This window comes from Schistocerca americana, chromosome 4 (assembly GCF_021461395.2).
Source record: "Schistocerca americana isolate TAMUIC-IGC-003095 chromosome 4, iqSchAmer2.1, whole genome shotgun sequence".
In the NCBI taxonomy this organism is placed as follows: domain Eukaryota; kingdom Metazoa; phylum Arthropoda; class Insecta; order Orthoptera; family Acrididae; genus Schistocerca; species Schistocerca americana.
The window spans coordinates 839,926,312-840,070,490 of NC_060122.1; the positions used below are offsets into that span (position 1 = coordinate 839,926,312).

Sequence of the window (144,179 nt, forward strand, 5' to 3'; positions counted from 1 at the left end):
AACACGAAGGAACCAATCAACCATCAAGATCAATAGACAAGTTATGAATATCTGTTCCACCGAATACATGAGCATAGCGCCAGATCACTCTCTAGTATACTGAGAAAACAGACAGCAGCTCTCCACTTTCTTTGTGCCTCTGAAGCCTAATTTCATGCAAGGAAATGTATTTCACTGCTTATTTTTCGCAACTGCAAGTTAATCCAGAGAGTTTAATTTGATGTACCAGAATATTCACGTGTCTTCTTTGGGATCACAAAAAGTTAGGATCAACTTGTTACAGCAATATGGGGGCGCGGCAGTGTTTCACCACACCACGTTCAAATAACAAAAGAATGAGTTGTGCAGAAACAATTCAGAAGGGATTCTCCTAAGCAGAAAGATGTGCTGTAATCGAAAGAATGCTGTTCATTCACGATCGCTCACGGGCGGCCAGAACAGCAAATACAAATGTGACTCTCAAAAAGCTTAAACGGAAGAATTTGTTGGCAATACACACTTTACGCAGGACAGTGACTGTTTTATAATTCAGGAGAGGATAGTGTTTAATGTACAGCGGTACGTGTCGAAGAGGTAACGTTTGTTCCTACAATCAGTTTCCATGTAATCAAAAGTGAGCAGACTATGAAGTTCCGTTTCACCTACCGGAAGAATATTTTCGCATCCCCGAGCGCAAAATAATCAAGAATTAAACCGAACAAATATTTAGAAAATACCCTAGAAATATGCTAACCAGTCGCTTAGCATTCCCCACGGAAACTAACTCAAATGGCCTCCCTGGTTTTGTTCATCGTTCTAAAAACTCCGATGCAGTTCGCACCTACTAGACAAAGCCATTCCTCCTTCGAAGCCAAATTGAATTGAACACGACAAAAAATATCACCAGAATAGCGAATGTATATTCAAACAAGGAACACCCCTTCGATTCCAAAACGCTGAAAGCTTCCCGTTGGCTGATAGACAAAGTGACCTCCCAAAGATGCGAAAATGTCTCAATGGTTATATCAAGAGGTTGCTCAACGAGCTTATTTCCTTCGTTAAGAGTTGAGTATAGCAGAAAAGGAGGAAGTGTAGCAAAGAGGGGATCACAATGAATGAAAAGTGGAAGTGTAACCGCTGAAATGAAATTGCCAAACGAACAGGCAACATTTACCTGTTCGTTTACAGCTGAGTAGTATATTCTCTTTATCGATTAATTCTGGTTGTGAACTTGTGAAATAATGTGTGAAAAATGGAGAATAAACTTGAGACCTACAAAGATCTTACTTAATACACGGTCATTCAAGTACGATTGAGACTCATGCTTCCCCTTACTGAAACACATGCTTGAAAACAAAACCAATAAAAAGAAGCGACTCTACAGCGAATTAGTCTGTCTTTAAATACAGCAACCAGTGTGCTCTCTGAGTATTACGTCTAGAAATATCTGTTGCCCAACACACACAACGGCCGACTTTTGGAAAGGCGTTGTTCCTGCAGTTACTAAAATCGGATTCAACATTCACATGACAGCTGTGGTTGCTAAGAAAATGAGACAGGAAAATTTTTATAAAACTTATTTTTATAACAGAAAGTGATGGTCACTAAACAATAATGTTATATACAATAATGTTAGATACAGAGACCAATAATAGATGATGATTATTATTGTTATTATGATATTTTAATACTTAATTACAAAAATACATAAAACTTAATAAATTATCGCCATAAGGTATTTAAAATGAGTGTTTAAGTCTTTCGAAGAGCAGATATGTGCTTTTCATTGCAGGAATAATAAAAAAATGGGCAAGTAGTGAGTTGTCGTACTTGCTTCCACAGCACATTAAAAAAGTACCACATCTTTAGTTATATCACAGGATTTATACATTAAATAACAATTTCATAGGAATGTTTTGCATCGTTATAGCTCTTTTAGTTTTTCTGACTTACTGTCGGACCTTAATGTGCAATTTGCACGATCACTTTCTATTAGCTTTGAATTTGTGTGTATGTAAACGCCTGTAGCATTTTAGTTCGATACGCTTGTCACAAATATGATGAAACATCAAACTGCGCTAGCGACCTACTTCAGAACATAATACTCTCAGAATAAATGGTAACAAAAATATAAGAGAGCTGTAAAACTTAATGTTAATCGAGCAGCAGTTCAACATTTGTTTTGAAGTCCTTCTACTTGTAGTACGTATTATACAACAAATTTTAGGAAACACAATTCCCAACTAACAGGTAACGGTGTGTAGATACATCGTCTTATATCACATGTAACGTATCACAGATTGGCAGGTGCTGTGTACTACACAGGCTACGAGAAGCAGACGAGTTGGATCTCCGGGCCTCTCTTTGGCCACGAGCGCAGTGGCGGCGCGACGCTAGGGAGGGCCAGTGGCTAGGGCCAGACGCGTCCCTCCAGCCAGCCGAGGTGTGTGGAGACGCGCGTGTAGACGCCGGGCAGGGCGCCGCCGCAGGGCCGGGGGCCGACGCTGGTGACGCCCACCGCCGTGTAGGGGGCGGAGCGGCCAGTCACCAGAGGGGCGCCGGAGTCGCCCTGCAAAACGAGAGCACGCCGTACTGAGGAGCAGTCGGTGGGCACAGCTCACTGGAGGAGTCTCCAGTCGTCTGTCACTGTGGGACACATCAGGTACGATGCGTCTGGTCATAGAAAGTGAGTACTTACAACACAGGTGTCAGTCTTCCCTTGGGGGTCTCCGGCACAGATCACTGACGAGTCCATTCCTTGTGGAAATCTCTCCTTGTAGGCATTTTGGCATTGTGATAACGGACGTGGGTAGATGGTGGTCTTCAGAAGCACAGAGCTCAGTCGCGTTCCTGGAACAAAGGGAGAGTAACGACTTTGTATGTTACATTTAAATTATGGTATGCTAAGAGTGCGGCTTGTACCAAGAATGATATGACCTTGTCTGTGTCTTACATTTGGCACTGGGAGAGTCAGAAGGCATGGGGACGAGGGTAAGTAACGACGAGAAGTGACTGGACGTTCATAAATATTTCCATACATACCACTCTACTTCCAGTGCCAATGCATAACTCATGGTAGGTCTACATCTCGTGAAGACTGAATGCTTTCTCATACTGCTTCATCTATTACTTTAGGAAGCTGTTAATCGCACTGTTCAGTATTTTGAGCTGATATGAAGAGTTTCATTTTCACCCAGGCAAGCCTGATATTTGTTTCAAGTTACGATTTTAGAGGCTTAAAACTATTAGTGAAAGATGATAAATATTTGGGTGGCTCGAAATGGCAAAGATGCGATATGAAGGTACGGTATATTTCCTAGGTCACGTATTTGAGGAAATGTTCATTGAAATACAGTGCTGGACAGTGGCAGGACTTCAGACAAGCTGGCCACTCACCGGCAGCGTTCGTGGCGCCCCAGCCGGCGGCAGTGAAGCTGGGCGGGTCTCCGTCCTGCGTGTTGAGGCAGGCGGGGAAGACGGCGTCGCTGAACTCCACCCTCCTGTCCAGCCTCAGCAGCGCTATGTCGTTGTAAGACCGGCGCTTCCTGTAGCTGGGGTGCAGCACGATCTCCGAGATCCCGTAGTCTGCGCCGTCTGCTGTCGCCGTGAGGTTGTTCACTCCCAGGCGCACCGTGACTGGCCTTCCCCTGGAACACACGTACGTGGCGGTTCTCACAGCTGCTTTGACCGCTCTTTATCTACAGTTACTGCATACTTGGATCTGAAATACTGAGCTATCATGTTCGTTCCTTTCAAAGGGTTAGAGCGAAGACGTAAACAACAGAAATTTCAACCTCCAGTTAACTAATCAACACATGCTTCGTAATTAGAGGACACTGAAGATGGGCGCACCATTGTCCATTATATACCAAAATAAAGATCCATGTCTTCCCTAAGCTCTCAATCGTCACATTTCTGACCCCGAAATCGTAACAGAGAGCAGAAGTAGGACTCAAATAACAAACTCTGTTCCGAGACGTGTGTGGTATTTGGTGGATATGGGCACCAGGGTCTGAATCTAATACAAGCGTAACTTTCTTTAATGGGGTCCGTTTTCTGAGGACTGATCTGTGCTCCCTGCTTGAAACTTCCTCCGTCTGTCCTTCCACCTCTACATTCACTGCCTTTACAAGATGTGCTAGGTTTGTCAACTATGCCAGAGTGCATCATGGCAAAGTGCCTCGTACTTCTAAATTAGTAAAATTGACATTTTTCGTGAGACACTGAACTAGCCATGCGATCGAGTCGCGATTCCTGCTCACAGTTCAGTGAAATACCAAAAGTGAATGTACGCGATTCGTGACAGGAATATTATCTTTTTACGCGTGCGGAATTAGAAGTGCATTTCAGTTTCTTTGAGGAAATGTGTGGAGAAGGCTACTCACGTGACCCTGTTGGCGCAGCAGTGGGCCGCGGTGAGGACGAACTGGTCGCTGATGAGGGTCCCTCCGCACAGCCAGCTGAGGCCCTCCGTGTTGGGCACGTTGAAGCCCAGCGCCGCCTGCAACACAACAGGTTTCCCTCCTTGTACTGCCAGGCAAACAGAGAACTCATCCACAAACACCTGTATGCATTTGTCAAAACTACTGTACAAGGTCGTTAGAAACAGTCTCAAAAGCTTGTGAGGCTATTGCGGGGTTGTGGGGAGGTGGGTGGGTGGGGGGGGGGGCGTGGGAGTCTGTGCTTAGAAACAACTCTTAAGAAAAAAAATCGATACGTTGCGTCGTTCACGAGCTATTTAGCACTGAAGCTAGGTTGTTGCTCTTGGATATTCAAGCACTTGCACGCGCTAAGTTGCGGTAATGCACTGACATATGTGGGTCTGTTAGTTACTACGTGTCGAAACACTCATTACTAGTTCAAATGGGCCTTTTTCAGAAGCGATAAATTTAAGCTAGGTGACCAGAAGCTACGTTTCTTCAGTTTGAGTACGCCAAACGAAGAACGCGTTTCCCGACATCGCCTCTGTCAGGATGCTTGAATCTGCACGTGCGACGACTTGCTTTGCTAACGTCAGTGTTGAATAACCCTGAAAAGGCGCAACGTACCGAATTTTGTTCTTAACAACTATTTCTCAGCAGAACCTCCCCTGCATCACATTTAGAAGCTTGTCGGACTGTCAGACTCTGGATTCGCATTCGGAGTATCCCGGATCAAATCCTCATCGAGTCATAGAGTTTCTGTGGTTACTCCAAGTCACAGAAGGATAATGCCAGGATGAGTCGGTTAAAAAGGACACATCTTTGTCCAGCTCGAAAGTGTGTTCTGCGTCTAATGAAGTTTTGAAGTCAGCAGTAAGTCAAACCCTAACCTCAATTCTGAAATATTAAGAAATCGTACAATAATTCTGACGTTTGCGTAACGCTCACTATAGTTGCCCCATCCATAATCACGTGCTCCTCGCTTCCCTCCTGTACTCCAGAGTCGTCGATTGTTGCCGACACCTCCCACCTCAGAGCTAGTTTACCGCAAAAGTGAACCATTGAGTGTTAAACTTACATTGCATTCAACGAGAGTTTCAGTATAGAAGCTTTTGACAATATCATGGGTCGATCAAAGGACGTTGTGTTTAACATTTAGCAACACTAATATTAGATCCAAAGATGCTAAAATGTTTGGCATTGTGACTCAGATTAATAATCGTGTGGTGCTTCTAAACGCAGTCACTTGACATGAGACAAATTAGTCGTTTGTTGACAACAGAGCCTCAAATTATTTTCTCTGGTGAACGACGTTATATTATTATTTAAGGTAAACATATATAATATGATAATTCTTTAAATGCAGTGCATCGGGAAGGTCGGTGGATCACCTGTGTTTTGGTTCATAATGCATGATCAAATTAAGATTCCCATAAAATGGGCGTATCACTAGCGAGAAACGCTTTCTCTCAATATTTTCCAGAAAGTGTACAGGCTTAATCACTAAGGGGACGCACAGCATTTTTGACTGTAACACGTAGCCTCATTCTTGCTTAAACAACTCCCAAAGAATAAACAAGTGTCTCTCACATACTTCATTACAGAAACACAGTCTCTTAAGAGGCCCAAGTAAAGAAAACATTGGACACCACTGCATAGCTGCTGCAGGAGAACTGCTGTGCTGTCCTTAACAGATACTCGCTACAGTTGTACGTTCTCTATTGTACAAATGAGGATTCATTCGTTCTGAAAATTTATCCTTGCATCACGTTATGTGAAATAAAATTGCTTACGACGTCATTCACACAATGGTAGATGGCGACGCACATTTTTGTAAGAGTTTTCAGTCTGAACTCACCATGTGTGGAAATTCATGCGGCCCAGCCAGTTTCCCACGAAGAATGTAATCTTCCAGACCATTCCGCATGGCTTTGTAAGAACTGCAGGCTGTAGATAAAAGAAAAAAATGTAATGTAATACATGCTGCATATATCTATTCCACTCATGTAAGCGGCCTCATTATCACTACGGACCAAACTGTTCATGACTTACGTTAAGCCATGTACAGTTTTCGTAATGCGCTAAAATGACTTCAGAAAATAACCGAATACAAAACTTTTCAGAAGATACCTGTTCCATTTCTAAATGGATAAGTTAGGCTAATGGGAGTAACTGAAATAAGTTTGCTGTACGCTACGACACTTCTCTTACTGAATGCTTATCACTTGTGCAGTTCCGAGTAGCTTAGCGGTGGTGGTTCAAACTCTGATATCCTGTACCATAAATGGACGAATGCCGAAAAACTAAGCACTTAAGTCACAAAAACTATGTGGTTGATGTCATTACAGTTGTCGAATTCTTATATATTTGTTTTTTTCCTTTTTTTTTGTTTTTTGTTTTTTTTTTTTTTTATACGTTGGGTTCAGGTGCGCTGTGCGCTGTAGTCTGGAAGTAACTGTAGGCTGTTTGGTGACTCAATGCAGCAATGCAGCAACGAGTTTTTCACGGCGACACGATAACATAAGTGCTGATCAAGCGTGGGAAGAAAGTGTGTGATCTTCTGAATCCAAGTTAATGCAGTATTGGGAGACAACACGAGAGATTATCATTACACGTGTCTGTGTCATAAAATAGCTATACATTAGAGAGTGATATTGGATTGTAGGAGAGGGACAGCAAATGCCACCCTTCAGATTAGATGGGAGGAAAAGAACTCAACATATTTTATAGAAAGGGGGTAGAGGAGTGGTGGGGGTAGAGCAGAGGGGGGCAGAGCAGAGTGTGCGGCGGACTCACCTGCCTCGCTGGGCCGCCGCTCTGCCGCAGGGAAGGCCCAGGCGTCGCCGCTGGGGATGTCGTTGGAGTCCCCTGCGTCCTCCTGCGCCTCCACCCCCGCCTCCGCCTCCGGGCAGCAGACGACCTCCTCCAGTCCGGAGAAGCCGCAGCGCGGGGGCAGCGGCCGGCGCTGGCGGAGGGCGAGCAGCGCAGCCGGGCAGTGGCGCACTCGGAGGCAGCTGCCCGAGGGGCAGGCAGAGCCCTCTGCAGACACCAGGGGCACCGTGAGACTCGCCTCCACTGTAGCGGCCAAGTTAAGTAGCGAGCAGACAGGGGCCCAGGACTCGTAGTGCTAATACCGTCTGAGGCCGCTTCTCACCCTGGTAATATCCTTACTTCTACGAGGAGGATTACCCACAGGTTTCTTCACGTACGTCGTAACCAGATGAAGTAACACGTTAACGATTAAATCTCATAGCGGTACCAAGCAGTACGAATATTGTTTCATTACTTTTATGCCTTGTTCACAATAGTACTATATATTTCCCGAAAAATTAGCACTGGGTGATTTTGTGCCCTCAATTAAATGTGATGGGCTGCCTAAATTTTCATCAAACTGGGACAGTAAGCTTCAAGTCCTGTGGACACTGCATTTGTGATCTTCCAATAAGGGAGTGTTCACAGTGTACTCATCACGAAGATGAACAATTGGCCACACTTGGTCTCCGAGAAAACTAAAATAAATATCCTTGTTCATGTTCTCACTACTGTCAATGAGCGGACCCAAGCCGTGGTACGACAAACATCGTCGAGACGTCACAGAATCACCCCTGACCCGAATTGCAGCCTCAACATATTACGGTTAAAACACTTTATTAAATCGCAGGCGACTTCGATGTCTTGCCTCATTTTTAGAGGGAAAAATGACTCTTCAAACCACACAAGATGCCTCCACTGATCTACTGTCCAGTTTTTGGGTTGTTTGCCCCACCAAAGATGAGCTTTGTTAACAAGGGCCTTTTGCAATGTACCCGACTCCTCATGTCCGTAACATGCTTCTCATGGACTTGCCTTTACTGACAACAACAGTCCCTGTCGCTTTTGAAACCGTTTGTCGTTGGCAAGGTGGGATACTCGTCCAGGGGTCCTTGTCGGTTGGGACCTTTTCAAGACCACCGTCCTTATGCCGTCTATCATGGCCACGAGTGGTACGCCATTCCCTGTAGACAGACTCGTGAGTTCTCGTCGCTGTGCCAACATATTGGACAGTTTCAGTCACAGTATTGCCACGGACACGCTTATTCAAGATGGTTCCTTCTTCCCCCTATATCGCGCCTTCAAATGTGCCGTTTCTCTAAACCCGATTCGCACATGCGCACCACCTCGCTGTCATGATTTACGACAGTGGACAATGGCCACATGAGTGCCTGATGCCACTCCTTCGACATGTACAGTATTCTAAAACAACCCATGTCCTCTTTTAATGGGATAACTAATAATTCGTGTTCTGGACTATAGTAAATGTGACTACTGGTGGAAGACCATAGTTATCCGGCACCACGTGTACTTCAAATACTTGTAGCGCATAGTATTCAAATACTTTGATCCGTCCATGTACATATAGTGAGGGGGTGGGGGGTGTGGACAGCATTGCTTGTAGACACATTGGACAGTTCGCCTGGATATACCAGCAGAGTATCCTGCAAAAATCAGCATTCATAGAAAACCTATTCCGTGACGTGGAATGAGGCTACAGTTATCCTCTACTACCTATACCTCAAGCAATTGAGGGACACGTTTTTAAAAGTAATATCTCCATACACTTATCTCTGGTCCTGCGGAGGACCTTAAGTACGGCTTATTCGCTTGTTTTCACAGAACGGCATCGCGGATTAGGAAAAAAATCTTCACTTTCTTAACCAGAAGCAGACCTTAAAGTTCTACAGCGGATGTTATTTTAGACTGTTGACAGCTTCCTCACCCGATAAAATTACTTGGTTATAGTACCACCGTAAGAGAGGTACTAGTTAGAGAATATTTCCCTGTGTCCTGTCCCCAAGAAAGAGAAAAACTGATGGTTCAAATCGCTCTGAGCACTATGGGACGCAACATCTATGGTCATCAGTCCCCTAGAACTTAGAACTACTTAAATCTAACCAACCTAAGGACATCACACAACACCCAGTCATCACGAGGCAGAGAAAATCCCTGACCCCGCCGGGAATCGAACCCGGGAACCCGGGCGTGGGAAGCGAGAACGCTTCCGCACGACCACGAGCTGCGGACAGAGAGAAAAAAAAAAAAACAAAAAAAACTAATGCTACTAGGTCGAAATAGTGAAAGCCAACTAAAGTTTTGTGCATAGACTCACCTTGGAGGAAGAGAGGGTTAGACGTTGCAAATTCCAACAGCAGCATCAACACACAAGACACAGTAATGCGTATAGCCGTTGTCGCCATTGTGTGAGTGCTCGACTGTCAGATTTTGTGGACTGAGTTGCGAGTGCTCGTGAGACGTGTTATATAGCGACGGTGGAGTAGAAGAGGAAAATCGTGGGCGAAGGCAGATGACGCGCGTCATTTGGAAGTGTGGGGAGGAGAGGAGGGGGGAAGGGGTCCCAGGCCGCTGCTCCCGCGTCCTGCCACCGCAAGACGCGCGTCGGGCTCACGGAAACAAGCAAGGAAGGAAGGAAGGAAGCTGTGACCGATGCTCGTTGTTCCGGGCCTGCCCGCATCTCGTGGTCGTGCGGTAGCGTTGTCGCTTCCCACGCCCGGGTTCCCGGGTTCGATTCCCGGCGGGGTCAGGGATTTTCTCTGCCTCGTGATGGCTGGGTGTTGTGTGCTGTCCTTAGGTTAGTTAGGTTTAAGTAGTTCTAAGTTCTAGGGGACTGATGACCGTCGATGTTACGTCCCATAGTGCTCAGAGCCATTTGACCCATTTTTTTGTTCCGGGCCCATATAGCTCTTGTCTATCCTTACGTTTCCTTCTTTCACGGTAAATATCCCGAAAATACACTTTTGCCAAACTACATGGCAAGTAACACAATCCCCACTGGCACTGATTCTGTGCAATACTTTCATTCCACGTAAAGGGTCGAATCTTCGACTCGATATTCCTTAACCTCTCAGCATAAGTCTGTTATTCGCTTTTGTGGCTTGATACATTATTAGTCTTGTAGGTTCGGACAAGATTCGACTGCGCTCAATGACATTATTTGAATTTCATAGTAACAGAACCACTTTCCTGGCCACAGAGGGGATAGGCGGGACTGACCGACCGCCTTGTCATCCTCCTACACTCGATGGAAATGGTTTCATTTGGGTGCAGCATGAAAGGATGGAGCGTCATCACACCGCACTCCCAGCAATTGGTGGCTTAGTAGATCTGTTGCCGCTACCATTGGGTCAAAAGGGTTCAAATGGCTCTGAGCACTATGGGACTCAACATCTTAGGTCATAAGCCCCTAGAACTTAGAACTACTTAAACCTAACTAACCTAAGGACATCACAAACATCCATGCCCGAGGCAGGATTCGAACCTGCGACCGTAGCAGTCCCGCGGTTCCGGACTGCAGCGCCAGAACCGCTAGACCACCGCGGCCGGCCCATTGGGTCACGTACCTTCTTAGTCTAATAATGGGTCGTAGCTGACTCGCTAGCGCCGTGTGAGGAGCTGCTGCAGCCGCTGTTTGTGCACGTTTTGCTTGAGGAGGAGGAAGAAGAAGAATGACAGGCCGCGGCAAGGGAGGAAAGGGGCTCGGCAAGGGTGGAGCCAAGCGGCACCGCAAGGTGTTGCGCGACAACATCCAGGGCATCACGAAGCCCGCCATCCGCCGCCTGGCTCGCAGGGGCGGCGTGAAGCGCAGCTCTGGTCTGATCTACGAGGAGACCCGCGGAGTGCTGGAGGTGTTCCTGGAGAACGTGATCCGCGACACTGAGCACGCCAAGCGCAAGACTGTGACGGCCATGGACGTGGTGTACATTCGTTGTGGTCAATTTGTGTTATACCTGAGCAGGCATTCTGTCAAAGATAATCCGTTCTGTAATCCTTTCTGGTATTATGTTTAGTTCGACACCATAATCTGGCTATTACGAGTGAATGTGATTGCGTGTGAGTGTCGAAACTGTAACTTAAGACTAGCACGGTTTTGTCAAAATGGTTTTGTTTCAAACATGTGACAATCTATCGAAATACATATCACAAACTACTTTTCAGTTAACCGCTCTGTTAACCTGAAGGACATTAAGAAAATATTTGACACAACTTGCAGAGATGCATAGTACGGCTAGTTTCCGCTACAGCTTCCTCTAGCCAACGTACGTTACTCATTTCCTAACAGATCAGACATGTGTTCCGGTCTCAGAAAGAAGAAATTACCGCAAGGTAAGGATACGTCTTGTGTAGGAGGAGCAATAATAAGGCGTCGCTGCACTGCGCTGCCAGGACATGACCTTCACAGAAAGGTTTGCCTAAGTGGTGGTCGATAAAATTATGGCGTGGCTGTGCTACTCAACGAAAACGACACTGCGTTACAAACGACTTCAGTAGCAATATACGTAACCACTTCACCCTACAGTATGCTCCGTGTGCATCTCGTCGCAGGAATTGCTTGACTGCACAGCCTACTGATCTGGTGTGACAGCTCACCCTCCCATTCTTGTTACCTGGTGACCTCGGAGCACAGCAGATACTCTGGGCCCCTACTTGCTGTTCACAGCCTGTTGGTGTAAGAGGATATCTGTATACTTAACACTGGGAGAAATGACGCATTTCTGCACAGCTACTGCATCATTCTCCGCTAAATCTCACACTATGCTCTCCTACCCTCGCAGATACGTGGGAAGTGACCAAAGATTGACAGTCAAGTGATCACTCTTATCTAGCTACACGTAACCACGACTACAAAGCCTGAACGGAAGCCACCTAAGTGATTGTTCAGCAGGGCGAACTGTCAGCTATGCTCTGTATGTCCATCTTTTCAGAGATGGTTGCGGAACTCGCTTGTTCAGTACAGAATGTCTAATAAAACACCTTCCAGCCATCTAATTTCCAAACTGTTACTTCATTTGGCAACTAGATTCGCCGATTTATTACGCCATCTTCAGACCCCCTGACCGACATGTAGGAAGGTGTTTCGGTTCGGGTCCAAATAGGGGCCTGCATTCAAAGACTGGTATCTGTAGATTACTACTTGATACAGCATCTGTCGACAGTTAGATAAACAAGCAGAAATCTATGGGTACCAGTCTTTGAATGCAGGCCCCTATTTGGACCCTAACCGAGGTGGGAAATTAGATGGCTGAAAGGTGTTTCATTTGACATTCTGACCGCTATACAGCCGACTTGCTGTATTCGAAGCGCTTCAGTCCGGAACCGCGCTGCTGTTATGGTCGCAGGTTCGAATCCTGCCTCGGGCATGGATGGGTGTGATGTCCTTAGGATAGTTAGATTTAAGTAGTTCTAAGTCCAGGGGACTGATCAACTCATATGTTATGTCCCATAGTGCTCAGAGTCATTTGAACACTCAATCAGCACTCAGGTGTGGGTGGATACGTCACGAATTTGATGCACGATGCTGTTCAGTTCCTTCAGCCTACATGTTTTAGCCATCCTAGAAGAAAATCCGTCCGTTGGTGGAACAACGAACGTCGGTTAGCAATTAGGGACATGCATGCAGCACTGTCTCGGTTTAGGAATAGATCAAGTGGAGCTGATCTCGCACGCTTTCGCCAACCGGGGGCTGAAGCTAGACGAACCATCGAGGAGATTAAACGGAGTAAGTGGAGACAATCTACAACGTCTATTAACCGTTCCATAGCAGCAACGATGCTATGCTGGTCTACTCAGAAGATATCAGGGGAGAAAAAATGTTCAGAGACGATACCTGCCATATTACATAATCGTATGCTCCAAACAGAACTTACGAAAAGAGCGCAGACGATGGTGAAACGCTTTTGTGATTCTACCACTATTTACATAAATCATTGATTCCGACAATGAAGGGAGCACAAGGACATACACAGACTATTCGTCTAACAACCCGGAGTCTTATAACTGCCGTTTCTCCATGTGAGAACTACAGTCTACGTTAACTGCTGCACTGGATGGAGTCGAAAGAAGTCCTCCTATGCCATTTCAGTCAAATATGGGCTGAAGGCAGGTTTTGTGAAAGTGCCTATCTACATACAAGTTTATCTTCACAAGCGGTAAATATTCGTTGCACGTCACAAAGGAAAAGAAACTAATCCACACCTGTTTAGTGCGCACTAAACGACTGTTCCCGTCAACACTGAACAATGGTAGATCGCATTCGTAGTAGCTGCAAAATGCATGAAACGTTCCGAATTATGTCAACGAGTTTCGAGAAGAGCTATGCGTCTCAGACTGTAGTATGAGCAATAGCAACTCTAACAGTGTGTTTGAGGGGGGGGGGGGGGGAGGGGGAGGTGGCTGGGGTACCCTTTGGCAACCTATTTGGTGCTAGAAACAACATATGTAGGCCTACACTACACCAAATCTTTATTGAGTAAATGAATGAAAAAGCACAATATATATAAATAAATCAAAACCAAAGTTAATCATGAACATATGTTTACACACTTACCTTCTAACATAGATGTTTTTCTTGGTTTGACAAAGGCGAACTCCTGAATGAATTCGTTGAAATCCCAACATTCAGCTAGGTTAAGTGTATTCGATAACGTTGCCAGCCCACAAAGTCGTGCCTGGCCCGTTGTTGGCATATGGTACGTTGTAATCAGTTTAAGCTTCCAGAAACTTCTTTCTCAACTTGCCACTGTCACCGCTTGTGTTAGAAACATTTTTGAGGCTAGTCTTAGTGTTGGGCGTAAAGCGATACTCTTGTATCGGTTTCTGAATACCGGAGACAACTGCGTCGTGTAGCTGCCAGCCGAGCTGAGTACTGCATTTTCGGCGATATTTAGGCGCATCTGCTGTTCAAAGTGGAAGGTAATAGGAGGCACGTACATAGAAATGCTTTATTTGCTGAAAAAAAGCGTTCTAATCGCCAGTGACTGTAGTACGTAAAGGAGAACTGGCAGTGGTCGGATATGCGATGGCAAAAGTAAAAGTTACTTCCTGAATGAATTTTTTGGAACGCAAACAGTGTGAAATGCGACGAAACTGGAAAAACAGTTCGTGCAGTGCAGTTTAGTGGCTACAGTTCCAAAATAAGACTAAGTTTCTTCCGTATGCTCTTAATATTAATATTTATAGATTGTTTCTGCAGTACCAAGAAACAAAAGGGAACGAGGGAAAATGTAAAATAAGTTACATACAAAGCAAAAATAGTCAATTTACGGGATCGTGGTAAGAAGAACAGAAATGTACTCGTAAATGGTGTTAACGAAGGATCCAAAGCGGAGAGGAACTGATGCAGGAAGGGTGCCACGCATCCTTCCACGTGCAAACGCCGCTTAATCACAACGTCTCGATTCAAAAGGCCGTAGTGCACGTTTCACTTAAACCTTATTTATTACAGAGTGTTTACTTTGGCAGTACTTGCACAGGTGTTTACGGTTGCTGTTAGGCCACCAGATGCCGACATTTATCTTACATCTTTATCATTGCGCGTCCGTAGTGGTTACAGGCTGATGTAGTAGGTGCATTTGAAGTGTATTGTAGACGCATTGTCGAAACATTGCCTCTATCAAACCTTGCTATTTTGAAAGACACACAAGTAACTACTGCTCTTCATTTGTCATTTGTTGCGCAACTGCAAAGATAATTTTCAGTATGACACAAGACTTTATATAAGATGTATGTATCCAATTTATTCTCAATTTCCTCATTTAAGCAAAATTTTTATTATCTTGTTCATTTCATGCTTCTGGAATTGTATTAAAATTTAAGATTCTGCTGAACCCATAAACGTTCCGCTCTGGACAACGGCACAGCTCCCCCTCCCCTCCCCTCCCCTCCTTCATCCCCTCGCCCCCTGGAGCCGGCCGTGTGTGGCAGTTACTTCAATTTTTAATCGTCGATGTAGCAAACAACCACACTGGACGACTGACGAGCCCGCTTTCAACTTGGACACGGCAGAGTGCAAGAAGGCCACTGCAGCGGCGACCGAACAAGACACAGCCGGGCCAAGAGCAGCCACAGGCGCAAAGATGCGAGCGACAGAGACTGGCCACTTGCGCGAGTTCCACCAGCGCCACGGGCGGCGCTCAGGATGAAGATATCGACTTCGCCTCGGCCAATGGCCGGCCGACTACAATCCACCAATGACGGGACGACAACGGCCAGAAGCCTACTCGGAAGACAGAAGAGCAGCTGTCGCCCACTTGGTTAGAGCTCACCGCCCGGCACTGATTTAGACAGAGAACGTCGTTTAGTGAACTCTTAGAAGTGAAGAGTTGTTGTAATTGCGTTCGGTATGTACTGCGAAGTTAACCTACGATTATTTGCACTTAGCCATTGAGGTCCTTCTTTGTGTTATAATACACGCAGTGTTGCATATTTAATTAATCGCCAAGTCACAAAGATACGTAAACCTTTCTAACTGATTTGTGTAACTTTTTTACTAATTGGTTGGAGTGTTGTTAGAACCTTCGTTTTCCTGTCCTGTTACCTGACCCTGGGACGTACTTTTGTAATGGTGGCAGGGCGAAATTGTCCTATCGGCGTACGCAACCAGAAGCCGCTTCCCGAACTCACAAACTCGGCCTACCGTAACAACTCGGTCTCCGCAGCAGTGGCGACACAGCAGTGGTTCTAAAATGGATTTTTAACGGCATTTTATCAGCACATGATGGTTTTTCTTGCTCTTTCAATGCAAGGGGACAATGTCGGGTGCTCTGTTACCTTCCCAGAAGTTATCATGAAAATCAGCCTACCCAGTCACTTCTCAGTGTACTATGTAGAGGTCTGACCGACCACGAAAGCACTGGAGATCACGAGACTCTTTGACGGAGGGAAGTTTCTTGTCTTCAAAGTCTCCCTCAGTGCTCTGCAGGCTATTCACCAGTCATTCGGAGCACATAGGATGGTTCAAGATGTTCCAGGACACCATACACCTCATGGACGGCCAGAAGGAAGAGGTGGCCTCCCGCTAGGTCCTTGGACACATGGAAATCGATCGGAATGATGAAGCTGACACGGCGGCGAAAGCAGTACGCCAGGAAAACAGCACAATACGCCTTAATGCCCCCGTCCAGGACGTCGTGTCGTGGGTGACAAAGTGTGTGTAGGCTGACTGGGAACGGCGGTGGCTAGAAGTCGGTAACAACAAGCTGCGGTCGGTCACACCGACTATCCGTCCATTCCTTTCGAACTCCCCGAAGGGACGAACTAGTCCTCACTAGCCTTCATGTCGGATATTGCCCAGTAGTGCATCATTATCTCTTGCCCGATGAAGACTCACCGGAATGCAGTGCGTGCGATGTCACACACGCGGTGCACTACATTCTAACGTCCTGTGTTTTGTACGCTGATCGGAGGGGAGTCTTTGCTCTACCGAGGAAGTTACCCTCAATTTCAGACGATGACGAAATAATAAATGTGTCACGTCAGTATTCCTGCCAAATGTAATTGGTTGGAGTTTTCAGTGTGTTTTTGGGTGCCTAACTAATATAATTAGCTCTGCGATCAACTAGCCACGTTATTGCCTTACGCTGTTTTATTTACTCTTTCAGCACGTGACGACAGTATGGATACACCTACTGGAGACTGTATGCAAAATTTTTATTATTATGACTGTAGTTACGTGACCTTTGCCTTTAGTTTTAACATGAGTAACAACTCACACCCTGGTACGACGATTTTGAGAAAGGGCGCTGATGACCACTCTGCTTAGCGGCCACCAATTTTAAATTCGTTCATGCACCCGAATCTGAATTAAGGTTACCCAGAGCCTCCACAAAACAAGTTTCCCAAGCTTTATTCAACCACCTTCGGTCATTGTCATACAATTGATGATGTAAACCACCAAAGCAATGACTTATTTCCTTTATTCCTCATTCTTATGGCCGCAACTCCCGACAAAGGTACCACAAAACAACGATATAACAGCAAATTTTGTTACGTAATGTAGTGCGCCCAGCTGTCTAAAGGCCGGTTCCCACTAGAGCGCGGCAGCGCGGCGTGCGGCAACGGCAGCGGCAAGCGTTTTCCGCTTTGACGCGGCGGCTCGCGGAATTGGCGTTCCCGTCTGGAAGCGGCAGACGCTAGCGGTAGCCAATGACGGGCAGCCACTGAAACGCCCGGTGCGTTTGATTAACTATATCTTACACATACATGAAGGAAAGACGAAGTTGGGTGAAGACATACCAATTTTTCGTTTTCTATACAGTGCACTCTTGAACATATTTCATTATTCATGTTTTCTCATTTCACAATAAACAGATTTCATGACTACCGTTCATGATTGTTCACTGTCTCCTAACACATTGAAACAATGTACGATAAGAGAGATTATTCAGATAGTTAAGCGAGACAAAAATTTAAAATGTGATACGGTAGCAGGTACAGGAAAACAGTAAGAACACAAAGGCTAGGGGGAAGGGATGGAAGTGGAAGCCACCTGATAGAATTTCCCACGGAGCATAATATAATCATCACCAGCATCTTGCTTAAAAATCACGAACGAATAATATATATTTGGAACAGAGTTTTCGAAACCAGATTTTAAATTATAAAACATTTCCCGGTGGAGACGCAAACCTACATTAAATTATTGGTTACGAGCTGCAGTTTACAACTAAAGAGACAGTAAGCGGTAGCAAATTAAGGAAATGGAACTTCAATAAGTCAAGACCCACAGTTTTTCGATAATCTTGAAGTTACCGTAATGCAACGACTGACTGAAACAGAGGAAGGAATCCGCTAGAATACAAATGGATATCTTTGAGAGAACAAGTGGTGAATGCAGCAGAGTATGTGAACGGGAAGAAGGTACAGTAGAAATCGTTAGATAAAACGTGAAATATTAAATTGGACAAGAGGGAAAAACATAAAAGTGCAGCAAATAAAGTAGGCCATGGGAAATAGAAATGTCTAAACATGACGTTGACAGAAAGTCCAAAATTGCAACGCGATTTTGCACTTGGAAAACATAGGGGAATGAAAATGAGAAAGAACATAGAAAACTTTGCTCAAAGGAGAAGCAACTGTCAAGAACTCATTTGGCAAGCCAGAACTAAGCAAATAAGAGAAGGCTAGAAAGTGGAAGGAATATGTAGAGAGGAGAGGGGGAGGGGTTGTGCAAAGTAACATAAGCACAATGTTATATTCCTGTGAGATGTCTGAACACGCAAGGCAATACTGATCCTACCACTTAGCTAAGTAGACACACTGAAGAACTGCGAAACTGTGTTCATAGCATTTGCATGTTTAGAGAAAGGTTTTGACAATCTTAATTAAAACATTCTTTGAAGCTCTGGAGATGTCATCGATAAAACACAAGGCCACAAAATTATCTACAACTTGTACAGAAACCAAACTGCATTTCAATGACTTGAAAGGGAAGCAGTAATTGAGAAGGCAGAAGTAGAGAGGATATAAAATGTAGACTGGGAATAGCAAGAAAAGCGTTCTGAAAAGGAAAATTTGTTCACATCGAATATAAATTCTAATGATTGGGTACTATTTTACAAACGTATTTGTGTGGAGTGTGGTATTTGTGTGGAGTGCAGCCTTGTATGTAAGTGAAACGTGGGCGATGAACAGTTCTGTCAAGAAGACAATGGATGCTTTCAAAACGTGGTGATCAATATGAATGTTGAAGATTAGATATGAGGATCGTGTAACTAAAGAAGAGGTACGGAATTAAATAGAGGAGGAAGAGGAAATTATGGCACAACTTTGACTACAAAAGGGTTAAGTTGACAGGACATATTATGAGGCGTCAAAGAGTGAGGACAAAGGGGTTGGGTGATAGTATTCTGATAATAATCATCTGTTGAAATGCTATTCTACTATTTTTTCTATTAATGTAAGCAGTGAATTTACTCATCCATGCACTCCTCCACAAAACATTTAAACCCAAACTGAAATCAGTTGAACGCCAAATCTTTCACCCACTGTCTGACAACTATTGCATTCACTTTCAACTTTCTATAACTATCACTGGCTAAACACACACACATACAGATATAAGGAGAAAAGAAATAAACAAACATTAGTTTCTTTAGATTGGCAACATGTACATAAACAAACCAAACAGGAAGGGACATGAGGGGAACACACTGTAGTTACGACTTCAAATCAGTGTTTTCGGAAAAATGTCTACAGCTAGTGACCGAAGAAAAAAGAGTGAACATGAAAATGTGCTTATGTTCCATAATCTAAGTTTTAGTTCACCCTCCAGCATGTGACCAGGTGAGGGGAAACGCAGATGTCCGCCAAAAAGTCGATTCACTGTAAGTAATCAGTTATTCACGTAAAAAAACGATGTGAACTGTTTTATAATCTGCAAGTATCACATATCAAAACAAAACTGAATCATTCTAGATTCCACTGAAGATGCCTTATAGTAAAAGGCGACACGCATCTTGAACCAATAAAGTACACTGGATAAAGAAAAAAACGTTTGTTACTTACCAAAGGAAATAATCAATAGCTGTAGATACTTAGCAAATAACATCTTATGACATACCAGCAAATTAGTTTCTGTTTAACTTCTCATTCTACATGCTATTAAATGCCGTATAAAAAAATTCATCTATCCCTTCTGAAAAACTGTAGTTACTTTCATATCTCGGTAGATAAACAGATTTTGGATATTTATCATGCGACGAAATACATGACTTTTTACAAGTTATCGTTTGCAAAAAAACACGTTTCGATTTCTTGAACCGTTTACGAAATTTGCGGTTGATACAACCACATGGTTTACGACGAGCAGGACCAAGTACCGGTCGCGTCGCGAGCGACCCGCGCGCGGTCACCGCACAGCCCGTCTGCCGACATATCATTCAATATCTCGAGAACGGTGATAGCTATCGTTCTGCTCTCAGCTTTAAAAACAATTTCGATATGTTGACTAAATTTCATACGCAATAATGTATTATCTAAAAAGAACTGTACGCAAAGTCCACGCAATGCGTTTTTACCTCTGCACACTCTTTAAAATTTCGTGTAAAGGTTTACGTAAATGCGATACAGCGAGTAACTATGAGGAATAACGAAAAGAAATTCAGTCCATTATCGAGAGAAGATATCAGGCTGTAACATGCCCAAGAATCAAATTTTTCTGCCCAATAGTTTCCTTGGAATCGGATGATAAGTATTTCATAGCTGCCGCCGCGTCCGCCGTGGCCCGGGGTTCCGTGCCTGACGTCACGCTCAGCGCGTTCTGTGATTGGCGGCGCGGACCTGGAGCGCGGCACGCGGCAGCGGAAGCGGTTCGACATGGCCAAACCGCGACGCAGAGCCCACCGCGCCTTGCCGCTGACGCCGTTTCCATGGCAACCACGCCGCTGACGCGCGGTTTTGCCGCGCGGCAGCCCTAGTGGGAACCGGCCTTAACGTAATGCATGTTCTGACGTTCCTACCCTGTAGAAGGGATAAGATAAACAATTATTTCGTCGTGTTGCAATCGTCTCATAGTTGGAAGTGACGTCACGAGCTGACGTCACACTCCACGGCGTTTCTTCGTCCCCAGATTTAATCGAGCGACTCAGAGACGCAGCGACGGTAATGTGCGGTGCGCCGTGACGCACGTCATCAGAGCTGATGCATGGAGCAGGCGGGAAGGGTGGGGGAGGGTGGGAGGGAGGGGGGTGAGCGTGTGCGTGCTGTGCGTCCGAGGCTCAAGTCGTTTACGCACCTGTCAGCGCTGACGCTCCGACAGAATGACGCCGGAGCGTCCTCTGCTGCTGGCGGAGAGATTTTAATCTCTGGTGTCTGGTCTCACGGAGGAGCAGAGATACAGACGTACTCTTCCTGATTACCTAATGAACCGAAGACGTTGTCTCACTGTTGAACCAGTCTCTGCCTCTCCGCAAGGCCTCAACGAGTGTAGGATCTACGCTGTCTCTGGATTCGCCCTCTACCATTTCTCACGCATTGACTTCTGTGCGATGTACCAGACACTATGCTAACACATACACATCGCAGACTCTGAGCGGCGTAGTTGCACTGAAGACACAGACACATTTCATATTGAAATACTTGAGTGTAATTGAAGAACGCTACTTGACATTTTAATGATGTCGCTTTTGGGTAATTCTCCACATTACATTGCAAGGTTCCAGTTATTTCTAAATTCAAATGTCTCTTGCTACATTTTTAATTATATTTGATATAATCCCTTATCAGTTGCACAAGCGTAAATACCGCAGCCCGTCTTTATTCATTAAATAATTATAGTCAGTTACGCACTTAATGGATTTCCTCTGCCCGACTGTTGTAAGGTATCAGTTCTACATCTACATCTACATGGATACTCTGCAAATCACATTTAAATGCCTGGCAGAGGGTTCATCGAACCACCTTCACAATTCTCTATTATTCCAATCTCACATAGCGCGCAGAAAGAATCAACACCTAAATCTCTCCGTACGAGAACCGATTTCCCTTATTTTACCGTGGTGATCATTCCTCCCTATGTAGGTCGGTGTCAACAAAATACTTTCGCATTCGGAGGAGAAAGTTGGTGATTGGAATTTCGTGAGAAGTTTCCGTCGCAACGAAAAACGTCTTTCTTTTAATGATTTCCAGCCCAAATCCTGTATCAATTCTGTGATGCTCTCTCCAATATGTCGCGATAATACAAAACGCGCTGCCCTTCTTTGAACTTTTTCGATGTACTCCGTCAGTCCTACCTGGTAAGGATCCCACACCGCGCAGCAGTTTTCTAAAAGAGGACGGACAAGCGTAGTGTAGGCAGTCTCCTTATTAGGTCTGTTACATTTACTAAGTGTCCTGCCAATAAAACGCAGCCTTTGGTTGGCCTTCCCCACAACACTTTCTATGTCTTCTTTACTGTTTAAGTTGTTCGTAACCGTAATACCTAGGTATTTAGTTGAATTTGCGGGTTTTAGGTTAGAGTGATTTATCGTGTAACCGAAGTTTAACGAGTTCCTTTTAGCACTTATGTGGATGACTTCACACTTTTCGTTTTTAGGGTCAACTGCCACTTTTTATAGCTTCTCTCCTGCATGTTAAGCTGTGACAGACATAATACTTGCATCTCTTATAATGCTGATGATGATGTGAATTCATTCGTAAGCGGATACCGACGTGTTCCAGCTTAACTACATTCTCTAGTCACTCTGTAAGGGAAGTAGTGTGACGCACCAATTTTATGGTTGTGTTCGTTGTTTTGGTTTCCTCCCAGATTCTGTCACTGTCTCAGCTGAATTTTCGTCGTACCGGTAGCTCACATCGAAGCTGCTAAGCATTTCGATAGAACCTGCACCTATGACGGTTTCATGAATCGAATTATCAACTGCACATACGTCTGATGCGACACATCTCCCTTGTGAAAACGTTTTCCTGTTTTCAAATATTGGAACGACGGGGAACGTGGGAGTAGGGAAGTCGAGGGTGTTGGTGGTTTAACAGGACAAATTTTAATCCATAATTTATTAGTAAAGACCAAATCTAAATGTTATGCATAATTATAAGAGCGACTTCAGCGTGGCTGGTCACAAATGGCTCTGAGCACTATGGGACTCAACATCTTAGGTCATCAGTCCCCTAGAACTTAGAACTACTTAAACCTAACTAACCTAAGGACATCACACACATCCATGCCCGAGGCAGGAGTCGAACCTGCGACCGTAGCAGTCCCGCGGGTCCGGACTGAAGCGCCTAGAACCGTACGGCCAGCGCGGCCGGCGGCTGGTCACAACAGTTCGCTCTTAAAGTACGGTTTATTACAACTGGGCGTAAGACAAAAGTCTTTAGCGACATCACTTCAAATCGAAAGGTACTTAATGACATTTAACCGCGAGAAAATTAATTTGGCCTTACAGCTGGAAGCCACCAACCGGGATGTGAAGGACGTAGCGTGTACCCATGACTATTAAATTTTCGTCTCCCTTCACTATCTGAATAATTTCTTTTATCTCATCATACATTTCATCAATCTCTTCGTCATATGCGGAGCTAGTTGGCATATAAACTTGTACTACTGTAGTAGGCATGGGCTTCGTGTCTATCTTGGCCACAATAATGCGTTCACTATGCTGTTTGTAGTAGCTTACCCGCATTCTTATTTTGCTATTCATTATTAAATCTAGTACTGCATTACCCCTATTTGATTTTGTATTTATAACCCTGTAGTCACCTGCCACCGAATTTCACTAATTCCCACTATATCTAACGTTAACCTATCCATTTCCCTTTTTAAATTTTTTAACCTACCTGCCCGATTAAGGGATCTGACATTCCACGCTCCGATCCGTAGAACGCCAGAACGCCAGTTTTCTTTCTCCCGTTAACAACGTCCTCCTGAGTAGTCCCCACCCGGAGATCCGAATGGCGGACTATTTTACCTCCGGAATATTTTACGCAAGAGGACACCATCATCATTTAACCATACAGTAAAGCTGCATGCCCTCGGGAAAATGACGGCTGTAGTTTCCCTTGCTTTCAACCGTTCGCAGTACCAGCACAGCAAGGCCGTTTTGGTTAGTGTTACAAGGCCAGTTCAGTCAATCATCCAGACTGTTGCCCCTGCAACTACTGGAAAGGCTGCTGCCCCTCTTCAGGGACCACACGTTTGTCTGGCCTCTAAACAGATACCCTTCCGTTGTGGTTGCACCTACGGTACGGCTATCTGTATCGCTGAGACACGCAAGCCTCCCCACCAAAGGCAAGGTCCATGGTTCAGGGGCGGGGGGGGGGCTAAATACTTATGGATTACAATTACAAATAATCTAAGTTGGAGCGATCACGTAGATTATGTTGTGGGTAGATAAAATCAAAGAGTGCGATTAATTGGCAGAACCCTTAGAAAGTGCAACAGATCTACTAAAGAGACTGCTTACACTACACTTGTCCGTCTTTTTCTGGAGTACTACTGTGCAGTGTGGGGTCCGCATCAGGTGAGACTGACGGATGGGAGCGAAAAAGTTCAAAGAAGGGCGGCTCGTTTTGTATTATCGTGAAATAGGAGAGACAGTGCCACAGACATGATACGTGAATTGAAGTGGCAATCATTAAAACAAAGGCGTTTTTCGTTGTGATGGTATCTTCTCATGAAATTTCAATCACCAGTTCTCTCTTCCGATCGCGAAAACATTCTGTTGGCACCTACCTACATAGGGAGAAATGATCGTCACGATAAAATAAGAGGAATCAGGGCTCTCACAGAAAAATTTACGTGCTCCTTGTTCCTGCTTGCCGTTCGAGAGTGGAACGGTAGAGGGACAGCCTGAAGGTGGTTCATTGAACCCTCTGCCAGACACTTAATTCATGTAGATGTAGATGTATGTTGCGTCTGATGTTTTGGCGGGGCTATGGTTGCAAGTATTTTGTATACAGGTGTGGAACTCAGGTGTACTCGGTGATGCCTACTTATTTGGAGTGGTTAGACATCTCCCATAGTGGTGCCGCATAATTCTCCGAGTGCAAAACAGTCCCATCGCTGGCGACCGGAGAACTTCAGGCTGCGGTTTCCATGTTACACCAGTCAGTTTACGTATGCTATTGTTGTTTGCACTTAAATTTCCTTTTGGATTAGTGTGTTTTTGAAACGCCGTGTACGACCTAGGCTGACTCACAAGTATTTTGGTTTGGTGAAGTGTTGTAATCTAACCCTCTCCATTCAATTTACAATTGTCTTCAGGCATCTGTGTTAGAAAGGTGGGATGCGTATACTTGTGTTTTTTTTATGGATTAGGTCGCAGGTGATTTTCTGCATAATAGTTCCACAAACCCTCTATCAAGCTCCCTTGATGTGTTCGTGCCGTCGAAAACTGCTCTGCATTAAGTTACAATGATGACTGCTTGTGTTCATGCAGGAGCGAAGACTATATGAAGCACTTTTTATATGTATATGTACACAAATAAGTGTAAAGCACCACTCACACAGTTCAAGATGTTTTGCCACATAGGAGAATGTATTGTATCTTTGTACACACCCGTGCATATAGCAAAACTTTTTGATGTGGGTGAATGATGCTTTACATTATATGTGTATACACACATCAAAAACGTGCTTCATGTAATCTTCACTCCTGCATGAACACAAGCAGTCAGCATTGCAACGTAATGGTGCGGAATGTTCGACGGCACCAATAACCCAAGGAATCTCCAACATATGTGGGAATAAAAATCGAAAACTAAAGTAAGGTACAACAAAAAATGTATCTTAACGTGAACAAAATAAAATAGCGGTATACTGTAGCGGCTACAGAAAGAGGCTGGTTGCTGTTATCTTCTCTCTAAGAGTCAATCTGTATTTTGTACACAGCCACTGTAGTGTAACGACGTAAGTTTCTCATAAATGATTTTCTTTCGACATATGACCATGTGTAGACTTCGTCACCTACGTCAGTTACAACCCACTTCAAAATTATTTATATTCTTTTTTAAATTGTCTCAGAATGGTTCTTGAACGAAACTGTAAAACATCATTTGAGTCGTATGCGCAGAATTACGTCACTCGGGTCAATTGGTTTGCGTATACTTTTTCAGTTTAGATGTCGCTTGTTTCTCCTCAGAAATTATATTGATACACGTTATCTGATTTAATCGATATTAGAACAACATTGAATAAACTTTTGAGATTCAAAGTCGCGATGAACGCTGTCAAAATTCAATAATCTTGTCAAATATATTATTAATTCATTCACATAATTCTTCATAAATAAATCCTCGGAACACGTATTTCAACTTTAGTAGCATCCACTAGTTTATTATCTTCCTACATACAGACGTGAACCTGAGCCTTGACGGGACAAAACCAACATTTTCAATAAGATTAAACTTCCTATGATATCATTGTTGTACAAAACATTACAAATTCTCAATTATTTGATTTTTAGAAGCACGACACAACAACTCGGTTTCAGGATCTTCTGTTGCTCTTTGGCTGTCGACCCGCGACGTATAGTGGCCAGCAATTTTCTCTCTGGTCCCGGCAGCGAAGATGCTGTCTCCGTTCGTTGCGCCGCCCTCTCCGTACATGAAACATAAAAAATAAATACAAAAACTTTAGACAATTCACAACCATTACAAATATTACAAAAATACAAAAACAAAACTAAATTAAACTTATATTCACCTGCAAACTGGGCTGACACTGGTGGATGGGTGACGCTTCAATTTCGCGTACCACTACACCACGAGCTCAGAATGTTAGTTTTCGACAAAATAGCACATTGTCAGTTGCCTTTCAACGCTTTCAAATGTTCTTCCATGAGCAGTAATGGCTTTGACATCTGCATATACGTAACCTACGGTTATTGCATGCTGCACGATGCTTGGGCACACGCAACCGATGCGTCTGTGACAGTACCTGCGTGGACAGTTCCTGTCATCAAGAACGCCCCTAACATTGGCGACTCCGCAACATAGCACTTGGTTCGATCCTGGAAGCCCCTGTGGTCTGTACTTTCTCGCCAAAATGACTTGGCTAAAGGGAACCATACCGATATCAACAGAGCCAGTGTTTCTCTGTCATGCACACACTTCACTGAATTCCCCTGTCTCAAGACATGTACGCCATCCAGATGAAGCAACGTTGAAGTATCTCCATTGATGTTAAAAATTGAGCTCACTTTCTGAAACGTTATTGTTTTAGTAAACTTTCTGGAGAGATCAAATCCATTACAGCCGTGGAATCTCATTTACATTACACATTGTGCTGAGGCGAGTGACCTGTACGGTAACAGTGTTACACTTTTATTAGTTAGATTACTTTTACAAAGTGCTGTATATTAAAATAAAATTTATAATGTAATATCTGTACTTACAACTTTGTTACGGTGTTTTGTGTCACTGGATTCTTATTCACGATATCCTGCGAGTTCTCTCTGAAACGCTCTATTACTACAGCTCCTGACGCAGGTGGTATATAAATCATCCGATTACCATTTCTGACCCACCTTTGATGCTTAATCCACATCAATTCTCATTCGAAATAACCTCGCTAGATGTCGCTGAATTCTTTACGGCAATAAATACGGCGCGACTATTGATGAATGACCTATCCTTACTAGAAATATGCCAGTCCGAATTTAGGATTTCATTGCTGTTCACTTCTCGTTTTGATCAACTTTTTGTTCTTAATATTACCTGGACGTTATAACTTTCACTAAGTGGTACTAATTCTGGGAGCTTCCCAAGGACGCACCTGCAGTTTACTAACATCACATTAACACTTTCAGTGGCAATTCATGTCTGATCTCACGGGGAGGGTGCTCTCTAACCTACAAAGCTCGCAAGTGTACGTCACATGTACTCCGCTACACTAGCAGTAGCTTCCTGCCTGTAGCGCAGGCCAGACCTATTCAACGGAACCCTACAGTTCTGTACCCGACAGCGGAGGTCAAGAAATTCGCATCCGATGACATTAGATCGACAGGAAGTGCAAAATGGCTAAACAAGGATGGCGAGAGGACAAATGTAAGGATGTAGAGGCTTATCTCACTAGGGGTAAGATAGATACTGCCTACAGGAAAATTAAAGAGACCTTTGGAGAAAAGAGAATCACTTGTATGAATATCAAGAGCTCAGGTGGAAACCCAGTTCTAAGCAAAGAAGGGAAAGCAGAAAGGTGGAAGGAGTATATAGAGGGTCTATATAAGGGCGATGTACTTGAGGACAATATTATGGAGATGGAAGAGGATGTAGATGAAGATCAAATGGGAGATACGATACTTTGTGAAGAGTTTGACAGAGGACTCAAAGACCTGGGTCGAAACAAGGCCCCGGGAGTAGACAACATTCCATTAGAACTACTGACAGCCTTGGGAGAGCCAGTCCTGACAAAACTCTACCATCTGTGAACAAGATGTATGAGACAGGCGAAATACCCTCAGACTTCAAGAAGAATATAATAATTCCAATCCCAAAGAAAGCAGGTGTTGACAGATGTGAAAATTACCGAACAACCAGTTTAATAAGCCACAGCTGCAAAACACTAATTCGAATTATTTACAGACAAATGGAAAAACTAGTAGAAGCCGATCTTGGGGAAGATCAGTTTGGATTCCGTAGAAATATTGGAACACGTGAGGCAATGCTGACGTTACGACTTATCTTAGAAGAAAGATTAAGGAAAGGCAAACCTACATTTCTAGCATTTGTAGACTTAGAGAAAGCTTTGGACAATGTTGACTGGAGTACTCTCTTTCAAATTCTAAAGGTGTCAGGGATAAAATACAGGGAGTGAAGGGCTATTTACAATTTGTGTGGAAACCATATGACAGTTATAAGAGTCGAGGGACATGAAAGGGAAACAATGGTTGGGAAGGGAGTAAGACAGGGTTGTAGCCTCTCCCCAATGTTGTTCAATCTGTATATTGAGCAAGCAGTAAAGGAAACAAAAGAAAAATTCGGAGTAGGTATCAAAATTCATGGAGAAGAAGTAAATACTCTGAGGTTCACCGATGACATTGTAATTCTGTCAGAGACAGCAAAGGACTTGGAAGAGCAGTTGAACGGAATGGACAGTGTCTTGAAAGGAGGATATAAGATGAACATCAACAAAAGCAAAACGAGGATAATGGAATGTAGTCGAATTAAGTCGGGTGATGCTGAGGGAATTAGATTAGGAAATGAGACACTTAAAGTAGTAAATGAGTTTTACTATTTGGGGAGCATAATAACTGATGGTGGTAGAAGTAGAGAGGATATAAAATGTAGACTGGCAATGGGAAGGAAAGCGTTTCTGAAGAAGAGAAATTTGTTAACATCGAGTATAGATTTAAGTGTCAGGAAGTAGTTTCTGAAAGTATTTGTATAGAGTGTAGGCATGTATGGAAGTGAAACATGGACGATAAACAGTTTGGACAAGAAGAGAATAGAAGCTTTCGAAATGTGGTGCTACAGAAGAATGCTGAAGATTAGATGGGTAGATCACATAGCTAATGAGGAGGTATTGGATGGGATTGGGGAGAAGATGAGTTTGTAGCACAACTTGACAAGTAGAAGGGTCCGGTTGGTAGGACATGTTCTGACGCATCAAGGGATCACAAATTTAGCATTGGAGGGCACCGTGGAGGGTAAAAATTGTAGAGGGAGACCAAGAGATGAATAGACTAAGCACATTCAGAAGTATGTAGGTTGCAGCAAGTACTGGGAGATGAAGAAGCTTGCACAGGATAGAGTAGCATGGAGATGGAGAGCTGCATAAAACCAGTCTCAGGACTGAAAACCACAACTACAACAAGTATTCTGTAATAGTGTAAGCCTCTTATTTAGCTCTTCTCCTTTGCTCCAAACCAGAGGACCGCGATCTACCTTGGGTACGATGCTACAAACTGCGAGCGTAGGCTGCACGCCGCGTCCGATACTACTGGCCTGCACCAAGTCAGTCATCCGCCGAAAGGAACCGAGGCTGCCCTCACAAGCCAAGCGGCAGGCGCCATCCGTGCCGACATTTGTCACTGTTTGCAGCCGGTTGCAGCCAGTGCGCTCGACAGCCGCCGGCAGTGCCTCTCGCACGCCACGCACGAAACCCCCGGGCAAACTTATCGAGTGCGCACTGGCATTCTTCTTTCGTGCCTTGCCTGCTATTTCCCTGAGTGATTACCCGCGTAACGCTGGAGCTCCGACCTACTAGCAAAATGGTTCAAATGGCTCTGAGCACTCTGAGGTCATCAGTCCCCTAGAACTTAGAACTACTTAAACGTAACTAACCTAAGGACATCACACACATCCATGCCCGAGGCAGGTTTCGAACCTGCTACCGTAGCGGTCGCGCGGTTCCAGACTGTAGCGCCTAGAACCGCTCGGTCACAACGGCCGGCACCGACTAGCATACCAGCCCTCTGCAGCTGTCCCGACTGGGCAGAAAAATCGGTTGCTGGCTCAGCAAGACAGCCATCCTGTGCTGGCTCGGAAGTACAATCAACGGTGAGTGGCACCTCGTACCACTTACTGTGGTGTAAAGAGGCCGTCGTGAGGCGAGTTCCCTGTTTTCCTTTCCGACCAGAGACACACGAAACCATCGCTGTCCGCCAGTCACTCTCGAGTGAAGACAGTTCTTTCAGGTGTCGCTTATGGGAAGTCGCAGCGGCAGTTTGGTCAGCAGGGGATTCGAACGGCACCAGAGGTTCCTCAGTTCTCGTCTCCAGTGCCGCAGCTCTGTGCCGTAGACAGAAGCCTCCCGATCGGTGAATGCAGCTTCCAGCATGCAACGAGCACAGTCCCTGTTCATATTGTACTGTGTGAAGAGCCGTATGAGATCTGAAAAGATACAAACAAACCAGTCTGGATGGCTGGTCCCGGCGGAGGTTCGAGTCCTCCCTCGGGCATGGGTGTGTGTGTTCGTCCTTAGGATAATTTAGGTTAAGTAGTGTGTAAGCTTAGGGACTGATGACCTTAGCAGTTAAGTCCCATATGACTTCACACACATTTGAACATTTGAACTAACTAAGAAAGAACAAGTAGACCCCCACAAAAGAGAAAATTACCCCACTGTGACGCTACTGTGGATGGGGTGAATGCAACATACGCAGGGTGAGGTAGGAAGAAAGGTACGTGCTTTGAAGGGTGATGTATTAAAGGTACATGTTTTGAGAGGTGACAGGATTGGTGATTCTGAACAAAAAACTTGATATGGACATATGCCCTATTCCGCATTGTTTCAGAGACACTACTTTTGTAAGTTATACTTGAATAACTCGAAAACCGCACCCTCCGGCGAAAACGTGTCCCAGTAAAAAATTAAACTACATTAAATTTCCTACAAAAGGGATGTATTCGTTTTTCCTCAGCATTAATAGTTGGTGTGAAGAGATCAAGAGAAAACTGAAAATCTAGAGCGACTTGCATGCCCTGTAGCTTAAGTGGTTTCTGCAGGCCAATTTGAGGTAGTTTCCCGATTTCATAGCCCAGCAAGTGTCCCCTATCAAACTGTTCGCTTCAACTTCCTCTACACTACTGTAATACGGTGTAAACAATGAAAATGTTTGAATAATACAGAAAATGAATAGCACTGTGCATTACATATGTTCTACCTCGGAAACCATTCGGATAGGGCATACGTCCATATGAATTTTTTTGTTCAGAATCAGTAACAGTACCACCCCTCAAAGCATGTACCTTTCCTTCTGACACATACTGTAAACAAAAGAAATAAAAATCTGCTCTGAAGAAATTTAAGAATTTAAACTAAAATGCCCGCGTGACTGCTACGGTCACAGGTTCGAATCCTGTCTCGGGTATGGATGAGTGTGATGTCCTTAGGTTAGTTAGGCTTAAGTAGTTCTAAGTCTAGAGGACTGATGCCCTCAGCTCTTACGTCCGATAGTGCTTAGAGCCATTTGAATTTGAAGAGGGAACATACTCGTTCCACCGGGCCTCACGAATCACTGCCGAATGGCAACAAAAGATGCAAAATGCTGGGGAAAATCCGTTGCAGAATGTCACTCAGTACCTTTACGATCTTTTGCATGCGAGAATAAACGCCTCCGATGCCGCCACAGAAGGCTACAGTATGCATTAATGCGACCGTTTCGACACCCTTGGTGTGAATCTATGTTCCTGATGGCCCGAATTCCTTAACATATGCTGCCATAAAAATATAATTTACGTTTGGGATGCTAAAATGACTGTAAAGTAAAGACGTCACATTTCCAAATGCAAGTCCATGAATATACAGGATGAGTCACTAACTATTGCCATCTAGAATAACTCTGGAAGTATGGTAGTAGCTGAAAAGTCAGTGGGACAAATGTTGCATGGGACAACGGAGGCCATAATATGACGTTGGTTTTTTGTTGCTAGGTGGGATCGCTTCAGAGATATGAATTTTGTTTTTTCAAATGGGATGCTGTAGTTTGGTACTTATTTTCTGATAGCGGCTATCGAGCTAGTATCTTCGGATCAAGCGAATGTGAATGATGGATTTCTTCAAAGAGCAAGCCGATATGATTCTCGTTTACCGAGAATGGAAATTTAGTGAGGGAGAGAGACTTATACGCTGAAAGAAAGCCTGAACGTACTCACCCTACACGTCGTACATTTACATATGTGTATGATACGTTGTGAACAACTGGATCTTTAACACAACGGAAACATATCCGGCAAAGGTACTACCGAGGAAACGGAAATTGGTACTCTTGCCACTGTGGTTCGCGATCCTTGCGTTAGTTCGCGTGAAATCGCAAGGGAATCTGGCATGAGCCAGAGTAGTGTTGTTCGTGTTCTGCATCGCCATAAATATCATCCTTACTATGGCAGTGTCCACAAGAATTAACTGGTATGGGTTGTACGCGTCGCATCGAATTCTGCTGTTGGCTCAACTTCGCATTCAGAGGGATGGCACATTTATTAATTTGATTTTATTTACTGACGAGGCTACATTCACGAACCATGCAAATGTAAATGTGCATAACATGCATTATTGGGCAACTGAAAATCCATGTTGGCTGCGGCAAGTAGCACACGAAAAACCGTGGTCGGTAAATGTATGGTGTGGGATTCTGGAGGAGAGAATTGTAGTCCCCTATCTCGTCGAAGGAAATCTTAATGGTAGGAAGTACACTACATTATTGCAAGGAAAATTAGGTCTGTTATTGGAAGAAATACCTTTAGGAACAATGAACAGAATGTGGTATCAACACGATGGGTGCCCGGCACATTTTTCGCTGAGGGCTAGAAATGAGTTGCATAGAGAATTCCCAAATCGTTGTATTGGACGCGGAGGACATGTGTCGTGGCCGGCTCGTTCGCCAGACTTGACGCCTCTGGATTTTTTCTTGTGGAGATTCGTATAAGAAATTGTTTATAAAGACATTCCAACTACATCTGAAGATATGCTAGAATTGTAAGAGCATGTACCCCGATAAGTGCCGATGTGATAAGGAGTATCGATGAATCCGTGATAAGAAGATTGCAGCACTGCATTGATGCCAATGGTCATCATTTCGAACACCTTCTGTAAATGGACGTTCATGCCACCTTTGTGACCTTCGTTGACCTTCAAAGATCTTACTGTTAAACATCGTTGGATTCGTCTCGATACCCGCTATCAGAAAATAAGTACCAAACTATAGCATCCCATTAAAAAAAATAATAAAGTCGACCTTTATATCTATGAAGCGACCACACCTAGCAACAAAAAAACCAACGTCATATTACGGCCCCCGTTGTCCCATGCAACTTTTGTCCCCCGAACTTCTCAGCTACTGCCATACTTTCGGAGTTATTCTTGGTGGCAATACTTAGTGACTCACCCTGTATAGTAAGTGGACTAGTATTCCCTTGATATCAGTCATTTCGGTTGGAATCTGATTCTTCGGTTTACGGCCATGAATAGATGTTTCTATTTCAACTTGCAAGGGAAGTACGCACCCATCGGGTCACCAATTTTGCTTATTTATCTCACCTATGTAGTACATACTTCGACGTAACGAGTGCTGTTCTGCTAGGATGTGTATATCAAGCGTTATCGAGAAATCATGGTTCAAAATTTTACGAACTTGTTGAACACCATACGAGCGCGGTAGCCATCGAGAATCACCAGTAACGCAACCAGTGACGCAACGTCGGAGGACATGAAGTCGACCCCATACTGCCGTCGAGTTTAGTCTTTTTTTCTGGTCTTCTAGCAAACACGTATATCGCTACAACTAACCACAATATGAATAATTATAGACATAGTGGTACATTGTGGCGAGGTATAATCGAGATATAATAAGGAATCGTGCTGACGCGAACATTTATCTATCGGCACACGCATGCAGTTATCGACATTACAATGTAATTCTTCATCATCATTCGTAGGCTGACAGTATCTGGGATGGAGTCTATCATAAAAGCATGAGAAACAGACTGGCGTGAAGTACATTTCTTGAATGCCACTTTCTGACACGCCCACACGAGTTTCAATTTTTAAGCGGAAAACGTACCCCAATAACCTTAACATTTAAAAAGAATGGTTATTCAGATACAACAGTTGACGCAAACAATGCATATTTCAACATGGATACTAATAACGGAGCTGCCGACTGATACAGTACAATTTGCAGGAGAGGATATTTCTCTCTGTCCCTGCGAGAATGTAGACATTTTCTGCAGTAGCTTCAGGAATTTTTGCTTTGATCATAGAAATGTCAATTACAAAGCAGGCTCAACAGTGTTACGATTTTTCAAATGGCTCTGAGCACTATGGGACTCAACTGCTGTGGTCATAAGTCCCCTAGAACTTAGAACTACTTAAACCTAACTAACCTAAGGACAGCACACAACACCCAGCCATCACGAGGTAGAGAAAATCCCTGACCCCGCCGGGAATCGAACCCGGGAACCCGGGCGCGGGAAGCGAGAACGCTACCGCACGACCACGTTTTCGATTTTTCATTATATCTCGCTTACACCTCGCCAAAACTTTAGCACAATGAATTTTTATATATATATATATATATATATATATATATATATATATAATTGTAATTAATATTATTATTATTGTACCACCCTGAAATAAAATGATTCGTTGCTGCGATACAAATGTTTGCTGGAAGAGTAGAAAAAGGAAGGTGAAACTCGAAGGCGATGCGGGTTTTGCAGCGTAGCTAGCAGCGGTAACGCCGCAGGTGTCGTGCAGTATTCAACAGGTTCCTGAAACTGTGAACCTCGATTTCTCGTAAAGGCTTGATAAGCACATCGTGCCGTAGCAGAATTCGTTAAATCTGTCTACTACAGTTGTACGAAAGGTTAGCAAAATCGGTGACCCAGTGGGTGTGCGCCAGCCTTGTGTTAGATGTCTGTTTTTCAGTTCCTTCCCTGAGCTGCACAGTACATGGACATCTTCCTCTGTTGTAGGACTGCCGCTTGTTTGCCGATATGTTTTATGCCGATATTATTTATGTTTCACTACGAACAAATGTGGAAGGCCGTTGGAGGACTGAACCGTGCTGCTTCCGAACATGAACCCAGTGCTTTAGCAGCCGCGGCGTCTCGCGCTGGAGCTATGGCGAGCGGGCTGTCCTACGTGCAGCATCTTGTAGCTCCGCACATACCGAAAGGGTCGGCAGGAAAACGGTGGTGAGCGCGAATTGAAAGATCCGCCACGCGTGCAGTAGGTCACACCGTGTCCGTCTGAATGGTGCGTCGCAATCGTTTGCTCGGGACGTCGCTTGGTTGTGTCAGCGAATGTACGGCTTAACGTCGCCGTTATCTGCTGCGGTTACCCTTCCGTCACCAGACCACTTGCTGTATCGTTCCTCTTCCGCATTCGCACCGAATTCTTGCAGCACACGAGGATTTACGTCGCTGCTTTCGCTCTTTCCTTTTTGACATCCGTAAAACGTGCCTCGCAGCTAAACATCGTTACGCTTTATTTCACACGCTTGCGCTATCTGATGATTCACACGGCTGAACTATAGCTAGTATCTGTGCAACATATCCGTACGCGTACATCCCAACTTAGCACACAGTGTAAAATCGTTGATAACTTGTTTCCTTAACAGTCAACACGAAATCCACAACACGTCTAACCCCTTCATTTGAAATAAAGTAAAACTATTAGTGTTGCTCTAATATCAATTGCTTTACAAGATGTTATATTTTTTTATTACATATAGAGTATGTAAATCATTTCAAAACGAACTGCAGCTGTATCTGAAGCCATTTCCCACGAATGTGTTAATGACATCAACAACAGATTTATCATTTGTCGCTCATTACAAGACAAAGGATGCAACATCACGAATCCCTAACCCCAAGGTGAATTTCTTAAAATAGCAGCGTTCAAGTTTAAACTCACAGACAGATGATGTGACGAGGTCTTTTCAGTCTCCGTCTAACAGATAAGCTACCGTAACTAAACGAAGGGAAAGCATTAACTCTCGCCAGCAACAGGATAATGTTTGTTGCAGGAACATTCATACCCTCGTTTACGAGTTCAGAATTTGGGATTGAACTACTGTTACCTAAGTGATATCGAAACGGTGGTTTTATGTTGTACAGATGATTAAGACTTGCAGAGATGAGTTACTTATATTTTAAATTAACTTCAGCCATACGGCTTGCAGCAACCATATCATTGTTAGACGTTTAACAATACACATGATCACCCGCGTAACTTAGAAATCCTAAATATTTCGTAAATAGATCGAAATGATAATTCAGCTAAGAGCAGCTATGCAAACGGACGAGCAATTTCCTGTACCGGCGGAAAAATTCTCCTATCGGAGCACAAAAAATGCGAATGTGTTCCTCTTTATTTAAAGGATTCTGACTGAAAAGTGAGATACCAGCTGCTTCATTCTACACTCTTCAGCAACTTTAAAAATTTTTGTCAAAAATTTTGACATGTGAACATATTCTGTCCTTTTATTTCAATATGCAACACGTCTCATACTCCCACAAGCTCCCCTAACTGTTACTCATTCACACCCACTAGTCAATTGCCGTAAGCCGCCAACACCCATCCACTCCCAGTTGCCCTTCCTCACTCACTCATTCAGTCCAACTCGTTACCTCTTTGTGTCTCCATGTCATTGCCCCCTGTGTCACAGCCACATTCTCCTTCCCTCTTGCTCTCTCTTACTGCTACTGTCTGGTTCCTTCCTTGCTACTACTGCTGTTGTCTCTTCTCCCTGTCACTATCTCTCTCTGCCTCACTGTCATTGTCATGCACTCTGTCTCTCATTACCACTGGTTCTCAGCAACTTCCACTTTCTCATTCTTTTTATTCCTCCCCCCCCCCCCTCCCACCCTCCACCCCTTCCCGACACTATCACCTTCACTCTTTTTCCAGCGCTGTTCTGTCACAATCAGCTATGTTCTCCCACTGTCTCCCTCTCTTTCTGCCACACTGTCATTGACTCGTTCGCTCTTTCTACTGTATCTAGCACTATCTTCCAGTGCGTATTACTTTTCCGTCTCTTTGCCACTTCTCTCCCAGCATAAAAAGTGCGAATATTTTCGCTTCCCAAATTTTTGGGGAATCGTTAAAGGTGCTGAGGAAGACAAAATAAGGCAGCTGATGCCCTATTTTTCAGTCAGTCTTTTAAATAAAAAGGAACATATTCTAATTTTTTTCTGTGCTGCGATAGGATCATTTTTCGGGGGGTTCCTTTTTCCCTGTTACACACGGGATGTAACTCATACGAAAAGAAATGTATGGATCAGTAAAACTTAGGTAGTTTACTTATATGAAACTGAAGTAATATAAAACCTCTGTGTCTCGGAAACAGATAAAGATGTGAAGCAAATTTTCAAGATTGTTCGAATTGAGATCTTAGGATTATGTAGTAAAAATTTCAGCTATTTTCTGTGCATAGCCATCTTGGCAGTCCTCGAATCGGTGTTGGCCCACTGCTGGCAGGATAAATGTACTCTGGTGTACAACATTAAAGCAACAAACGGAAATTTTGAAAGGTCGCGTTTATTTTGCCACAAAAGAGCATACACAGCTGATAACAAAGGGAAAACTATGTTATCGAACGAATACATCGATAGGTCGTGTGGAGAACGAAAGTGTTTAGGATCTTTGGTAGTGTTAACTCTGTCGCGTGGAGCGCGGGCAGAGAGGGTCTGGCTGGGGTGGTGCAGTGGAGCAGGTGTGTTGTGTGACGCTCCCGCGAGTTGCCGCGCTTTCGGGGTTGGGCAGCATGTAATTGCGCTCGACTTGCTATGATAGTTTCTGACACGGTGTCGCGGATGGGAAGCATTAGCTAGCGCACATCAAGAGCCCGTTTCGCCTGGTGACCGTGTAGAGAAGAAGGCGCGCCAACATCCAGCTTCTGCAACAGCGACGGCCGACAATGAGTGACTGTCGCCACCTCCTCGATCGACGGCTTCAAACCTTCAATCAACCAACAAGGAAGACTGGAAGTACGTAAAGTTTTAGAACTGTATGGCAGACCTCAGCTTTTCAAACTTTTAAAATTGTTGCATCACAAAATTACAGCAACTTAGCATGAACCTTTGTTGCTCATTGTCCCAATTGTATTACCAAGCAGGGTCCCTTCCTTTTCCGGAATGAACCCGAGTGTCGTTGAAATTCAAAAGCCAGCATCATTCGATTTCACTGCTTTAATTTCAAAGTTCAGTTAAGGTATTCATAGCTGGCTACAATATTTAGATTACACAAGCACAAATTAAGAGTGCGAGTTTTGTTACCGTATTTTAGCTTACCTGTGACTGCAGCTCAGCTTGGTACGTACTAAATTTTACTATTGTTAATTGTTCAGAATCATTTAATTCAAGTTCAAACTTAAATTTCTTATTTCTAAATTGCGTAGATTCAAGTAGCTTTTGAAATGATTGTTGAGGTAGTCCAAGACTAACTGTATTTTACTGAATTTCGATGTGCTTCAGAAAGAAAGCTCACTATTAACTTCAGTCACTAAATTAACTTTTGATTTTCCGGTTTTATTAATTCTTTTGCTAAATTAAGTCGGAGTGTAGCGAAATTTATTACATCTGACAAACTTTCAGTTTTCACACTACACGTGTCAACGTCAACCTTCAGTTGCCACGCTTCTAGTGCTAATTATATGTGTAATAACCTTTCTTTTTTCAGTTACTATAGTAATTGTCCATAGGACGGTCGACCGTAATTTCCCCCAAATCTCAAATATCTAATTACCGCTAGTTAATTGTTAACGTAACGGCCGCACATTTACTTTCTTCATTAACTTTACCTCTTTTCAAAATTAATTTCCACCAGTTTCATTGGCATTTTTCCTTTCATTTAGATGTAACCCTTTCCTCCCTCTTTACCGACAAATTAACTTCGGTGACGATTGCTTTTCCCAAATTTCCATTAGGTACACGCGGTTTAATTTTTCACTGTCATTAAGGTCGATAAGTGAGGGGGAGGTTACACGTGGCGACCTGGTGACAGGACAATCTTCAGATTTGAGGTTGTTCTGGACACGAATTTTGCATTGTGCAAATCTCGTAACAAAGTACTGGTTACGAAATGGTCGATACGTCAGCGAGAATATTAGTGTGAGGAATCCAAATTAGATTTGAGATTTGGAATTTATATTGAAAATTATTAAAATAGGTGAAGGCAACAATTGCCAAAATTTGGTAGACTTGGATACGGAACAATCGGTTGAACAGTGGGAAACCCGCACCGCGGTACCCCTGGTTCAGTGGCAGGCGGCTAGCATGAAAGACGCGACCGCCGAAACGCAACAAAGAACAGAAATGGAATTCTAAACTTTAGAAAATGTTTCGGAATCGGAAGTGAAAATCAAATCTGAGTTCCTTGATGACGAATACGGGGGGACAATTAAAGAGGTAGCCGCTACGGAAGTAAAACCGGTAGTTTCCGGGAATTTTACTGATTTATTGAATGTTTTGATTAACGAAATCAAGAGTCAATCGGCAGAGATTAAAGCTCTGTCTGCCAAGCAAGAAGCTCAGGCTGCCAAGCAAGAAGCTCAGGCTGCCAAGCAAGAAGCTCAGGCTGCCAAGCAAGAAGCTCAGTCTGAAAAAATTTAACGAAAGCTAGACAATCAGAACAAAGCTATTAATGTTGTTAACAACAATGTTGGAGTTGTTAACACAAAAGTTGATAAAATCAAAGAAGATATTGTTGTGATTATTACTGAAATCGGTAATCTTAAACAGGAAATGATAGGCGTTCAGGCGGAAATTGCGAGCATAAATACTCGTTTTTATTCCGAAATTAGAAGAATCGAGAAAAGTGTAGGAGAAGCAGTTGCTCCGATCATCGAGAGTAAGGTGACGGAACAAATTCAATTAGTGAAAAAAGAGGATCAAAAGAAGGTGGAAACTTTAAAGGCTTTGGTATCCGAAGTAGATACCAAAGTGACGAAGCAGGCTAATACCTGCGAAGAGAAAAAAAGGGAAGTAGAAACGCTTGCGCAAACCACTTGCCAAGTAATTACGAGAGTGTCGGAATTAGAAAAGAAACTTGACGAAAAACAGAGCTATGTGCCAATCTGTGCACATAGTTAGGAATTGTTGACGAAAGAGGAGCGGTTCGACCCCTTGAAAAAAGGCGGTATACACGCGACGGATTTCATTAAAAATTGTGAAAGAGTTTTACGCAGATCATGGACTAATGAGAGAAAAATTAATGCGGTTATTGACGTGTTGGCTGGTGATGCCAAGCGTTGGGGCTTAAACCTCAACAATACGAACCTGACTTTTGACGAGTTTAAAAATTTGTTTCTGGCTGAATACTGGTCAGAGCAAAAACAGCAAAGTGTCTGGCGCGAATTTGTCGTATCGAGGCCTTTCGATGCGAATTCGCGCGGCTCGATGAAGGAGTTTTGTGAGGGCTGGATCCGCAAGTTGGAATATTTGCGTGTTCGCCGCACGGAATCCGAAATAGTCTGGGAAATCTACAAGAAGCTTCCAGATGATACAAAACGCTACGTAGGAAGCAATTACAGGACAATCAATGATTTCCTGGAAAGAGTTGAGGACGAGGACTATTGGCGCAATAATCGCGACAGTGGTAGAGGCCGTAGTAACAACAACGGATACCACAGCAACCATAAAAACGATAACCATGGGAATAATGCATACCGCAGCCATGGCAGCAATAACAATAGTGGTTCGGGCCGTAATGACAATCGGTACAATGCAAATAATAACAGTAATGACGGAAACCAGTATCATACTAGCGTGATACGGGCTTCGCAGAATAGTAATAACGCCAGAGGGTGTGACCAGCCGCCTCAGCAGTATCCGGGGAGCGAATCTGCTGGGACGAGACAGGGAAACCATTAGCCGCGCCGGTGAGGGGCCGACCGGCCGTGGAGAAATTTTGGAGGCCCAATAACAAGAGAAAACCCAGGTGTCGTCGTTATGAAAATTCCGTATGGAATAATCAACGGCGGGAGAGTGTGCCAGTGTTAAGAGAGAGGAGTGCGCCCACAAGTAGTAGATCAGCTGTATACACGGCAGTAGAAAGTACATTCACTGTCAGTGAGAACAATTTAAGTAGTGTACCGGAAATCGATTATAAAGTGGCAGCTGTAATACCCACAGCGGAACTGGAGATTGAGTTTAAGAATGATACGCAAGTGTTGAGAGAAGATCAGATGTCGGATAAAACGTCCGTCATCGAGCGAGGGGATGCAGAGAGGGATGAGGTCTGGTTAAGGCAGTTCGGTCGCTTATACGACGAACTAAGAGATTATAGGGGCCTGTACGGGAGAAGTGTTTATGGGGAGCGCGTGCAGGATTTTCCGCGTCTCGTCCCGCAGGAAGATAGTGTTTGTGAAATGATAGAAAGTTCTGGCCCTAACCGGCAGACTTTATCAGAAACAGTTGATGTTAATGGGGAGCACGAGCAAGATTCGTCGTGTTTCGTCCCGCGGGAGTTAGATGTTGAAGTAGTAACGGAAAGTTCTGGCCCTAACCGGCAGACTTTACCGAAAGTTATAGTGGTAGAAGTAGCCGACCCATCCGACGCAAACCTCCAGTTTAAACATTGCGAAAGTATTGAGGAGAAAGATTACGAGAATTTTGGTGATAGCCGGACACGATTGGTAGAAAAGCACGTAGATTACAGCGTGTATGAGGTTAGAGCTGACGTTATACGGTCAGACGGTAGCAGTGTGGGTTGCGCAGATCCAAAGGAAGTAATTGCAGATACTACTGGGCACATTGCTCCAGATAGATTGGCAGATGAGATCAATCTGACCAAAGAGGAATCAACGAAGGTGACAATTAGTGAATTGATAGCAAAGCAACACTCACTAGTTGACGAGTTACAGGAAAAGGTTTCGGTATTGGAGGCGAAGCTACAGACTAAGCCTCAGGACAAACGTGTTGAAATTAAAACTGTATGTGAACAGAGGCTGAAAAAGCCGCCAGATAAGCCGGATTTAGGATCAAAGCCGGATGGTTTTTTCTGGAATGACCTGGATATAGACGAGGATTTACTGTGGGAAAATAAAGAAACAGTTGAGGACAAGTGTAGACAGATAGTAGTGTCTGTTAATATGCACGACCTACAACTAAACGTGTTGATTGACACCGGTGCAGAACTGAGTGCTGTATCTTGGAAAATATTTGAGTTACTGAAAGACAGACCTGGTATCGTAGTTATGCCAGTAACAGGAGTGAAAATTATCGGTGCTACTGGGAAGGCCAGTAAACCGGTCACAAAACAGATTTTTGTCAACTTCGAGATATGTGGGGCACGATTTGAACAAGAGTTTGTCGTCGTGCCAGACTTAACTATGGAAGTAATTATCGGGTTAGACTGGCTATTAAAATACCGTGCAGTGATTAATTGTGAAAGTAAAACTTTGACATGTACGTCACAAGATAAAACAATAGTAGTTAGTTTTGACGAGGCAGGAGACGGTGTGCATAGGCAATACCAGCCTATACACATTGTTAACTGGCCGGGTGCTAGTGACGTAGGTATGAATTTGAACTACTGCAACGTGAGGAATCTCGGCATTGACAATAGTGTAGAAAGTGAATTGGAAAGTATTGTAGACGGTGTATCGAACGTAACACACGAACAAAGACGAGGCCTGTATGAAGTAATAATGAGGAAATCCTGTTGGATGACAGAAGTAAAAGTTTAGTGGAAGAGATAATCAAATTCCCTCCACGGATTGACATTAGCATTGGTGTGAAAAAAGATCGTTTGCGTGAAGTAATGAAGCTAAAAGCCGATGCTCGCATACGTCGTCATGACGCTAAAGCGCGTTTTGCTAAGTTTGCAATCGGAGACTTAGTACTTGTAAAAGCTCAGGAGAAATCGAGCGAGATAGACAATGAAATCTCTAAATTTAAGTTTACTTATAATGGACCATATAAAGTCATTGGTATACCTCACACAAATGCTTATTGCTTAGAGTATCCAAGCTCTGGAAAACTATTAGCTATACGGAACATTGTAGACTTGAAACTGTACCAACCTAGGACCGATTAATACCACACAATGGGTAATTTGTACAGTATGTAAACATAGAGTGTAAGATTTAATGATTTGCTAGATTGCCATGCTTATGCCTGCCCAAGAGCACATTAAAGAAGTTGTAATTAATAAGTAATTAATTTTTACTAAATGATATAAGAGTAACTCATTATTAATCAATTGAAAAGTCCAAGTTGCCAGTTTAAGTTTTCAGCTGAGTCACAGTAGATTAAGGAATGTAAATATGATTTTGTAACTAGCTGTAAGATTTCATAAACATGTGATTTACTAGTCATTGCCGATGTACTTAGACGCTGTTTTAAGTTTCAGGCTAGTACATGCTTGTGATGATGGACAGTGTTGTGTTATCCACTGTGATAGTATTAATGGACTCCTTGAGATTACTCGGGAGTGCGGTTTTCCGAAAGAATTCAGTGAAACGGACGTTCTGGAAATGCCGTTACAAGGGCGAGTGAGATCAAGCGTGCCGCACAGGCGGGCGCAACAATACTGGCGAGGCGGAGCCGCTGTGGGCTCTTGTGCCGCTGTCGGCTCTTGTGCCGCTGTCGGCATTCTTTGTACTTGCGAGTACGGAAGGCGGAGTTGTTTTTCTTCCCGGACAGCTGATGTGAAAGAATTCTGTTGTCAATATTTATGGTTTTTTCGATCTACTGAATATTATTTTCTTGTTTAGCGTTAATTGGACTCCCATGACGAGAATATTAATTATGAAAAGGTTACATAAAAATGTGTATAATATGTAATTAATAATTAATTTGCGTATTTTGATCTACCTGTTTTTATGACCATGTACTCTGATTAATTTTGTAAATAGTATTCCATTTCTTGATTCTGTTAGGAATTTTGACGATTTTAGAATAGCTAAACCATTTTCCATCTTTTCTATGAATTTTAATATGTTGTCGACCTGTTTTCTTTTGTGTAAGATGACACAGTGGAATAAGATTAGGAGTGTCTCCACTCAATTATTATGGTCTAAAAATTGGTTTATGGATAATTAGCCTAATGCTAAATTTTCTCGATGTTTTGAGCATATGCATTTCCGCTGTTTTTTTCCTTTTTGGGACATTTTCTGAGTCTGTTTACGTTACACGAACATCCTCAGATAATGTGGGGCACGTGTAACGCCGGAAACGCATATCCTCTTATTTCCATCTTTTGTACTATAAAATTTTTTCCTTATTTTGTTACCCGAAGATATAACATTTCTGTGTCTTTGTATATTGTAATTGTTTTACTATTTGTATATATATGCATTTATGTCGATTTGTAATTGGTTTGTTTTGTGAATATTATTTGTATTTATACGCTGGGTCTGGCCTAGCGAAAACTATGCTATCGAACGAATACATCGATAGGTCGTGTGGAGAACGAAAGTGTTTAGGATCTTTGGTAGTGTTAACTCTGTCGCGTGGAGCGCGGGCAGAGAGGGTCTGGCTGGGGTGGTGCAGTGGAGCAGGTGTGTTGTGTGACGCTCCCGCGAGTTGCCGCGCTTTCGGGGTTGGGCAGCATGTAATTGCGCTCGACTTGCTATGATAGTTTCTGACACGGTGTCGCGGATGGGAAGCATTAGCTAGCGCACATCAAGAGCCCGTTTCGCCTGGTGACCGTGTAGAGAAGAAGGCGCGCCAACATCCAGCTTCTGCAACAGCGACGGCCGACAATGAGTGACTGTCGCCACCTCCTCGATCGACGGCTTCAAACCTTCAATCAACCAACAAGGAAGACTGGAAGTACGTAAAGTTTTAGAACTGTATGGCAGACCTCAGCTTTTCAAACTTTTAAAATTGTTGCATCACAAAATTACAGCAACTTAGCATGAACCTTTGTTGCTCATTGTCCCAATTGCATTACCAAGCAGGGTCCCTTCCTTTTCCGGAATGAACCCGAGTGTCGTTGAAATTCAAAAGCCAGCATCATTCGATTTCACTGCTTTAATTTCAAAGTTCAGTTAAGGTATTCATAGCCGGCTACAATATTTAGATTACACAAGCACAAATTAAGAGTGCGAGTTTTGTTACCGTATTTTAGCTTACCTGTGACTGCAGCTCAGCTTGGTACGTACTAAATTTTACTATTGTTAATTGTTCAGAATCATTTAATTCAAGTTCAAACTTAAATTTCTTATTTCTAAATTGCGTAGATTCAAGTAGCTTTTGAAATGATTGTTGAGGTAGTCCAAGACTAACTGTATTTTACTGAATTTCGATGTGCTTCAGAAAGAAAGCTCACTATTAACTTCAGTCACTAAATTAACTTTCGATTTTCCGGTTTTATTAATTCTTTTGCTAAATTAAGTCGGAGTGTAGCGAAATTTATTACATCTGACAAACTTTCAGTTTTCACACTACACGTGTCAACGTCAACCTTCAGTTGCCACGCTTCTAGTGCTAATTATGTGTGTAATAACCTTTCTTTTTCAGTTACTATAGTAATTGTCCTTAGGACTGGCGACCGTAATTTCCCCCAAATCTCAAATATCTAATTACCGCTAGTTAATTGTTAATGTAACGGCCACACATTTACTTTCTTTATTAACTTTACCCCTTTTCAAAATTAATTTCCACTAGTTTCATTGGCATTTTTCCTTTCATTTAGATGTAACCCTTTCCTCCCTCTTTACCGACAAATTAACTTCGGTGACGATTGCTTTTCCCGAATTTCCATTTGGTTCACGCGGTTTAATTTTTCACTGTCATTAAGGTCGATAAGTGAGGGGGAGGTTACAAGTGTCACGTTGAGGCAGTAATGCCCATTCTACCTGCGGAGCTGCTCACAAGTCTTGGAGAGCGGTTGGTGCATGTTGACGTGATGCGACCCATTACCCTAGTGTATCTCACACATGCTATACGGGATTAAAATCGGGCTAGCGAGCAGACCACGCCATGCGTGCATTATCTTCCATTTCCAATAAAACCACTCGTTCTGTATGAAGTCGAGCAGTAACGTCCATCAGTACGAAGTCTGGGCGCGCAGCACCTCGCAGCAACCGTACATGAGGTCCTAAGACCTCGTTACGGTACCTGACAGCAGCTGAACTTTCCGATTCACCTGTACAATTTCATGTAGAGGTGTTCGAGTTGTCAACACAACGCCTGCCAACACCATCAGCGATCCTCCTCGATATCGGTCTCTTTGCATTTTTGTGTCTCGAAATCGAGTTCCAAGTTCCCTCCAGATGAGAATCTGTCGAAAATCATTCTCCACTCCAAATCGGGACTCATCTGTGAAAAGAATATTGGCCCACTGTTCGATTGTCCAGGTAGAATGCTGACGACTCCAATCCAGACGTTCCCTTCTGTGAAGACGCGTCAGAGGTACACATACACCCGGCTCGGCCTCCGGCAATAAAGGCCACTCTGCCGAAGCCTTATCTACGCCGTTTCCCGTGATACAAGACGTCCAGTGGATGCTGCGAGGTCCGATGCCACTTGCTGCGCAGTTCCAAGGCGGTACCGCCGTGCCATTACAGCCAGATACCGGTCCTCTCTTTCTGACGTCGCGAGTGATCGGTCCTGCCCTGGTCTTCGGTCGCTATAAACTGTAGCCACATCCGAGAAACGACAGAACGATTGAGGTTAAGCCATCGGGCCACATGAGTTTGCGACTGCCCTGCTTCCATTGTTCCTACTGCCCTCCACAGCGGAGACTCTGGTAGTCGTCTTCTCTGTGCCATATTGCACCATCTGTGCATGTGTGCACAGCGATTCTGGATGTGGGACTACCCGGAAAACACTCCATTAGATAGGTGCCCTCATCTCACCATTGGCGTGGTTTTCCGTTGACCGAAATGCCATCTTCCGTGCAGAATATGGTCGTACGGACATCTGTTGACAGTTTGTATGATTATATCGTGAATTAGACACAGGGCGGGGAGATAGCGATATTGTTGCTTTAATTTTGGACACCAGTGTAGTTAAAAATAATTTTTTGGCATTTTCAGAGGAACTGCCCATGATTATTGGTAGCTCTGTAAGTTCCATCAAGCCCGCTGTAGACCACATCAAATGCAAAAGGAACCAACCCAGTTGCTCCTTTTGCCTACGCAGGACGAAGTGTGTAATACTCATATCTTGACTGTATACTGTAGGAAATTGACACACGATTCTGCTATTGGGTATACAAATGGTCCCCAGTGCAAGGGCTACCCGAAACACTGAAATCGAGAGTAGTAAAGCAAAAACAGAAATGGTTAACTCTGTTTAAAATTGTGCCTGTACAAAGGAAAGCCCACTATTGCTTCAGTTTAATTCTCATACCACTGAAAAATGAATTAAATAGATATTAGTGTCAGAGCCATTGAAAAACAGCTGGAATCGTTAAAATTGAAGAAAGCTTCAGCATTCGATGGTATCCTTATCGGATTCTATACTGAATTTGCGAATGAGCTAGCCCATCTTTTAACTATAATCTACCGTAGATCCCTCGAACAAAACAGCCGTTGATATTAATAGGAAAAAAGCACGTTTACAACCGTCTACAAGAAGGGTAACACAAATCTACCGTCCAATATGCCTGAAGCTGATTTCTTAGAGAAACTTAGAACGCATACTGAGCTCTAACGTACTGAGATATCTCGAACAGAAGGACCTCCTCCAAGTCAACCACCACGGATTCCGAAAACAAGAATCATGTGATACAAGAATCGTACGTTTCTCGCCAGTCATTACCACTGAGTGCGTATTTCAATAGCTGTGCATTTGTGATAGGGCGAGAAGTATGAGATTCAAACAAATCTTGAAACTGTCCTACCTGGCAAGTCATATCAAGAAAAAGGTTAACAAGAATCTATAACATTTGTGAAATTCTTGCTATCGAGAGACAGTTGAGACAACAAGCCACGAATGAAGACACAGATTGCTACACACTGAACGATGTGAGAAAGAGGCGATCAAAGAGCTTACGTTCGAAGGCCGTACGGTCCACAATAGGTATGTCAATCAGGCAAAATCGCTGTGAGCTCTGAGGCAGCCATCCCACCGACGCACCAGATGGAAGGAATCAGTTAACGAAACACTGTGTTCTGCTGCTTGAAGAAGTCCGTGACTGCCTGCTGTACATCCCCGCCCGACAGGAACCATGGACCCCTGATGGCATTTTTTCAGGGACCGAAGCCGTGAAAATCGTGTGGGGAGAGATTAGGGTGACGAGTTTCTCCCACTTGAGTTGACTTCTGCGTTATGACATTTGAGTATGGGGACGTGCGTTGTCATGAAGCAGCAGCTCACCTTGTCGCAGTTTTCCTGGAGTTTTAGCCTCTATTGTACGCCGTAATTTCTCTAGCGCTGTGCAGTGCCGTTCCCAAGTGATGGGGACACCAGATTTCTTGAAATCAATAAACACTGGGCCCAGGTAATCGAAGAAAAGGGCGAACGTTAGCTCTCCAGCAGATGACTGGTTCTCGAACTTGCTGGAACGAGGGGGCGACGGGTAACACCATTGCATCGTCGACGCTCTTGACTCCGTTCATCAGTGCTGGCACCGGCTCTGGTCGCCTGCAATGAGGCGCTCAGGAACGTGTTGCCTTCACTGCTGAAGTGCATCAGGTGCTTCAGGCAAACAGCCATTAGTTTTGCTTTCTGTTCGGAATGCAGCGCCTGGGGTATCCGCTGCCTGCACAACGTACTGCAGCCCACATCCTGCCTTATAATGTGTCGCACGCTACAGAAGCTGATGTCGATATCCTTTGCTAGCGCAGGAATGGCAATGCACTGGCCCACACTTATCTCGTCACCAACCGCCCACTTGTCCATAACGGACTGGCAGCTTGTGACGAATCGCGACCGTTATCGAATGTGGAGCACAGTTCCACAACGGAGGTTTTCGGTAGGCGTGGTGCCTCCCGCGTTGTTCATTAACTGATGACTGTCTGCTGGCGTCCGTCGTTCGGCAGACAAGAAAAGAATCACAGCACGTCGGTCCTGTTTGGAGGCATTTGGTAATAACGCCGCCGGAGTGCACGAACCAGCATTTATCACAAGCACGTCAGAAAGACAAGAATGCCATACCAATCCCTTATCTACATGTCAGTGCTTACACACCCGCATCGGCGTCGCGCTACGTCGCACGTACACTGCAGCAGCGCCATCAGATGGGAACGTCTTGATCGCCCCTTACAGATTTTGGGATCCCCTCTGACACGTTAATGAGATTTATTTATTTATTTAGGGTATGGCCAACATCACATCACACAAGAACACGTCTTTTCTCTAACGATACATATTCATATATTTAACTTAAATGTTATAGTTATTAGTTTAATTAAATTTGCAGTATTTACAAAGCAGAGAAGGTTACAGACATATTTCCATTTGCTGGACATACACAGCTGGTGTCTTTGTTGCCAAAAGATACTTCTTAGTTTGGTTGGAATCTCCAGTATTACTGCCCTCTCGTCTCCTTAGAGTCTTATAACTGCTGATTTTTATCTGCAGGACTTGCAGGTAAAATTTCGTTCGCCGCATTTTATCCCTAACTCCAAAACGTGTCTTACAGTCTGCAGTGCCAAAAGATGTTTCAAAATCTACTAATGCTATAAATGGAGGTTTATCTTTCTTGACCCTACATTACAAGATAAGTTCTAGGGTCGATTTTGTCCAATTTGTTCCTTCCCCCCACAAGTGTTGCCAATGTGTCCATTGGTAACAGTCTCGTTTGTAAAGAAACTGAAGTCAGTTTGAAGAAGGAAGGAAGATTATTGTTAAAAGTCCCTTTGACAGCAATGTCATTATAGGAGGAGCACAACCTTCAGTTAAGGAAGGATGGGGAAGCAAATCGACAGTTGTCTTTCACAGGAACCATCCCGTCATTTGCCTTATGTGACTAGGGAAATCACGGTAAACTTGAATGTGGTTTGCGGAACGTCCTCCAGAATGTGAGTTCAGTGTGTTGACCACTACGCAACCTCCCACGGTGCAGTCCATTTGATGGTCGGTATTGGACCTTTACGCACCAGAACGGATCATGAAGATCTGTTATTTGCGCTGTCCTGGTATCTTCCCTGCCCAGCAACAGGCGTCGAACCTTCATCAAGCACTACTGGCTGAAATGGATGGCCACTGCATGTGACTTAGCTGACTGTTAACTGGTGCAGTCGAGATTTCAAAAGGGATACAAGTTTTTTATTTATTTGGTTAACTTTGGATAAAATAACAAAACCACATTCTTTGTAACGACCTGTATTCCCATCCAAATCCACGCGAAAAATAACCCACACATGTAATTGATATGCTTTCCACACACTAATTAACCTCAGAGTAAACTTTCCTATCATCTTGCATTGCTGACAGATTCACAGCGAGAACTACGTCTCTACAGACCGCCGACCAAATGTGAGCTCTGACAATAGTCAACTCTGCTGGGCGCACGCGTGGTTTTGTTGTCTCTAGTCACGGCCGGCGCAGAACACTGCAGTGGCGCAACTTCACGACAATGCATCGAGTGATTCGGGCTGTTCGTAAGTTTCCTCATCTTTCATAAGTTGCTGCCATATTATTTTCATTTGTACGTTATGGGAAACCCTTTATATTTATTTATTGAGATTTTCCTCTACACAAAGGTTTTTCTCCAACATAACGAATGCCCCGAAATTATTACGTCTGTTACATAAGAACTTAATTTGTCTTCTCAGGATACCCGTCCAGGTGTTTCGATCTTGTATATCTTCTTCCTCTGCGCCAAAGTGTTCTCATTGTCAATCGTAGATTTTGGAGCCAGTTGGTAATCGGGCGTTCTCTTCTCTTCTTTCCGTCCGGTTCCCATTCCAGGATCATATTCGGCCTCCTCATTTCTTCTTACATGCCCGTACCAATGTAACTTCTTCTAACCATGTATTCTTTCTCTTACTTGCATTCTTTTTATTATTTCGCCGTTTCTTATTTCGTCTTTTCTAGAAATTCCAGCTTATTTTCTCCAGGAGTCCATTTCTATTGCACTTCATGCATAACTATACTCTCTGGTATCGATTTATATATGATTCTCTTGGTTCGTTTTCTTACATTTCTGCTCCGTAAAATAGAGTTCAGCATCTCAATGACCGTCCTTCTACCTCTGATTCTTTCATTAATTTCTACCTCTGACTTTCCCTCAACCTCCAAAATGGATCCCAAATAACAGAAAGTGTTGACCTTCTTAATTTTCTTTCCCTCTGTGTACGAGTCATCTGGATCATTAGCGAGGTATTCTGTTTTATGATAGTTAATCTTCAAGCCCCAGTTTCTGTATTTCATTGCTAACTCATTACATATATGATTTGCAACCTCCCCATCTTGTGCTATAACTACTTGATCATCAGCAAATTAACTCCATCTTTAATTTCCAGCCCCATCCCATTGCATTTACGAGACCACGTCTTAAGGCTTTTGTCTATATAGATCATAAATAATGTTGGTCACATGGAGCAGCCTAGTAGCGGATCCTAGCTTGTTCTAAATTTCTGTGAAACAGTACTACCCATTTTCACCTGCGATATGTTGTCTTTATATATTACTTGTGTTATTTTAATTAAAGGACCCTTCATGTTCGCCATAAGTAACGCTCTCTAAAATAGTTTTCTCGAGAGAGTATCGCATGCTTTTTCTAAATCTATGAAAATTTATCCTATGTTTTTTATTTTTTTCTGTGTTTCTCTAAGCTCTGTCGTAATGTGAAAATATGGTGTACGCATGATCTACCAGCTGTGAAGCCATATTGTTCTTCCTGGGTTTTAAAATTTATTGCCAGCTCATTTTTAATTTTTTTTCTCCAAAAATTCTCATTAATGTGTTTATAACACGCATTTCTCGATAGTTAGAGCATATTTTGCGATCCCCTTTCTTAAAGACAATATCAATATAGCCCAGCTTCATATCCTTGGGTAATGAATCTCCATGGAATATTTTTCTGAATAACCGTGTTATTAGTTTCTCAATATTGTCACAACCATTTTTTAAGAACTCCAGATTGATACCGCCTCGTCCAGGTGTTGGATCTCCTCCCCCTCCTGTTCCTTCTCTTCCACTGTTCCTTCCTCCAGATTCTCTTCTCTGTCCTCATTTAATAATTTGCTGAAATATTCTTCCCATTGTTTCGGCGTTATCAGTTGAAGATTGGTTTTAGCTTTCGTCTCCTGTAGAAATCCTTTTAATACTGATCACGCTTCTTTTGCTCTCCCAAACCCTTGTTTGCTATTGACAGTGACATTCTTGTTGCTATGTTTCCCCTTTCCTTAGGTTTTACTTTCTTATGTAGCATTTTCCTTCTTTTTCTGCTATCTTTGAGTGTGTGCTTTAGTTTTCTAAGGTCTGTCCACATTCATTCCTTTTAATGTGTGTCAGGGCGCTGATGACCTCGATGTTGAGCGCCCATAAGCCCCAACACACCACCACCACCACCTTCCCATGTTCCATTCTTTGCTGTCCTCACTTTTTAACACTTCGTTCTTCTTTTCCTCGTAGATAGTTCTTGTTATTTTCGGTTTATCATTCAACATCTGGTCGAATGCCTTCCTCCTCTCTTTAACTCCCAACTCTACTTCCTCCGACCACCATTCTGCTGTATGGTTTTGGTTCTTTCCCCATATACCCAGAACCTCTTCTGATGTATTTATAACATTGGATTTTACGTGTTCATATATTTTTTCTGTACTTCCTTCAAATGATCCTTCCAGTGTTCTTTCCATTCTGGCAGAAAAGGATGTTCGTATACTTTCATCTTATAGGCTGAAAATATCGAAATGTAGATTTTGAGCTTTCCCAGCACAATTCGTTTTTGTGTTGTTAGAATCATTCTTTGGTTTCTCCTAAGGCCAAAAACTATTCATTTTAAGTAAATAATTATCTAATCCTCACTGGGCTCCTCTGCGAGATCTATCACATGCTGCATTGAAACAACTTAGACAAGTTGTTTCAAGGCAGCATATGATAGATCTTATAGAGGAGCCTAGTGTGGATTGGAAGGTATTAATGATAACATAATCTATTATAGAACAAAGTTGTCTAGTCTTATGTTGCCAAGTATATTGATCATATGTTTGTGTTTGAAAAATTTGCTGGTACTTTTCAAATCAAATTGTTCACAAATTTCAATCAATCGTTCTCCGCTATCATTCTATTCTGTCTCTCCATGTTTTCCCACTATCGTACATGATTATCTAATTCGTACACTTCCATCCATATCCCACATGATAATCAGTTCCTTCCTTCTTTAGATTTTTTTTCTGTAGTATCCCTCTGGATTGTCCAGAAAGAATCTTTCTCCTTCTTCATCATAATGGAGGCTCCTGTTGTGGCTCTTACCGCTTTGAACACCCCCTCAAAAGATGTATGTAAATACGAAGTTCTTCTCCTCCTTTGCCTTTCCTCTTGTTTCAAGGAGTATGACACAATCCATTTTGAACCTGTCAAGTTCTGTTGGTAATATATTCAGTTTTGTGGAGATATCTTACACATTCCAACATCTAAATGTCATTCTTCTTTTTTCTTCGCCAGTTAGTCGTCTAACATTCCACTTTTTTCCTAGGCATATTCTCAGGTTTCTTAGTATTTTAATTTTTTCACGTGAGTGAGGAGCTGGCCCACTAGAAAAATCCCCAGTGTGGTGGACCAGGTAATTTATTCTCAAGGTTTTCTTCTTTTAGCCTTTGATAGGCCAATATCACACCATAAGGCAGCAGCCACGAGTTTTGGTCCATCCCGGGTATTTTATTTCCCCGATACCCACCATATCTGGTGAGCTTTCCCTATCCACCACCTGGGAAGGAGCCCGATGGGAGACTAGCAATTCTACCTTTTATATTTACACATTCTATTCAATCAATAATAACTAATGAAATTATGCGTATTGTGGCGTATGCAGCACCCAGCAGCAGTCAGAGTGTACGATAGCTCCGGTGGTGATACGTCAGCCAAATAAAGGCGCCAAACAAACCATGATGCTGCGTGTACATGACATGCGTTCCGTTTCACGGTCATATACACCCGTCAGTACAATGTAACGACGTCATCTGTCTGCTGCAACACAGAGGATGCTCTAATAACAAAGTGACCATAGCTGCAAGAGGTGAAAATATCACAATATCTTGAACTTATGACCTACTGCTTATAAAACCATGGTAGTATACTTGTTACGCTCTGCACCTTTATCCGCACAGCAGAGTTTATTTATTTTAACCACAAACTAATCTCCTTCATTCATATTCACCTCCCGGAGTCATTTAGTTGCACTGGATAGTTCCCCTCATCGTCCTATTCTTTTTGATCACGAAAATTTATTGACACGTCATAGATTGTCATGCTGTTCTTCATACGTCGTTCAGTTTGACAGCAATGACATGAACTTAAATCATCACTTATATGTGTACACATGACAAGTGGTTATTTCATTTCATACAATTTGATGTCAGACGCCCACTTTTCTTTCAGGAGAGGTTTAAAAACTAAAAACACTACACTCTCTCCCTCCGTGAGGTACTGGACGGATCATATGTTGCGAACGCTAGGCATATTCTGTGATTTGACCTTTGGAGACTGGTTGTGTTGATCACAAAAAGTTACAGCAGAAGTTGGACCATCATGAAACAAGAGGGGTAGCTCTCAAATTTGAAACGGGATGTAAGCAGAAACGTTCCTTCTGGCGATATGAAAGGGAGAAGGAAGTTTCCATATGTAATGTATTAGCAACGGGCCGTGGCCAGTGCGAAATTCATAATGCTGATTTTTATTAACTGGCACCTATACAGTTTGTTCATTATGACCACTGGAGAAGTCGACGAGATGCTGCATCCGTGGAACGACGTGATGAGCAGTTGCTCGTAGCAGTGGCGGTGGACTCTGAGCAGCCTGTTCCTGTGTGCTGGCCTTCAGACCAGGTATTGCGAGAACTGTAAAATGTGTTTTCTCACTGCACAGATATTGTCTGGCCGTATATCATCAAAACTGATACGTGCCAGGAGCCGAAGAACAAATTCAGAATGTTCCTATGGATCATCAGGTTTTAGTTGCTGCACCGTCTAGATCTTGTACAGGTATTAGTGTAAAATAGGACACAAAATTTTCCATGCTGTTCACCACGGGATGGACAGTTCTCGTGACACTGACCGAACACCAGCTCTACCCGGGGAACAGTTACAGCAAGAGCAGCCTCGTCAATAACTTGAATGGGCGCCTCCCTCTTCCAGGTTCCACATCGAGGTCACTCGTGTGTTCGAATTTCAGTATCACCGTCTTTAAACTACACTCCTGGAAATTGAAATAAGAACACCGTGAATTCATTGTCCCAGGAAGGGGAAACTTTATTGACACATTCCTGGGGTCAGATACATCACATGATCACACTGACAGAACCACAGGCACGTAGACACAGGCAACAGAGCATGCACAATGTCGGCACTAGTACAGTGTATATCAACCTTTCGCAGCAATGCAGGCTGCTATTCTCCCATGGAGACGATCGTAGAGATGCTGGATGTAGTCCTGTGGAACGGCTTGCCATGCCATTTCCACCTGGCGCCTCAGTTGGACCAGCGTTCGTGCTGGACGTGCAGACCGCGTGAGACGACGCTTCATCCAGTCCCAAACATGCTCAATGGGGGACAGATCCGGAGATCTTGCTGGCCAGGGTAGTTGACTTACACCTTCTAAAGCACGTTGGGTGGCACGGAATGCATGCGGACGTGCATTGTCCTGTTGGAACAGCAAGTTCCCTTGCCGGTCTAGGAATGGTAGAACGATGGGTTCGATGACGGTTTGGATGTATCGTGCACTATTCAGTGTCCCCTCGACGATCACCAGTGGTGTACGGCCAGTGTAGGAGATCGCTCCCCACACCATGATGCCGGGTGTTGGCCCTGTGTGCCTCGGTCGTATGCAGTCCTGATCGTAGCGCTCATCTGCACGGCGCCAAACACGCTTACGACCATCATTGGCACCAAGGCAGAAGCGACTCTCATCGTTGAAGACGACACGTCTCCATTCGTCCCTCCATTCACGCCTGTCGCGACACCACTGGAGGCGGGCTGCACGATGTTGGGGCGTGAGCGGAAGACGGCCTAACGGTGTGCGGGACCGTAGCCCAGCTTCATGGAGACGGTTGCGAATGGTCCTTGCCGATACCCCAGGAGCAACAGTGTCCCTAATTTGCTGGGAAGTGGCGGTGCGGTCCCCTACGGCACTGCGTAGGATCCTACGGTCTTGGCGTGCATCCGTGCGTCGCTGCGGTCCGGTCCCAGATCGACGGGCACGTGCACCTTCCGCCGACCACTGGCGACAACATCGATGTACTGTGGAGACCTCACGCCCCACGTGTTGAGCAATTCGGCGGTACGTCCACCCGGCCTCCCGCATGCCCACTATACGCCCTCGCTCAAAGTCCGTCAACTGCACATACGGTTCACGTCCACGCTGTCGCGGCATGCTACCAGTGTTAAAGACTGCGATGGAGCTCCGTATGCCACGGCAAACTGGCTGACACTGACGGCGGCGGTGCACAAATGCTACGCAGCTAGCGCCATTCGACGGCAAACACCACGGTTCCTGGTGTGTCCGCTGTGCCGTGCGTGTGATCATTGCTTGTACAGCCCTCAAGCAGTGTCCGGAGCAAGTATGGTGGGTCTGACACACCGGTGTCAATGTGTTCTTTTTTCCATTTCCAGGAGTGTATTTAATGACATTTGGCTTCTACTTTCACTCAGCGATACTCTCTCAACGCCGCACTGTAACTGCTGCCCTCCACATGATGTAGTTCCATTAGCAGCACGCTGTCTCTCTTATCGGTAGCCATACTGTTCATACTCGTTATAGTTCGTCGAATGACATCGTGGGTGTCATACTGTCATACAAGCGGTGTACAGTGGCAGATTTGCACCTAGTGGCCAAATCTGGAACCATTTTTTTCCAGCGTAAATCGATTCCGCATTTACACATTAGCATGTCTACCAACTTCCACTTCTGTATCATAATTACAGCCTACAATGGACCCATATGAGTAACTGCACTTCAATTATAGCCCCTCTATATATGTGATAAGAGCAAGCCATTAGTGTTTATTTTTCCCTGGGCAGCTGGTCAGATGTTGACGTGTGAACTCGTGGACGCAGAACGTTTGGTCTACACTGACAGACGTAGTCCACTTGGTGGTGCACTTACGAAAGTGCAGAAGACACCAGGTAGTATATTATGTGATGGTATTTTTGGGAAGAGTGTTCGATGCAGAAAAAAAAACAACTAACACGGGCTGATGTCTGTGCATATTAAGGTACCACATATAAAAATATCTCCACTTGTACCCGTTACACCCTGTACATATGGGGTGTCCCACCTAACTCTGCCACCTCGTATACTTCCAACACGAAACAGGATGTGAAAAATGCAGTTGGCCAGTGATTCACTTATCTCAGGGGCTCACAAAAGGTGTAGGAATGCACAATCCGTAAATGTAAACATTCACTTTCAAAAAAAGTTACGTCTTTTTTTTTAATGTCACACGTATGTTTTTTCTACGAAAACGAACACCAGAGACACAATTAGTGAGGGTAGATTTGTTCCAACTGTTCTAAACCTTTTGAAATACGTAGACTTTGAAGGACGGCAATGGCGTCGCAGTTTCTGTCGCAATGCCCAGAGAAAGGGTTGCCTACAGCAGACTTCAGAACAGTGCAGGCAACCCGCATTACGGCAGAATCTGTGGCACCGTTTCCAATATTTGCAGATACGTATTCAGGAAGGAATGTGGTTCAGAGCAGTGAAACCGAGTCCGACGTCACTACCGGACACCTGGTTTTCATTTCGGTGGGAAAAAACATACACCTGTATTAAAAGTAACGTAACTTCGTGCTGAAAGTGATTTTTGTCTACTTGTGGGGATTGTGCGTTCCTGCTCATTGCGTCAGCCACTGACATATGTGCATCCCTGGCCAGCTGCATTTTTCACATTTTGTTTCATTCGAAAAATATATGAAGCGGCGAAGTTAGGGGGATACCCTTGAAAAGACTTTCACAGAACAGTCTAGCATAGAAAGCTGCGCCTAAGCAGTCTTTAGGCTCGTCTTCAGGCCAAACACTTCTTCACTGGAGCTCCCTACAGCAAGGCTGTTCACCCCCACCTAACTGCTGCGACCTACCTCTATTTGAACCTGCTTACCGTGTGCCATAAACCACTTTTCCCTCCACTCCAGTACCTCATCATTGCTTATTAGATCTACCCATCCAATCTTTAATATTCTTCCGTAACACCACAAGTCAAAAGATTTATGCTCTTGCTGTCCGAAATGTTTATCGTCCATGTTCTCATTTTCGTACAAGGCTAAACTCCAAACAAGCAGATTCATAAAAGGCGTACGGACAGTTAAATTTATATTATATGTTATTAAATTCCTCTTTCTCAGAAACGGTTTTCTTGCTATTGTCAGTCTGCATTTTATTTCCTCTTTACTTCCGCCGTTTTCACTCCTTTTGCTGTCCAAATAAGAAAACTCGTGTACTGGGTTCAATCTCTCACTTCCTAATCCAATCATCTGACTTAGTTCTACTACATTCCATTACTCATGTTGTACTTTTGTTGATGCTCGTCTTATAACTGTCTCTTCCGTTCAACTGGTCTAATTCCTTTGCAGTCTATGATATATGTACTGTATATTCCAAGATAGTTGACATCAATGCCGGTTCCGTAAAAATATTACAAGTGGAAGTAGTGATCCAGATTCCATGCCCCGCTTTCGGATCAGTCAGTCACATCCTGTCCCGGTTCTTCTGACGCTCGCTAGCTTCTTTTGAAACTGTCTTTCGTGAAATCATTGCAACACGTGGCATTGTCACGTCAACCGAGTCTTTCATCATAATGTCATAAGATAATTTTAAACTGAGCTGATGGCCAAATATCCAGAAATAGCGCGTCAAGTCGCAACGAGAGATCTTAAGGGAGTGGCCATATCAGTTTGCATTCAATATTTCGCTTACAATAGGTTTACTGACTCTGGTTGACATCAGGATAGAAAGACTGAAAACAAAAGGAACATTAGAATTTCCAAAATAAAGCTGAACGGAGTGTTATTAATGAATGTATGAAACGAAACCATTTAGTTGTAGGAGTGCGAATCGGTAATCAGATTTTCTAGTGACACTTTATTTTTAAAGTTATCAAGATACTCTTACTGATACTTTAATGAATGCTACACAGGTCTGTAAAAGTCTATTAGATTATAATAGAAGAAATATATATTTTCATATGTTTCACAACGTGTCCCACAATTATTTTGAACGAAAAGGACGATCTAGAAAACAGAAAATTTCAGCACCACTCTTGTGAACCTTCTGTCTGTCTATTGGCGATTTATTTGTTCTGTATATTTCAGTAAGAAAAGTAACAAATCAGAAACGAAATTATATAACCGATGATATCAACAAATCGCTCGTAATCTATGGTTGTGGAGCACGTTGTCCTTGCTAATTGTACACTACTGGCCATTAAAATTGCTACACCAAGAAGAAATGCAGATGATAAACGGGTATTCATTGATCAAATATATTATACTAAAACTGACAAGTGATAACATTTTCAAGCAATTTAGGTGCATAAACCCTAAGGAATCAGTACCCAGAACAACCACTTCTGGCCGTAATAACGGTTTTTATAGGCCTAGGCATTGAGTCAGACAGAGCTTGGATGGCGCGTACAGGTACAGCTGCACATGCAGCTTCAACACGATACCACAGTTCATCAAGAGTAGTGACTGGCGTATTGTGACGAGCCAGTTGCTCGGCCACCATTGACCAGACGTTTTCAATTGGTGCGAGATCTGGAGAATGTGCTGGCCAGGACAGCAGTCGAACATTTTCTGTATCCAGAAAGGCCCGTACAGGACCTGCAACATGCGGTCGTGCATTATCCTGCTGAAATGTATGGTTTGCCAGCGATCGAATGAAGGGTAGAGCCACGGGTTGTAACACATCTGAAATGTAATGTCCACCGTTCAAAGTGCTGTCAATGCGAACAAGAGGTGACCGAGACGTGTAACCAATGGCACCCCATACCATCACGCCGGGTGATACGCCAGCATGGCGATGACGAATACACGCTTCCAATGTGCGTTCACCGCGATGACGCCAAACACGGATGCGACCATCATGATGCTGTAAACAGAACCTGGGTTCATAAAAAAAATGACGTTTTGCCATTCGTGCACCCATGTTCGTCGTTGAGTACACCATCGCAGGCGTCAAGGGTAACCGCAGCCATGGTCTCCGAGCTGATAGTCCATGATGCTGCAAACGTCGTCGAACTGTTCATGTAGATGGTTGTTGTCTTGCAAACGTCCCCACCTGTTGACTCAGGGATCGAGACGTGGTTGCACGATCCGTTACAGAAATGCGGATAAGATGCCTGTCATATCGACTGCTAGTGATACGAGGCCGTTGGGATCCAGCACGGCGTTCCGTATTACCCTCCTGAACCCACCGATTCCATATTCTGCTAACAGTCATTGGACCTCGACCAACGCGAGCAGCAATGTTGCGATACGATAAACCGCAATAGCGATAGGCTACAATCCGACCTTTATCAAAGTCGGAAACGTGATGGTACGCATTTCTCCTCCTTACACGAGGCATCACAACAACGTTTCACCAGGCAACGCCGGTCAACTGCTGTTTGTGTATGAGAAATGAGTTGGAAACTTTCCTCATGTCAGCACGTTGTAGGTGTCGCCACCGGCGCCAATCTTGTGTGAATGCTCTGAAAAGCTAATCATTTGCATATCACAGCATCTTCTTCCTGTCGGTTAAATTTCGCGTCTGTAGCACGTCATCTTCGTGGTGTAGCAATTTTAATGGCCAGTAGTGTATCACATGAGATATTTATATGCTTCATTGCCAAGGCCATATAACTGAAGAATTACGTGAGCGTTACTGAGTAACGTTCAGCATTGTACAGCAGTGAACCACGCTGAGCAAGACCGAAGCAAGTCGTTCGAAACATAGGCAGCTTTGTTGTTTCATTGATTGGCAACTCCATGGAGTTGCGATCGTTTCATAGCTTTTGTTTGACACCAGTGCCTATGAGTTTAATTTGTACACTACAACACTGAAGACGATCACTATGTGATTGAAAACTGATTTTGCTGTCAATAAACCATCAAAATTACGGCAAACGCTGACCTTCCTTCTAATTTATTTGTTTCAGTAATTGACGATGACGTGGTCCAGTTCCCAAAATTATTATATCCAAAGTGTCTTTAGCATTACTTTGCTGAAAAGTAATGCTTCAGAATCTGTTATTCTCTTCTTAAGATCGAATGATATGTTACGCGTCATGCATATTATTTGGCCGAGTTTCGCGCTTCGCTGGCGCTAGTTGTAGCTCTTTGCCGCCAGAGGGCCCCGAATTGTTGCGTGTAACGTGGGGGGGGGGGGGGGGGCGGGGGTGTAACGTAACTGTGTCCGTTCTTGTGAAACAGTATGCTGGATTCGAGTTTATGATCGCAGAAAACTTACCTACAATTGACATCCAAAGACGAATTAAAGATGTTTACGGTGACGATTGTCTCGACTTCTCGGTAACGTGCGACGTCCGGTTGATCGTGCAAGTAGCGAAGAAATCGTCAGCTTGTGTGACAGAGCTCGGAGTGTACGACCGCGTGCGGCAACCGGCGAGTCTCGTGGGAACGGGTTGATGAACTCATCGGAGGATAACACAGACAGACCTCTCAGGTATGCATGGCATATCAAGAGAGCGTGTACAGGTCGACATCGGCCTGTTCTGTGATACAAAAAATGCACTCTCCTGCCATGAAACAATTTCTTTTGCGTTGTGAGGGTGTGAGTGATGGGTTCCTTAATAACATTGTGGCAGGTGATGGACGCTCGTTTTACCATTCCGATCCCAAAAACAAGAGGACATCTACACCTACATTTACGTACATACTCCGGTGCACGTCGAAGGGCACGTTGTACCACCACCAGTCATTTCCTTTCCTGGAAAATGAAGCGAGGGGAAAACGACTGTCTGTATGCCTTCACATGTACCCTAAATTCTCTTAGGTTCGTTGTTCTTATGCAAAATGTACGTTGGCAGCTTTAGGATCGTCCTGCAGCAAGCATCAATTGCCGGCTCTCTAAATATTCTCAATAATGTTCCTCGAAAAGAACGTCGTCTTACCCACAAGGACTGCCATTTGATTTTCCAAACCGTCTGCGTAACACTTGCGTGATGATCGAACGTACAGGTATCAAATCTAAACGCCCACCTCTGAATTGCTTCGATGTCTTCCTTTGATCTGACGTGATGAGGATCCCAAATACGGCAAGAGTTTCGACTGCCTGTTTTCATGCTTTCCAAATCCTACCTTGACCAACGGAGTCGCCGAATCTCTTCCCAGTTGAGAGCGTTGTGGGCAGGACTCTCCAACGAACTCGTGATTTTGATGATTGGACGCCCCAATTGGATAGAATTTGGCACGACATCCAAAACCTCTTTCAATCAATGCCACGCCGAATGAATGCTTGCTTAAGGGTCAGAGGTGGAGACCAATGCGTGTACTAATGTGTTATTGACTTGCTCAATTTCTGAACCTCTTTCTCTTGAATCAATCATTCAGTTTCTCTGATACTATTATCAGCTGTCTGTCTGTACCTGTACATCACGTCTACGGATTTTTGTCCCATATGGATAATTTCTTCGCGGTGCGTCTTTTTCTTTATGTCTTACAGTGTATAATATCTCTTTGCCGGCTTCTACATCTACATTTATACTCCGCAATCCGCCCAACGGTATGTGGCGGAGGGCACTTTACGTGCCACTGTCATTACCTCCCTTTCCTGTTCCAGTCAGCCGGCCGGGGTGGCCGAGCGGTTCTAGGCGCTACAGTCTGGAACCACGCGACCGCTGCGGGCGCAGCTTCGAATCCGGCCTTGGGCATGTATGTGTATGATGTCTTTAGGTTAGTTAGGTTTAAGTAGTTCTAAGTCTAGGGGACTGATGACCTCGGAAGTTAAGTCCCATAGTGCTCAGAGCCATTTGAACCATTTTTTTGTTGCAGTCGCGTACGGTTCGCGGGAGGAACGACTTCCGGAAAGCCTCCGTTCGCGCTCGAATGTCTCTAATTTTACGTTACTGATCTCCTCGGGAGGTATAAGTAGGGGGAAGCAAAGTATTCGATACCTCATCCAGAAACGCACCCTCTCGAAACCTGGACAGCAAGCTACACCGCGATGCAGAGCGCCTCTCTTGCAGAGTCTGCCACTTGAGATTGCTAAACACCTCCGTAACGCTATCACGGTTACCAAATAACCCTGTGACGAAACGCGGCCGCTCGGTATCATCCGAGCTGTCTAAGGCGCTCCAGTCATGGACTGTGCGGCTTGTTCCGGCGGAGGTTCGAGTCCTCCGTCGGGCATGGGTGTGTGTGTTTGCGCTTAGGATAATTTAGGTTAAGTAGTGCGTAAGCTTAGGGACTCATGACCTTAGGAGTTAAGTCCCGTAAGATTTCATAGACATTTGAACATTTTTGACGAAACACGCCGCTCTTCTTTGGATCTTCTCTGTCTCCTCTGTCAATCCGACCTGGTACGGATCCCAAACTGATGAGCAATATTCAAGGTCGAACGAGTGTTTTGTAAGCCACCTTCTTTGTTGATGGACTACATTTTCTGAGGACTCTCCCAATGAATCTCAACTTGGCACCCGCCTTACCAACAATTAATTTTATATGATCATTCCGCTTCAAATCGTTTCGTACGCATACTCCCAGATATTTTACAGAAGTAACTGCTACCAGTGTTTGTTCCGCTATCATATAATCATACAATAAAGGATCCTTCTTTCTATGCATTCGCAGTGCGTTACATTTGTCTCTGTTAAGGGTCAGTTGCCACTCCCTGCACCAAGTGCCTATCCGCTGCAGATCTTCATGCCGTGTCGTCATTGGGTCGGCACATTAATTTACGAATTTGGCAATGTTTGTGGCAGATTAGATAGTGGCCGTATACTCCTCCCGTGTGCATCTCTGTCCCCCCTCCTGCCGACTCATCCTTTCCCCTGTGACGGAATACGTAAACCTCATGCGTCTGCATATAGTGTTGTCCCATGTGAAAGTGTGAGAACGTTATCTCTTCTAATTATCTAACAGAGGTGAGACGTGGGTACCAGCCAGCTATTCACCTAGTCGGATGTGGGAGACCGCCTAGAAGCCACAGCCAGGCTTGCCGGCACTCCAGCCCTTATGGTTAACCCGCAAGGCGGGTTAGGTCCGGGGCCGGTGCGCCTCCCCGAATCTCGGAAGGAACGTGCTGACGCGCGCAGCTATCCGCGGTGGTCGTAGTAATGTGTAATACGAGGATACATAAAAGGTATGTGATCGGATACATGACACTGTAAGTAGGCTGTTTAGGTTTTTTTATTGGTAACGCCACGTAGCGCTCTGTATCAAAATCGCTGGCTGTGCTGCGTGCAGTCTGTGGCTGGTTTGCATTGTTGTTTGCTATTGTACTGTTGGGCAGTTGGATGTGAACAGCGCGTAGCGTTGCGCAGTTGGAGGTGAGCCGCCAGCAGTGGTGGATGTGGGGAGAGAAATGGCGGAGTTTTGAGAGCGGATGATCTGGACGTGTGTCCATCAGAGACAGTAAATTTATAAGACTGGATGTCATGAACTGCTATATATATTATGACTTTTGATCACTATTGAGGTAAATACATTGTTTGTTCTCTATCAAAATCTTTCATTTGCTAACTATGCCTGTCAGTAGTTAGTGACTTCAGTAGTTTGAATCCTTTATTTAGCTGGCAGTATTGGCTCTCGCTGTATTGCAGTAGTTCGAGTAACGAAGATTTTTGTGAGGTAAGTGATTCATGAAAGGTATAGGTTATTGTTAGTCAGGGCCACTCTTTTGTAGGGATTATTGAAAGTCAGATTGCGTTGCGCTAAAAATATTGTGTGTCAGTTTAGTGATGATCAGAATGAGTAAAGAGAGTAATGTCGGAGTACGTTCAGTTTAGCTCAGCTGTTTGAAAATCCAATAACGTAAGAGGTTTTCCAGCACAGTAATTCAGTAAATTTTCTAAGGGGACGTTTCAACACTAGCCTCTTGCACCGGCAGTCCCACAGTCTCAGATAAGTGCTGCGAGTATTAACTGACTTGTGACACAATGAATTTCCATTTGGATACAGACTTCAATTGATTTTATATGGAAAAACTCAATAATAATTCAAAAACAAAAGATTTTCGGACTTGTGCTAATATGGGTTGCGGAGTTTGTCATTTTGATTGGCCTATTAGAAAGTCGCCCTAGTCCTCTCCCTCCCCCTGCCTTGCAACAGTATTTCTCGTACATTGCATACATTTTCTAGCGGTCATGGTTGTTAAGTACGGGACGGCCGGCGTGGCCGAGCGGTTCTAGGTGCGTGAGTCTGGAACCGGGCGACCGCTACGATCGCAGGTTCGAATCCAGCCTCGGGCATGGATGTGTGTGATGTCCTCCTTAGGTTAGTTAGGTTTAAGTAGTTCTAAGTTCTAGGGCACTGATGACCTCAGATGTTAAGTCCCATAGTGCTCAGAGCCATTTGAACCATTTGTTAAGTACGTCAGGGATCGTAAAATTTCACGTCCTTGACAAGCTTATGAGTGTCAAGCAAGTAAAGCAAGCAAAAGTATAATATTTTCTTCTAATTAATTTTCTTGCACGTTCAACGTGCTCTGTTTTTTTTTATGAGAATCCTTCGGCTACTAGCTCTGTCAAGACCAGTGAGAGAACTTGCGTAACTTGGCATAGGGAAAGAGTTGGTCAGCTCAGGCAAATAGAATACCTAATAAAATCTTAACAGTCCTGCACAGTTAACGGGTTAGTCTGCAGCGTGGTGGAAATCTCGCATACCCCCGGACGCGGGCTGGACTGCACAAGCCGTGTAGTGACACTGGAAAGTGGTCACACGCTGGGACGGCAGTAATTCTCGCGTTTTTCCTGCCAGGCTTGTCTCAGTAAAGGTGCACGGGCGAACCGGTATTCCCCGCGTCCGGTCGTGTGCCACTTCTCCTTGTTCCGCGTGTGGGGGCACCAGGGGAGAGGGACGGGCGAGGCAGCACCGTGCTCCACACACACGGCCTCCAGCAGGTATCACACGTAAGGAGCGACGCTACCGCAGCCCGGCGCTCAGGGGTCCGAGCTGTTCGACATGGTGGCACTACAAACAACAGTGGCGGTCGGACGTCTTAGGTAGCTGTGCCACATGGACGTCAAGTGAAATAATGGGCGCTCATGGATTAGAATTTCGGAGTTATGTTCCTTCTTTTACGTTGTAAGTCGGAACAAGAGTGTTCATAATCTTATTCATCTGTATAAATATCGAGATTCATTTTGGCCTCACTTCCGTATTTGGTACAAGACGAAAGTTATTTAAGAGTTAGCAATAGCCTAAATACGACGTTGTGAACATCCGCTGGCTTCTCCACAGTCAACCAGTTGCCCCCGGCATCTGCTGCCGATCCGTGCTACACGCAGCAAACCAGAATACTGCAAACCTCCCACGCAGATGGCTGGTATCTAAGCTTACGGGAAAAAATTATAGTCTCCCCTGCGCGCACGCACAGATGATTAGTTAAGATTTCACATATGGCGTAGCGTTCGAGTCACTTGCTCAACCACGCACGCACTGCAGCTATGTGAGCATAAGGCAGCAGCGATCAGTGAGACATTCATTTTTAAAGCGGACATCGCACGGAAATATGTGTAAAATGCAAGGACGTGAAAGCGAGGCAAAACGGAGCAATTTGATTCTTGAATTTTTCCCGGCGTACTGGATGTTCTATGAGGCATCGAGATTGCACCCGGATCATGGTGACTTCTTGACACAATATTTCGGTTTCGAACCGTCCAGCCATCTTCAGCCGTGGACGGTTGCCAGCCGAAATATTGTGGCAAGAAGTCAACATGATGCGGCTGCAATCCCGAAGCCTCATAGAAGGGGCAATCGTGTTTGACAGAGCCCATGGCCATTGGGGTTCGTGAAGTTGCTGTATTTGCTGGCGTTCACGTTCCTGCAAGCAGTGCTGTAACACACGTGGCCACGATACACGACGTCAGAATTGTGATCGGGAAAAGGTGGCTCACAGAGAGGGACTGGACTCACTTTTCACGCATTGTGAATCGAAATCGCTTCCAAACCCGACAGGAATTGCCGCAGGCAGTCAATGATGGTCCATCGCTCCTGTTAGCGCAGAGGACAGTATGATCGGAATTGCACGCAATGAACATTTGGAGTCGCAGGAGGCCACTGCTCACACAGCCACATAAATAGACGACTACAGCAAAGTTCATCGAGATGGAAGAAATATGTGACTCGTTTTTGAACACTCTTCCATGCTATTACGTCTCCACTGGCCTGAAGAATCATCTGACTCAAAGCAGAACCATTTGGCATTTCGCGAGTTCCTGAAAGTCATTGGGTCATCATGATGAAGATGATGATGATGATAATGATAATGATGATGATCATTTACATATTTGTAAACTGAAATAGTTTAGAATAAAAACGCCTTTTGCACGTTACACACTAATTTTTCTAAATTTATTTGCGTACGTAGTCACCTTTCGCCTTTTTAGAAGGTATCATCATGGAGTGTCCTGGAATGCTACAATATTGTTTTCTTTCTTACATATTGGTTATGGATTTAAAATAATTTATCGAACTTTTTCCGTTTTGTAATAATAACCTTCCGTGAACTGTTTTAAATCTGTAACCAATATCTGACAACGAAAGAAATAGTGTAACATTCCGGGGCACTCATAGACTGTACATATATCATAGATTGCAACGGGATAAGAAGACCACTTGAACTGAAAGGACAACATGGGTAATGGAATTTAGTGGAACTAAATCAGGAGACTGCGAGAAAGTTGGATTACGAAGTGAGAGATTAAACGCAGTATACGACTTTTCTTATTTGGGCAGCAAAATAAGTTTCGACAGCAAAAGTAAAGAGGAAATAAAATTCAAACTGACAATAGCAAGAAAGCCATTTCTGAAAAAGAGAAATTTAATGACATATAATATAAATTTAACTGTCAGCAAGCCTTTTCTGAATCTGCTGGAGTTTAGCCTTGTACGAAGCTGAGAAAATAGACGATAAACATTTCAGACAGCAAGAGCATAAATCTTTTGACTTCTGGTGTTACGGAAGAATATTAAAGATTGGATGGTTAGATCTAATAAGTAATGAGAAGGTAATGGAGTGGAGGGAAAAGAGGTTTATGGCACACGGTAGCCCGCATCTCGTGGTCGTGCGGTAGCGTTCTCGCTTCCCACGCCCGGGTTCCCGGGTTCGATTCCCGGCGGGGTCAGGGATTTTCTCTGCCTCGTGATGGCTGGGTGTTGTGTGCTGTCCTTAGGTTAGTTAGGTTTAAGTAGTTCTAAGTTCTAGGGGACTTATGACCACAGCAGTTGAGTCCCATAGTGCTCAGAGCCATTTGATTTGGCACACGGTAAGCAGGCTCAAATACATGTAGGTTGCAGCAGTTAAGTAGGGATGAAGAGTCTTACTCTGGAGAGCTGCACTGAAGAAGTGTTTGCCCTGAAGACGAGCCCAAAGACTGCTTAGGCGCGGCTTTCTATGCTAGACTACTCTGTGAAAGTCTTTTCAAGGGTATCCCACCTAACTTTGACGCTTCATATATTTTCTGAATGAAACAAAATGTGAAAAATGCAACTGGCCAGGGATGCACATATGTCAGTGACTGACGCAATGAGCAGGAACGCACAATCCCTACAAGTAGACAAAAATCACTTTCACCACGTAATTACGTTACTTTTAATACACGTGTATGTTTTATTTATTTTTTTTTAATTCTACCGAAATGAAAACCAGATGTCCGATAGTGATGTCGGACCTGGTTTCATTGTTCTGAACCACATGCCTTCCTGAATACGTAACTTCAAATGTTGGAAACGGTGCCACAGATTCTGCCGCAATGCTGCAATGGCGTAATGCGGGTTGCCTGCACTGTTCTGAAGTCTGCTGTAGGCAACCCATTCTCTGCGCATTGCGACAGAAACTGCGACGCCGTTGCCGTCCATCAAAGTCTACGTATTTCAGAAGGTTTAGAACAGTTAAAACAAATCCGCCGTCACTATTTGTGCCTCTAGCCTTCATTTGCCCAGAAATAACATACGTGTGACATTAAAAAAAAAGACGTAACTTTTTTTGAAAGTGAATGTTTACATTTACGGATTGTGCATTCCTACACCTTTTGTGAGCCCCTGAGATAAGTGAATCACTGGCCAACTGCATTTTTCACATCCTGTTTCGTGTTGGAAGTATACGAGGTGGCAGAGTTAGGTGGGACACCCCATATGTACAGGGTGTAACGGGTACAAGTGGAGATATTTTTATATGTGGTACCTTAATATGCACAGACATCAGCCCGTGTTAGTTGTTTTTTTTTCTGCATCGAACACTCTTCCCAAAAATACCATCACATAATATACTACCTGGTGTCTTCTGCACTTTCGTAAGTGCACCACCAAGTGGACTACGTCTGTCAGTGTAGACCAAACGTTCTGCGTCCACGAGTTCACACGTCAACATCTGACCAGCTGCCCAGGGAAAAATAAACACTAATGGCTTGCCCTTGTCACATGTATAGAGAGGCTATAATTGAAGTGCAGGTACTCATATGGGTCGATTGTGGGCTGTAATTATCGTACAGAAGTGGAAATTGGTAGACATGCTAATGTGTCAGTGCGAATTCGATTTACGCCTGAAAAAATGGTTCCAGATTTGGCCACTAGATGAGAATCTTAGGCTGTACACCGCTTGTATGACAGTATGACACCCACGCTGTCATTCGACGAACCATAACGAGTATGAACAGTATGGCTACCGACAAGAGAGACAGCGTGCTGCTAATGGATCTATACCATGTGGAAGGCAGGAGGTACAGTGCGGCGTTGAGAGAGTATCGCTGAGTGAAAGTAGAAGCCAAATGTCATTAAATAGTTTAAAGACGGTGATACTGAAATTCGAACATACGAGTGACCTCGATGTGGAACCTGGAAGAGGAAGGCGCCCATTCAAGTTACTGACGAGGCTGCTCTTGCTGAAACTGTGCCCCGGGTAAAGCTGGTGTTCGGCCAATGTCACGAGAACTGTCCATCCTATGGTGAACAGCATGGAAAATTTTGGGGTCTATTTTACACTAATACGTGTACAAGATCTAGACGGTGCACCAACTAAAACCTGATATGCATTGCAACATTTTGAATTTGCTCTTCGGCTCCTGGCACGGATCAACTTTGATGATACATGGCCAGACAATATTCTGTGGAGTGAGAAAACACATTTTACACTACAGGGTGCAGTGAATACACAGAACCGTCTAATCTCGGCTACTTTTCAACCGCGTGCTGCGCATGAAGATCCATTGCACCCGCCATATGTGACTGGTGTGGATTCGCGAGCACCTTTACTCTCTTCTTTGAAGAGCATACCCTTAGAGTGCCTATCAGTGTAGCAGTGTAGATTTATGGACTGCAGTCTCACTTTATCTGAACCCCTGTCTTTTGGCTCTGAGTATGTCTAAAAGAACACGTTTACGAGGGACACATTCGGTCCACACCTGATCTGAAGGCCAGCACAGAGGAACAGGCTGCTCACATTCCACCGCCACTGCTACGAGCAACTGCTCATCACGTCGTTTTACAGATGCTGCATCTCCTCGACGTCTACAGTGGTCGTAATGAACAAACTGCGTAAGTGGCAGTTGATAAAATATGCCTTTCTCACTGCCCACGTACCGTTGCTGATACGTTACAGATGGAAACGTCCTTCTCCCTTTCATATCGTCAGACTGAGCTTTTCTGTGCACATCTCGTTTCTAATACCATACATATGGAAATGCCTTTCATGCACTCACAGGGCAGATGTGCACATGGCGGCCAAAACTGGAACCAATTTTTTTCCAGTACAAATCGGTTCCACATTGGAGCATTAGCATATCTACAAGGTTACGCTGCCATACGATAACTACGGCTGTAACTGGACTTCTGTGAGGAGCTGCTCTTTAATTATAATAACCCGGTACTTGGAGCTACTACCAACCTAGAAAACATACGACTTCTAAAGTTGTTCAGTACACTGTCCTGAGTTACCAATAAAAATATCTGCACTACACACCCTATATATATATATACCACAGTAGTACAAGTTTATATGCCAACTAGCTCTGCAGATGACGAAGAAATTGATGAAATGTATGATGAGATAAAAGAAATTATTCAGGTAGTGAAGGGAGACGAAAATTTAATAGTCATGGGTGACTGGAATTCGAGAGTAGGAAACGGGAGAGAAGGAAACATAGTAGGTGAATATGGATTGGGGCTAAGAAATGAAAGAGGAAGCCGTCTGGTGGAATTTTGCGCAGAGCATAACTTAATCATAGCTAACGCTAGGTTTAATAATCATGAAAGAAGGTTGTATACATGGAAGAACCCTGGAGATACTAAAACGTATCAGATAGATTATATAATGGTAAGACAGAGATTTGGGAACCAGGTTTTAAATTGTAAGACATTTCCAGGGGCAGATGTGGACTCTGACCACAATCAATTGATTATGAACAGTAGATTAAAACTGAAGAAACTGAAAAAAAGTGGGAATTTGAGGAGATGGGACCTGGATAAACTGAAAGAACCAGACGTTGTACAGAGTTTCAGAGAGAGCATAAGGAAACAATTAACAGGAAGGGGGGAAAGAAATACAGTAGAAGAAGAATGGGTAGCTTTGAGGGATAAAGAAGTGAAGGCAGCAGAGGATCAAATAAATAAAAAGACGAGGGCTAGTAGAAACCCTTGGGTAACAGAAGAAATATTGAATTTAATTGATGAAAGGAGAAAATATAAAACCCCAGTAAATGAAGCAGGCAAAAAGGAATACAAACGTCTCAAAAGTAATATCGACAGGAAGTGCAAAATGGCTAAGCAGGGATGGCTAGAGGACAAATGTAAGGATGTAGAGGCTTATCTCACTAGGGGTAAGATAGATACTGCCTACAGGAAAATTAAAGAAACCTTTGGAGAAAGGAGAACCACTTGCATGAATATCAAGAGGTTTGACAGAAACCCAGTTCTAAGCAAAGAAGGGAAAGCAGAAAGGTGGAAGGAGTATATAGAGGGTCTATACAAGGGCGATGTACTTGACGACAATATTATGGGAATGGAAGAGGATGTAGATGAAGATCAAATGGGAGATATGATACTGCGTGAAGAGTTTGACAGAGCACAGAAAGACCTGAGTCGAAACAAGGCCCCCGGAGTGGACAACATTCCATTGGAACTACTGACAGCCTTCGGAGAGCCAGTCCTGACAAAACTCTACCATCTGTATGAGACAGGCGAAATTCCCTCAGACTTCAAGAAGAATATAATAATTCCAATCCCAAAGAAAGCAGGTGTTGACAGATGTGAAAATTACCGAACTATCAGTTTAATAAGTCACAGCTGCAAAATACTAACGCGAATTCTTTACAGACGAATGGAAAAACTGATAGAAGCCGACCTCGTGGAAGATCAGTTCGGATTCCGTAGAAATGTTGGGACACGTGAGGCAATACTGACCCTACGACTTATCTTAGGAGAAAGATTAATTAAAGGCAAACCTACGTTTCTAGCATTTGTAGACTTAGAGAGCGCTTTTGACATGTTGATTGGAATACTCTAGCAAATTCTGAAGGTGGCAGGGGTAAAATACAGGGAGCGAAGGGCTATTTACAATACGTACAGAAAGCAGATGGCAGTTATAAGAGTCGAGGGACATGACAGGGAAGCAGTGGCTGGGAAGGGAGTGAGACAGGGTTGTAGCCTATCCCCGATGTTATTCAATCTGTATATGGAGCAAGCAATAAAGGAAACAAAAGAAAAGTTTGGAGTAGGTATTAAAATCCATGGAGAAGAAATAATAAAAACTTTGAGGTTCGCTGATGACATTGTAATTCTGTCAGAGACAACAAAGGACTTGGAAGAGCAGTTGAACGGAATGGACAGTGTCTTGAAAGGAGGGTATAAGGTGAACATCAACAAAATCAAAACGAGGATAATGGAATGTAGTCGAGCTAAGTCGGGTGATGCTGAGGGAATTAGATTAGGAAATAAGACACTTAAAGTAGTAAAGGAGTTTTGCTATTTGGGGAGCAAAATAACTAACGATGGTCGAAGTGGAGAGGATATAAAATGTAGACTGGCAAAGGCAAGGAAAGCGTTTCTGAAGAAGAAAAATTTGTTAACATCGAGTATACATTTAAATGTCAGGAAGCCGTTTCTGAAAGTATTTGTATGGAGCGTAGCCATGTATGGAAGTGAAACGTGGACCATAAATAGTTTAGACAAGAAGAGAATAGAAGCTTTCGAAATGTGGTGCTACAGAAGAATGCTGAAGATTAGATGGGTAGATCACATAAGTAATGAGGAGGTATTGAATAGAATTGGGGAGAAGAGGAGCTTGTGGTACAATTTGACTAGAAGATGGGATCGGTTGGTAGGACATGTTCTGAGACATCGAGGGATCACCAATTTAGTAATGGAGAGCAGCGTGGAGGGTAAAAATCGTAGAGGGAGACCAAGAGATGAATACACTAAGCAGATTCAGAAGGATGTGGATTGCAGTAAGTACTGGGAGATGAAGCAGCTTGCACAGGATAGAGTAGCATGGAGAGCTGCATCAAACCAGTCTCAGGACTGAAGACCACAACAACATATGGCTTTCAGCTCAAAGAAAAAAAACTATATATATATATATATATATATATATATAAGGGATGGCAGCGTGGAGGGTAAAAATCGTAGAGGGAGACCAGGAGATGAATACACTAAGCAGATTCAGAAGGATGTGGGTTGCAGTAAGTACTGGGATATGAAGAAGCTTGCACAGGATAGAGTAGCATGGAGAGCTGCATCAAACCAGTCTCAGGACTGAAGACAACAACAGCAAACAACATATATATATATATATATATATATATATATATATATATCGCTGTACAGATTGGGACTCAAGGGACTCATGTGCACACCCACCAACCTCTACAACCATATATATATATATATATATATATATATATATATATATATATATATGTAGAGGTTGGTGGGTGAGTGGGTGCGTGGATGTATTTGTGTGTTTCATTCCTAAGGGTTTTATTTACTTATTTATTTATTTTTAGTTCAAAGTCAAAAGCAAAATCACCAGTTATGTTCGTAATTTATTGGCAAATAACTCCAGAAATGATGGTGCATCTCCGAAGATAACGATGTCAAAAGATAAATACACCAACAGTAGTTGCTTTGGAAATGATCTAATGTGCATCCATATGCGCTCGTTTAATTGCCAAAATTAATCTTTAGGCAAAGATAAAGATTGTTTCAGCGGGGCCGTCTCAAAGGCGCTGTAAAGCTGTCAGTGGCAAGAACTACCTGTTCATCTCGACGTGCCTCACATATCGGTGTTGACGTCCCGCAGTGGCCGTGACGCAGCAGCTCTGGCGCAATGGCTCTCGGACGGCACCTCTCACAGACGTGCCAGCAGAAGGAACGGCAGGTATTTACGAGGTGCGCCGGGAATGGCCAAACCGCACGCAGACGCGCATCTCGTATCACCTCCTGCCCTTGAACCCGCCGACACCGCCTGGAGCGAGCTCCTTAAGGTCGCCGTGTCGACTGGGCGTACTGCGGGTAGCGGCTGGAATAGCATGCAGGCCTCCTCACGTGAGCGTCACTTCTGTGCGATAACACCACGGGAAACTTGGAAGACTTTTAGTGGGCACGGATCAACGGCTTGTTTTTTCGTGGGCTCTATGGGACTTAACAACTTGACAAGAAGAAGGGATCAGTTGGTAGGACATGTCCTGAGGCATCAAGGGATCACCAAATTAGTACTCAAGGGCAGCGTGGAGGGTAAAAATCGTAGAGGGAGACCAAGAGATGAATACACTAAGCAGATTCAGAAGGATGTAGGTTGTAGTAGGTACTGGGAGATGAAGGAGCTTGCACAGGAAAGAGTAGCATGGAGAGCTGCATCAAACCAGTCTCAGGACTGAAGACCACAACAACAACACATGGCACTTAACGTCTTAGGTAATCAGTCCCCTAGAACTTAGAACTACTTCAACCTAACTAACCTAAGGACACCACACACATCCATGCCCGAGGCAGGATTCGAACCTGCGACTGTAGCAGCAGCGCGGTTCCGTTTTTCGTGGGAGTCCGGGGTGCGACGTGGGGTGGGGGAGAGGCGTCCCAATTTTTTACTGTTATACTGTACCCTCCTCCCCCCCTACGGTCGCAGGTTCGAATCCTGCCTCGGGCATGGATGTGTGTGATGTCCTTAGGTTAGTTAGGTTTAAGTAGTTCTAAGTTCTAGGGGACTTATGACCACAGCAGTTGAGTCCCATAGTGCTCAGAGCCATTTGAACCATTTTGAACCTCCTCCCCCCCCCCCCCCCCCCCACACACACACACACAAATTCCTCTGCGGCAGTTTTAGAGTCATTGGCACAAAGAGTACAGTCAGTAGTGTGTAAACGCCCAGATCATGCGATGTTAGTTGGAAGCGACTTAAACCTACTGAGTATAGATGCCGGCACGGTTAGAATGGGGCATCTATGGATTCACTGCATGGGTTACACACAGACAACCCTGCGAAGTTCTTTTGAACATGTTTTCCGAAAACTGTCTTGAGTACTTAGTTCGTCATCCCACACTCAAAGGAAATATTTTAGATCTCGTAGCTCCAAACAGGCCTGGCTGAATCGATAGCGTCAGTACAGAGACTCGGATTACTGAGCCTAATGTCATTATAGTGACTTTGGTTACTAAAGTTAATAAATCAATCAAGAAGGCTAGGAGAGTATTTCTGCAAGAAAGACCAGAAAGAGAGTTGCTAGCATGTGACTTAGACAATGAACTGACATCATTTAGTTACAGTAAAGTACGTAGAGGAATTATGGACAAAGTTTAAACGGGCTGTAACTCATACTCTCGAGAACTAGGTGCGGAGTAAGTGGATTAAGGACGGAAAAAACCACCGTGATTTAACAACGAATTGCAAAAAACGCCAAGGAAGCAAAGGCTGTTGCACTCTCGGTTCAAAACAGAACGGGAAAATACGACAGGTAAAAATTAATAGAAATTCGTGATTCTGTAAAAACATCGATACGCAAAGCATACCGCAACTACCACCGTCCTACATTGACGAGCCAAAGAAACTGATACACCTGCCTAATATCGTGTAGGGCCCCCGAGAGCACAAATAAGTACCGCAACACGACGTGGCATGGGCTAGACTAATGTCTGAAGTAGCGCTGGAGGGAACTGACACCATGAATCCTGCAGAGCTGTCCACAAATCCATAGGAGTACGAGGTGGTGGAAATCTCTTCTGAACAGCATCTTACAAGACATCCAAGATATCCTCAATAACGTTCGTGTCTGGGGAGTTTGGTGGCCAGCGGTTGTGTTTAAACTCATAGTGTTCCTCGAGCCACTCTGTAGCAATTTTGGATGTGTGGGGTGTCGCATTCTCCTGCTGGAATTGCCCAAGTCCGGCGGAATGCACAATGGACATGAATGGGTGCATGTTCAAATCAAATGGCTCTGAGCACTATGGGAGTTAACATCCGAGGTCATCAGTCCCCTAACTAACCTAAGGACATCACACACATCCACGCCCGAGGCAGGATTCGAACGTGCGACCGTAGCGGTCGGGCGGTTCCGGACTGAAGCGCCAAAGAACCGCTCGGCCACAGCGGCCGGCAATGGATGCATGTGATCAGACAGGATGCTTACGTACGTGTCACCTGTCAGAGTCGTATCTAGAAGTATCAGGGGACACATATCACTCAAACTGCACACGCCCCACATCATTACAGATCGTCCACCTGCTTGAACAGTCCCCTGCTGACACACAGGGTTCATGGATTCATGACCCGCTCGATACAATTTGAAACGAGTGTCTGTGCTGACGAGGCCCAGGCGAGGCGTAAAGTTTCGTCGTGCAGTCGTCAAGAGTGTACACGAGTGGACCTTCGGCTCCGAAAGCCCATATCGATGATGTTTCGTTGAGTTCTTCGCACGCTTGATGGTCCAGCATTGAAATCTGCACCAGTTTGCGGAAGGATTGCACTTCCGTCACGTTGAACTATTCTCTTCAGTCGTCATTGGTCCCGTTCTTGTAGGATCTTTTGCCGGCGACAGCGATGTCGGAGATTTGATGTTTTACCGGATTCGTGTTATTCGCGGTACACTCGTGAAATGGTTGTTCGGAAAAATCCCCACTTCATCGCTAACTCGGAGGTGCTGTGTGGCATCGCTCGTGAGCCGACTGTAACACCACGTTCGAACGCATTTAAATCTTGACGACCTGTCATATTAGCAGCATTAACCGATCTAACACTTGTTCTCTTATATAGGCGTTGCCGACCGGAGCGCCGTATTCCAACTGTGTACATATCTCTCTTTTTGCATAGACATGCCTATATCAGTTTCTTTGGCACTTCAGTGCATAAAATGATGTTATTAACTAACAACATTCTTCAGTTCGGAAAAGTAGGAGTCCTTTGTAATTGAAGCATACTTTACACATAAATCTATATTATTGTCTCCTTTGAGTGCTCCACTAGCAGTATTATTCTTTCCATTGGGAAATGAAATTTGTTGTATGCTTTATAACATGTCGTGACCTTTTGCCCATGATTTCTTGCACTCGTTCCCATAAACTTACTCTTTAGATTTCTGTGGCAAGTACTTCAACAGTCTAATATTTATGTGTCCACCAAATGCTGAGCGCGTTTGAATTTAAAATTAGGATAACTTAAAGAACATGTAGAGCTTGTGTGCAACTTTTTGAGTATTAGAGATGTTGGACAATGAAAGGATTTAACTGAATTCATCAGTTTCTGACCGACCACATTAGCCAAACCAGCTTATTCTTGAAACGATAGCTGATAAAAAAACAGGATATCACAGTGTAGATTTGCAATAAATAACTCTCTACAGTATACTGATCTAAACAAATGCAAACTACTGAGAGTCACTCCTGCTCCACGAGGAAGTCCTTGAGTCAGGCCTGTAAGGTGTCTGCCAGTAGACCGCCGGAAGGTGGGCGGGGGTGTCCCTCTGCCTCGGCCCGACTACTGTGCGAACCAGGAAGGCTCGCTTTCCTGTTCCCTGTACCCCAGGCGACTGGGTTTTGCCCGTCCTTGGCATTACGGGTGGTGGTCGTGAGATACCATGCTAACTTAAGGGTCAGTAAATTTCCCGTAATAGTGTGCCTGTTCTGATTTCCGGTGTAAGTAAGCTTTTGAATAGACGTGGAGCGACTGGTGTTATTAGTGCGAGAGGCAAATGAGCAATGAAACAGCCTACATTCCGCTCCTTAGTCTGACTGGCGCAAAGCTCTCAGTACAAAAGTCGAGGAGCTGTAAGAAGTTCACAAAGTGGAGGGTTGGTTCCCAGCCCTTGAGGGGCAGGGAGGGAGGTGGGAGGGGCGAACAGGTAGGAAAAGAGAACTATTGGGGGTGGAGGTTATAACACTATCGTGTCTTGAAACACGCTAATGTTACCCTCTGAGCGGATTTCGAAGTTAAACCGCGCGTGTGTATAATGGACAAGAGTAGCGGACTATTATTTCGAATTTAGTTAAATTAATAGAAAAACCAAACGGGCTTTAATCTTGGGAGTCGAAGAAAGTGGTAAAATCACAAATGAATGAAAAAATGTAGGGTCGCCAGCCCAATTAGGCACATTAATTTGTAAATATTTATTTGAGGAAATGGAATATTGGTTGTTGAAGTTGCTTTTGTTTAGATTTCGTTTTGAATAGCCATCAGGATACAGACTGACACAGTGCACTCTGTACTATGCGTGTCAGTAGTTGCCAATAACACACACACCCATAAATTATGGGGAACAAATTTGCTCCAAGCTCATACTAATAACAGCGACACTCAAGAGCATTACTTAATTAAATACTTAAATGTCACAGCATGAAGTGCAGAACTAAATTTGGACATGAGGAGCTTCTATCTTGACTGACATGAAAAACACTAATAAAGATGAATAACATCATAAATACACTGTTTAACCTCCTCTACATATAGCAGTTTTCCTCAGTAACAGTAATAGCTCAATTTTTGTTAATAGATGAAGAATATGATGGAGACCCATAAACTAGTATAGTTTCACTAGTCAAAGATCTTTGATTATTGCAATAGCAAAGACTAATTCTAAATTACTTTGCAAAACAATAAGATACAACACTGGGCTTAAGTAACTTCAAAAAAGGAACCTTTCATGATGGGTACTAAAACCACTTTCTCTTTGAAAATGTGCATAATTTTGGTTTTAACAGTACTACCGTAAATCTGTTCATCAAAGATTTATAAGTACTTGAACTTTAATTACCTGTTAATCATGTATTCTTTGTAGTAATATTTACACAATCTTGCCCAGTAATCATACAAAACTATATTTTATAGTAAGCTAATGGTACTTTAGCAAAAGCCTATCCAACTTCACTTTTGTGGTTTTAGCATTTAAATAATTAGGGTTTTCACTTTAGTATTAACTGATCTTTGAATTTTTGTACTTAAACTTCCTACCTTAACAATTTCACTCTAAGTAGTTCATTAGCAAAGCATCCAATGTTACTCTTACTTTAACTTTTACTTCTCCTTTTACTTTCGACAAAAAATCACTTTTAAGCACATGAATGCAAGAATTGTTCATTTAAATCAGGATACTCGGTTTTAGTAGCACTTAGGTGAGGACCCTGCGTAGGTTCCTGATCAGGATTGAATTTATGGTTCTGGACACGAATTAATGTTTTATGTGATTATTATTGAAACAACACAAATTAACTGCTCCGTGCCCATTACATTACTTAACTGAATGTATGAAGTTTGTGAAGCAGAGGCGAAGACTGGTGGCAGGCGAAATGGCGGCTAACTGTACCCATGGCTCTTGATGTGCGAACGCTCCACAAATGCTCTTCTTGGCGTCGGGTTTTCAATATATTAGAGCCATTCTATTATTCCACGAGTAGCAGATAATAGCCAGATCTACGTCCGAGGCAAATCCCTCCTAATGCAGCTTACAATTGGCTCTCTTAGGACCGTCGTAGTGTACCGTGCCAAGGCAAGCCACATACTGCGTGTCGTTCACCCGAAGGAGCCGCCCAGTTCGACGGCCAAACCGACCTACTTCTACTTCTGTTTGGAGGGGGGACTTCCCTACAGCTTTTACATGTTACAAATACAAGTGCCCTAAGCATGAACCAGCTTTTAATAAACATTTTCTTTTTCATAAGCATATTCATATTGTAATAATTTAAAATTTCAACATATTCTTTTCCTTTTTTCATATATACATTGCAAAACTCTAGTTTTCTTGCCATATATCAAGGAATTTAAATAACACAGAATACACACTTCATAAATTGCTGATACACAGTTACATAAACCTACTCCTAATCGATGTTACAAGGTGATAGATAAGTGTGTGTGAAATCGAGAGCAATAGGTCCGGGGGGGGGGGGGGGGGGGGGGGGGGAGTGTTGGAATTCAGTAAAAGAGGGCGTGGTCAGTCGCAGAGCCCTTACATCAGAACGTGGAGCGATTAAGTAGATGGAGATGAAGTTCAATGAAAGAAGCGTACTTCAAGAGCTATAATTAAGGCAGTAATTTGGTCCCGTGAAAATTTGAAATGCTTTGTTTTTGTTTAATTTTCTTCCATTTCTATTTTGAATGTTTAGCTAGTTTTGTTTTTAGAAAAACATTATATGTTGTAGTTGCAAGAAAACAGCTGGCAACTGGGCAGTAACTATCTGGGGTTAAATGTTTTCCTATTTACCGCACGAAATGGTTTTCTGTGCGTGCTCAAGTTGCTATAGAGCATCTTTTAGTGATACACAGGGTCTAACAAAAATTTATGCAGGACACATTTCTCACATGTTGACGAGGAAATTACCTTAAGTGAACGTGGGTCTGGAAATGCTTTGTTCCCACGTTACAACTCATTTTCTCCAACTTATTAATCATGGGAAACACACAGGAACAGAATGCACCAGCACACCGCATGCAACTATTTCTCACAGGAAATGTTCGGTGTGCCCTCCGTGGGCATTGATACACGCATCAGCCCGACGTCGAAGTGAATCTCGGATGCACTGATGTATCCCTCGATTATTGCGTATGGTTTCGCAGCCTTCCACATCACGTGCACGGAGACTGAACACATTTTATATTGGGGTTCCACATACAAGAGCTTGCTCAAATAAAAGTCAATTGGGTTTAGGTCCGGAGAGCGACGAGGCCTGGCAGTGGTCAATCTCTGCTCATCCACCTGTCACCGAATCTGTTATTTACGAGCCGATGCACACTAACGCCGAAATGACGAGGTATTCCATCGTGCATCAGTGCCCTAGAACTTACAACTACTTAAACCTAACTAACCTAAGGACATCACACACATCCATGACCGAGGCAGGATTCGAACCTGCGACCGTAGCGGTTGCGCGGCTCCAGACTGAAGCCCCTAGAACCGCTCGGCCACAGCGGCCGGCATGAAGGACATGTTTTGCCGCACATCCGTTAACGGATCAGGCAGAATACTCTCAACGGAATTATGATAATTTTGTCCGTTGGACCTGGATGGAAGGAAGTGAGACCCTACCCAACAGTTACCAACAGTGCCGGCCCAAACAGTGACAGAAAATCTTTGTTCACGACTTGCTTCAATAGTTGCGTGAGGACTGACATCTGCCCACACATGCCGACTTTGAAAATTTCTGTGTTTCCCATGATCAATGAGTTAATGAGTTGTAACATGGAAACAAAGAGTTTCCAGACCCACGTTCGTATAACATAAATTCTTCATCTACGTGTGAGGAATGCGTCCTGCAATTTGTGCCGTACATTTTTGTTACAGCCTGTAGAAGCAGTGAAAATTCTAAATCTGTGTCGCTCCTCAAAGCGAGTGTGGTGAATCTTACTTAGAGTGATTTAACCCTTTCACTGCTCCAGACGCAAATACACGCTAATCGTTTTAGTGCTCCAGACGTATATATACTATTTGCTATAAAAAATACTTCCAGCGGTTCCCTGCTACAGTCGTATAGTTACGTATAGCACCGACAATCGGGCCAGCGAATCGGAGGTAATTGTTGCGCAAGTATGGAGTTTAATTGTTGGAATACTTGGAAATACCTGAATGATAATTCTCTTTCTGCTGAGTTCATTCGTATCGCTATATTACCTAGTTTGTGTGCGGCCGTTTCCGCGTTACCGATTAAAATGACGCTACGTTACCGTCCGTTTACGGACTACGAGCTGCTGAGTATTCTAAACCAAAGTGGCGACGAGGACATCATCGTGCCCAATCCAGCTGATTACGGGTGGACAGATAATGGCGACGACGAGTTGGCAGATAAATCTGTCACCAGAAATATAAAAAATATTTGTGAACCAACAAACGTTGAACCAGTAAATGCAGATCCAGATTTTGATGTTATCGTCGATTCTTTCTCCGATTCCGAAGAAGAGCCTGAGCGAATGCCTGAAAAATCTCCTAAGAGACACAAAACAGTTGAATTTAGATGGAAAGACTCTGATTTGGACCCTAAAGTGTATAATTTCGATAACAGTGGTTCCGGTTGCAACACCGTCAATTTAGATGATTTATGCACTGTATACGACTGCTTCCAAGCTTTTTTTAGGCAAAAAATTGTGAGCTACATAGCTGAACAATGTAATTTATATTATGAAGACCTTTGCAATGATGCCAGTGTAAAATCAAGACTGCGACGTTGGAAAAACACAAACAGTGACGAAGTTTACTGTTTCCTTGGTGAAAATTTTCTGATGGCTCATGTGAGAAACAATGAAACAAGCAGTTACTGGACCAATGATCAGTTACTGTCTACTCCAATGTTTGGGCAAATCATGCGGAGAGATAGATATCTTCTGTTACTTAGAATATTATATTTTGCTGATAACAGTAAGGACCCTGGAGATGACAAAATCTGGAAATTACGTCGAATTGTGGATCACTTAAGAAAAGTATTTCCAAGTTCTTTCTATCCTTTTAAAAATTTGTGCATTGACGAAAGTTTAGGTCTCTTCAAAGGTCGTGTCTTCTTCAAGCAGTACATTCCTTCCAAACGTCACAGATTTGGTGTAAAATTTTTTGTGTTACGTGATTGTGAAACTGATTATATTCTTGACTTTATTATTTATGTGGGTGCAGCAACAGACGTAAAAAAGAAACTGACTTTGGTGTAAATGTTGGAATACCTGGATGCATTGTTCTCACTTTACTTGAACGTTACCTTGGTAAATGCCACACATTATATATTGACAATTGGTACACTAGCCCAACGTTATTTTCTTATTTGCGTGACAGAGTGACTGATGCCTGTGGAACTGTGAGAACAAGCCGCAAAGGCATGCCTGATTTATCAAAAAAACTTAGAAAAGGCAATATCGAGTTTATGTCAACAGATAAACGTCTTTCTCTGAAGTGGCAGGACAAGCGGGAAGTGAGGATGCTTTCAACTCTTCATACAAGCGAAATTACAGCGACTGACAAAATTGACAGAACCACAAATGAACCAAAAATAAAACCACCTTGCACCGTAAGCTACAGTGAAAATATGGGGCCGTCGACAGGAGCGACATGATGCTAAGTTCAGTAGAATGTGTACGAAAAACTGTAAAATGGTATGAAAAAGTATTTTTTCATTTGGTGGATCTGCCTCTGCTCAATACACATGCATTATATAAAACTCAAATGGGATGAAATATTTCAGTATCTGATTTTCAACAGAAACTTATCAAGGAGATCCTAGAGATTCACCACCAACCGCAAACAGAGGGACATAGTGGAGGGAGATCCGCTGTGGTGACAATCCCTTATGCCTACACGAAGTGCCACTGTACCTCCTCGCTAATCCCAGGAACTTCAAAGAAGAAGGCCGCCCAGAGAAGGGGTATTTTATGTGCAAAACATGATAAACCAAGTGACACAAGATGCATTTGTGTAAAATGTAATATGCCTTTATATTTGAATTTTTGTTTTAGAGAGATATAACACTTTGAAGTATTACTAATGTAATATGTTTTGTATTTTTGTCTCCTAATAAAGTACCTTTTTTGAACAAAATAAGACTTTCTGAACAAAGATTTAAAAAAAGGAAACGATTTACACCGACAATAATGGATTTTGCGTCTCATTTTTATCTCAATAATAACGGTAGACTGCTACAGTCGTATATATACGCTCCGGGTGAAAATAACGCGCACAGGACGGGAGCCGCTGAGAGTAAATGCGCAGTGAAAGGGTTAATGCTGTAGCATTGCAGAGAATTCATGTAAGACAGCGAGTAAATATTTTCGAGTAAATTTGCAGCGTAGTACGGCGCGTAATTTGCCTCGTGCGCCGCACATCACCAAGAGAGAGTGGATTCTGGCCTAAGAGCGGGTGGATTCTAACCAAAGAGAGCGTGGGTTCTGGCCTAAGAGTGTGTGGATTCTGACCAAAGAGACCGTGGGTTCTGGCCTAAGAGTGTGTGGATTCTGACCAAAGAGACCGTGGGTTCTGGCCTAAGAGTGTGTGGATTCTGACCAAAGAGACCGTGGGTTCTGGCCTAAGAGGGCGTGGATTCTGATCGCGGCAGCGATTGAGCTTTCTCGCCCCTAGACTTGCGAGGAAGAAATTTGGAAATTTGTGTTAAGGTCTTATGAGATCAAGCTGCTGAGGTCATCGGTCCCTAAGCTTACGCACTACTTAATCTAACTTAAATTAACTTACGCTAAGGACAACACACACACCCATGCCCAAGGGAGGACTCGAACCACCGACGGGGGGAGCAGCGCGGACCGTGACAAGACGCCCAAGACGATGTTACCCCGCGCGGCTTACGTGGAAGAGACAAAAGAGCCGTTCCCGGCCCATGCGGAATAACGCTGCAGAACAGTCTGGGTCCCATTTCAGTACAATACCATAGGAGTATTATCAAATTGCAAACCGTTTTCCCATCTAATGTCCACTTAGTGAATGTGGCACCTCGTTTTTAATAAGTGGACATTGTTAAAGACCACGCAGGGGTGGATATCAGCAGGGATGGTACAGAAAGAATTCAGAGATATTTGTACAACAGCCTGCTTGAAGTTCGTGCACTGACACCGCACATCGATCCCACTGTCCTTTTCTAACAATATGGTTTTTGATTATACAATTCCCCAGAGGTTCGATACCTGTGATGTAAGGGAGTGGAAGTACACAACCTTTTCGTGTTTCAATGCCTGAGACGGTGGTAACAATACCAGCTAGCAGCGTTTACTTTTTGCACAAGATCTTGAATGTCGTATTTCCAAAGTGTCCGCTTCTGTAGGCGAGTGGTCAGGATAGATGGCTGCCAAGCAGAGGACGCGGGTACGATTTCCGGTACTGCCGAGCAGTTTGTTCTCGGTGGGAGGACTGGTACGGGGTGCAGTCAGCCTCGTGGTGCCGCTGGAGAGCGACCTGAGCCAGCGGTAGCGGCCCCACAGTCTGGTAAGTTCGCAAACCGGACTGGAAAGCAGTGTGCTGACCACATGCACCTCTGTACCGCGTCCGCAGACGCCGCTAGATGGGCTATGACTCGGCGACCGTCAGATATCCGTTGAACCTTGAGGACCTGACGAGAAGTTCGTTATACTTCTCAAATGGCCTTTCTTCTATCTTCAACCATAAGAATAATTTTTTTTATTTCACTGAGTACACCATTACTTTGTCACAGTCAAAACTGTATTCTGTGTGTTTTGTCACAGTTACGTGTCAATCTAATGACGTAAATCAGAAGCTAATGTTGTCCAGTACCCTATTTCTGCTGCATTTCACATCTACATCCATACTCTGCAAACCACTGTGAAGTGCGCGGCAGAGGCTTCAACTCATTGTATCAGTTATTAGGGTTTCCTCCCATTCCGTGCATATATGGAGGTGAGTGAAGAAACTATATCTACATCCGCATCTACGTGGGTACTCTGCAAATAACACTTAAGTGCCTGGCAGAGGGTTCATCGAACCATCTTCGCAATAATTCTCCATTATTCCAGTCTTGAAAAGCTCGCGGAGAAGACGTACACCTGTATCTTTCCGTGCGAGCTCTGATTTCAGTCATTTTATTATGATTAGCGTTTCTCCCTATGTAAATCGGCGTCAACAAAATATTTTCGCATTCGGAGGAGAAAGCTGGTGGCTGAAATTTCGTGAGAAGATTCCGCCGCAACGAAAACGCCTTTGTTTTAATGATGTCCATCCCAAATCTGTATCACGCCCGTGACAATCTCTCCGCTATTTCGGGATACTACAGAACTTGATGCTTTTCTTTGAACTTTCTCGATGTACCCCGTTAATCTCATCTGGTAAGCATCCAAGACCTCGCTGCAGAACACCAAAAGTGTACGGACAAGCGCAGCGTAGGCAGTCTCTTTAGTACATCTGTTACATTTCCTAAGTGTCCTGCCAACAAAACGCAGTCTTTGCTTCGCCTTCCTCACATTTTCTATGTGCTTTCCAATCTAAGTTGTTCGTAATGATAATTCCTAGGTATTTAGTTAAAATTGCGGCCTTCATATTTGACTGATTCATCGTGTAACCGAAGCTTAATGGTTTCCTTTTAGCACACATGGATGACCTCCCACTTCTAATTATTTAGGTACTATTGACAATTCGCACCATACGGATATCTTTTGTAATTCGTCTTGCAATTTGATTGGATCTTCTGATGAATGGTGATCCTTCACACGCCTGCTGTGACGTATCTAATCTTCTCCTCACTGTTCTTGTGGAAAGAGACATGTGGGGGTGTAGTCAATTCCTAGACTCATCATTTAAAGTCGATTCTTCAAACTATGTAAGTAGACTTACTCGGGACGTTTTACGCCCATGTTCAAGTGTCTGCCAGTTCAGTTTCTCAGAGACGCTCTCCCACGGGTCAAACAAACCCGTGACCATTCGCGGTGCCCTTCTCTGAGTACGTTCGCTATCCCTTGTTGTTCCTATTTGGTATGGGTCGCACACACTTGAGCAGTATTCTACGATGGGTCACAGGAGCCATTTTTAAGCAATCTCCTTTGTAGACTGATTGCGTCTCCCCAGTCTTCTGCCAATAAATCGAAATCTCCCACGTACTTTACCCACTTTTAGCCTATGTGATCGTTCCATTTCATATCCCTACAAAGCGTTACACCAAGGTATTTGTATGATTCCAGTTGTGACTCAGTGATGTTGTAGTCGTTCTGTGAAGTACACAGTTTCAAATTTCTGGACATCTAAAGCGAGTTGCCATTCTTTGCACCACTTTGAAATTTTATGAAGATCTGACATTATTTATGCAGCTTCTTTCACACAGTACTTCATTATAGATAACTGCATCATATCCAAAAGTCTGAAGCTACCATTAATATTGTCCGCAACGTCGTTGACATAGAACATGAACGGCAAGGGTCACAACGCACTTCCCTTAGACACATCCGAAGTTACTTTTACATCTTTCAGAACGCGTCATCAGCAAATAGAAAACTTTTGAATCACTTACCTTGTTTACAGTTAAGAAAAGCCAAGGACAAATAACAGAACTAGGTGGACATCCCAGTTTACAGCTCTCCATCAGATTCAAATGTCTCCCTGTTTGATGATACTACAGCACAGCCTCGTCTTCCCTGTTTTATAAACATGAAGCGAAACATCGTTCAATTTTTCCCAGATTCCGTTATGTTCGAGATTAGGCAAAAATGTTACATAATCCATACAATAAAACACTGCTGTTAACCTGCAAGTTTATACTCTCCGCAACTTATCATTTAGCCCTGTAAGGGTCTTAGACCCAAAACAATAAATTGCATTTAATATTGGCGCTCCTTTCCTGAAACCAAATAGCAATTCTTTTTTTTTTTTTTTTTTTTTTTTAGGTTAGAGGGTCTCAGAAGAGAAAGGACTTGAGTCTCATAGGCTGCAGGATAAACACAGGAACAGGTAGGCCCAGCAACAGCTGGTACTTCAGTTGTAAACAGTCGGAGTTGTGCTGGGAAGGAACCCAAACTCCCACTTTTATCTACCCTCGATATGTTGTGAAAATACATGTTTAAAGTCGGTGCAAGGCATAAAATATCGTCCGAAATCATACTAAATACTTTCCCTGGAGATTTTTTTTAACAGTTAGTTCAGGAGTCCACTCAAAAAATAAAGTGTTGCGAAAAAATAATTGTCCTCTTAGCATTCTTAACAACAAACAATCCTGAACGACGGATATAGAAATTAGTGACAAGGTCGTTGTAGCGCGACTGACTACCACAACACGCAAATCCACCGACAATAAATGCAAAATGTATCTACTTAATAAAACCAGATAATAGTTCGGTTAACGTCTTCATGAGAGCCTCCATTCCTTCCAAACTAGCTATGTACGCGCAGAACAGACATGGTTTAAATCCAAAGAAATAGTGTCCACAACAATTGAGAGATTTATACCAAATAAATTAAACTGATCTTCCATAGCACGTAACAAAGGCAGAACGGTGTTGCAAAAGCAGCCGGCCGCGGTGGTCTAGCGGTTCTAGGCGCTCAGTCCGGAACCGCGGGACTGCTACGGTCGCAGGTTCGAATCCTGCCTCGGGCATGGATGTGTGTGATGTCATTAGGTTAGCTACGTTTAAGTAGTTCTAAGTTCTAGGGGACTGATGGCTACAGATGTTAAGTCCCATAGTGCTCAGAGCCATTTGAACCATTTTTTTGTTGCAAAAGCAACGAAAAAAGCATGCCAATTTGAAATAAACCCAAAACCTCCAAGACTAGCGCTGTTCGAAAAAAATGGCCCTGGGCACTATGGGACTTAACATCTGAAGTCATTAGTCCCCTAGAACATAGAACTACTTAAACCTAACTAACGTAAGGACATCACACACATCCATGCCCGAGGCAGGATTGGAACCTGGGACCGTAGCGATCGCGCAGTTCCAGACTGAACCGCTCGGCTACAACTGCCGGCGGCGCTGTTTTAATGAAGCTCGAAACTTAGTGAAGACTTATATGTCGGATGCTTCCCACAACGAAAGTGACTTTCGAAATCTGGCAGAAAATCCAAAGAAATTGTAGTCGTACGTAAAGTGCGCCAGCTGCAAGACCTAACCAGTGCTTCACTCCACGACAGCGATGGTAATGTTATCAACGACATTGCCACTAAAGCAGAGTAACGCAAACAGTTTCCTAAATTCCTCTCCCAAATGTCCCAGGGTTCAAATCGAGAACAGCTGCCAAAATGAGTAACTGAGAAGTAGATATCGTAGGTATAGTGGAAAAGCTTACATCACTTGATAAATGAAGTCTTCCAGTCCATTTTCTGTATCAGCTGGGTTCCTTTCAGATGTAGCACACCTATCAGATTTGGTCATAAATGGGCGAAGCCGAAAGTAAACAGCAGCGGCACAAGCTGCAGGCAAATGCGGGTCTTGTGCCTTACAAAATTCACACTTTTAAAAAAGTTTTGCATCACATCTGTTCCGAGAGTTCCGGAAGCTGTACAGAAAATTGGAATAGAGATCAACATAAACATCATTTCCGCCCTTTTTATTGCTCATGAAAACCACACATTGCATGTTGTGCAATCATACAGCGAGACCTTTGGGGGTGGTGGTCCAGATTACTGTACACACCGGTACCTCTAATACGCAGTAGCACGTCCTCTTCCACAGATGGATGCCTGTATTCGTCGTGTCATACTACCCACTGATTCATCAACGCATTGATGCTGCATATTGCCCACTCCTGAGCGGCGATTCAGCGTAGATGCCTCAAAGTGGTTGGTGGGTCACGTCGTCCATAAACAGTCCTTTTCAATCCAACCCAGGCATGTTCGATAGGGGTCATTTCTGGAGAACATGCTGACCACTCTAGTCGAGCGATGTCGTTATCCTGAAGGATGTCACTCACAAGATGTGTACGATGGGGGCGCGAATGAAGAATGCCTCGCCAATATGCAGCCGATATGGCTGCACTATCGGTCGCAGGGTGGAATTCACGTAGCGTTCCTTCCATGACCACCAGCGGCATACGTCAGCCCCACATGATGCCAGCCCATAGCATCAGGGAACCTCCACCTTACTGCACTCGCTGGACAGTGCACCTAAGCCGTTCAGCCTGACCGGGTTGCCTCCAAACACGTCTCCGACGATTGTCTGGTTGAAGGAACATGCGACACTCATCGGCGAAGAGAACGTGATGCCAGTCCTGAGCGGTCAAATGGTTCAAATGGCTCTGAGCACTATGGGACTCAACTGCTGAGGTCATTAGTCCCCTAGAACTTAGAACTAGTTAAACCTAACTAACCTAAGGACATCACAAACATCCATGCCCGAGGCAGGATTCGAACCTGCGACCGTAGCGGTCTTGCGGTTCCAGACTGCAGCGCCTTTAACCGCACGGCCACTTCGGCCGGCTCCTGAGCGGTCCATTCGGCATGTTGCTGGACCAATCTGAACCTCGCTGCATGACGTCGTGTTTGCAAAGACGGACCTCGCCATGGGCGTCATGAGTGAAGTTGCGCATCATTCAGCCTATTGCGCACAGTTTGAGTCGTAACACGACGTCCTGTGGCTGCACGATAAGCATTATTCAACATGGCGGCGTTGCTGTCAGGATTTCTCCGAGTCATAATCAGTAGATAGCGGCCATCTACTGCAGTATTAACTCTTGGGGAAGGCAGGTCATCGAAAGTTCCTGTCTCCTCCATGTCTGTACATCATCGCTTTGGTTCCCTCCAAGACGCCTGGACACTTCCGTTGTTGAGAGCCCTTCCTGGCGCGAAGTAACAATGCGGACGCGTACGAAACGCGGTACTGACCGTCTAGGCATGGTTGAACTACAAACAACACGAGCCTTGTACCTCCTTCCCGGTGGAATGACTGGAGCTGATCGGCTGTCGAACCTCCTCCGTGTAATTGGCGCTGCTCACGCATGGTTCTTTACATCTCTGGATGTGTTTAGTGACATTTCTGAACAGTCAAAGGGACTGTGTTTGTGATACAGTATCCACAGTGAACGTCTGTCTTCAGTTCTGGGAACCGGGGTGATTCAAAACTTCTTTTGATGTGTGTATACCACACCAACCTGTCAGCGTGTGGAAGTAGTCGACACAGAAGTACCAAAGCGGTCCATGCCATGACCATTTCCACAGCCGCGGTCGCAGAAACGTTGACTATACGTTCAGGAAGGCATAGCAAAGCCCAAACAAGCGCATCTCGGAAGCCTGTGTACACCTGGCCAATTTTTACTTATGTCATTTGTGTTTGTATCACTGCTCTACAACAACGGGGCTGTGTCGCTGGGCTTCCGTCTGGAATGCTGTTCGTGGACGACAGTTCGACTCTGCGACAGGGTAGCCGGCCGCGGTGGTCTAGCGGTTCTAGGCGCTCAGTCCGGCACCGCGCGACTGCTACGGTCGCAGGTTCAAATCCTGCCTCGCGCATGGATGTGTGTGATGTCCTTAGGTTAGTTAGGTTTAAGTAGGTCTAAGTTCTAGGGGACTGATGACCTCAGATGTTAAGTCCCATAGTGCTCAGAGCCATTTTTCTTGCGACAGGGCAGACCACTCTGAGACCTAAGGACCTGGAGCCACCGCCGCAATGGATCAGCACCGGCCGCGGGAAGCGGCTCGCCGGACATCGACTCGGGAGCAGTGGGGTCGGCGCCGTTACGTCATCAGCTGCCGCATTCTGGACGGCCGTGCCACACACAGTGCACGCGGTCCTCGGCTCCAGCTGGCCGAGGCGAGCCGGAGCTGGAACCGCAGCTGATGGAGGCAGCTGCGTCACACGCCACTGCCTGGCAGACGCTGTACGCCGCCGGCGTTTCGGGGCGACAACACGGAGGGGGCAGCTGTATGCCGGTTCATGGCCGGCCGGAGTGGATGAGCAGTTCTAGTCGCTACAGTCTGGGGCCGCGCGACATCTACGGTCGCAGGTTCGAATCCTGCCTCGGGCACGGACGTGTGTGATGTCCTTAGGCTAGTTAGGTTTAAGTAGTTCTAAGTTCTAGGGGACTGCTGACATCAGAAGCTAAGTCCCATAGTGCTCAGAGCCATTTGAACCATTTTTTGCCGCTGCATGGGCTAAAGCACGGCGTCGTCGTAAGGCATTACAGGTTGATTGATTCATCCGCAAGGTGTCCGTCTCCCCAACCCATCCTCACCATTCACTTAAACAGCGTATGCTGATGTATCATCTCGACGTGACCGCTCAGGCAAGATTACTAAAATTCGGTTTTAAGTAGAAATTGAAATTGTTGTTGTTGTTGTTGTTGTCGTCGTCTTCAGTCTTGAGACTGGTATGATCCAGCTCTCCATGCTACTCTATCCTGCGCAAGATTCTTCATCTCCCAGTACCTAGTGCAACCTACATCCTGCTTAGTGTATTCATCTCTTGGTCTCCCTTTACGATTTTTACCCTCCAAGTTGCCCTCCAAAGCTAAATTTGTGATCCCTTGATGCCTCAGAACATGTCCAACCAACCGGTCCCTTCTTTTTGTCAAGTTGGGCTACAAATTCCTCTTCTCCCCAATTCTGTTCAATACCTCCTCATTAGTTACGTGATCTACCCATCTAATCTTCAGCATTCTTCTGTAGCACCACATTTCGAAAGCTTCTATTCTCTTCTTGTTCAAACTATTTATCGTCCACGTTTCACTTCCATACATGGCTACACTCCATACAAATACTTTCAGAAACGACTTCCTGACACTTAAATCTATACTCGATGTTAAGAAATGTCTCTTATCCAGAAACGCTTTCCTTTCCATTGCGAGTCTACATTTTATATCCTCTCTACTTCAACCATCATCAGTTATTTTGCTCCCCAAATAGCAAAACTCCTTTACTACTTTAAGTGTCTCTTTTCCTAATCTAATTCCCGCAGGATCACCCCTCTTAATTCGACTACATTCCATTATCCTCGTTTTGCTTTTGTTCATGTTCATCTTATATCATCCTTTCAAGACACTGTCCACTCCGTTCAGTAGCTCTTCCAAGTCCTTTGCTGTCTCTGACAGAATAACAAAGTCATCGGCGAACCTCAAAGTTTTTGTTTCTTCTCCATGGATTTTAATACCTACTCCGATTTTTTTTTTTTGTTTCTTTTACTGCTTGCTCAATATACTGATTGAATAACATCGGGGAGAGGCTACAATCCTGTCTCACTCCCCTCCCAACCACTGCTTCCCTTTCATGCCCCTCGACTCTTATAACTGCCATCTGGTTTCTGTACAAATTGTAAATAGCCTTTCGCTCCCTGCATTTTACCCTTGCCACCTTTAGACTTTGAAAGAGTGTATTCCAGTCAACATTGTCAAAAGCTTTCTCTAAGTCTACAAATGCTAGAAACGTAGGTTTGTCTTTCCTTAATCTTTCTTCTAAGATAAGTCGTAAGGTTAGTCTTGCCTCACGTGTTCCAATTTTTCTACTGAATCCAAACTGATCTTCCCCGAGGTCGGCTTCTACTAGTTTTCCCATTCGTCTGTAAAGAATCCGCATTAGTATTCTGCAGCTGTGACTTATTAAACTGATATTCCGGTAATTTTCACATCTGTCAACACCTGCTTTCTTTGGGATTGGAATTATTATATTCTTCTTGAAGTCTGAGGGTATTTCGCCTATCTCATACATTTTGCTCACCAGAAGGTAGAGTTTTGTTAGGCCTGGCTGTCCCAGGGCTGTCAGTAGTTCTAATGGAATGTTGTCTACTCCCGGGGGGTTGTTTCGACTCAGGTCTTTCAGTGCTCTGTCAAACTCTTCACGCAGTATCATATCTCCCATTTCATCTTCATCTACATTCTCTGCCATTTATATAACATTGTCCTCAAGTACATCACCCTTGTGTAGACCCTCTATATACTCCTTCCACCTTTCTGCTTTTTCTTCTTCGCTTAGAACTGGGTTTCCATCTGAACTCTTGATATTCATACACGTGGTTCTCTTTCCTCCAAAGGTCTCTTTAATTTTCCTGTAGGCAGTAACCATCTTACCCCTAGTGAGATATGCCTCTACATCCCTACAGTTGTTCTCTAGGCATCCGTGCTTAGCAATTTTGCACTTCCTGTCGATCTCATTTTTGAGACGTTTGTATTCCTTTTTGCCTGCTTCATTTACTGCGTTTTTATATTTTCTCCTTTCATCAATGAAATTCAATATTTCCTCTGTTACCCGGGGATTTCTACTAACTCTCGTCTTTTTACATACTTGATCCTCTGCTGCCTTCACTACTTCATCCCTGAAAGCTACCCATTCTTCATCTACTGTATTTATTTCCCCCATTCCTGTCAATTGTTCCCTTATGCTCTCCCTGAAACTCTGTACAACCTCTAGTTTAGTCAGTTTATCTAGGTCCCTTCTTTAATTCCCACCTTTTTGTAGTTTCTTCAGTTTTGAAATTGAAATTAATTATTGGAAAGAAAACTGTTAAAATTAACTGGAGCGGGCGGCCATTGTCAACAGTGGATGCAGTTTTGTTAGTGGCTAAACTTACTTCTAGGAAATTGTTGTGAAATTTAGCGAAGATTGCGTCTTTTAATACCATCATCAATTTTGCGGGGCAGGTATCTGTAATTTATTTGCGAAATGGAATCGTAGCTTGGAGACTGTGGGCATTTCATTTAAGGTTCCGCACTTGGAATCAAGTTTGCAAAACCCCTTCGTGATGATCGGCAGTTAATCTCAGGGACGTTGTAGCAACTTACAAATGAATAAATGGCAGAATACTAATTGTATTTGGCCATTTTGTCTCCACACCACGATCCGTTAAGCTCGTATTGGTCGTTGGCTGTAACAACAAACCACTCGAACTTTTCATGTAACTTAGGAGACGTGTTAAAGCGAGATCTCATGAGACTTAACTAATTTACGTTAATTTAATCGCAAATGGATCTAAAGTTAATGCATGACAAATCAGATTTCTCTATACAAAGGAAGAATTAATTAATTACACACATTGAACGCAGCCATAGTGCGTCCTACCAGTCTAAAGGCTAACAGACAAGGAGAGAGAGCTACGAGCCGGAACGCTCTTCACTTACTTTCTAAAACAAAACAAAAAACGTATTACAGTCGATCACAATCAGTCACAGGTTGACAACCGGTATGTCTTTGAAAGATTATTTACAAATAATAATTACATTTCACAAAATTATTTGACACGTGTGATTTAGACTGGAAGTTATTTACAGAAACAGATAAGTGCACATTTTTGTGCTTTCCCTGTTTTTTGCAACGTTAAATTTATATAAAGTTACGTGTCCATTTACTGTTTCAAGCCCCATCCTTAGCAATCATGTACAACTGCTCGCTTGTAGAAAGATCTGTACCTAAAGACTGGAAAGTCACACAGGACACAAAAATGACTAGGAAAGAAAACTGGAGTAATCCTCCAGATTACCTACCCATTTCACTGATGTCGACTTGCGGGAGGATTTTGTAATATATACTGTATTCTAACATTGTTAATTACCTCGAAGGGAACGATTTATTGATACACATCGCGTATTCAGAAAATATACCTCTTAATAAGACAACAACTTCTTTATTCACATGGAGCAATGGGTGCTATCGACTGGGGATCTCAAATCCATTCCACATTTCTATGTTTCCAGAAGGCTGACGCCTTTCCTCTCAAGCCTAATCAGATGCCATGCATATGGAGTATCCCTTCAATTGTTCCACTGGATCTGTCATTTGTGATTTCCTCTCAGAAAGGAAACAGTTTGTAGTAATCAACGAAAAGTCCGCGAATAAAACAGAAGTCATATCTGGTTTTCCCCAACGAAATGTTACAGTCCTTCTACTTTTCCTACCCTACGTAAACGATTTATGAGACAATCTGAGAAGCCCTCTTAGATTTTATGCAGCTGATACTGTGATTTACCATCTAGCAATGTCAGTAGAAAATAAAAAAAAATGGCAGTTAATTCTACATAATTAAAACTGCAGTCATCCACATGAGTACTGAAAGGAATCCGTTCAATTTTAGTTACATGACAAATCACCCGAATCCAAACGTGCTCAGTGCAGCTAAACATATTGGTATTATGATTGAAAACAAATTAAACTGGAACGACCACATCGATAATGTTGTGGAGATGGAATATCCAACAGGTCTACTGAAGAGACTGTCTACGCTACAGCTGTCTGTTTCTTCTGGAATACTGCTGTGCAGTATGGAATGCATACCAGATAGGATTGATGGAGGGCATCGAAAAAGATCAGAGAAAGTCATATTTCACCTAACACATCCTACCCAATGGCCAGGATAAAAGTGAGCTTGGTGCTCGTTTATTCTTAGGAAGTCATTATCAATTAATTTAGAAAATGACGAATAAGTAATTCAAGCAAAATGAAAGTGACTTGATGGAAAATTAATTCTTTGATTAACATTTGATGACATTCACAAAATAAAATAAAATACGAAGAAACTATGTAGTTATTGAGAGTTCTGATAATCCGACTGCTTTGAAGAACTCGGACTGAAAATTTGGTTATGCTGCACGAAATAACATTAGGATCACAAATAATAAACCAGTGAAACCATGGCTCAGCCCATTTCTCCTAGGCGGTGACTGGGGAACTCATGTTGTCACAATGATGTTACCTCTTTGATTTCCTGTAACGGCCGTTTATTGCGCAAATACGGCATAAAGACTATTTACAAACCAACAAAGGAGATCAAAGAGTGTCTAAAATTGGTAAAGGAGAAAAGAGACCCACTTGCAGTGTCTGGAATATGCCGCATACTGTGCACATGCGGAAAAGTTTGTGCTGGATTGACTGGATGATCAATCAACACCAGGATCACATAAAAGTTTGATGTTTCCAGCATTACACCCTATTTTAAACTGGACTACTGACCTCTTTGACGGATGAACGTTTTTGTCACAGATGCACAAAGAATGTTGGGTTATCTACTGGTTACCGTTTGAAATAATTTACGAAATTAATATGTAGCCCTGAAGATGTAGCTCTAACGTCGCGAAACTAGTTGGATCATAAATAAACATTTATTAAACAGTTGATGCGGTCTTTTTCATCGTTGTGGAATTCCACAGCTGTAGATACCCGCAATAGAAAATTAGGTGTATATGCTATCGGGACGTCGAGTTGCAGCAACGAGCCACCAGAACATACCAAGAGGGTTTCTTAACAATGACGAGAAATGGCAACACAACTTCTGCTCTAAGCAGTTACCGATTGCTGCAAACAAGGTCAAAAGTTAATCTCGTGTTTGAGCTAGTTTGTATCGTGCGTTATTTGCGTTAGCTTTAAGAAACGTCCGTATAACACATAACGTTAAGTATTGTTATAAACGAAGTTTACTTACATATAACTATTCTACACAGTCTATACCAGGAGGAATGGTCAGTATTCAGGGATATGACAGAAACGATCATTCGTAGCAGAAAAGTTTAGCAATAATGGATCGCAATTCCCATATCTCAAGAGCTATGAACACTTCAGTTTCAATACTGTGAAACGAATCTCTTCCACCGCAAGCTCTTTGGTTTCCAAATTTTGGAAGGAGATAGTATGGAGAGAGAAAAAAGTGTGGTAAACATGGGCTCTAAAAGGCATATCTTAATAGCTATGAGCACTTCCTGATCTTAGATATTGTGCAACAAACCTCTTCTTCTGCAAGCTCTTTGCTTTATGCATTTTGAGAGGTGGTAGTCTGAACCTAAGCAGAAAAAAAATACAGTAAACATGGTTTCTAAAGTGCATACCTTAAGATCTATGAATACTTCTTGACCTTCGTTACTGTGAAACACATCTCTTGTACTGAATAAGTGCTCATAACCCTTAAGGTATGCACTTAAGAGCCCATGTCTACTGGACTTTTCTGCGGTCCATACTACCTCCTCCCAAAATATGGAAAGCAAAGATCTTACGGTAGAAGAGTTCGTTTCACAGTATCGAAGTTGACGAAGTGTTGATAGGTCTTAAGGTATGCGTTTTTAGAGTCCACGCTGACTAGACTTCGCTGCTTCGACTACTGGGACACTCTGTATCACGTATTTTACTTATTATGCGTTCATCAAAATGCTGAAGTTTTACATGAGTCAGATATTTATAATTTGGTGATTGTCGGTACGAACGTACGCCAACATGGTCATTTCACTGCACATTATTGGGTTTTGTCTTACTTACGCTGATGAGCGGAAACGCTATGGCCACTGCCGACCACGTGACTGAGCCCCGCGTGGCAGAGCTGCGGGCACGTGACGCCGTAAGGCCGGGTTTCCCTAGGAGGAGGAATTTTGCGCCGCGTAGTGCGTGGTGCGCGCCTCGCCGCCCTCGACAGCGGCAAAGTAGTGTACGTGTTTTCTGACAGAGCGCAATACGTAACGCGCCAGCGCTTTTACTTCAGGTGTGGCAGGCCGATTGGTTCGCGCTGAGTCTACTGCATTGCACGCTGCGTTCTGGTGAAGCAATTGCTGTGAGCCAAGTAACGTCCGTCTGCAAAATGACTGCAAAGTATGCCAAAGAAGAAGAGGAAGATATGCGCTCAAGTGACTCAGTGGTCAAAAACATATTGCTGATTGTTTCTCTGCGCTTCGCATAGGTCTGGAGCAAATAATGTTCTTCTACGTTGTCCTTTTTACGTATAGTTACCAGCGAAGCCATGCGACTCATCGATACTGTACGGTATATCTGGACTTCGGCTAAATTAAGATTACCTTTAAACATTGATCCCAGACAGCACGTATGGACTGTATAGTTAATGCGCTCGCTGTCCATTTTCTCGGAAAACAATAACGCGCAATGTATTTAAGCTATTCATCCTTGATCACGCAAAGCACCTTGTCCTCTTCAGGCAGCGCAAAATTCCCGCTCCTAGCAAAACCCGGCGTAATTGAAGTATGTAGGCGGAGCAGAGACGAATGTTTCATTCATCAATCATTGTTACGACGATGCAGGCTGCAGATGATGAAATCCACCGACATGACTGACGAAAGGCGGACTCTTATGGTCTGGCGTCTGGGAGGAAGCATCTCGGGAACCCCAAAGCTGGTCGGTTTTCCTCGTGCTGCTGTCGTGGGCACGTGTAGAAGGTGGTGGCAGGGCGGTGAAGCGACACGCAGGGGACAAGGTGTTGCACGTCCTGGCCTCATCACAGGGAGTCGATGGCGGGAGCGTGTCCTCTCTCTAAGGCTGGTATTACACTATCAAATTTCTTTGTCCAATATCTTTGTCCAATATCTTTGTCAAAGATATTTGATAGTGTAATAGGGACTTTGTCAAATGTCGTCCAATATTTGATCAAATCTAGGGCCTCGCTGTATATTTGATCAAAGAAACCGCTTGTCTTCTGTTCACTGCAATGTGACATGTTACCACATGGAGCGCTAGCATCGCTGCAGCGTTCTGTCGTCTGTAGTGTTTTTATAACCATTGCCGGTAAATACAATTGGTGTGTGCCGACAACTACAAAATTAATAGAGATGTCTGAAGCTGATGAGGCGCTTCACAACGTGGGGCACCCTGAATACAAAAATAGATTAAGAAGATTGGAGACCTAACCTGATCTAACCTAACCTAACCTAACATAACCATCTCCTGTAGCAAGGAATCGGAGTGTTATAGTGAGCCTGTCTTCTGAAGATGTAGCAGTTCTTAAGTGAATATTGTGCTTTGTGATATGAGGATACACTTCATTGAGCACATACAGAAATGTATGCTCATCCATTCTTAAGTAATTGATGTACGACTTGACGTCTTCCACTGTAAGCTCACGTGACAAGTTTTGTTGAATGCTTTTATCGTGTCGTCGTAAAACCCACGGCTTCACCCAGATTAGATTAGTTTTTTCGTTCCATAGATCCGTGCTGAGGAGATCCTCGTGGATGTGGAACAGTCGATTTTTTTAAGAGTATGAATAAATACAATACATCATTTGTTTCTATTAAAAATTTCGCCAATGGAGTAGAAGGAGTTGGCCAGTAGTAAGTCTTTCAGGCTCCATTTAAACTGATCTTTATTTCTAACTAAATTTTTTATGTTTGCTGGCAAATTATTGAAGATGAGTGTTCCTGAGTAGTGGACCCCTTTTTGAACTAAAGTAAGCGCTTTTAAGTCCTTGTGCAGATCATTTTTGTTCCTGGTATTGTATGTATGAACTGAGTTGTTCGTTGGAAAAAGAGATATATTATTTACGACAAATTTCATTAAGAAGTAAATATGCTGAGAGGCAGTAGTTAGTATACCCAGTTCTTTGAAGAGGTTTCTGCAGGAGGTCCGTGAATTTACTCCACAAATAATACGTATTACACGCTTTTGGACCTTGAAAACTTTTGTTTGACTTCAAGATTTACCCCCAAAATATTATCCCATATGACATTATGGATTGAAAGTATGCAAGCTTTTTCATTTTTATGTTGCCTATGTCTGCTAACACTCGAACCGCAAATACAGATTTGTTAAGGCCTTTCTGCAGTTCTGTGGTGTGCTCCTCCCAACTGAATTTATTATCAAGTTCTAATCCCAGGACTTTTAAGACTGTCAACCTCGTATGTATGGTTCCATTTTTGCCCCCACTTCTTTTCCGCATGTGCACACAATGCAATTGGAGTACGTAGAACTGCTGCGGTTAAATAACAAGTTGTTGTCAGCCATCTTGAACTTTGACGAAAAATTTGATGACAGTGTAATACCCCTTCTAGCGCTACGTCAAAGATCTTTGTCAAATATATTGGACGGAATATTGGATCACATCTTTGATCAAATCTTTGACAAAGAAATTTGATAGTGTAATACCGGCCTAAGGCACGATACGCGGCTACCTGAGGCGGATCTTGTAACCTCCGTCTTCCTAATCGGCCTACTCGACTGCGACATAACTGACCATGATCGCGTATGCCTAATTAAATTTTACAGTGAGTAAGGCTATCGTTACCGAAGGCAAAAAGCTCAGGTTAGTTGGAGGAAAGTGTACAACAGTCTCTTCTGAAGGAAGAATCTATTCCAAATTTAAGCTAAATTTAAATGATATTTTTGAAATGGCTGGAGTATAATGCAATCGCTCACGAACCACACAGAGGGAAAAAGGTTACGACATAACATTTAGTACAAAAATCACTGATAATACAAAGAGAACACTGATTAGCTAAAAAAAAGGATAATTAAACGGTCGCCAGCCCGCTAGTGCAATGAATCTCTAGATCTTGAGAAAGTTAATGGCAAAGAATTTTAAGTAAATAAGCACTGGCGTGGCAACAGAAAGTTGTCACGCTTTTCCACAGCACAACAGTTCACGAAAAAATAAATGAATCGAAAAGCACTGAGTTTGCAGTTACTTATTCTGAAATACTAATTTTGTAAGTAACGTTAAATGAAATTGCTGGTTAAATAAATGACTGGCTTCACTTAAACTTCGTTATTTAAAAAATAACTTTCAGTAACCACACCGGTATGTAATGCAAAATTTAGAAAAAGTCAAGCAGTTTACTTTTGATTATCAAAGACTGAACTAATTTTACTTTAAGCAAATGAGCAATTGATTTTACTTTTAAAATAACAACACCAAAGTACATACCAAGCCAGCAGAAGTCACTCGCTAGGGTAAATACAGTCGCAGTCTTAATTTGTACTGTATCTTTATTTATTAGTTTTGCCAGTGAAATATTACTGTACTTCAAGTACTCTCTGACATCCAGTACAAGAATGAACAGTTACTGAGGCAGAAAATTTAGACTCAAACTGGTCATTAGCAATCACACAAAACTGACAGTAAATAGTTAAACAATTTTCATGTTCTTACGACACTCGGTGATTCCATGGAAAGGAAAAGGTAGTCTGTTAGGTAATAATGTCTGCGGACAATGACAACACAGGTGCGCCATAAATCTTAACTATTGCAGGCTATTATTCTGGTTAGCCATACTACGTGAAGGAAATGTTGCTGAGTAATGCGTAAGTAAGTTTATAATTTTTCACTTAACAGTGCACGATGTTGTAGCTGCGCGGACGACGAAGAATGTAGCCGACGACAAAGCTGAGCTGCCGTTGTTGCGGCTGCTGCTGTTCGATGAGAACCCGAGTCGTCTCCAGAGCCACGGATGATTATGGGCCGAGCAACAGCTGGAACTGCAGCTTCCTCCGCCTGTCCACTCCTACCGTGCTCTCGATACTCACGGGTTAACGAATCAGGCGCGCCTACAACGCGATCGTAGCTGCACACCGCGTCTGCGGGGGCACCCAGCAAGCCCTTCCGCACTTCTTCATGACTCGGACTGCTCTGCCTCCACCCTGCTCGCCGCGCGACGGAGACTCTCCTTACGCGAAGATAAACAACGGCACAGCTACTGCCATTTTGTCGTACTACGGATACATTTACATAAAGTTCCCTTGGTTATTACCCAGCGAATTACAATGTTTTTATTATGATTAACGATATAAATAACGATACAGCCGTCCCCAAAATTCATATGAAATGTCTGATACCACCTTCTTTTTTTTTTATATGCATCCCGATAGTTATCCGACACTTCAGTGCTTCCTAAGGCCTTGTATGTGTGTCTATCTATCATTCTGTCCTATGTGATAAAAAAAACCTTGATATTCATTGCGAAGGCGTATGGAATGTTCTAGAAGATCGTGCGTTGTCATAATTACCGGTGGACTGTTGTCATTGATCAAATTATGTAAATACACGAAATTAAGTAAGTAAACAAGAAATTGAAATAAAGAGGCCTTACCAATAAATAACTAGAGACTGCAGAGATGTTACCATGAAAAATCAATGCTTCTTATTAAAAAAAAACGGTAATCTAAAAATCCAGTAATAGAAAACATCTTTATCTTGACAATCAGCTTAAAGGTTAATACCAAGGATGTATTTTCATTTGTTACTTATTTTAAAGTCTTCCTCTGCAATTAATTGTCTTTGTAATTACATTTCTAACTAACTCGCCACTTTTTTACATCTCACAGTTTCCCAGTTTCAGAATTTGAGGCCTTATTTGTAACTTTCTCATATGCAGTCGAATAGAGCACAAGATCTGCAATGTCATTTGATGTTAGGAACCAAATCCAAACTGTAATTAACTACGTAACTAAAATAATATGAGGCACATTATAGTAATTAAAGTTCAGAATGATTTTCCTATGGAAAACTAAAGATATTTCTAGAAAAGACTGTTATTCAAATATTCTATTTTATACCTTATTCGCTCTAACATCAGTTTCTTTACGTTTTGTAAATTTTAATTATAATATTGAAATTGTACAAATTTAATAATGAACTATTTTGGAAACTATTGTTAAAATTCCATATAAAGAAATGCAGCGATGCTGCGAAAAGTCTACATCTACATCTACATCTTCATAGATACTCTGCAAATCACATTCAAGTGCCTGGCAGAGGGTTCATCGAACCACCTTCACATTCCAATCTCGTATACTTCGCGGAAAGAATGAACACTTATATCTTTCCGTACGAACTCTGATTTCCCTTATTTTATCGTGGTGATCGTTCCTCCCTATGTAGGTCGGTGTTAACAAAATATTTTCACGTTCGGAAGAGACAGTTTCTGTGACACTCTCTCCCACATTTCACGATAGTACAAAACGATGCACTCCGTCAGTCCTATCTGGTAAGGATCCCACACCGCGCAGCAGCATTCTAAAAGAGGGCGGGCAAACCTAGTGTATGCAGTCTCCTTAATAGATCTGTTACACTTTCTAAGTGTCCTGCCAATAAAACGCAGCCTTTTGTTAGCCTTCCCCACAACATTTTCTGTGTTCCTTCCAATTTAAGTTGTTCGTAATTGTAATACCTAGGTATTTAGTTGAATTTAAGGCTTTTAGGTTAGACCGATTTATCGTGTAACCGAAGTCTAACGAGTTCCTTTTAGCACTTTGATCTTCTGATGACTTTATTAGTCGATAAACGACAGCGTCATCTGCAAACAACCGAAGATGGCTGCTCAGATTGTCTCCCAAGTCGTTTATATAGAGAAGGAGCAGCAAAGGGCCTATGACACTACTTTGGGGAACGCCAGAAATCACTTCTGTTTTACTCGATGACTTTCCGTCAATTACTACGAACTGTGACCTCTCTGACAGGAAATCACAAATCCAGTCACATAACTGAGACGATATTCCATAAGCACGCAATTTCACCACTACCCGTTTGTGTGGTACAATATCAAAAGCCTTCCGGGAATCCAGAAATATGGAACCGATCTCAAATCCCTTGTCAATAGCACTCAACACTTCATGTGAATAAAGAGCTAGTTGTGTTTCACAGAAACGATGTTTTCTAAAGCCATGTTGACTGTGTGTCAATAGACCGTTTTCTTCGAGGTAATTCATAACGTTCGAACACAATATATGTTACAAAATCCTGCTGCATATCGACGTTAACGATATGTTCCTGTAATTTAGCGAATTACTCCTACTACATTTCTTGAATATTGATGTGACCTGTGCAACTTTCCAGTTTTTGGGTAAGGATCTTTCGTCGAGCGAACGGTTGTATATGATTGTTAAGTATGGACGTAATGCATCAGCATACTCCGATTGATATACAGTCTCGCCGGCCGGTGTGGCCGTGCGGTTCTAAGCGCGTCAGTTTGGAACCGCGTGACCGCTACGGTCGCAGGTTCAAATCCTGCCTCGGGCATGGATGTGTGTGATGTCCTTAGGTTAGTTAGGTTTAAGTAGTTCTAAGTTCTAGGGGACTGATGACCTCAGTAGTTAAGTCCCATAGTGCTCAGAGACATTTGATATACAGTCTGGACCTGAAGACTTGCTTTTATTAAGTGATTTAAGTTGCTTCACTACTCCGAGGATATTTACTTATACGTTACTCATGTTGGCAGCTGTTCTCGATTCGAATCTGGAATATTTTCTTCGTCTTCCTTTGTGAAGGCTTGTGTTTAGTAACTCTGCTTTGGCAGCACTGTCTTCGATAGTATCTCCATTGCTCTCGCACAGAGAAGGCATTAATTGTTTCTTGCCGCTGACATACTTCACATGCCACCAGAATCTCTTTGGATTTTCTGCCAGGTTTCGAGACAAAGTTCCATTGTGGAAAGTGTTATAGGCATCTCGCATTGAAGTCCTCGCTAAATTTCGAGCTTCTGTAAAAGGTGGCCAATCTTGGGAATTTTGCGTTTGTTTAAATTTGGCATGTTAATTTCGTTGTTTTTGCAACAGTTTTCTTAACCCGTTTTGTGTACCAATGATGATCAGCTCCGTCTTATGTTAATTTATTTGGTATAAATCTCTCAATTGCTGCCGATACTACTTCTTTGAATTTAAGCGTGATCTGGTCTACACTTATATTATTAATTTGGAATGAGTGGAGATTGTCTCTCAGGAAGGAGTCAAGTGAATTTTTATCCACTTTTTTGAATAGGTATATTTTTCGCTTATTTATCGCGGATTTGGGGATTACAGTATTCAATCTCGCTACGACAACCCTGTGTTCACTAGCCCCTGAAAAGGTTTTGATGCTCGTTACTAACTCAGGAGTATTTGTTGCCATCCACCCTGCTGCACCCTCGATTATGAAAATGTGAGGAAAATAATGTCTTGTGAAATATTAAATGGTTTAAATGGCTCTAAGAACTATGGAAATTAACATCTGAGGTCATCAGTCCCATAGAACTTAGAACTACTTAAGCCTGACTAACCTAATGACATCACACACATCCATGCCCGAGGCAGCATTGAAACCTGCGACCGTAGCGGTGGCGTGGTTCCGGACTGAAGCACCTAGAACCGCTCGGCCACAGCGGCCGGCATGAAAACATTAAATCGTTCAAAAATGACATGAGTTTTCCCAGTACCTCCGCACCTCTAGGCTCGTAAACTAAACGTCGGTACTTACATAAAGGAAAATTTTATTAACTTTTATCAAAATTCTTCTAGTCTTTTTTTCGTTTAACTTCCCTTTAAACGTAATTCTTTTCTTAAATTTAATTTCTGGTCCATGAATGCTTCATTTCAGTCACTGCATAAACTATTTTATTTTGCACTAATTTAATGATGTGAGTTTGCGTAAAACATAATTATAGTAAAGTAGCATTTATATTTTCCCACGGTGCGAAGAAATATATGTTTTATGATAACCATCCAATAAAATCTACATATCGTTTTGGGTTTACTGTTAACTGCTGTTTTATTTTTGTACCCTAAACTTCAAGGACTAAAACAGATCATGGGTCTGCTTTTAGTTTTTTCTACGTGCCGTATGCTGGCTTAATCCAGCATTGTTTTTGCTAGGTGCCGCACGCTGGCTTAATCCAGCACCGTCTGTGACAAAGCATACTTGGAGCCCATGACGATGCTCTTTCAATTATCCTGATGACAGCAGCCGATACTGACTAGCAGTTTAAAGTTTTATCATACAATGAAGGCTTTCACGACCGGATGTTTCAGCTGCTGAGAATTTTTCCGGGTTGTATGGCCGTGGTCCATGGAACTCTTCCATCCCTGACGTTCCGTCTAAGGCTACGTTGGACATCTTTGGAGGTGCTCCTGGTTGTGCTGAGTGTTGCCGACTCAACACAACCGGGAGCACCCGAAGATGTCCAACGTAGCCTTAGACGGAACGTCAGGGATTGAAGAGTTCCATGGACCACGGCCATACAACCTGGAAAAATTCTCAGCAGCTTAAAGTTTTATGTTACAACGTTGGGAAAATACTAAATGTACAAATGTAGCATTTCCAAAGTTTGAGAAACGACCATTAATATCCGTCACTTCTTAGTGCTAACAGTTTCTTCTCTTCCGACGCTGGATGCCTTACTAATCTTCGCAAATACGTACTGAATCGTTTACTGATGAGGAATCATTTATAACAACACTTTTAACATTGCTTCTAATGGTATGAAGAACGACATTCAAAGTTGGTTTATGACATTTCAGATGCACACTAATCAAAATTACTCATGCCATGCAAGAAGGACGAAAAAAACTTCCTTTGGAACTGTCAATACTTCAGCTCTGACTTTCACTTACTTGAGTTGTAACGATGCAGCGTCTATGGCCTGTTTGTGTGGTATAATTTCTTAATGTAGTTTTTTTCTGTTTGATATTTATTGTACAACAATTTGTTTTCAACTTTTGTCCCAATTTTATTTAACAAAGTTCTTATTTCTTTTTCAAATACGATGCGTGCGACGGCAGCTTGAAAACGAGGCCAAGAATCGATATTCGAGTGTTCGAAGAGAAGAAAATTGTTGGCTGGGTAGCATAGAGTCTCAGGTTGTGTAATTTAGCGCTGTCCAGAGAATAATAATATATTTGTCGCCTCAACGAAATCTAGCAGAGCAAGGCACATGACTGAAATACAGAGCGAAATACTTCGAGTGAGAAGCGAAAAACTTTGTTAGTACTGTGTTGAAACAGTTTTATTTTGTATTTGTCCTGCAATAATAAGCCAGATGCGCGTTGCCAACGTACATACTTGTACGCTCCCTAATGTACGGCGAACACTTTCACCGCTAGGGGAGAGGAAACGCTCTGGTGCCTTGCGTGAAGTGGCAGACGATGTGTTCTGGAGCAGTTGCCGCCATCTTCTTGAACAGTCGTTATTATTAAGCACACATGGATGAACGAGCACGAGCACGAGTTGACGCAGTGGCTAGCCCGGCAAGTGGAAAGCAACAAACGGTTAGTGGCAATAATCAGGCTCTCATATACCGTATCTTATAAAGGTTTGCTCTTCATGTTTTGTAAACTTATAGATAGGAATCATTGTTCATCAAATCAAACTTTCTTTGTTCTTCGTCCATAGTTTCAAAACACTAGTTTCTGTTTTCACATCTGAAATGTTTGGTGCCGTTTTGTAATTACACATACAAGTATTAGGAAGTAAATGTGTCATTAAGGGTGATAAATATGGACGCAATACACAATCTGCTCAATCTTTGTACTACGTGATGAAGTTTCAGTATTTCGTTAGCAGTGAAGACAAATAACTTTCTTAAAGAAAAGTCTAAATCATAATGTTCCGAGTGTGATTACTCAGATTTGAATTTACAATGGTACACGGCATAGTGCATTGTTGACACTTAAACAACATGGCAATAGGACAAAGCGGCAGCCGAGATACTAGCTGGCGTCTTTGACCAAAGATAATGTGAGCATTCTTCAGACGATGTAAACAACACGGTGACTATAGCATAAAATCATTGTTCATATTTTAAAACGTAAATAAAACCATCAGTTCAGATTACGAGAATTTAGAGCAGCGGAGAAAAAATAATGCTTAGGCACATGTTATTAAAAGCAATATTTATCGGAAAGCATATGAATCGAGTATCGCAAAAAACAACTTCACTGCTGTGGCTAATGGATACTGTGACGAGGACTACGAACTTAATAAGTATTTATTGTAAAGAAATCGAAGCTAAAGAGGCTAGTCCTAATCCAGCATACGGTTTTAATGGCCCAGGAAGTTTCAAATCAGTCTGCTGCAGAGTGAAAATTTCATTCTGTAAACCGAAGCTCTTATTGCGGAATAATCTGTATTATCTCATGTGGAGACTGCAATATGTAGTTACGAATATATGTTTGCATCAGTATTGAGTAGAAAAGGTTAGTAGAAGAAGTAGTTTATATCGAAAATAAAACGAAACTAGTATCGACAGAAAAATCTCTACAGCTGTAATGGATACCGCGATAAACGCTACAAACCTTAAAAAATGTTTATCTTTAATGAATCGAGGGTAGCATTGGAAAATGCACTGTAGCTATATAGCTGAAGTGGAGATTGCGACATGCACCTATAACACCACGCTAGTATCAGGGGTAAATCGAAGCTATTATAACAAGAATATCTTTAAGAATTTTTTTTTCTTTTTTTTTTTAAGAAACGACGAATAAGTCACCATACTTGATTTTTATGGCAGCATCACATGAATTCGGTCACAGTACATTTCTCAAAAACTTTTTACAGCTGAATGTTGCGTCCCCATATACCGCATTTACATGTACTTGTAATAAAACTGAATTTTTTCACTTATTTAATATTAGAGTCTCTAAGTTACTCACACAATATTGGCACCGAATAACACAAGAAATGTCACCATTGCAACCCATCTTCGAAATCTGTTTCATGACTGGGAGCCGCGACAGCCTCCATAGTTCGTAATTAGGAGCACTTGAAAATTACGAAATTCTAGAAGTCTCGGCGATTCAGAAAAGATAGTATTTTGTTTTTCGCGCTAAGCAGAAAAAGTTTTTCTAAACGAGCGAGTATGTGGCGACAAATAACGCTACAAAGAAACGCAATTCAAAATACGCACCAAAAAAGCGATGTCACAGAGCCGTTAACATTACATCACTGATCGAAGGCGACGGTTGGTGTTGAAAATTCTTCTTGGGCCGAGTAATGCTTATATTTCATATTATCTGTTTCTTAGCGTGTGATATTTAACATCATTTTCTTCACTTATTACAGTAATAAAAATTATGCTTTTGTACACTGTCAAGGTGACTGAAGTGAAAATATGTTCATCATAGAAACTGTTTTAATCCCTTTTTTTAGGTCGCTTTCTTGGCTGTATTTGTATTTTAAACATAGTTCAGAACTGATGACGGTAATTCAGTGTTGATGATAATACAAAATTAACTCGCTCTCTTCCATCTAGCTTCCACAGGAGTTGGTGGTTGCGTGAAACGGCTTGGTAAGGCCTTACATCCCCGCTGCCCTTCAAAAGCGCCCTGTTGTACGGACAGACTTTGAATGCACACCCGGCAGTATGCGGCTGGACGGACACGACTGAGCACAAAGAGGGCGAGCGGAAGAGATCTATTATGCTATCTTGCAATTTATTTTAAACTAACCTCCCAATGGGCTACAGACTTGAAAATTGAAGCGTAGTTCAGAACTGGATGACAATGCAATATTAACTCTCTTCCTTGTCCGGTATGTGACGGAGGGTATTTTGTTTACCACTGTCATTACCTGTCGAAATATAGCCTGATACTTTCGACATAGCTCAGAACTGGATGACAATGTGGCAAGTCGTTTTCTTGTCTGTCGCCATTTCCCCCCTTTCTCCCATTTCCTGTTCCCGTCGCGGACGGTTTGTGGGAGGGACGATCGCTGGTGAGCTCGAATCTCTCCATTTTTTACCTTCACAAATATTGTAAGTGCGATTTTCAACACACTTTGAAGCACAATGAACACATCTCTTCCTTACGTCTGATTTTATCATTCGGTGCTCTGGACTATTTGGATTGCAACTGGTCTGCAACCTTCTTGATGTTTTCACTACTGTTGATAAATTCCTTTGTCGACTTGAATAATTTCCAATTAGATTTCTCGCAATGCATTGTCTGAACTCTAGGGATGATAGTGTTGATTTGAATCCTGATTCTTCTGCCAATTTTGAATACAGGGTGATTCAAAAAGAATACCACAACTTTAGGAATTTAAAACTCTGCAACGACAAAAGGCAGAGCTAAGCACTATCTGTCGGCGAATTAAGGCAGCTATAAAGTTTCATTTAGTTGTACATTTGTTCGCTTGAGGCGTTGTTGACTAGGCGTCAGCGTCAGTTGATGCTAAGATGGCGACCGCTCAACAGAAAGCTTTTTGTGTTATTGAGTACGGCAGAAGTGAATCGACGACAGTTGTTCAGCGTGCATTTCGAACGAAGTATGGTGTTAAACCTCCTGATAGGTGGTGTATTAAACGTTGGTATAAACAGTTTACGTTAACTACCCGAGGCGATGGATCGGCCGCCAGGCAGCCCGTGACAGAGCACTTCATCACTGGCCTCCAAGAAGCCCTGATCTTACCCCCTCCGATTTTTTCTTATGGGGGTATGTTAAGGATATGGTGTTTCGGCCACCTCTCCCAGCCACCACTGATGATTTGAAACGAGAAATAACAGCAGCTATCCAAACTGTTACGCCTGATATGCTACAGAGAGTGTGGAACGAGTTGGAGTATCGGGTTGATATTGCTCGAGTGTCTGGAGGGGGCCATATTGAACATCTCTGAGCTTGTTTTTGAGTGAAAAAAACCTTTTTAAATACTCTTTGTAATGATGTATAACAGAAGGTTATATTATGTTTCTTTCATTAAATACACATTTTTAAAGTTGTGGTATTCCTTTTGAATCACCCTGTATATTACATACGCATTATTTACACCAATGTCAAGAAGATCAAAGAAAATTCTCAGGTAATACTTAATCTTTGCCTTCCTGTCGATCTCGTAAGTCACTTTCTTCTGGTCCATAAGATCCACCCCTCCCATACACTGGTTGTACTTTCTTATCATAAGAGGACACTGAACATTGATCTTTTCAGAAGAACCAGACTGAAACTTCTTCACTGTCGTACATGGTATTGGGGAAATAAAATTAGTCAATAGAAAAACTGGCTTGTTATCCATCCATTTGAGGATTGTCAGAGCATTGCTACTGAGACACTATGAATCACCCCTTTTCATTTCCTTGTCTGGAGGGAATGTCTTTGGGATGTTTTTATTATTGGTGTGCTCTGTTCCACATGATCTGATATTTTGTAAACCAAGGAAATACTGCAGAGCTGGAGAGTTAAAAAAGTTTTCGATGTAAATTTCACATCCCAGTCCGGATAGTGATTTTGTCAGTTGCAAATCTACTGACTCACCAAGCCCTACTTCAGGACCTGAGTTTTTTTGCCAGTGTATAAAACACACTCGAATAGGTAGCCAGTTTCCGAATCACATTTGCACCACGTTTTGAAACCCCATTTGACTGGCTTATTTTTGACATACTGTCGCATAATATTATGTCCTTTGAATCTGGTCATATGCTCATATACAGATTGAGCCCTTGTTGCACTAAGAGATTCCTGGAAGGTTTTGTTCAAACGGGTAATTACAGGTCTCACTTTGTATGTGCGGTCTTCCTTTGTTGACTGATCTGCATTGTTGGAAAAATGTAAGTACTTTCGAATCTCTTCAGACTGATGTAGTGGCATAATCTGAGCTGTATAAGGAACACCTAAATCGGGTTCAGTTGCCCAGTAACTTCTAAATGTAGGCAAAATATGGTACCCCATTATCAGGTTCATACCAAGAAATGCCTTGATTTCATCTTCATTTGTGCTGAATGCGTTGCCTGTTTGTTCTGCATACAGAATACTTTAAGGAAATAATATATCATGCACCAAATCTTTTAGGCCAATAGTGGAAGAAAAAATTTCAAATGGCTGTGGCATTTCACGATTTTCACTGACACTAAACAAAAGCAGTTTCCCAAATTCATGATTCATGTTATCACTGAACTGACTTGCTTGGTAAGTTCTGGACCATTTAAATTCTGGTAAATCTGGAAGGGAATCATGTACCTCAGCATTTGGTTCTGATATTTCGTCTGTATGCCTTCTTTTGCTAGGTGAGCTACGTATTTCTTTTTCAGGATCTTCTATAATAACATGTTCTCTTTCATCTTCCATATCTCCTTCAAGAAAAATTTTATCTTCTTCATCCAGTAACAGATTATCTTCGTCATCACTACTGCAAGCCTCCAAAATCTGCATAACACTTTCATCAGTGATGAAAAATTCTCTTTTTCTGGAGCACATGACCTAAAAGCAGATTTTAAATTATACCAGTACAAATTTTTTCCGCTAATTTAATAAAATGAAAGATAATATATTTTCAACCGAATTTTAAACACCATTCTGCTAGTTTTTTTACGTAATAGTAACGATTTCATGACATTCAAAAACAAGTACACAAATTACCATTGTGGTACATTGGGACAACTATGTCCCAAAGAATGAAAATAAAGATTTCCACTGATGAAATACAGTTATTTTCTAAATGAATGGTCTAAAGTAAAAGAGAAACTTACTTGAATATACTTTCAAGCTTTAACAGTAAGGCAGAGAACACAATACGCACACAATAAGTGAATAAATTTGTGTGTCTGCTCGAAGTGAGAACCACCAACAAATAACAGACGACTAATGGTAGTTATAGTAATTGTTGCCATAAAAGATGTACGATATTAAAGAAAACGAATATCTCTGCTTCAAGTAGAGCATCTGCAGCACATCAACTGTGATTACAGTCCAATTAGTAAGGTGATTTATATGTGGGACAAATGTGTCCCATGTACGTGAAAGGGTTAAAAAAAGGAATCGTTGACAGTACTCTTCGCACACTGTCACTACAACGACGTTTATTCACACTATGGGAGACCGCGACACATATACTAGTATTTGTTTGGTTAGATTTATCGTGCTAAAATTCTTTAGTGTTACAAGATGATTATTAAAGTATAACTTAGTATATATACTTCTAACACAATATTACATTTGACAGTACAAAATAACTTTATACAGGCTTAAATCGAGTGCATAAACGTACATTTCGTAAGGGGCATGTTTACGCTCCTATGTGGGCACGTTTACGCGTACCATAGAACACAACCATGAGTAAACAAAACACACTACTAAAATTTTCAAAATATGCATTATTGGCATTATAGATTTACTTCCACCTGTTAGCGTAATACGGCCTATGTAGGAGTTTGAATGTTGAAGGTCTATTCTTCACCACTGTCCGAGTTGCAATTTATGCACGCAAAAAAATGTGTCTACTGGGCGCATTCTTGATCTCTTTTTGATTGGTTGTACCGTTTCAGTCTCCGCCCGGAGATCAGAATGGGGGACTATTTTGTCTTCGGAATATTTTACCCAAGAGCATGCCATCATCATTTGACCGTACAGTGAAGGTGCATACCCTTGGGAAATATTACAGCTGTAGCTCCCCCTTGCTTTCAGCAGTTCGCAATACCAGCACAGCAAGGCCGTTTTGGTTCATGTTACAAGCCGGATCAATCATCCAGATTGTTGCCCCTGAAACTACTGAAAAGGCTGCTGCCCCTCTTCAGGAACCACACGTTTGTCTGACCTCTGAATAGACACCCCAAAGCTGCAGTTGCACCTACGGTACGGCTAAATGTATCGCTGAGGCATCCAAACATCCCCACCAACGGCAAGGTCCATGTGTCACATCACGCAAAGAGTTTGGTTCAACTGCAATCTGAAATTCAGTCACTGTTGGCAGACAATGTGGGCTGAGTCCTTCGGATGATTTTTGAATTAGAGAATGGAGGAATGAGTATACACTAAAACAAAAAAACCACGCACCTCGAAGAAATTGTTCGGACGGGATGGAAATCGGTAGACGTGATGCACATGTACAGACAAACAAATTATTACAATTTCAGTAAAATTGGATGATTTATTCAAGAGAAAGAGCTATACAAATTGGCAAACCAATAACGCACTGATTCACCTCTGGCCGTTATGCAAGCAGTCATTCGGTTTCGCACTGATTGATAGAGTTGCTGGATCTCCTCCTGAGGGATATCGTGCCAAATTCCGTCCAACTGGCGCGTTAGACTGCCAAATTCTTGTAATGGTTGGAGGACCCCGCGGTGTGGCCGTGCGGTTCTAGGCGCTTCAGTCTGGAACCGCGTGATCGCTACGGTCGCAGGTTCGAATCCTGCCTCGGGCATGGATGTGTGTGATGTCCTTAGTTAGGTTTAAGTAGTTCTAAGTTCTAGGGGACTGATGACCTCAGATGTTGAGTCCCATAGTGCTCAGAGCCATTTGAAGCATTTGGAGGGCCCTGCCCACAATACGCCAAACGTTCTCAATTGGGGAGAGATCCGGCGACCTTGCTGACCAAGGTAGGGTCTGGTGAGCACGAAGGCAAGCAGTAAATACTCCCGCCGTGTGCGGACGGGCATTGTCTTCCTGAAATGTAAGCCCTGGGTTATTAGCTATGGAGGGTAAAAAGACGGGTCGTGGAATACACCATCACTGTCTGGGACTTCTCTAGACAAATCTTCGCTGATTATTGGGGCAGATTTCGAAGCAGTCAATGAGATTCTATAGCAGGACTCCTTTGGTTGTCATCCGCGGCTCCATTACAGCTGCCTCGTGATGACTGGGTTTTGTGTGATGTCCTTAGGTTAGTTAGGTTTAAGTAGTTCTAAGTTCTAGGGGACTCATGACCATAGATGTTAAGCCCCATAGTGCTCAGAGCCATTTGAACCATTTGAACCATTACAGCACAATGGCACGTCGACGATATTCTACGCCCCGGTTGTTGCCCTTCGTGGCACGCCACCCTGGGCTTACGTTTCAACAAGATAATGCCTCACCGTACACGTCGAGAGTTTTCTGCTGCTTGTCTTCGTGCTTTACAAATTCTACCTTGGCCAGCAAAGTCGCCGGCGCTCTCTCCAGTTGAGAAGTTTTGGGGCATTATGGCAGGGACCTCGAGACAGATGGTGATTTTGACGATCTAACGCGCCAGTTGAACAGAATTTGGCACGATATCGAGAAAAACCAACAACTCCATCAGTGAAACTTCCTGGCAGATTAAAACTGTGTGCCGGACCGAGACTCGAACTGCAAGGTTTGCAGGAGAGCTTCTGTAAAGTTTGGAAGGTAAGAGACGAGGTACTGGCAGAAGTAAAGCTGTGAGTACCGGGCGTGATTCGTGCTTGGGTAGCTCAGTCTGTAGAGCACTTGCCCGCGAAAGGCAAAGGTCCCGAGTTCGAGTCTCGGTCCGGCACACAGTTTTAATCTGCCAGGAAGTTTCATATCAGCGCACACTCCGCTGTAGAGTGAAAATTTCATTCTAGAACTCTATCAGTGCCAAGCCGAATAGCAGCTTGTATAAGGTCTAGAGTCGTACCAGTGCGTCATTGTACTCGATTTGTGAAGCTCTTTCTCTTGAAGAAATCATCCAGCATATCTGAAAGTGTAATCATTTGCTTGTACATGTACATTGCATACCGATTTCCGTCTTATTCGGATAATTCCTTCGTTGTACGTCTTTTTTTAAAATTTATTTTTGAGTGTATATTCCTCTGTTGTACAAAATTTGAAACGGATGCCAGAAACGGTTTCTTAGGCAAAATCATACAGCTGCTTGGGTGTCGCGATTTGAGTTTTAATTGGCCTATTTAAGTCTTTTATAGCAACAAATGTGACAGTACCTTCAAGTCCGCTGCATGATTGTCCACCGTATCCTACGTCCAAATAGGACCATTTTGATTGTTTTGGAATGAATCTTTTTTGGCAATATGTTGAGAATTTTTTTCTGTATTGTATTATGCAGTAGCACCATCACATAAGTAACATTTTTATGTTACTTAATTTTTCCTTTAACACTGAGATTGGATTTGATTGTAAAACATGGAATGCCACTGTAATGTGTTCTGATCAGTCAGGAATGAAGATATACCGGTAATTCAGATAGTTGAGTTCGTTGTTACCTTCAGCTCAGTACGTAACCAAAGGACGCAGTGTTGCTTGGACAAATTTCATCTTGAAACTCAAATGAAGTAGTCAGAAGTTCTTCCCCTTATAGGATTTTTGTGTCTCTGTATAAAACTGTTTCTGTTTATCTATGACGATACAGGTATCACAAAATATGTCAGTAAGCCCATCACTGTTCTTCTAGAGTAAGTTTGTCTATTTGAACACTGTTTCTATGGGTTACCAGTGTGCAATATGTTTATTAATGAATATTTTGTCCTATTTACTACGGATCACTAGCCGTAATTGTGCAAGTATTTTCATTTTCTCCTGGTTCTTATCGATGTTTCGTCTTAAAATTATTTTCATAGCAATATTAATTGTGTGATTTAGGCCGACATCCACAGCAGGGCCTGTTTCCTATGTACTGTTCCCTACAACAGCAGTAATACATACTGTCAACGTAACAAGGAAACCAGTGAAAGTAGTAATGACGACTTGATGGTAACCCGTATACAGTCCACCCTGACGCATAGAAATACTCAGTGTTGGAGAGAAGGCATAACTGAAAACTTTTTAGAAAGGGAAAGAAGAATCTTTCGGACATACGTGATCAGGATTGGTAGCTGGAAATGGAATTACGTTTCAACGCGTGACAGTAATCAATCTGCCGCAAATTGTAGATCTCTACAGTGTTGCAGCGTGCATTGAGATACGCACTGTTTTTTTGAGAGCTGTTGTCGTAATCAGCAAGTTCGTGGTTGTCCTTCAGATACCAAGCATCTGATTTAAAGGTGAAGTTTCTTAATGTCGTACAAGGAAATAAAAGCATAGAGCGTGTGCTCAGGATACCCAGCCACACAAATTACTCCAGACTGGTTTCCGTTATTTGCTGACCTTCTCTCTAAAGTCCAAGTACATCAGTGAATCATGCGCTTGGAAACTCCACAACATTCCGTATTACTCACAATTTTCCCATCGCGGTGCAGTTGATATTTATATAAATCCAAAAATGAAAATAAATGGGAACTTCTGTCTAAATTTAATTCCAGTTTGCAGTAATTTTGTTAACATTTATACTTTGTATTTTCGATCAGCATTTAGCACATATATCATAATTTCCACCAGCTTGCAGCGAATGCATAAAGTGTTTCTTCTCTTCTAGCGTGAATTTTGATTTTGTTTGAATGGTTTCTGTGTTAGCTTTGTCATTGAGTTCAAAGACACAAATTTGTATTTATGATTCATTTATTACCATTCTGATGATATGAAAAAACTATGAAAGAAAATCTAAGTAATAGTTTTGGTTCAGTGCCAGCAACAATTATGAAGACCTCCATCGTACTTATATACTGATTGGTTCTACATATTGTTCTAATTATTTTCTTCCGACTAAGTCGAACTTTCCTCACACATGTGAGTGCAACCGACTACCGCACTGTTCGCAACGTGTACCTACCTTTAAGACAACACAACACGATTCTGTCTGAATGGTCTCTCACTGCGTACACGGGGGTGCCGTGTCCGTTTGTCCTCCCGAACCACATGTCGTCAAACCCAGTTGATGAGACCGGGCACACTATCGGTCGCGATGTTCACACCGTACTAAACACTACTCTGTTCGAAATCACTTTGCTATCGACGCTGAGGCAGCGTAACGCAGAGGCGCTGAGCAGAGTCGACACATCCCGCGTGGAACGCACGTGTAGTCTTACATTTCATCCAACGACACGCAAACTATACAACGAACAGAGATGGAAATGACATCAGTATGTATTGGAGGAGGTACACAGTGTTTTCGTTTTATACCTGACCGGTAACAGATTTTTAAGCAATATGCGGACTGGGTTTGTTTATCAAGTAACTTTCTCTCCTGACACTCACGTGTTATTTATTTCAAGACGCGTCTCGCAGAAACTCCCATTTTCAAGGTAGTTTTTCGTCTATCATTGCATTCACACGTGGTGCTTTCGATCTCTGAGGTGCTGTATTATTCTGTTGCCTTTAATGTAGTATGTAAACTCCCCGAGATTACGCGCATGTGGACTGTAAGAAAATCCTAAGTAAAAGTGTTTTCCAAGTTTGCTTTCAGCCATATGCAAGGACCCATCATCAATTGCAAAATGATGTATGTTGTAATTTTGCAGTGGAGGAAACGAAATTATGCAGGCATTTACACATCGAAAACATTTCATATGAATGGTATAATACACAAAAAATGCAGTTGAATGTGAGATCACATGCCGAAACCAATAATGAAAACTTTGACTGTCTGCAGAAAAAGTTATTTTATAAGCAAACCCATTTTTTTTACAGTCTCACGCTGTCACCAAATATTTCTGGTGGATAAAATTAAAAAAAAGATGTACGCAATGTTAGCGAAAATAGGTTTCCTGATGATGTCACCGAATTTTCGATAAGCGAGAAATGTTTTTTGCTTTTGAAGATAAGTGTACATATTGTTGTTGTTGTTGTTGTAGTCTTCAGTCCATAGACTGGTTTGATGCAGCTCTCCATGCTACTCAGTCCCGTGCAATCCTCTTCATCTCCGACTAAATACTGCAACCTACAACCTTCTGAATATGCTTCCTGTATTCATCTCTTGGTCTCCCTCTACGATTTTTGCTCCCCATGCTTTCCTCCAGCACTAAACTGGTGGTTCTTTGATGCCTCAGAATGTGTCCTACCAAACGATCCATTGTTCTAGTCAGGTTGTACAAGAAATTCCTCTTTTCCTCAACTGTATTAAGTACCTCCTCATTAGTTACGTTATCTACCCATCTAATCTTCAGCATTCCTCTGTAGCACCACATCTCAAAAGCTTCTACTCCGTTCTTGTCTAAACTGTTTATCATCCATATTCCACATATTACGCAAACGTAATCTTGAGAATAAATCACATTTTTATCTGCTACGAATTACAACCCTGTCATGAGAAACAGGTCACTTCCTTTGACTCTTATAATTTCAATCTGGTTTCTCGTTGACATTGTCAGTGGGAATAAATGTGACCTGTTGATTTAAAACGTGTGGAAGATCACAAATTTTCTTTATTCGGTACCGATTTCTTGGGATCAATCTAAAAAGTTGTTCAGTGCATGACATTCACTATACTTTGTCGTATATTTTAGAGCTAAGTCAAATAACTGTTGGAAAATGGACACTGAAACAGTATTTCATTAATGATTAACTTTGTCAATTCACATAACCAACTACGATTTACATTTTAGATTTTTTGTTTAACTAGGACGACTTAGTTATAAAACATCAAACGATGTGTAATGTGTTCACACACAGAACAACATTTTAGACTGATCTGAAGATGAGTGTCTCAGTAATGCGGCGAAACCGGTAATGAAAATTTGCGATGTTGATGTAGGATTTTGTTCCACAGATGTTCAGTGTGGTTTTTTGTACATGCCGTAAGTAGCCATTCACTCCCTGCAATTTATTTCTAGCAGCTTCACGATTTGTAAGAGTGTATTACAGCAAAACATAGTCAACAGCTTTCTCTACATCTACAAATGCAACAGACGTAGTGGGGAAGCAGGTAGGCTGGACAGCTGCCGGCAGTTGCTGGTCAGAAACGGGAGTGACTGCGCTGGACCACCTCCGCGCTTCCCGGGTTCTTAACTGCTAAGGCAAGATCACGAGCTACTGTCAGTATGTGTCGCCATACGCTTTCGCATCATCTTTCTAAATTTTTTATAATTTATAACAATTTACTGTCAAGAAACAGGTAAATATAATTGAATAATGAACTTGCACCTACCCAGTGAAATAGAGTCCACAAAAATCGATGTTTCAATCAAGTTTTCCATCCGCTGAAATCTGAAGATACGAAGCTGTATAGTGTATGTATTTTAGAACGAGAGCAAGATATAGAAGTTACTATACAGCCACATTAAATTTTTACAGGTTATCGACGTGTTTTCCAAATTTGACATCAGCTGAAATTTACAGCTACAGCGTTGAAATTATAATAGTACAGTGTCTCAGTATAATACATTACGGAAACTTCTGTACCCTTATTTTTCCAAAAAGTGTAAATTTTGGCCTAGAATATCGTAAAATTGCAACCGATTATCTATGCTTAAGGACTTCGTTATGTTCTAAATATTATATACTGATGAAGGTGTACAGAATTGCAAGGAAATTAACGTATGAATAAAAAGTGCAGCAACGATAAAAAGAGCAGTTATGGGAGCAATGACTACTTAACTTCTAAAGTGGGAAACTAAAGCATGCTCTTTAAACATTTATGTACTGTGGAAAAAACCGGGAAGTAGGTATAATCGCGAAAGGGAAGACTTATCAGAAATTTAATGCGGCAGGAAGGGTGTTTTTCAAGCGTGTAATTGTGTGCGCTGGCGGGGGAAAAGCAGGGTTTCGCTTGCTGTCCGCACCGGGAGAGTGTATAGGGTCGTAAAGGCAGTCTGAAAAGCTTGTAAGGATGTTGCAGGAGAGATTGTGCTGAGGAATTTTTATTAAGAAAGATTTCGATACTTCGCTCCATTTCCAGTTTTTTGGCATTTAAATTAACAAAATCTGGTAGCACAGATTCATGTGGCATGCCAGAGACGGGATCGCCAAACGTGCTCTTCGTTTGTTTTTCCTGAAACAGAACTAGAGAGCGGTGCAGAAACTGGACGTGGGACATCAGTAACGATCGAACCAGAGTCGAAGGCTGAGCAGTCTCGTCCGCTGTCATCTGCGCTATGAGAACAATCCACACTAATTGTATATGGCGGGCCAGTTGAATTTGCACGTTTCGACATTATTGGCTAACGTCAATGCTAATTAATTCGGAAATGGGGCAAAGTATAGAGTGTTTCCTCAACAATTATTTCTCAAGACAACTTACGCTGCAATGCCCATATAAGCTTTTCAGACCATTTCTGACCACCCTGTGCAAGCAGCCTCGGCAGAGCGTTCATAACTTCAAACTAACTGCTCGATAGTTTTACGAAACATTGCAGCAGCCAGAAAGTGGGCTCATTTCAAACCTGGGTAACCAGAGACAAAGACGGGGGGCCACGTGATAGTTATCTATTACCGTAGCAAAACAGGGAAAAATTTTCCACGTAAAACTGTCCTACAATAGTTAGCACCACGGAACATCAACCGACTGAAAAGTACACAACATTTAGGAATGCTGGAACAGTGTTAAGCCCTTAACCTGCGCAGCAAAGAAACAGATAGGGACGTCCACGTAGGTCAGGGCGTCGTCATCGAACATTCGAGGCCAGTGACTGTCCGGCGGTCGGACAGCGAGTGAGTGTCGCTGCGCTGTCTTCATTTGGGACGGTACTGGCAGACGGCGGCTGTGCTCGTGTCCTTGAGTGAATGTCGCACATTTTTTGTCGACCACCACTGCCTTCCTTCAAGAACGCTGTTCGAAATGTGCTCTCACAGTAAGAATACTATCATATATGAAGTAACATGTAGTTACAGAGTTTCGTCGTTAATATTCGTAAATTTAATAGGTTAAAACTACGTAAAAGATGTGGTGTGTGTGGTGTCTTTCGTGTTCTTACGTTCCATGTGTTCGAGGACGCTGAAACGACAGCGGACTGGCAGCGGCAGCAGCAGCACGGCGACGGCAGCTCCGGAAGTTGGTCGCCGTACACGCCAGAGGGCGACGTGGTTGGGCCAGCAGATTCGACACAGAATAAATTACACTACTGGCCATTAAAATTGCTACTCCGCGAAAATTACGTGCTACAGACGCGAAATTTAACCGACAGCAAGAAGATGCTGTGATACGCAAATGGCTAGCTTTTCAGAGCATCCACACAAGGTTGGCGCCGGTGGCGACACTTACAACGTGCTGACATGAGGAACGTTTTCAACCGATTTCTCATACACAAACAGCAGTTGACCGGCGTTGTTGTGATGCCTCGTGTAAGGAGGAGAAATGCGTACCATCACGTTTCCGACTTTGATAAAGGTCGGATTGCAGCCTATCGCGATTGCGGTTTATCCTATCACGACATTGCTGCTCGCGTTGGTCGAGATCCAATGACTGTTAGCAGAATATGGAATCGGTGGGTTCAGGAGGGTAATACGGAATGCCGTGCAGGATCCCAACGGCCTCCTATCACTAGCAGTCGAGATGACAGGCATCCGCATGGCTGTAATGGATCGTGGTGCCACGTCTCCATCCCTCATTCAACAGATGGGGACGTTTGCAACACAACAACCATCTGCACGAACAGTTCGACGACGTTCGCAGCAGCATGGACTATCAGCTCGGAGACCATGGCTGCGGTTACCCTTGACCCTGTACAGACACGAGCGCCTGCGAGGGTGTAAACGACGTACTTGGGTGCACGAATGGCAAAACGTCATTTTTTCGGATGAAACCAGGTTCTGTTTACAGCATCATGACGGTCGCATCCGTGTTTGGCGACCTCGCGGTGAACGCACATTGGAAGCGTGTATTCGCCGTCGCCATACTAGCGTATCACCCGGCGTGATGCTATGGGTGCCATTGGTTACACGTCTCGGTCACCTCTTGTTAGCATTGAGGGCACTTTGAACAGTGGACGTTACATTTCAGATCTGTTACGAACCGTGGCTCTACCCTTCATTCGATCCCTGCGAAACCCTACATTTCAGCAAGATAATGCACAACCGCATGTTGCAGGTCCTGTACGGGCCTTTCTGAATACATAAAATGTTCGACTGCTGCCCTGGCCAGCACATTCTCCAGATCTCTCACCAATTGAAAACGGTTAGTGGTGGCCGAGCAACTGGCTCGTCACAATACGCCAGTCACTACTCCTGATGAACTGTGGTATCGTGTTGAAGCTGCACGGGCAGCTGTACGTGTACATGCCATCGAAGCTCTGTTTGACTCAATGCCCAGGCGTATCGAGGCCGTTATTACGGCTAGAGGTGGTTGTTCTGGGTACTGATTTCTCAGAATCTATGCACCCAAATTGCGTGAAAATGTAATCACATGTCAGTTCTAGTATAATATATTTGTCCAATGAATACCCGTTTATCATCACCAGTTCTTCTTGGTGTAGCAATTTTAATGGCCAGTAGTGCATATCTGTGTTAATACGAATAAGATCTAGTTACTATTGCAATTTTGTTCAGTTGATATCTTTATTCCAGTGAAGTCAGTCGTTGGATGGAAATATATACCGTACTATGTGTATTATGGAGAATTATAAACCAACGGAGAAGATAATTATTCTGATAAAAAACCTGGTGTTGAAGATTTTTATTTTGGAACTGTGCATGCTTGAAGTTGCTTACCGAAACTGAACTAAGAGCCTAGTCATCTAAAACGAGAGATGTGTTTGTTGTGGTCTTCAGTCCTGAGACTGGTTTGATGCAGCTCTCCATGCTACTCTATCCTGTGCAAGCTTTTTCATCTCCCAGTACCTACTGCAACCTACATCCTTCTGAATCTGCTTAGTGTATTCATCTCTTGGTCTCCCTCTACGATTTTTACCCTCCACGCTGCCCTCCAATACTAAATTGGTGATCCCTTGATGCCTCAGAACATGTCCTACCAACCGATCCCTTCTTCTGGTCAAGTTGTGCCACAAACTTCTCTTCTCCCCAATCCTATTCAATACTTCCTCATTAGTTATGTGATCTACCCATCTAATCTTCAGCATTCTTCTGTAGCACCACATTTCGAAAGCTTCTATTCTCTTCTTGTCCAAACTATTTATCGTCCATGTTTCACTTCCATACATGGCTACACTCCATACGAATACTTTCAGAAATGACTTCCTGACACTTAAATCAATACTGGATGTTAACAAATTTCTCTTCTTCAGAAACGCTTTCCTTGCCATTGCCAGCCTACATTTTATATCCTCTCTACTTCGACCATCATCAATTATTTTGCTCCCCAAATAGCAAAACTCCTTTACTACTTTAAGTGCCTCATTTCCTAATCTAATTCCCTCAGCATCACCCGACTTAATTAGACTACATTCCATTATCCTTGTTTTGCTTTTGTTGATGTTCATCTTATATCCTCCTTTCAAGACACTGTCCATTCCGTTCAACTGCTCTTCCAAGTCCTTTGCTGTCTCTGACAGAATTACAATGTCATCGGCGAACCTCAAAGTTTTTATTTCTTCTCCATGAATTTTAATACCTACCCCGAATTTTTCTTTTGTTTCCTTTACTGCTTGCTCAATATACAGATTGAACAACATCGGCGAGAGGCTACAACCCTGTCTTACTCTCTTCCCAACCACTGCTTCCCTTTCATGTCCCTCGACTCTTATAACTGCCATCTGGTTTCTGTACAAATTGTAAATAGCCTTTCGCTCCCTGTATTTTACCCCTGCCACCTTCAGAATTTGAAAGAGAGTATTCCAGTCAACATTGTCAAAAGCTTTCTCTAAGTCTACAAATGCTAGAAACGTAGGTTTGCCTTTCCTTAATCTTTCTTCTAAGATAAGTCGTAAGGTCAGTATTGCCTCACGTGTTCCAACATTTCTACGCAATCCAAACTGATCTTCCCCGAGGTTGGCTTCTACTAGTTTTTCCATTCGTCTGTAAAGAATTCGTGTTAGTATTTTGCAGCTGTGACTTATTAAGCTGATAGTTCGGTAATTTTCACATCTGTCAACACCTGCTTTCTTCGGGATTGGAATTATTATATTCTTCTTGAAGTCTGAGGGTATTTCGCTTGTTTCATACATCTTGCTCACCAGATGGTAGAGTTTTGTCAGGACTGGCTCTCCCACGGCCGTCAGTAGTTCCAATGGAATATTGTCTACTCCGGGGGCCTTGTTTCGACTCAGGTCTTTCAGTGCTCTGTCAAACTCTTCACGCAGTATCGTATCTCCCATTTCATCTTCATCTACATCCTCTTCCATTTCCATAATATTGTCCTCAAGTACATCGCCCTTGTATAGACCCTCTATATACTCCTTCCACCTTTCTGCTTTCCCTTCTTTGCTTAGAACTGGGTTTCCATCTGAGCTCTTGATATTCATACAAGTCGTTCTCTTATCTCCAAAGGTCTCTTTAATTTTCCTGTAGGCGGTATCTATCTTACCCCTAGTGAGATAGGCCTCTACATCCTTACATTTGTCCTCTAGCCATCCCTGTTTAGCCATTTTGCACTTCCTGTCGATCTCATTTTTGAGACGTTTGTATTCCTTTTTGCCTGTTTCACTCAGTGTATTTTTATATTTTCTCCTTTCATCAATTAAATTCAATATTTCTTCTGTTACCCAAGGATTTCTACTAGCCCTAGTCTTTTTACCTACTTGATCCTCTGCTGCCTTCACTACTTCATCCCTCAAAGCTACCCATTCTTCTTCTACTGTATTTATTTCCCCCATTCCTGTCAATTGCTCCCTTATGCTCTCCCTGAAACTCTGTACAACCTCTGGTTCTTTCAGTTTATCCAGGTCCCATCTCCTTAAATTCCCACCTTTTTGCAGTTTCTTCAGTTTTAATCTACAGGTCATAACCAATAGATTGTGGTCAGAGTCCACATCTGCCCCTGGAAATGTCTTACAATTTAAAACCTGGTTCCTAAATCTCTGTCTTACCATTATATAATCTATCTGATACCTTTTAGTATCTCCAGGGTTCTTCCATGTATACAACCTTCTTTCATGATTCTTAAACCAAGTGTTAGTTATGATTATGTTGTGCTCTGTGCAAAATTCTACCAGGCGGCTTCCTCTTTCATTTCTGTCCCCCAATCCATATTCACCTACTATGTTTCCTTCTCTCCCTTTTCCTACACTCGAATTCCAGTCACCCATGACTATTAAATTTTCGTCTCCCTTCACAATCTGAATAATTTCTTTTATTTCATCATACATTTCTTCAATTTCTTCGTCATCTGCAGAGCTAGTTGGCATATAAACTTGTACTACTGTAGTAGGTGTGGGCTTCGTATCTATCTTGGCCACAATAATGCGTTCACTATGCTGTTTGTAGTAGCTTACCCGCATTCCTATTTTCCTATTCATTATTAAACCTACTCCTGCATTACCCCTATTTGATTTTGTGTTTATAACCCTGTAGTCACCTGACCAGAAGTCTTGTTCCTCCTGCCACCGAACTTCACTAATTCCCACTATATCTAACTTCAATCTATCCATTTCCCTTTTTAAATTTTCTAACCTACCTGCCCGATTAAGGGATCTGACATTCCACGCTCCGATCCGTAGAACGCCAGTTTTCTTTCTCCTGATAACGACATCCTCTTGAGTAGTCCCCGCCCGGAGATCCGAATGGGGGACTATTTTACCTCCGGAATATTTTACCCAAGAGGACGCCATCATCATTTAATCATACAGTAAAGCTGCATGCCCTCGGGAAAAATTACGGCTGTAGTTTCCCCTTGCTTTCAGCCGTTCGCAGTACCAGCACAGCAAGGCCGTTTTGGTTATTGTTACAAGGCCAGATCAGTCAATCATCCAGACTGTTGCCCTTGCAACTACTGAAAAGGCTGCTGCCCCTCTTCAGGAACCACACGTTTGTCTGGCCTCTCAACAGATACCCCTCCGTTGTGGTTGCACCTACGGTACGGCTATCTGTATCGCTGAGGCACGCAAGCCTCCCCACCAACGGCAAGGTCCATGGTTCATGGGGGGGGAAAAAAATCGAGAGATAACGGCTTAAGTTCTCATGATTGTGAGTTTTTTGAAAACAGTCGGAATAGTTAAAGTTAATCTCCAAATTCTTAACAGTTCTTCAAGGTTATTGAAAGTTGGCGTGATTCGGTGGCCGAGCGGTTCGAGGCCCTCAGTCCGGGACCGCGCGACTGCTACGGTCGCAGGTTCGAATCCTGCCTCGGGCATGGGTGTGTGTGATGTCCTTAGGTTAGTTAGGTTTAAGTAGTTCTAAGTTCTAGGGGACTGATGACCATTTGAACCATTTTTGAACTGTGCACCTCACCTTACTGTCTCTGTGGGCGCTCTGAACACGCCTCCACTTTCTCCGAGCAGCATCACCAAATTTGCACTCTTCTGCTACATCTGGATGTAGGGTTTGTATTAAAATATCGGACTTTGTTCAGTCACTTTGAGCAATAAGAGAGAACTTTATCTCATCTCTGTGGCACGGCTCAAGCTGTGACCGCAGTAACTACCTCTCTAGAGACAGAATGGCAAGTAAAATGTTGCTCCTGAGTAATATACGGCATATAACCAAAAGTATCTGGTCACTTGTTACTTGACATTAGTGTGAAGTGTACCCAGTTTCCGCCATTATGACGTCTTGAACTCTGCTTGGGACACTTCCAGTGGTGTGTGAATGTCTACGGAGGAATGGCAGCCCTTTGTTTCTCAAGAGCCGAAATCTCAGAGGATGGTGACGTTTGACGGTGGGGCCTGGACCGAAGTGGGTATCTGACTCATTGCAAAAGTGTGCCATTGGATTCTGGTCGATACTCTGGGCAGGCCATACGACATCAGGAATGTTATCGTCCAGAAACGATGGCCTCACAGATGGTGCATTGTGACAGGATACAGTGTGGGTCGTCATTGCACATCACTCGTCATTTACTGCTTGTGGCGTCGTTCTTTACACGCCTGAAGGTCGCTTGGTACTGATCACTGAAGTGTGTCGCTTACAAGCAGCTCCTCGATCGTTGCACCCCGTTACTTCCAACTCACTACACACAGTCATTGTGTCAGCTGGTGTACTGGTTGTACTTTGCAACTCCTAGTTACTCCTTCCGATAATTTCATGTGACTCAGTACAACTATCATGCACAATACTCGACGATAACGATATCTGTCCAATACGTGAGATCTGCTTGGTACTGGTTCAGCTGTGGCTGTTCCTTCGTGTTTCCATTTTGCATTCACATCATTAACAGTCGAATTTACCAGCTTTAGAATGGTTGAAATGTCTCTGATAAATTTATTACTTAGTGACATCTACCTCTACATTGTGAGACCTGAGTTTCTCCTGGCGTATACAACTTTCAAATAACTTCCGGGAATTCAGCCAGGTAACACTTTCAGTGACCGCCGATATTTCGGTGGGAGAACTCCCCGCCGAAATATCGGCGGTCGCTGAAAGTGTTACCTGGCTGAATTCCCGGAAGTTATTTGAAATACCTCTACATTTGCAAACATACTCTGTAAGCCACTGCATAACGCATGGCGGAGGGTACCACGTATCTCTGCAAGTCATTTGCTTTCCTGCTCCACTAGCAAATGGAGCGAGGGAAAAAAGACTGTCTATAAGCCTCCGTAAGAAACGTAATTTTTCTCATCTTATCCGCTTCAGATATTGTGCTAGTCAGTACAAATGTATTTGCAATAGCTTGTTTTCGATTAACTCTCTGTCAATTGGGCTTAAATTTCACCTACGGCGTACCTTAACATTTTTCTTATTTTCTGTCGCAGTTCTTTACTCTTGCATCTATCGTTGAATCATTCACAAAATGTAAAGCAGGAAATTTTCATACGAAGGCAAACCGACATCCTACGACAGTTCAACACAAGAAAAACCCGTCGCTCCTTCGCGTATACCGTTGTGAACTAAATTACACATAACAAGAAAGGAAACAAGAGGATACGAGATCACACGTTAAACTGAGGCACTACACACACACACACACACACACACACACACGCACGCACGCATGTACATTGTCCAGAGCGTTATTCAGAAACAGCAAAGTGCCTGCGGGGATATTCGTTCCCACGCAACGCCGAAGATTGTGCTTACGTCTAACGCAAAACTACCTACACGTATTTTACCACCCTAAGATTCTGATGTTAGCACACAGTCGAAATTAAAGTAAAAAACATGGAGAGGAGAGGTGTGTTGCGGTTTATCTCCTCGCCAGCAAGGAGGTCGTTAGAGACGGAACACAAGGTCGGGCAGGCAGTGGACCGCGAAACATATTGGCGCTGTTCTTTTCAAAGAAACCATCCCGGCATTCGCTGTAACCGATGTATGGAAACCACGAAAAACCTTAATCTGGACTACTGGACAAATATTTGAATCCCATTCCTCTCAAATACGAGTCCAGTCACATAATCAATCTGCCACCTGGCTGCGTAAGACTTAGCGCATCATCGTTGTCCAACAATTAGGCTAGATCGCTGCAGCGCAGATCCTTTATCTAGATACAACACTGACCATTCCTTTTCCTTTTTAACCTAACACACCCACGGGGCTTAATTTGTGTCGCAGTCATGATTAACACCACATTATAAAATGACTGAATTACTGAAATATTTCTGGTAGTAAAGTGTCTGTTTGGAATTAGCTGGGACTGAGGAACCGAGGTAAAGTTATGAGCAAATTTTCTTAAGAAACCCGTGCATAGATGGCATATTAGTCAAACGAAATCCAAACACGCCAGCAATATTAAAAGTTAAGAGGGGAGACATACGTACTCAAGGCTATCTTGTCACAAACTACGATAGACCGCAGATGTGTGGGAAATTCAATTAATGACTCGCTTGGAAGGAAATACAGAAACCGTCAACATCCCGGTAACAATTCTTATCGGCTGCTGCACTTCCTCGTAGACAAGGTATTACCATTACTCACTGTCAGAAAACAGGTAATTCTGAGTGAAGAATAGTTGCCCAATGCTTAGTCAAAGCACGTAAAGCAGATAAGAGCTCTTAAGAACATCGTTGCTACGTAGTTCCCCGGTTACGCCATGTTGTTGTTGTTATCTTCAGTCCTGAGACTGGTTTGATGCAGCTCTCCATGCTACTCTATCCTGTGCAAGCTGCTTCATCTCCCAGTACCTACTGCAGCCTACATCCTTCTGAATCTGCTTAGTGTATTCATCTCTTGGTCTCCCTCTACGATTTTTACCCTCCACGCTGCCCTCCAATACTAAATTGGTGATCCCTTGATGCCCCAGAACATGTCCTACCAACCGGTCCCTTCTTCTGGTCAAGTTGTGCCACAATTTTCTCTTCTCTCCAATCCTATTCAATACCTCCTCATTATTTATGTGATCTACCCATCCAATCTTCAGCATTCTTCTGTAGCAACACATTTCGAAAGCTTCTCTTCTCTTCTTGTCCAAACTGTTTCTCGTCCATGGTTCAAATGGCTCTGAGCACTATGGGACTTAACATCTGTGGTCATCAGTCCCCTAGAACTTAGAACTACTTAAACCTAACTAACCTAAGGACTTCACACACATCCATGCCCGAGGCAGGATTCGAACCTGCGACCGTAGCAGTCGCGCGGTTCCGGACTGAGTGCCTAGAATCGCGAGACCACCGCGGCCGGCTATCGTCCATGTTTCACTTCCATACATGGCTACACTCCATAAAAATACTTTCAGAAATGACTTCCTGACACTTAAATCTATACTCGATGTTAACAAATTTCTCTTCTTCAGAAACGCTTTCCTTGCCATTGCCAGTCTACATTTTATATCCTCTCTACTTCGACCAGCATCAGTTATTGTGCTCCCCAAATAGCAAAACTCCTTTACTACTTTAAGTGTCTCATTTCCTAATCTAATTCCCTCAGCATCACCCGACTTAATTAGACTACATTCCATTATCCTCGTTTTGGATTTGTTGATGTTCATCTTATATCCTCCTTTCAAGACACTGTCCATTCCATCCAACTGCTCTTCCAAGTCCTTTGCTGTCTCTGACAGAATTACGATGTCATCGGCGAACCTCAAAGTTTTTATTTCTTCTCCATGGATTTTAATACCTACTCCGAATTTTTCTTTTGTTTCCTTCACTGCTTGCTCAATATACAGATTGAATAACATCGGGGAGAGGCTACAACCCTGTCTCACTCTCTTCCCAACCACTGCTTCCCTTTCATGTCCCTCGACTCTTATAACTGCCATCTGTTTTCTGTACAAATTGTAAATAGCCTTTCTCTCCCTGTCTTTTACCCCTGCCACCTTGAGAATTTGAAAGAGAGTATTCCAGTCAACATTGTCAAAAGCTTTCTCTAAGTCTACAAATGCTAGAAACGTAGGTTTGCCCTTCTTTAATCTAGCTTCTAAGATAAGTCGTAGGGTCAGTATTGCCTCACGTGTTCCAACATTTCTACGGAATCCAAACTGATCTTCCCCGAGGTCGGCTTCTACTAGTTTTTCCATTCGTCTGTAAAGAATTCGAGTTAGTATTTTGCAGCTGTGACTTATTAAACTGATAGTTCGGTAACTTTCACATCTGTCAACACCTGCTTTCTTTGGGATTGGAATTATTATATTCTTCTTGAAGTCTGAGGGTATTTCGCCTGTCTCATACATTTTGCTCACCAGATGTTAGAGTTTTGTCAGGACTGGCTCTCCCAAGGCCGTCAGTAGTTCCAATGGAATGTTGTTTACTCCGGGGGCCTTGTTTCGACTCAGGTCTTTCAGTGCTCTGTCAAACTCTTCACGCAGTATCGTATCTCCCATTTCATCTTCATCTACATCCTCTTCCATTTCCATAATATTGTCCTCAAGTACATTGCCCTTGTATAGGCGCTCTATATACTCCTTCCACCTTTCTGCTTTCCCTTCTTTGCTTAGAACTGGGTTTCCATCTGAGCTCTTGATGTTGATACAAGTGGTTCTCTTATCTCCAAAGGTCTCTTTAATTTTCCTGTAGGCAGTATCTATCTTACCCCTAGTGAGATAAGCCTCTACATCCTTACATTTGTCCTCTAGCCATCCCTGCTTAGCAATTTTGCACTTTCTGTCAATCTCATTTTTGAGACGTTTGTATTCCTTTTTGCCTGCTTCATTTACTGCATTTTTATATTTTCTCCTTTCATCAATTAAATTCAATATTTCTTCTGTTACCCAAGGATTTCTACTAGCCCTCGTCTTTTACCTACTTGATCCTCTGCTGCCTTCACTACTTCATCCCTCAAAGCTACCCATTCTTCTTCTACTGTATTTATTTCCACCATTCCTGTCAATTGTTCCCTTATGCTCTCCATGAAACTCTGTACAACCTCTGGTTCTTTCAGTTTATCCACGTCCCATCCCCTTAAATTCCCACCTTTTTGCAGTTTCTTTAGTTTTAATCTACAGGTCATAACCAACAGATTGTGGTCAGAGTGCACATCTGCCCATGGAAATGTCTTTCAATTTAAAACCTGGTTCCTAAATCTCTGTCTTACCATTATATAATCTATCTGAAACCTGTCAGTATCTCCAGGCTTCTTCCATGTATACAGCCTTCTTTTATGATTCTTGAACCAAGTGTTAGCTATGATTAAGTTGTGCTCTGTGCAAAATTCTACCAGGCGGCTTCCTGTTTCATTTCTTAGCCCCAATCCATATTCACCTACTACGTTTCCTTCGCTCCCTTTTCCTATTACCGAATTCCAGTCACCCATGACTATTAAATTTTCGTCACCCTTCACTATCTGAATAATTTCTTTTATTTCATCATACATTTCTTCAATTTCTTCGTCATCTGCAGAGCTAGTTGGCATATACACTTGTACTACAGTAGTAGGTGTGGGCTTCGTACCTATCTTGGCCACAATAATGCGTTCACTATGCTGTTTGTAGTAGCTTACCCGCATTTCTATTTTCTTATTCATTATTAAACCTACTCCTGCATTACCCCTATTTGATTTTGTGTTTATAACCCTGTAGTCACCTGACCAGAAGTCTTGTTCCTGCTGCCACCGGACTTCCCTAATTCCCACTATATCTATCTTTAACCTATCCATTTCCCTTTTTAAATTTTCTAACCTACCTGCCCGATTAAGGGATCTGACATTCCACGCTCCGATCCGTAGAACGCCATAACAGTCACATTTTTTAATAATACAACGACTGAGAAAAATTACTTTCCGTAACAGATATATAATGGATCAGTTAAATCACACTAACCTAACATTTTTCATTCGAAGAGATTTTGTCGATGACTACGGAACACTTCATGAAAATATTTACCAGCCTACAAAGAATTCCCGCAATCAGAAAAGTCTACACTGTCCAGCGCTGTTGCAGTTCCTCGCTTCAGTGACAAAGAGAGTCGATGACGTCGGAGACGGCAGACTGGTGCCGCGGTCTTATTGGCGCTCCTGCGTCCCAGAGTCGCGAATGGACGGACGGCTGGCTGTTTTTGGCCTCGCCACGGAACATGTCTTCTGCAACGTGAGTGCGTTGTGTTCGACACAACGGACGCCTGTAGCCGACGTCACGTTAATAACAGCTTCTCCACAAACAAGCAGCGGCAGTAACTGCAGCCGTAAAACACCCCACGTCACTGCGAAAGAAATAACAGTGACGCGAGACGGGCCTCTCGTACCCGTCGCGACACATGGTCGTGATTCCAACTCTGTAACAGCGGGGAGGAATTTACTGTCCACGTGAGTCATAAAATGCCTCTGCTGAACATTGTCACTGAACGAGTCGTGATACGAATTGACGAAGTTAAGCTGCGGGTATAAAAAGCTTTAATAATTAAATACCAACAAACAGAGTCCTATTACAGTAATCACGGATTGTTACCATGAAGCAAATGTAAATATTCAATTCTTGAAACGAGGCAATCACTAATCAAAATTATTTTTAACTTTGTTCTGAGTATATAGGTATTATCGCTTTCTCGTTTTACGTGCCTGTTGAAGACTACTGCACCTGAGTACAGAAATCTAGTGTGAAACCTACATAAGGGGATAAAAACTACGTTAATTTTTCATTGTGATTCTATAAATTGTAGTTCAACATGAACCGATTTTCATAATTATCGACATATACCATCAAGGACTAAATGTAATGAGAAGTGAGTGGGACTAGTAATATACTTGAAGAAGTCTTTGTTCGACCTGTGAGTATTTCACACAATGTTTTTCACTTTGATTTTCTTGAATAAATTATTTACTTATTTCCCTTGCATTTCACGGGAAGATAATTCCATAAGATAACGTGAGGTAAAAGTGCAGAAAATTATGTAGTCCCCTAGTCTTCAAATTACGGTTTTAGGAGATATTTCTCAGTCTTCAATACGTATACCTGGACTATATGATTAACTTACCTAAGTGTCCACTATTTTAGCTCTGCACTCTTAATACTTATTCGAGCAACCTTATAAGTTTACACATACTTACAATAATAACTTCAGTGTACTACAAACATTATGTTGCTAATAATATTTCTTAATCAAATCGTTATAGTTACAAAAATTGTGAATCTTAACTAGTAATAGCCTACGAAAAAGGAGACCAAGTTTCATCATTAAAAAAAATCAGTGCTACAGAAACGAAAAATGAGAAGATATTGAAAATTCGAACACGAAAAAATAGATTTATAAAACAGCTGTCTTAAAGAAATGAATGGATTGCTGTATCGGATTAACGGAGCATACATGTTAAAATGGTTCGTATTTATGACCAAACTAACATAAAATTTCGATGTACTGTTGAAGTTAATACTGAGAAAATTTATTTTCGAAATTGAAGAGGAAAGGTGAGTACACACTTAGGGGCTTAGAAACACGACTGGATAACTACTACAACTCTTAGGCAGTAATTTAGTATTTTCGAGAGTGCAAGCAGCTAACAACATATCACCGCACCATAGGGACGGCCGGCATCGGGTATGTATATCCACATACATACTGCGCAAGCCAACATGTGATATGTTGTACATTGCTATTCATCTTTTTTTCTTTTCCCAGACGCAAACAGAACGAGGGAATGTGTGTACGCTTCGGTACAAGCTCTGATTTCTCTTGTCGTGTCTTCGAAGCTCCAACGCAAATGTACGTTGAAACTGTAGTATCGTTCTGCAGTCTGTCGCGATTGTTGGCTCTTTAAACTTTCTCAGGGATAAGTGTTTACATTCAGCAAGCGGTTCCGTAATACTTGCATGTTGATCGAACATATCGTTAACTAATCTAGCAGTACGTCTATGAATTGCTTCTGTGTCTTCCAAACACTTGAGTGGTTACCAGGAATGGGTCGCGCAGGTGCTCTTTACCAGTTCTCTTTTACAGATGAGCTGCGCTTTCCTAGAATTCTCCCAACAAACCTAAGTCGACCATTCACCTTCCCTACAACCGACCTTACATGTTGTTTTGATTTCATATCACTTTGCAACGCTGTACTAACCATTCAATCGACGCAGCATACAACTAATGCAGTATTCGAACACTACATGATTATTTTTCCGGTTCATCTGCAAAAACTTCAGTTTTTATACACTTAAGACAAGCTGTCATCTCATGACACCAAATGTAAATTTTGTAGCGTGCGACACCACATTTTAACTTTAAATAGTCTAATCTGTCCTGAGGTGCCCGTAGGCTACTGTTATTGCACGGAGATTATGTGTTATTCCCACCTAAACAGTAACAATCAATCATATTTTTTTAACAATATCTCGAGTAGTGATACACCAATACTGGTTCAAGAAAATATTTACAAATTCTTTACAATTCTGACATATTTCTGAAGTTCTCCAGCGGACTTCTTACACAGTCCACTTTTATCTTCGCAGTGTTCAGGGAGAAGGCATCAAACTGATTAACGAAAGATACTGGATGTAATTTGGTATCGTTTGCAAAGGTATGAAATTTATATCGTTTTAAATGTTGATCCTCATTTAAACTCTCTTCCCCATAAATACTCCTTTCTTTTAGAAGGGCCGGCCGGTGTTGCCGTGCGGTTCTAGGCGATACAGTCAGGAACCGCGTGACCGCTACATCTACATCTACATCTATACTCCGCGAGCCACCTTACGGTGTGTGGCGGAGGGTACTTATTGTACCACTATCTGATCCCCCCTTCCCTGTTCCATTCACGAATTGTGCGTGGGAAGAACGACTGCTTGTAAGTCTCCGTATTTGCTCTAATTTCTCGGATCTTTTCGTTGTGATCATTACGCGAGATATATGTGGGCGGTAGTAATATGTTGCCCATCTCTTCCCGGAATGTGCTCTCTCGTAATTTCGATAATAAACCTCTCCGTATTGCGTAACGCCTTTCTTGAAGTGTCCGCCACTGGAGCTTGTTCAGCATCTCCGTAACGCTCTCGCGCTGACTAAATGTCCCCATGACGAATCGCGCTGCTTTTCGCTGGATCATGACTATCTCTTCTATTAATCCAACCTGGTAAGGGTCCCATACTGATGAGCAATACTCAAGAATCGGACGAACAAGCGTTTTGTAAGCTACTTCTTTCGTCGATGAGTCACATTTTCTTAGAATTCTTCCTATGAATCTCAACCTGGCGCCTGCTTTTCCCACAATTTGTTTTATGTGATCATTCCACTTCAGATCGCTCCGGATAGTAACTCCTAAGTATTTTACGGTCGTTACCGCTTCCAATGATTTACCACCTATGGCATAATCGTACTGGAATGGATTTCTGCCCCTATGTATGCGCATTATATTACATTAATCTACGTTTAGGGAAAGCTGCCAGCTGTCGCACCATGCATTAATCCTCTGCAGGTCCTCCTGGAGTACGTACGAGTCTTCTGATGTTGCTACTTTCTTGTAGACAACCGTGTCATCTGCAAATAGCCTCACGGAGCTACCGATGTTGTCAACTAAGTCATTTATGTATATTGTAAACAATAAAGGTCCTATCACGCTTCCCTGCGGTACTCCCGAAATTACCTCTACATCTGCAGATTTTGAACCGTTAAGAATGACATGTTGAGTTCTTTCTTCTAGGAAATCCTGAATCCAATCACAAACCTGGTCCGATATTCCGTAAGCTCGTATTTTTTTCACTAAACGTAAGTGCGGAACCGTATCAAATGCCTTCCTGAAGTCCAGGAATACGGCATCAATCTGCTCGCCAGTGTCTACGGCACTGTGAATTTCTTGGGCAAATAGGGCGAGCTGAGTTTCACATGATCTCTGTTTGCGGAATCCATGTTGGTTATGATGAAGGAGATTTGTATTATCTAAGAACGTCATAATACGAGAACACAAAACATGTTCCATTATTCTACAACAGATTGACGTAAGCGAAATAGGCCTATAATTATTCGCATCTGATTTATGACCCTTCTTGAAAATGGGAACGACCTGCGCTTTCTTCCAGTCGCTAGGTACTTTACGTTCTTCCAGCGATCTACGATAAATTGCTGATAGAAAGGGGGCAAGTTCTTTAGCATAATCACTGTAGAATCGTAAGGGTATCTCGTCTGGTCCGGATGCTTTTCCGCTACTAAGTGATAGCAGTTGTTTTTCAATTCCGATATCGTTTATTTCAATATTTTCCATTTTGGCGTCCGTGCGACGGCTGAAGTCAGGGACCGTGTTACGATTTTCCGCAGTGAAACAGTTTCGGAACACTGAATTCAGTATTTCTGCCTTTCTTCGGTCGTCCTCTGTTTCGGTGCCATCGTGGTCAACGAGTGACTGAATAGGGGATTTAGATCCGCTTACCGATTTTACATATGACCAAAACTTTTTAGGGTTCTTGTTTAGATTGTTTGCCAATGTTTTATGTTCGAATTCGTTGAATGCTTCTCTCATTGCTCTCTTTACGCTCTTTTTCGCTTCGTTCAGCTTTTCCTTATCAGCTATGATTCGACTACTCTTAAACCTATGATGAAGCTTTCTTTGTTTCCGTAGTACCTTTCGTACATGATTGTTATACCACGGTGGATCTTTCCCCTCGCTTTGGACCTTAGTCGGTACGAACTTATCTAAGGCGTACTGGACGATGTTTCTGAATTTTTTCCATTTTTGTTCCACATCCTCTTCCTCAGAAATGAACGTTTGATGATGGTCACTCAGATATTCTGCGATTTGTGCCCTATCACTCTTGTTAAGCAAATATATTTTCCTTCCTTTCTTGGCATTTCTTATTACACTTGTAGTAATTGATGCAACCACTGACTTATGATCACTGATACCCTCTTCTACATTCACGGAGTCGAAAAGTTCCGGTCTATTTGTTGCTATGAGGTCTAAAACGTTAGCTTCACGAGTTGGTTCTCTAACTATCTGCTCGAAGTAATTCTCGGACAAGGCAGTCAGGATAATGTCACAAGAGTCTCTGTCCCTGGCTCCAGTTCTGATTGTGTGACTATCCCATTCTATACCTGATAGATTGAAGTCTCCCCCTATTACAATAGTATGATCACGAAACTTCTTCACGACGTTCTGCAGGTTCTCTCTGAGGCGCTCAACTACTACGGTTGCTGATGCAGGTGGTCTATAGAAGCATCCGACTATCATATCTGACCCACCTTTGATACTTAACTTAACCCAGATTATTTCACATTCGCATTCGCTAATAACTTCACTGGATATTATTGAATTCTTTACTGCTATAAATACCATTGGCGTTTATCCTATCCTTGCGGTATATATTCCATTCTGTGTCTAGGATTTCGTTACTGTTCACTTCCGGTTTTAACCAACTTTCCGTTCCTAATACTATATGCGCACTATTTCCTTCAATAAGAGATACTAATTCAGGAACCTTGCCCTGGATACTCCTGCAGTTTACCAATATTACGTTAACTTTTCCTGTTTTTGGTCTCTGAGGACGGACGTTCTTTATCAACGATGATAATGTCCTCTCTGGTAAGCCGTCAGGTATTTTATCGTTTCGCCCAAGGGGGGGTCCCTCTAACCTAAAAAACCCCCGTGTGCACGCCACACGTACTCTGCTACCCTAGTAGCTGCTTCCGGTGTGTAGTGCACGCCTGACCTGTCTAGGGGGGCCCTACAGTTCTCCACCCAATAACGGAGGTCGATGAATTTGCAACCATTATAGTCGCAGAGTCGTCTGAGCCTCTGGTTTAGACCCTCCACACGGCTCCAAACCAGAGGACCGCGATCGACTCTGGGCACTATGCTGCAGATATTAAGCTCAGCTTGCACTCCGCGTGCGATGCTGGTTGTCTTCACCAAATCAGCCAGCCGCCGGAAGGAACCAAGGATGGCCTCAGAACCCAAGCGGCAGGCGTCATTCGTTCCGACATGTGCTACTATCTGCAGCCGGTCACACCCAGTGCGTTCAATAGCTGCCGGAAGGGCCTCCTCCACATTACGGACCCCCCAGCAAGCACACCGAGTGCACACTGGCATTCTTCCCCGACCTACCCGCTATTTTCCTGAGGGGCTCCATAACCCGCCTAACGTTGGAGCTCCCTATAACTAACAGGCCCGCCCTCTGTGACTGTCGGGACCTTGCCGGAGAATCGGCCACTGGCCCAACAGGCGAGGCATCCTGTGGTGGCTCGGAAACGATGTCATCACCACTAGGAAGCACCCCGTACCTGTTGGAAAGGGGTAAGGCAGCTGCCACGCGGCCAGATCCCACCTTCGCCTTTCGGCCAGGCACGCGCGAGCCCACCACTGTCCGCCATTCACCCTGGAGTGATGGCTGACCGGTAAGATGCTCACTGCCGGAAGACGCAGCGACATCAGGGGTTCCATGCGATTCCAAGGCCACCGAAGTAGGCATAGGTCTCACCACAGTTGCCCCAACGCCACTACGAGCCGACGCCTGCGCCTCGAGCTCGATGAGCCTAACAGACAAAGCCTCCACCTGCCCCCGAAGAGTGGCCAATTCTCCTTGCGTCCGCTCACAACAACCACAGTCCCTACACATGACTATGTTTACCCTACTCTATACGGTGACAAATTCCCAAGATAATCTTCTGATGAGCTACTCTGATAATCAAGAAACACTCACTGAAATACGAGACGCGAAAACTACGCTAGGTTTTCCCAGAAAAACTATTTAAAAGCTAAGCGCAGCAAATAAGTACAAAAACGCTTTATACAAACAGTACTCGCTGCTGCTGGTGCTCTCGCTCTGGCTGTCACAAGACAACTGCTGATTCAAGTGACTAGTGGCTAACGGCCGCGAAACAAACAAAAGACGGTTTTAGGGCGCTTTCTGTTCTAAACGATCAAGAAAACACTAAGAAATCTAACACGAAAACTACGTAAAGTTTTATCAAGAACTGTTAGTTACTATGCAGAGCAGATAAACACAAATAGAATCCCTTCCTTAGTGGAAGGTCGTAAACAAAATGCAAAATAAACGCTTTATACAAACAGTACTCGCTGCTGCTGGTGCTCTCGCTCTGGCTGTCACAAGACAACTGCTGATTCAAGTGACTAGTGGCTAACGGCCGCGAAACAAACAAAAGACGGTTTTAGGGCGCTTTCTGTTCTAAACGATCAAGAAAACACTAAGAAATCTAACACGAAAACTACGTAAAGTTTTATCAAGAACTGTTAGTTACTATGCAGAGCAGATAAACACAAATAGAATCCCTTCCTTAGTGGAAGGTCGTAAACAAAATGCAAAATAAACGCTTTATACAAACAGTACTCGCTGCTACGGTCGCAGGTTCGAATCCTGCCTTGGGCATGGATGTGTGTGATGTCCTTAGGTTAGTTAGGTTTAAGTAGTTCTAAGTCCTAGGGGACTGATGACCACAGATGTTAAGTCCCATAGTGCTCAGAGCCATTTGAACCATTTGAACCAATCTTTTAGAAATCATCGCTACTCCGCTAATGAAGTTCTGGTCGGAACATCAGATTGCGCCACCATAAAACACTTCGATATGGAATCACACCACAGGGAGAGAAATTCTCGAAACTAGTAGCCAATGGACGTAATGCAGAATCGTCACGAACAATAGCAACAGTAAGCAACGCTTGACCAGCTTGAACATCAACATCAGTCAATGCAAAATCAGCAAGACCACCACAAACACTATTACTGATGTTCTACATGGTCCATCACGGTTTCGCAGTGACTGTGTTGATTTTGCATCGAGTGATGTTGATGTTAAAGGAGGTTAAGAGTGGCTTACTGTCCCTACTGTTGGTGTCGATTCCGAATTACGTTCATTGGCTGCTAGTTTGGAAAATTTATCTTCCTGTGATGTGATTTATGCTAACATAACATAAAATTTCAATAAGAACTGATAATTCGGGGATTTTTTTTGTTGATAAAGCTATATGTATCCAAAGTCGTCGCATTCGTAAATTACCTAAAGATAACACTGTATCTGCTTTTATTAGAGGTCAAAGAATGTCTATGAAGTATATAACAGCCTCTTGAACACCCTCTAGCCCGCTTCTGGGACAACTCGCGCTTTGATATTTTTTTGACAATGTACTCTCATGGACGGAACTTTAACCTGTGTTACTTGATCTCACATACTGTTAGTATTATTCGTGATTGACACTGATCATGATTAACACTGCAGTGGATGACTACATTGATAATTGATAGTAAAACAAGAACCATTCACTACAGGGCAGAGGGGGGTGGGGGGTATGTAACATTTTGGTGTGGTAGGGAGAAGGGTTGGTGGGTATGTCTGTACACTGACAGACCTAAAACACATGACGCGGTAAGGAAAGTATACAGTCTGAGCATAGATCAATGGGAAACATTCTAGCGATGATATGGCCCGCAATGGGGAAATTGGGTGACGTAAGCGACTCTGACAAAGGGCAGATTGTAATGGTCTGGGCATGTCGGGAACGGCGAAGCTGTCCGGCTCCTTGCATGGTACTGTGGTGAGCGGATGGTGGATGGTGAAACCATGACAAGGCGGAGACGTGTTGGACGTCGGCGTCTCACCACAGAACGTGGAGGCTTGCCTAATCCTTAGAACAGGTTGGGCGATGGTCAGCGGCAGATGTGGCAACAGCGTACAGTGGTGGTGCAGGCACAGGTGCTTGGAGCAGACGATTCAGCGACCATGGCGCTCCGCAGTAGACGACCCCCGACAGGTCCCACGTTGACTCAGTCTCACTGGATCAACAGAAACGTGTCACCTGGTGGGGTGTATCGTATTTCTCGCTACACCATTCGATCGTAGTGTCCGGGCACACTATCATCCAGGCGAATGGCTGCCCGAAATATACACTCGCCAGTGGGGGCGCTATTTATGCTATGGGGAAGAGGAGGAAGTGGGTGGGGGGAGGGTGACGTTGGGCTGGTACGTATGTTAGTAATCGAAGGCACCATCACAATTGTGGACAACGTGAACATTATTTCTAACCACCTACAGACCTTCATGCCTGATGCACTCACTAATAGCGATGGCGTCTTCCATCACAGTAAATGTCCATGTCACAAGGCCAAAACCGTGCTACAGCAGTGTGAAGAGCACATTAGTGAACCGACGTTGATGTCTTGGCCACCAGATATGCGGCTCATGTAACATGTGGGACGCTACCGGACGCCTGCTCCACGTCCACATACCATCGGCCTGTAATTTACGGGAAATGCGTGAACTGTGCGTAGACATGTGGTGCTGTACACTTCCGGAACCTTGACAACAACCACACGACGTAGAACAGCTACTGTATAACGTTCCAAAGGTCAACCAGCACCCTACTGAACAGCTGTTACTGAACAGCTGTCGGTGTTTCGGCTCATCAGTGTATGTGGGCTGGCCTCTGTACCCAAGAGCCAATACGTAACAAGACGAAGCGGGCTGCAAGAACGACAATTACAGTAATATCAACATTTTACAATTGCATCACCAGGAGTATGAACACTACAAGAAAATCAAGTGAATCATTATATTAGTTTATTTTTAAAAGACGTTACTGCTTTAGCCTAACGTTTGAACAGTATTACAAACTAAACTCGTTTAATAAGTTGCTGTCATATCTCTCATTCTAAGCATATACTAGTTGAAACACGAGTGGATGATTAAAACGACTTTCTACCATTCCACCTTCCTTATTTGCACTCCAGCGAAGTCTCCATTAGAAGTGAACGCCGCCAGTCCTACATCAGACTTGATTTACATCTGCGTCTACATATATACTCCGAACGCTACCATACCGTGTGTGGCGGAGGGTACCCTGTACCAGTACCCGTCATTTCCCCTCCTGTTCCGCTCGCAAACAGAGCGAAGGAAAAACGACTGTCTGTGTGGCTCCGTATGACCCCTAATTCCTCGAATCCTCGTGATCCTTACACGCTGTATGTGTTGGCGGCACTAGAATCGTGCCAATGGCTGTGCTAAATCTTCAAAACCCTTCACGAACTTTCGATAGAAATTGCAAATTCCGACGAATGATTGCACTTCATTAACTGTTTTCGACTCCCGAAAATCCCTACCGTCTGTACCAACCTCAAATCTGTTTGCACTCTGACCTTCCTGATGATATGACCTAAATATTTCACTTCTTCCAATGCAAAATGACACCTCTCCAGGCTTAGCGTCAAACGATCTGCTCTTAACCTCATAAAGACTTCCCTTAACCGCTGTCTATGCTGCTCTTTACTACTTGAAAACACTATATTGTCATCCAAATAGACAAGACACTGCCGTGGTTTCAAACCTCTCAACACGCTGTCTAGCAACCGAATGGCATTCTGATGTACTGGTAATGGCCTCCAGGAGTAGAGAAAGCAGTTTTTGGACGATCCTCTGGAGCCACCTCTGACTGATGATAATCACTTGTCAAAGCCATCGTAGAAAAGTACTGTCACTGTCCTAAGTGATCCAAAGTCTCCGACATGTTTGGAATGGGGTATGCGTCCGTTACTGCCTTATTATTGAGCTATCGGTAGTCACAACAGAACCTGTATTTCTTAATTCCATCCATAGATTCTTTTTAGGCACAACAACAATGCCCGATCCCCAGCAACTATTACTACGCTCTATAATACCATCTGCACGCTGCTGATCAATGAAATCCTCCACAGCCGGCTGCAAACACCTCGGTATTCTGTACGGTTTACGGTAAACAGGTACTTTGTTCCCTGTCGGTATCCTACATTGAACTAATGGAGTTGCTGGTAACGGCGCTTGTGGAAAAAACTAATCCT

General features: G+C 43.1%; 1 protein-coding gene across 1 annotated transcript; it reads right to left on the reverse strand.

Annotated features, from left to right (window-relative positions):
• Window positions 1-2,389: 2,389 nt before the first annotated feature.
• Window positions 2,390-118,020, reverse strand: LOC124613852 (serine protease persephone-like). Its single transcript, XM_047142577.1, has 8 exons — window positions 117,976-118,020; window positions 112,535-112,774; window positions 7,197-7,320; window positions 6,259-6,347; window positions 4,365-4,480; window positions 3,376-3,626; window positions 2,678-2,829; window positions 2,390-2,548 (listed from the first exon to the last, which is right to left on the reverse strand). Exons 1-8 carry the CDS (start codon window positions 118,018-118,020, stop codon window positions 2,390-2,392), a joined length of 1,176 nt encoding a protein of 391 aa, XP_046998533.1.
• Between the last annotated feature and the right edge of the window lie 26,159 nt (window positions 118,021-144,179).

Coding starts and splice junctions, on each gene's coding strand:
- LOC124613852 (XM_047142577.1), bottom strand. CDS start 118,020: ATGTGGTTCGGGAGGACAAACGGACACGGCACCCCCGTGTACGCA. Junction 112,775..117,975: donor ACGGCACCCCCGTGTACGCA/GTGAGAGACCAT, acceptor ATCTGCTTTTAG/GTCATGTGCTCCAGAAAAAG. Junction 2,549..2,677: donor GGAAGACTGACACCTGTGTT/GTAAGTACTCAC, acceptor CTCGTTTTGCAG/GGCGACTCCGGCGCCCCTCT.